A 121,896-nucleotide genomic window follows, 5' to 3' on the forward strand; every position below is an offset into this window, starting at 1 on the left:
GCTCATCTCTCTGACAAAGGAGAAATATTTAGAGCACTGGACTGGGAGCCAAGAGCCTGTGTTTCTGCCCCTAGGTCTGAGCTAAGAAAAATCATTTAACTCAGTGATCCAGGAAAATGAATGCCCTACATTTTGGCAGTGAGGCTGGATAACCATTTCAAACATTGAGCTGATAGATCTTGGGCTCCTTGGTCACTTAGGAGCTTTGAGCAGGTTATGCTGCAGCTATCAGAGCGAGGTGATGCATTTGAGGGAGGATTTCCTATGAAAAATTCCCCAATAAAACCCCTCTATTTAGGGTCTCCTCTGGAAGTCAAGCTTTCCCTGAAACTCTGTGCAAGGTCCAGAGGTGCTGACCACAACATCCACTCTTTAAAAGCTTCAAGCTCACTAACTTCAAACCTGCAGGTTTTTTCACCTTAGTATCGAAGTGGTAAATTTTTCATCTCTGATTCACAAAGTAAAGGAAAAAACTGCATTCAGTGGAAAGAAAATGTGCTCTTTGTCAATACCAATCAACTTTGAGAGCAAATAATTTAATTGCAAATTAAAGGAAACAACAAACCCCAAAGAAAAACCAGTCCTTCCCCAGATGCAAGAGCATGTCAATTTGTTTCTAACTCACTTGGGCTGCTGATATATCCTATATGATCTCCAAAAGTCATTCAAGTATTTATAATGATGTTAGCTGAAACGAAGCCTTGGAAAGACTCTGGCTTTATGGAATGAATTTCAAGACCATATGCAGGGATTTAGCTGTGTGACTCCCATTAAAAATCAGGAGGTTCCTGCAGGCTAAAATCCTTGAGACCTGACCTCTACCAACTTGAAGCTGTCTGTGTCATCACATTAAAAGTTGCATTGCTTATAGGTTAATGCTAAAACCCTCTGATGAGAACAAATAAGCTTAAAAATTACCAAACCAGAATTCACCTTGCTTTTAGTGCTCTGGAAATACAAAGCCAGCTAATTGAAGTTCAGATTCTGCAGAATTCTTGGAAAAAAGTGCAGCCTGTTTGAACTCCTGTCTGTCCTGAGGTCCACAGGCTTTCATCCTTTGGGGGTCTTATTTCCAGCAATTCTGAGTTCAAACAGAGCAAATGTGGGGGACTCCTTGACTTGGAAACTTGGTAGGGGAGTGCCCAGGGGCTGCTGGTGCCTCTGACCTGGTGCAAACCTTTCTTCTCCCTACAAAGAAAAGAGCTGCCCATGCCTTGCCCTGCCTCACCTCACAGGTGAGGGCATGCTGGAAAACTTATTCATGTGCTGGAGCTTCCATCCCTGCAAACAGGCTGAGCCTTCCTGCACAGTCTGTGTTGGAAGATCTCAGGAAGGAAAACAAGCAGTTGATCAGCTCTGGGCATCACAACTGCAAATGTGAATTGCCTGTGGCAGGAATGAAAGGCTCAGGTAAATGGGCTTTCAAAACCAGGATTTAGAAGCCATCACCCTGCTCTGTTCACAGCTGCTCCCATTGCAGCCCCTGTGTCCCACTCCATGCCCTGGCTGAGTTCTGGGTGCTTTGGAGCAGGGGGAGGACTGTGACCACTCACAGAAAATCTCCTTCCCTGACAGCAGAGTCTGCCCACAGGGTCCCTGTCAGCTCAAAATGCTGCAGTTTGCTGCTCACTTATCCAAATAATCTGCCACTGATTTAGGAAAGGGAACTTCAAGGATGTCCTAAAACAAGCCTGGCTCACCAAGGAGCAGGAACCAAAGAGAATTCTGAGGTCACCTACCGCTGACATCTCAGTGCCAGACATCCTCCCCAGGATGTATTTTGGGAGGGGATGAGTCACACCCTGAGCCTGCCAAGCTCTCAAGGGAGCCTGCAAGAAGGATTTTTAGAGTGGAATTATGCAGGATAAGGCTGAGCTCTGGTTATCATAGTTATTATTTCATCTACAAATCAAAACTGCAGTTGCTGGGTGTGAGCAACACTAACACAAAGCATCCCACTGACCTCAGCAAAACTCATGATTTCCATTTGACACGTGTCAGGTGGGATTGGGCCCTGTGCAGGAGCCTTCCAGTTCAGACTGGGATCCTTTCATAGAAACCACTAGTTCCCCCTTTGATGTGTGCTTATCTCCTGCAGAAGGAAAGGGAATCACCCCTGCTCACATGTGGAGGTATTTGCCTTGCTAATGAAGGTGGTGCATATTCACTTTTGATCTGCAGAGAAATGGAAAGTGAAAAAAAATTAAAGCTGATTCCCCCCACTAATATTGTCATTAACATCACCATGCTGTCTCCTGGCTGTGATCTCTGTGCCTGCTGTGCCATGGGAGCTGCTGCCACTTAAAAACATCTCAGGCTGCTGGGCCCAAGAGATGCCTTGAGTTATGAATCCCCCAATGCAGCACTGCCCTGCCTGGGCTTGGTGAAAATATTGCTGAATGCCCAGAAGAGAGGGAACAAAAAACAACAAAAACCCAAAACCCGGCGCATGTAAATCAACAGTTTCAATGTCAAAGGAAAATCCTGGCACATGGAGCATCCCTCCAGTCAGGAAATCTTCCCCTCTGTGGGTTTGGGTCTGTGAGGTGGAAGAAAGGAACATGCAGAGGGTTTCATCATTGCCTCTCCAGATCTCAGGTGGGCTGCACCCAGCACAGGCTGGTTGGAGGCTCCTGTGAGGGTCAGGCTCATTCAAGGATAAGCAGCTGCTGAAGCAGAGCGTGGTACTGGATACAGGGGAGCTCCTAAAAAACCCCATCTCCCTTTAATGCAGCATCTCCTTCTGTATCTCCTTCACCTCTCCCAAATTGCAGGATAATACCACACAGAGCAGCAGATTGCTGCTGTTCCCTGGAACAAAAGAGATCAAATCCTTGGCCCACTGAATTTCCTGGCTAAGCTCACAAAAAGCAGGCTGTGACCCTAAAAACGTTGAGGTCTGATATAAAACACGTTGGTAGAAAAGCTTCTGTGGCAGCATGAACAGAGTGTACACCTGGGCCCTTGATCTGGACAAACAAAAGGGAAAATGTGGATAAAAGGGGCTAAAGCCACAGAGGGACCCAGGGTTTGACAAGAGCTGCCTCTTCCCCGTGTGCCTGAAATGGGGCTGGGGGACACTGGGGGCACACACAGGGTTCACACAGGCACTGGGTGATGGAAATAGGTGTGCTGGAGTCTGGGGTGGTGCTGTTTGTCACGTCAGGACAGGCTCTCCATGCTGTTCCCAGGAGACAGGGAGTCATCCCAGCCAGCCCCATGCACATCTTCTCACTCCAAACTCCTTTTATTGACTCCATCTGTAAGGTGTGAAGGTCATTGCCTCACTTCACACGTCTCAGCAGGGCTGTATTTCCACATTTAGCCACTTCAGTTTGTCAATATTAACATCTGGTACTATTTAACACCTGCCAGTGCTGCAAGGCAGGAGGGTTTAGCCCCCAGCCCAGCACATAGGGCAGGTCTGGTGCCCTTCCCCTCGCCCCAGGAGCCCCAACACTGCCTGGATCCATCCCCTGAGGAGATGGGGAAGCCCAGGAATAGCTCAGTTCTGCAGGGACCCACAGGGCAGCTGTTGTGACAGAACTGTGAGCAGCTCTGCCCTGCTCCTGCCATCTACCCACCAGATCAATTCTTTTCACTGCAGTGCTGGGGAAATAAAACCAGCCCACAACTCCAAGCTGTGAACTTTCTGTCAAGATTCCCCACAGTCAGAGTTTGGCCTCCCTGGGGTCCTTGTTACAATGAAAAAGTAGCAGTGTGTGGATGTTAACAGCTCCAAATACTTGTGTGGCTCACGATTCATTCCCTGCCCAGGGATCTCTAATGAGTGGCCACAGCAGCTGAGCCATGGCTAGAGAGGGGCTGACAGGCAAAATGCTCCAGAGCACAGTACTGGAGGCTTCTACACACACATTTCCAGTTGTTCCCTTCTCCCTGTATGGAATCACAGCATCATTTATGTTGGGAAAGCTCTCCAAGATCACTGAGTCCAACCAGCAATGCCAAAGCCAAGGCTAAACCATGTCCCCAGGTGCTACACCCACAGAGCTTCTGAACACTTCCCAGGACAGTGACAGCACCAGTGACCTGGGCAGCCTGTTCCAATGCTTTACAACTCTTTCAGTGAAGACATTTTCCCAATTTAACCTGCCCTTGTGCAGCCTGAGGCTGTTTATTCTCCTCCTGTCCCTGTTCCCTGGCAGCACAGCCTGACTCCCCCGGCTGTCCCCTCCTGCCAGGGACTTGTGCAGAGCCACAAGGGCCCCCTGAGCCTCCTTTTCTCCAGGCTGAGCCCCTTCCCCAGCTCCCTCAGCCCCTCCTGGGGCTCCAGACCTTCCCAGCTCTGGACATGCTCCAGCCCCTTGCTGTCTCTGATGTCCTGAGGGGCCCAAAACTGAGCCCAGGATTCGAGGTGCCCAGCACAGGGGGCACTGGCCTGGTCCTGCTGACCAGTTCTGCAGGAAATCCTGTTCTCTAGGGTTTCCCATTGCCCCACAACACCCCACATGTGCTCTCCAGGCTCAGGAGCCAGAGGCAGGCTCTGTGTGCACATCTCACAACGAGCAGAGGTGTGATGCCTCTGCCAGAGCCCCCAGCCCTGAGCCTGAGCTTAGCCAAGAGAGCAGAGCAGGCTTTGGGACTGATGCTGGCCACTGAGCAGGGCTTTGACAGACAAATAACAACTTCAAGCATTACTTTGTCACTGTTGACATGGCACAGCAAAGCTGGGATGTCAGAGAAAGCAAGAGCTGACTGCAGAGCAAACGGAGGTGGTGCAATCACAGCCCCAGCAGATCTCATTTCCATGTGCCTTTGCATTCCCTGCTGCTGACTGGGAGCAGAAATGCTCACAGATGAGCTGCTGGAGAGCTGTCTCATGGTTCTTCTGCTGAGAAGTCCAACATTGCCATCCAAGGGAAGGCAGAACTGAACTGAATCCTGTTTAAATGGTTTATTCAGAGCTCATCTGCTGCTGTAGATCCCTGACTGCAGTGGTGGTGGTGGTGGCATCTCTGGTAGCCAGGACAAAACCACATGAACCAGAGTAAACAATTCTGAGCAGATGCAGCTGTTTAGAGAATTCCTCTGGGAAAAATTCTGTCTCTCTGCTGTTGTGTTTCTTCTGCTGAACAGGGCTCTTCATCTCTGCCTTCCCTTGAACTGTGTGGGATTTCATTTTCTCATGAGTCATGAGTCTCATGGAAGCAATATCCAACTGGGACATCATTACAAAGCCTCAAAACATTACTTTTGTGGCAAATTCCCAGCAGAATAAAATTCACAGACTTCTATTTAATTAAGAGTGTGGACAATTACTTGCAGATTCTACAAACCATGGCAACCAGCCAAGACCAATGTCTTTCAAAGAGGTTTCAAGTATCAGAGTTTTCCACCTCTGAAACTCCCTCCCCTCCTTTGACAAGACAAATATAATTACTGTTGATTTGCTTTGCTTCAGGTAAAAATTCAACAGTTCCCTGTCATCTCAAACAGCTGTCTTAAAATTCCATTGTTTGTTTAAAATCTGATTAATTGCTTAGAAGAAGTTTTTATGTCTGTTCAGCTGTTCCTGTTTTGTGGGAATTTTACAGATTACTAACTCTATACAGACAAAATCCATCACAAACTGGAGTGACTGGTCACCCTGTGAAGCCATTACAGTGTTTGTGGTCCTTCTCAGCTCCTCAAGAGGATGAGAAAGAAACAGGAAAAAGAAAAATGAGACAAAAATTTAAAAACAAATCGGAGTCTCCAAGAGTCATCCTACGATGCTTCAAGTGATGGTTAGAGCCCTGAAGAACTGAAAATGGAATGGAAAGGTTTTCACCAAATAACTGAATAATATAGAGACAAAAGAATTTCAAGAATTCAAAGTGAAGAAATTCAAGAATTTCAAAGTGAAGTTCAGCACTGGAGAAAAAAAAAAAAATCAAAGAAGAAAAATACTCCTTTGATAGTTCTTGCACAGATTTTCCCAGGACTGGGAACATATGAAATAAAATCTGTCTTTCAGCATCTTCCTCTGCCTATTTCCCCTCAATAAAATCTGGCTTTCAGCATCTTCCTCCGCCTATTTCCCCTCACCTTGCTACAGACCTTCTGTTCTTGCTGGTAAATGCAAAAGAAGAAATGTTTGAAAGATTTTCTCTAGAAACAGGGAAGCATAAATTGGTACACAAATGTGGCAATATCCAGCTCTACCTTTGCAAATATCTCCTGGAGTTTAACAATTCCTCTGTACAGATTCCCTCCAAGTGGCCAGTTACCAGCTCCTACACAGTCTGTGGTCCTTGGCCATCAAATATCCTCCAAAGGATGAGCAGCAGGAGGTTTTTGACTCTCACCCTCAATAAAACAAGCTCTGTGGGAAATGAAGTCAGATAAGGTTTCAAATATTTCCTCTTGGATTTTATCTTGGAAGCAAACTCAATCCCACAGCAGCAGTAGCAGGTTTCAGACCACTGGATATCTGCCTTTTAATCAAAGATTTCACCTCTTGTCTGGTAGAGCTTTCTTTTGGCACTGCTGACAAACAGGAGAGAGCACCTAAATACAAATGTCAAAAACAGTGATTAAAAGAAGAAAAATCTTCAGAAGGAGATATCACAGTTGATGTTGAACTTGTCCTGACAGCAGCCCCAGCATCTCCCAGATGTCTTCAAAAACACAGAGAGATGAAAAGGGAGAGAGTTTGCCAGTGTCTAGGGGATGATGGCATCAACTTTCAGCCAATTTTACCAGGCTGTGAGAGCTGACAAAGCTGGCCCAGGGCAGAGGAACCACTTCTGAAACCATGATAACACTCCAGTCTTCAAGGTAACCCAGAAAAAAACACCCTCCACAAGGCAAAAAGCCCCTCAGAGCCCAGATAAATAATAAATTTCATAATGGCATGGTCTGGCTAAGCCAATTCCAGTCCCAGCAGAAGGCTAATGAGTAAAATCTACCCAAACATTTAGTCTTGCTGCAGCTTTGAGACCTTAGAGGGAGGTAAAAGCAGATCTTGTTTTCCTGAAGGGATGTACATTTGCTCCTGTGGGCTTTTTCAGATACTCTGACATGGCTCAGAGGCATCACTTAACAAGACAGAGTGTCCATTGAGCCTTCATTTCTGTTAGCTGTCCTCTCTTTACCTCCAAATATTCCCAGCAGACTTTGATTTCCAATGCAGCCCCAATAGATCATTTCACTCCCATTGCAGAGACACAGTTCTTGGCAGCAGGCTGTACAAAGAATTCTGCAAGAAATCACCAGGGCCCTACTCATGGCACAAACACTTCTAGCAGGAAAGAACAAGAATGTGTGTGTGGCACAGACAGATGCACCTGATTCCACTGGAAGAAGTACAAAAGGTGTGTGTACAGAAGGAAGAAATGTTCATTAGCACCAAACTGCCTGAGCCAGAAGCTGTGGCTTGTGATGGTCACAAAAGTGGATTTTGCAGTGGTTTGGGGGGAATATTCTCCCACTGGTGGATGGAGCAGGGAGGTGACTTTGTAGGGATTCATCCTGAATAATAAGACTCAACTTTGGTATTCCCAACATGCAACAAGGAGTATATCCTGAGTAGGACCTGGAAACAAGGAAATTAACTCTCATCATCTTTCGTTATCTTTTATAAAGAGGGAAGAGAAGATGTGGAGTGCCTACAGAAACACCTGCCCTTCCCCAGATATCTTGTGCTGACAGTGGTGATCTTGGCAGAGGCAGCAAAATAGGGAAGATACTGGAGGGAAATTTCATGGAAGGATGATTTTTCCGCTTTAGCTTTTCACGTGTCCCTGCCTCTCATTTTTGACTAGCCAAGGAATTCACCTGGACATCAAAGAGGGAGAGCAGGCACTTCCAACTGGAGAACATGTCAGCCTAAAATGGACATAAGAAATCTTAACCTAAACTTTTCCAAATGCACAGTGATTTCAAATTAGTGACGAATTCCAGAGTTAAAAAAAGACATCTTTAATGGATGCTCAGTGTAGTCATCTAAAATCAAACCACATCAAGGTGTAAGCGTGACAGGTCATCAGAGGTAAAAATAGGGCCCCTGGTTTTGATCACTGCATGAAATGAATGCTTCACCTATTGCACAGATACACAGAGAAACAGGACAGTGATCAACACTTGTAGTGAGCAGAATTTGCATTGGCTTTGCCAAAAGCATGTAATGAATTAATAATCCACAGCAGAAATCAGAACACACACGTTCCCCGAGAGATGAAAGAATGGCTGAAAGTTGTGGCAAAATGCCTTCCTACTTCAAAATGCTCTGCAGTAGGGGGGAAAAAAAGGACAAAAAAGAATATGGACAAATTTTCCTGAGCAGTGTGTTCCCTTTGATCAGCTGTGTGAGGCAGTAAATCCTATATGCACAAGTACACGGGCACTAATTGAATCAGCTGTATGCCTCAATAATTGGCATTGACTGCAGAGGTTTCAGTGGGGATTTTCTCAGGACCCCTCTCCTCAGCATATCAGTTACATTTCTTGTCTTATTTACTCACATTTCAATTTTAAATCCTGCCATTGGTAACATGACAGCAGTGCTTTCATGAGCCTGCCTGGGCCCAGGGAAGGCTGTCAGAGTGAACACGCTGATCCTAGGGAAAGCAGCCTGATTAAAAACCTCATTGTGTCAGCCAGGCAATCAGCTGTTCATTATCCTATGACACATGACTACTGAAATGAAACATTCACATATTTTAAACTTGAGAGATTTGTACTTTAATATAATTATTTTTGAAAGATTCTTCATCAGAAAGGTTAATAAGAGCAATATAGGTTAATAACAGCACTAAGGCAGCTGACATAATCAGATAATTGACCTTATTGATATGTTAAGTGCCCTATGCTTCACCTTGGGATGTGTGACTGCTCTCCACAGTCAATTATCTTATAATGATGCCTGCTTCTTAAGGCCTTATTGCCTGAATATTGGACTTCATCCAAGGTTTTTGGTGCATCCCCCTTCCCTCTCCTGGAGGATTTCTGCCCCACTTTCATCCAAGAGCTGTGCTAACATATCACAGTCACTTTTCATAAACACACTGATTCAGTGTCATCAATTGCTTATAAATTGGGTTTCCTGCAGCAGAGCTGGGGTTGATTCCTGCTGTCTCCCTTCGGCTTCTCCCAGCTGTGGGATGCCTGAAGCGCCTCTGGGGCTCCTGCCCATGCCAGCAGAGAGGAGCAGCTCTGCAGTGTGGCACAGGAGGATTCCATGTGCTGTGTGGAGCCTTGCTCAGAAACCCTCCTGGCATTCCTCCCTGGGACGAGCCTGTTTGCTCAGGCTCCTTTCCAGATTCAAGAATGACCCCATTGCTCTTCACATGCCATCAAGAATAAGAAAAAAAAGCTGTACCTGCACAAAAAGCAACAGCAACTCCCCCCATCACCAATTCTGTGATTTTTTCCTGCCAGCTAGGTGCTGTGGCCCTGCCCAAAGCTGCATCCCATCCTACACTGCTGCAGACTGTGCTGGGATGTCCAGCAGGGTCAGAGCACAGGGATGCTCTGGGTGTCACCCTCTGAGCCAGGAGCATCGTCCTGGATGCTGCTGTCACTGCAGCTGCCCTGCTTTGTGGCACAGAGAGCAGGAGTGGTGAGATTTTGGCACAGAGGAGCAGGAGGGGTGAGATTTTGGCACAGAGGAGCAGGAGGGGTGAGTTTGAGAGGAGCTGACCTGGCACACACCAGCCCTGCTGCCTCTGCCACAACAACTCCTGCTGCTGCTGAAGCAGGAAAATCACTCAGGATCTGCCAGTGCCAAAAAGGCTCCATGGTCATTAGAAGGGGCCAGTCCAGAGCTGCTTCTGGGTCTCCCAGCTGGCTGCCCCTGCCCAGCTTCAGAAATCTCTCCTTAACCTGACTTTGCTCACATCCACACGAATGCCGCTTTTATCTCAAGGGTGGCAAAATTAAATCGACACACCAGAGAGTCCTAACGCTTTGGATATATCTGAGGTTCTTTTTCCTCGAAGCAAAGTGGGCATTAGCAGGCAAGGAGTGAAAGAGGAAGGGCCTGAACCTGGAGCTCAGGGAGTTTGAGTGTGTCTGTGGTCCTGGCTGTGTGTCTGTGCCTTCCCCCTCTATCTGCCACCTCATCTCCTCACGCTCCATAAACCTTTCCTTCCATCAACAATGAATATTCTTGTCACCTAATGGGCTTAAAATTGGGATGATATTCATCTGAAAGGCATTAGGTGATTTTGTGAGAGGCCAGGTCTGAATCTGCAGTGGAGAGAAAGATTTACTCTGCGAGCACTGTGAAAATGAGGCTTTTGGGGAGGCCATTATTTCCAAGGCATTTTTCAGTTCCTCCCCAGCAGGCCTTTGAAGCACTCTGCAGTGTTTTAACCTCTCACTGATGTAAATGGCAGGCCCAGCCTAATGCTGCCCTGCAGTTTAACAAATGCTGAAATGGAATTTCAGGCTGCTGCTTGCTAGCCTCTCAGGCAGGACCCTGCAGCAGCAATCTGTTGTGCTCCAGGCTGCCCACAGACATGAGAAATGAGGGATTGCTCTGCACTATTTATTAGTAAACCTGTTCTCTGCAGTTTCACCTGGTGGGGCTGCTCTGATCGTCGTAATTCAAGGAATAAAATTTAATCTGTGTGAGCTGATATCAGTTAATAATTTAACAGGGATATCTTTACAGCAGCCTTAGCCCAGCAGAGTAATTAAGTTGCACAGGCAGGGTAACTTCCATAATCTCAGGCACTTTGAAAGCTTTGGGGATGGACCTGTTGAAATAAAATTGCCTCATCCTGGCCCCAGTACCTTCAGCAAGACAATTCAGGGCCCTAGGTACCTCCACGAGACAAAGAATAAAAACACAAAAGGTGGATCAGGCCAAAGCAAACCACACCAGCCTGGGAAATACTGAAATCATTTCCAGGTAGATTTCTGCCTGACAATGTCCTGCCTGCAGGGCAGTGGGCACTGCCATTAGATCTGAAGCCACTCCAGCCATCAAGGTCCCTTCCAAAACTGGCTTTTCATTCCCAGGGACAGAGGACAGATGGTCAGCTTTAGCTTGGCACTGTCCCTCTCACCTTCCCTTCTCCTTTCATTCATTTTTCATCTACCACCCTTAATACCCCACACTGGGAATGTCTGGAAAAATGAAGATGTCTGTGATTAAAGCAATGTGAAGAAGGGAGCCAACAAAAAGGATGCTTTAACTGCTTTCCAGCTCATATGGCAACACAAAACACCAGGTGATCACATCTGCTCCAGGCAGAGGACTCGTGGTGGCAGGAGAGGTTACACTTCTGCAATAAGCTCTAGAGTTTGCAGAAAAAGACTCTCTACACCCTAACAGACATCCACATTTTCAGCACTCTCCAGTGATCAGGTTTTACAGCCTTCCCCATAACATTATCTATTAGTAGCCACAAAGCACCCAAGCAGAACTAATGGGTTTAAAGCAACCAAGAGAAAATATGAGCTCAGAGCAACAACTTGTCTTCTGATCTATCACCCAGTAAAGCAGAAAAGGGAGATGGGCCCTGATAAATGCATCACACAGAGGGACACACAGAGGGACTCACCCAACCAAGGCAGGTTTCAAGCTTTGTTTTGTCCCTGCTTGCTGTTGCTTTGGGAGAATTTATAAGAAGCTCCCTGAAATATATTGGTTTTGTTCTCCCAAATAACACCTGGCCCCAGGCCTGGACCTGTTGCCATTTTGCCTTTGAGAAACTGCACTGGGCTGTCTTGAGGAAGCATTTTTACTTATTCAGTGGTTAATGCACTTCTGTGGGTAAAACTCTCCCTCTCTTTTTGTAATATTGTTGTGCTTATTGCAATTTCTCAGTAATTTGTGATTCCAATTAATAATCTCTCCTGGTACTCCTCCATATCAGAAGGGGCAAGGGAAAAAGGGAGCAGCTTGAGCAGGTTTTAAACCAGCACAAAGTGTCACAAAACCTTTTGTCCAGGCACTTCTCTGGGAGGAACCAGAGGAGGAGCCACTCAAAGGAACCAAGGATTTGTCCTGAGAAGCTCAGCTTCATGTTCAGAGAGCTCCCATCAGCAGGGCATCCCACCTCCCTGCACTTGACAGGTTTTTGGGGATTGGGACGATTTCAGTCTGTGTGTGGCAGCCATGCCTGGTGTCCCTGCTGCAGCAGAGCACCTCCCCAAGTGTCCAGGAGCTCCAAAGAACCCAGAGGAGCAGCTGCAGTGTCAGGACAGACACAGAGGGACAATCCCTGCATCCCACAGGTCAGGCTGGGGAGAGACAGCACAGAGAGTTTGCCCTCCTTTCATCAGCAGAAGGTTGCCTGTAGCCCTTTGTCCATGAACTGCAAGGTAATTAAGAACCCGATTGACTTTTTAGATGCTGAAGGAAAGTATTTTGAAAAGCTCAGGGGTTTGGTGTGCTGTAATCAATGAAATTGATGGGTGCTGTGAGGCTTGGGAGGAGCAGCTGAGGGCTCCTCTTCCCCAAGGCAAGTCCATCTGCAGGAGGAATGGGATGTGCAGGAGGGCTTTGTTGTCCTGGCTCTGTCCCTGCTGATGCTGTTGCTGGGTACTGAGCAGAAACAGGCTCAGACCCACTCTGAACCCTGAATTCCACTGAAAAACCCATCTTTTCTCTGTGAAATACCAAACCAAGACAGCTCACGTGGCTTCAAAGCACCAGCAGTGCTGCTGAGTTTGCAGAAAGTCCTGGCAAGCTCCAAGAAAATCCCTGGGAACGTCTGGAGCTCACAAAGGGGAAAAACCTGAGGAAAGCAGAGTCTTTTATTCCACACAATCTGTTCCTCATGACCACGGAGAGCTGGTGAGCAACAGGTCACTCCAGAAGGAGAAGGGTGGAGTGATGTCCTGATCTGAATTATTTATACATTGTCCCCCAGAAAAAAGAAGCTCCAAGATGAGTCGAAACTTAATTAGGCACAAAGAAGATCCTAATCCACGCCAAACATTTCAGAGTTCACACCACATCAGACACCAGAGAATCCAAAGTCAGGACACAAATCCCTGAGGAGCAGCTTCAGCATTTCCACTGCTGCATAAATGTTGGTTCAGACCAGTGAGAATCCTTTGAGCAAGGACTCCCATCTGCCTGTTTTACTGCACCAACCACCAGGACACTTGTGACAGCATACAAATAATACATAGCAGTGATTAATAAATAATCCATGAAACACAGCACAAACTCTGCACTGAATCAATTTCCTGTCCCAAAGCTCTACAGCAAAGCCAACACTTGCAACTGCATTACAGAAAATACACTATTTGTATGAAAGTTGAAAAATACTGCTGTCATAATTAGATTTTCCATTAGGCTTGTGTGGCATAATTAAAAGTGTAATTTCTCTGTAAGCACATAGCAGAGCTCTAGAAAAAGGGTGTCAGTACTTATTAAGGGCATATGCAGGTACTTTAACGAACCACTTAAATTGATTAAGTACTAAACTAGGCTATGGAGTCTAATTGTTTTGAACAAATACCTACTTACAGCCTGTGAAAGGACATTGCCTTGCCTGTTGGAAAACTCAATTTATTCCAACAACTACTGATTTTAGCCCTGAATGCCATTCTCAGCTCCCAGTACCCAAATGTGTCCTGTGGACACCACAGAAGCCTCTTGCAGACTGCAGAAGGACCTGAAGAGCTCAGATGAAAGCAGGAGCTTGTCAGGGTTTGTGTCCTGTCCCCCTGCAGCTCCAGGTGGTCCCTGCAGCCCCCTTGGGGCTCACCTGCCCTCAGCACACTGCATCAGCTTCTCCTGCCTTTGCAAAGTCCTGGCTAATTCTCCTCCCTGTGGAAATTCCCCACTGAGATTTCAATGGAAGAGACAGGAGCTGGGTCAGATAAGCCTCTCTGAAATCCAGACCTGCTATTATCAGCCAGACTGGGCATGTTTTCACTCCAGCAGGCAGCTGTGGTTTGTGTGAGCCCAAGTCAGGACTCAGTGGTCTGCTCTTCACAGGCACATCACGCTCTGGAGCCCTTAAAAAGCCTCAGAGGAGCCTCTGAGGAAAAGCCCATGGCCTCTATTTCCAGGAGGGAATTCTGCAGTGTCTGGGAGCTCCTAAAGCAGCAGCACTGGAACAAGGATCTGCAGTTTCAGGAGGATTCAGGCAGCTCCCAGCTCTGATACAGGCACAGGCAGGGAGCTGCAATGCCAAGTCCACCTGGTCCTGGGCTGTCCCAGCAGAACTTGAGGAGGAAGCAGAGCTTCCCAAAATGAGCTTCAACATGAATTTAAAAGACTTGCCAGGCTGGGAGGGTTTGAACCAATAAGCCTGATTCCCCCAGCACACTGATTTCCTGCTGTTGTGCTTGCATAAAGTCATCTTAGCTTTTCCTGCTAATAAATGGGAAGACAATCTGACCCAGCCTGTTCATTGACAAGCTCTGCAAAAGAAACCTCAGGAATATTTTATTCCTCCCACATTAGGAACGTACAGAACATACAGAGAAATTTACCATCACATAATGATCCCTATTATGCAAAGCAAGGCTGACAAAATTTCCATCATTACATTCCTGACAAGTACTCAGAACTGCGGGGGCTTTCAGGCTTTCTTTTGAAAGAAAAAGACCTGCAAAGTAGTTTTAATGTCTTAAATATGGAGTAGGAACTTCATCCTCTCCCTATTCACAAACACCTTAAATACATCTCCTTCCTTCACAGCTCGTTAATCCCTACTCCTCTGCACTTCAAACATTTAAATTCTTTCCACAGATCTAACGCAGAAGGGGTGTTTATATCATGTTTAATCAGCACTCGCCAGCTCTGAACACCCCTGGTGACCTTTTCAGTTCCTGAGTGACCAGAGATCATTATGGAATCAACCAAGCCAGGACCTTGTGGGAGCCCCAAGCCCCTGTGCCCTCACCAAACCACAATCCTTCTGACACATTTTGCATCCAGAAGCGTCCATCAGATGGTTCCACTGCCATCGAAACACTGATTAAAATCCTGAAGCTGGAGGACAAGTGGGAAGGCAGTGAAGTAGCAGCTTGCTGGGTTTGATGCTGTTTTAGGGTGCGGATTGGATCCAGTTACTCTGTTTGGAGGCTCCAGACCCCAAAACTCTGACTGATGACACTGGCAGGTGATGTGCTTTGCTAACTGGTGTGGGCTGCACTCACAGAGACCTTCCAGGGCCACCTCATCTTCCTCACTGCCTTTGGAATCCCAACACGAGCAAATATCCAAGGGAGGTGCGATGAGAGAGCATCACTGGCACACCATCCTCTGCCTGTTTTACCTTCCTTACCTTTTTTTAATCCATTCTGTGTGTCCCTCTCCCACCTCACATCTGCATTCAGATCTCCCCTGCTTTCCTGAACTGTTCCACTGTCCAAGCTGGGGCTCTCTTTGGAGAGGAGGGAGCCGATGCTGTGGGCATTAATGAGCATCACACAGGGCTCTGCTCCCAGCGCTCACACGCCGTGGGCCAGGGGCACACGTGAGCCCCAGAGCAGTAATTAAGGGATTTTAGGAGCAGAATGCCCTCCCAGGGCAGCAGCAGATTGACACATGGTATTTCCCTGGAATAATGACCGTGCTGAAATGTATCGGATCCGTGTGCCGCTGTGTTTCCAGCGATTTGTAAGAGCTGTTCAGTGTGTAGCCAGCTGGAATGCACAACAGCACATAATTGTTCTATTACTGCAGACTTCAATTGTTTCTCTTTTATTCATTAAATGGGCATTTATTGGAAGAAAGGTCCTTTTTTTAGATGCATTTTTACACAGCTCTGGATTGGACTTGCCAGGACTGAACAAGGGCAGACCTTCCCTTTTCTCACTGTGCTCTCCGAAGGAAAATGGAGCGTACAAACACTGGAAGTTTTGTGGTTTTTTTTTAAATGGAGATGTTGAAAGCCTTTCACATTCTGCACTAGAACAAAAATGAAGCCTTTTGAAATGTTGCATGGGAGTCAAGGCAGGAGGCCACCCACGCTGACTGTGGGAGAGGAGAGAGCAAGGGGCTGCTCAGCCTTGGGCATCCTTTGGGTCAGGAAAGCACCCAAGGACTTGGGGAATGGAGGATTGCTTTCATGAGGGCTCCTCATAACTCCCTCCCAGTTTTTTCCAGGGAGAAAACTGCCTGGAGCTCACCTGCAAGCCAGGAGCCATGAGGACCTGAACAGCAGTGGGTGCCCAGGGGGGAGGCGTGATGCGAATCTCTGCTTTGCACCAACAATTCCACAGTAGGCCAGGAGCTCCTTCAAGTCCAAAACCACCCTACTCAGACTTAAAAAGCACTGCAAAACTGACTGTGCCATCTCCACTGTGCCATCTCCAGAAGTGCTTCCTGTAGAAGAAGCATTGTTTTGATTTCAGAATGTTTTACAGAATACAAGAGACTGAATCCAAACCCAGGAACCCCAAGGCTGAGGTTCCTAATTCCCACTTCAGCTGTTCCCACAGCATTATGTGGACCTTTTCACCTGTCCATTCTGGTCAGACCACATTACCTGACCAGCTCAAACTGGCCTGTACTTCACTCTGCAACAAAAAAGCAAAACATTAAAATGTAAAAAAAAAAAAAAAAAAAAAAAAAAGAAACCCAAAACACTAAATGCACATGTATATACAGTAAAATGTATATACAGGAGGAAATTCCCCTCGCTCTCCCAGCTTTTCCTTAAGCTCTTGAAATGTGAAATGGCCTTGAAAAAAACAAAAAAAAAAGCAAGACGTAATTGTTTCCTGTGCAAACCTCGTGCCAGACTTTATTTTTATGGGCTGTATTTATTGACTTTAGCTATTTTTCCAGTATGCTGCACAGTGTTAGACTTGGCAAGAAGTCCTCCAAAGTGAAATAACATCTCTGATAAAGTGGGAATTCTCATTGTTTGGCATGGTCAAAGGAAACTCCAGCCAAGCAAACTTATGACCTTCTCTTGTGTCAGACTCAAATCCAGGCCAGGCCAACCACTCTTCATTCCTCTTAAGTCACCAGAAAATCCAAATTTGAGGTCTGATCCAGCACCTAAGTGAAGCCCCGTGCGCTCTGCTCCACATTTCCACTACGAGCTCCTATTTACCAGTGAGACACCCACTCTCACCAGGAGCCATCAGTGAATTAATTGCAGCTTTTTGAGAGTTAGGTCTTAACGTGCCTGTCAGCTCCAGGCACTTGCTGCACTTCCCAGGATTCGGGATGCATCCAAGACAGATGTCTCCAAAGCAGCCAGGAGAGTCCCACAGTACACACTGAGGAAGAGAGAAGACAACTGAAGAGATTTATGCTGGATGGAATGACAAGCTCAAGAGTTTAACTGCACATGGCATTTCTGGAAGCTTGCCAGCTCCAAGTTTAGTGTGTTTTGTGTACTTCACTCATAAATGTTTATTGTGACAGGTAAACACTTGTTTTGAAAGCTTGCAGGCATACTATTAAAACAGAAGTGTTCCTGACATAGTCAAGCTGTGCTGTCAAATGTTTATCTTCTGAATGATGAATGCTGGCTTCCCTCTTTGTTCCTCTCAGTGTGCAGCTCTGAACAGTCTCTCCCAACTTGTTTGGGCTCATTTCACCTGGGGGGGGGGCACAGCTGACCTGCTGGAGCAGCCCCACAATTCCCAGCCCACAATTCCCATCAGTGGAGGTGAAAAAGCAAAGAACAAAGGAGGAACAAGGGGGTGAGCAGCAGCACCCAGTGCCAGCGATGCCTGCAGAGGCTGATGTTGAGCTTTGGAGACCAGAGTTCAACAGAAAGGGCTATTCCATGGCTTAGAGCATCTCAGAAACACACATTTCACAAGCCACATTCTGCAGACTTGTGCTAACTAAAAAATGTTAGAAGCAACCGTAACAAATTTTTCACAAAGGTATTTTTCACTCTATTTTTTTTTTAAGTAATCAGCTAGAAAATCTGGAAACGTTTAAGTCACAGTATTGGATGTATACATAGCCCATGAAACTGCAGACAGTCATAAAAGTTACTGGCAGAAACGAACAAAGAGTCTTATGGGTGAGAATTAAAATTCTCCACTTGGTGCAAATATGCCTTGTACAGAACCAGCAGAAAAGCCTGTGAAAAAAAACGACAGTAATTTCTGTGTATCTCAGTGTAATTGCATATGTTAAAAGGCTGTGGAATTCAGCAATGATCCCATGGGCTTTCAAGTGGATTTCAGATATTTCACAGTGTGTCAGTTATAGATTGAGATGTAAGACTTTAGGGAAACCAAGTACAATCTTTGATTAGATGGAATAGCATCAGATTTCCATGAAAATGCAAATGTTTAATGAATTCATTGCTAATGCAGCTCTGGCTGCTTCTTTGTTCTGTTGCAGAGGTACTTCAAGCATGAGTTTGCTGACCTGCAGTGGGTGCAGCACTGGGGCCAATTTAAGCAGCACTGCTGGAACTGTTCCCTGCTGGGGCCACAGGGATGGGAATGAGAATCAATGATTTATCACTGACTCAGGAAATCTGACTTACACACCACGTAAAGCCTTGGAATACCCACCACAGGAGGCATCAGAAATGATCCTCTCACCCAGGAGCCAGAGGAGGGTTGGGTTTCTTTCTACCACAGCCCTGACAACCAAAGGCAGGTTCTTCAAAAGGTGCAGGAATTGCTTCCCACTGATGGGCACAGCAGCACAAAGTGCATTTCACACTCACCTTTCACAAGTGGGAAGAAATCTGGCTGGAATCTGGGGCCTCTTTGCTAAAAAAGAACAGCAAACTCCAAAAGAGAAGGTGAGAGACAAGAAGAGTTATATTTTTATATGAAGTGGGAAGAAGAGGAGGTAGCTGGTCTCTGCTCATGTCTCTATTTTGTTTTTTCTAAAGTTTGCACTGAAGATGTTTCAAGAGGATGTCCTGACCTGCCCTGGTAACAGAATGTGTCTGTAAACAAAGATCAATGGTCATTCCAATTTTCATTTCCAGTTCTTCTTCCCTTTTCCTGCCTTTTTTGCCCTCATATTTATCTGCTCTTGGCTTACCCATTCCAGCTTTTGTTCTCAGCTGTTTCTTCTCTCCTGCCCTCTCAGCATTCAGTCAGACACAAAACATTCCTTACAAAACATTTCTTATGAAAAGAACCAGGACTCAGAGGGGAGTGCAGGACCCCCACGCCCATCACACCCCCATAAATCACCCCATTGCCCAAAAGCCCTCCCAAAATGCCCAATTTTGGGTGCAATCACCTCTAGCACTTTGTTTCAAACACAGCCAGCATTGCAGGATAACCCAGGTGAATAGTGATGTACACACTTCACCTTTGCAATTTGGGCAGCCTACAAAGCCCTGAGATATTAATTGCCATTGCTAACTCCTGCCTGGCAAGGGAAAAAAAAATATTTAGATGTTCAGTAAATGCTTCAGGTGAAGCCTTCAAAAACTCAAAGCTAAACAAAATATTCTCAAAATTTAGGTCTATTTTAAAAATCCTCCCAGGCTGGCTTCATATATCATCCAAGTTGGAACTGTTCTCATGATGTATTATACATGGAGACTGCACTACATCACCAGAGTTCTGACACTGCCATGTTCAGGGGATGCTAGGATACAATGAATTACAGCACTGGACGTTGACAAATACACTTTGGGGGAAGTTTAAATTAATTTTTTCGGCTGCTCGCAGTTGGCTTAGGAAGTCATTTTTATTAAATAAACTGGTAGGAGAGTGGGCAGATTTCAGAGCTCTTGAGAAGGGGAATGGCAGAGGAAAGAGGACAGAGAGCAAGGAAGCAATTTCAGCTCTGGGCTTTTGGAAAAGTCAGCTGGGCCAAGCCCTGGCTGTGCTCACAGCCAAGCACAGCACATGGGCTCTCACCTGGGAAATTCATAATCAGCCAGTGCTCCTGGGTTTGGGGGGTTTCTTCATGAAAATAAATCAGTAATGATGAGAAGGAAAGGATAAAGTATAGCTGATCTTGCCAAACAAAAAAAAAAAAAACCTTTTCTGAGAAGCAAAACTAGTACCTTTGAGAAAGGCATGAATACTAAACACCTTTTCTCTCTGAAGGAATCTTTTGTCATTTCATGGGGAATCAATTAACCACAGTGTCTTATTCAGGTAGACTTTAGATTACTACCACATCCCTTCACTATAGATAATTAACCTCAGTTTCTGAATTAGCAGCAAAATAAGCCAGTTATTAGTTTTTATAATGACTAGAACTCAATATTTTGGGTAGTTAAACACCCAAGAGTTTAAATTAAAATAGACATCTGACAGAAACCCCTAGAGTGTTCTTCAGATCATTAATATTATAAATTCCACAGTAGATTGAACTGACAATGTTCCCTTTTCCTTTTGGAGCACTCCAAAGGGATGAGCTACTCCCTCAAATCAGCATTCAGTTTGATCTCTGAAATAATCTCTCCTTGATACCTAAAGCCTCAAGGCCAACAGCATGGTTAAACTCATATCCTCCTCCTTCCAGAGTTCTGTCTGGTGAAGAGAGAGAGAAAAATAATGGAAAAGCCCTTGTTCCACACATGACCAGTGTAAACTGATGCTGACATCCCAGAACAAGGGTCTGGCTGAGGTCACAGCCTGGCCAGGGAGGACCCTGGAGCTCCCATCCCTGAGGCAGCAGGGCTGAAGGATCCTGAGACAATGCTGCTGCCTCCCCCTGCCCCACCTGTGCCTGTCTCACCCCTGGGTGATGCTCTTCCTCATCACCCTCACCCTGAACACTGCTCACCATCAAAACCCTTCTCTGATGCACCCTCTGCATCGCTCCTGCTGCCAAAGGAGCCCTGTCCTGCCTGTACTTGCCCTTTCTTCCCACCAAGGTGACACTGAGACTTGGTGAACTCCTTGTCCAGCCTTTATTTTCCTCTACTCACCAGTTCCCCCTCTGCAGAACCTCTGCCTCTTCCTCATACCCTGCACTGATTATTCCAAGTTTTGTGCCTTGCATTTGTCTCTAATTCTATTTTTTTTTTCCTCCCCCAAACGATTTCTGCAGTTTGTGGAACTCCTTTGAACTCATTCTTGTGTTCACACTGGACAATGAATTCATGTCCAATACATTTACAGTCCCTCCTAGCTCGGTGCCACCTCTAAGTTTCACAAGTGTCATTTCCATCATCCAGGTTGTTAATGGCAATGTTGAACAGAACCAATGTTCTCCCCGAGCCCCAGCCAGCCTCTCTCCCCTTCTGAGGGCTTGCAGGGGATGTTTTCCCCACAGAAGGGTGGAAATACATCCCTGACTTCTGTGGAAGCTGTGACTTGTGAGCCACAAAGGCACAAACACAAATCCTGAACATACTGCAAATCCTGATGCAGACATCACCTTTATTCCACTTTAGCTCCAACCAGCCAGGCACAACGCCACAAAGGAAAGAAAGACAGAATAAAAGCTCCAGGGACTGTCCTGCTGCAAGTAAAATGTGTATTCTAAGAGAAATGAATGTTTACCTTCCCATTTATGTGAATCAATTAGTGATAAATATCCCCAGGGCACAGAAAGTCTGGCACAGATAACAAAGGATATGCCCCAAATAATGGAGGATTAGGAAAAGGCACACACCAGTAATAAAATATCAGCTGCAGATGCCACTTGAGAAGATTGCAAAACAGAGAAGAGTGAGTAGCTGAAGGAGGAGAGAAAGCAGAGGTGAGGAGGAGATTGCAGGATCAGTAAAGATAAATGATGACTGTGCTTTTTGAGTGTCTATGCGAGAGTTAAAAGAGTTCAGTGCAGAGCCAGGAAGGTCTCTGGGAGAACAGAAGGGTAATTTATAAACAAAAGAGTCAGACAAGGCTTCTCTGCCCAAAAATAAGTCACTTTTTTCCCAGTTCTATCAGTCCCTCTAAGAAAAGATATTACCTTTCTCTTCAAACCTTACCCCTTGACAATACCAAAATAGAAAGATATATTTGCCCAGGCACTCTGATAGGACAATGGGAAATGGATGCCACGAGTCTAGAGAGAGAAAAAACCTTTTAAGGATGAAAAAGGACCAAAGTTAGAGCTTCTCAGGAATTACATTTTATCTCATGAAAAATGTCACCAAAAAGGAACAAAAATTGGTTCCCCTTCCTCAATAGCTTCATTTTTTTCAGGATGCTTTTATCAAAAAATGAAATCTTTCCCTCAAAAAACCTCTAAATGTGCCCCCTCTAAACCCCCAAACAAAACATGTATCTTTAGAGCAAATGGAGGGTTCCTAGTTGGGCTTTTTACAGCTTTGAGGCACAATTGCAATGTAAATAATGAAAAACTAGCATCTCAAGGCCATTCATTTTTTTTTTTTAAACCCCTCACTTGGCTTTTAATATTGATCTTTTCCAGACTTCAAGTAAATAATAAAAAGCAGAGAAAGGATGATCCATTCCTGTACCCAGGGCTGGGCTCTACGAGGGACACTCCAAAAAGAATTCCTCAAAAAAGCTCCTGGAAGTGCCCTGGCAGCCCTTGGGGAGAGGGCAGGAGGACACACCTGTCCCAGGTGTGGGCAGCAGCCCAAGAACAGAAATTGGTGCTTTTTTGGTGCCAGGTTCATGTCTCCATCAGCATCATCCTCTCTGTTCCTCCTGTGACAGCCCCCTGCCCACAGGCAGGTCCTGGGTCACTCCAGCCTTCATCCTCATCCTCATCCTCCTCCTCCTGGACCAGCAGCATCTCCCACTGGCCTCACCTGCCCTGCCTGGCACCTCCCCTGGCCGGGTCCTGCTGACAGGAAAGAGCAAAAGGAATAAACAGGGAATGAATCTGGAGGCGAGGGAAGAGCTGTTCTCACTTGGAGGAATTATTCTGTTGCTGTTTTTGGTTCCCAGCGTGTCAGCAGAAACTCGAGGCTTGTCAGGAGGCTGCTCCCAACCCAGTAATTACTGGAGGTGCCTCTGCTTGGCCCTATCTTGATCTTACTCTGTGTGATCACCACTTTATTATTCAGTTTTATTTTATTATTCAGTTTGACTTGGCAGCTGCCTGAGAAACCTAAGGCTACTCAAGCTGTATATTTTAAGATCTCTAAAATCTGTTGATATAAATTTCTTCTAAAGTCTTCAGGCCTGAGTCAACATTGTTAATTCTGCAGCTCCAGCCCATCAGCTTGGCAGGACACTTCACACACGCATGCACAGGGCTCAGCAGCAGCTTAAGGAGGGATCTGCCTGCAGAAGCCGTGGTTTTCCCTCTGGCTCCCAGCCAGCCCCACTCAGGGCCATCATCTGAGGGCCTCAGCAGACACAGAAACAGTTCAGCCCTTTGGACAGTGCCAGAAACAGACACTTAAGAGGAGAGAAAACACGATTGCTGGTGGAAATGGCAAGTTAAAGCTGTGTTTACTGGGTGGGGGTATGGGTGTAGCCCTGCTGGTTCTTCCTTCCTTCTCAGTCATGACAAGCACTCTCCTTCTCCCCTTTCCTGCCAGGCCAGGGGAGTTTTGGACCCTTTTCCAGGCTGTCACTCTGCAAGGATCTAAGAAAACCCTTCACCTCACTTTATTGGGTCCCTGGATCTCATCTCTTCCAGAGAGAGATTTGCAGGTTGTTTAATGTTCAGGTTTGATTTCCATCTGTGCTTTGATTTCAGATTACTCTCCCTCCTCTCAGCCTTTTCATGATCAAAACTCAGATCCAGCTTCCCCCCTCTGGCTTCAAACAGTTTTAATCCTGCCTCCCTAACATCTATTTTCCCTCTAATTCCCTGAAGAATTTCCCTTCTGGGATCGCCACTGTTCACATTCTCTTACATGTTCAAAGTCCTTCACATTCTTCTTTCATCCATGCCACGCTCCCCTATCACAGACTGCTCTGATTCCACTTCTTCAAGGGCAGAAATGTGTATTTTCATCCACGCTGTTAAGGGCTTGGAAGAGCTGGATCTGTGTTCGCACATCAGAGGCCCAAAGAGAGCCCAGGAGATGTTCCAGCTGCTCACGTGGAGGCTCAGCCGGGGATCTCCTGCCTGGAATTCCTTGTCCACACATGGAATTGTCCTGAAGTGGAGCAGGGGGTGGCATCCAGCTTCCACCTGGAGCCACGGCACAGTAACCCCACCTTCTGTCCACTGGTGGAGGTCGTGGAGCACAGGTGACTCTTTCTTGAAGAGAAGACACAGAGGTGGCCCTCAGCCACAAAATAAACTTGTTTTTGTCTGTAGGACTTGATTATTTCCTGTAATATCCTGCACTGCTGTCACCTTGTGCTCGGCAGGTGGAGAAGGCACTACGGAATTACTGCCACCAATATTTGACTTTGTTCAACCATTGACTTCACCTTTCTGTGTAGTAATTAATTGTTTAATTAGTCCTCTGCTGCTAGGAGTGCTCCCCATCTCTCCTAGGTTTTCTGATGACAAAATCTCTGCTGTGACACCTCCTGGTAGGTGTTTTCTGTCCCCTGCAGGTCTGTGCTCTGCTACAGCCCCCAGAGGTCTGGCTGCACCCTCTCCCAGCTCTCTGCTCTTCCTTCCAGGTCCTGTCCTTGTCCCTGTGCTGAGCAGGGGGAGCTGCCCAGGTTTCCTTGGGGATTTCAGATTCTGCACTGCCCAGACCCTCCTGTTATAAACCCCTGCACTATAGGACAGCTTGTGGGGGTCACACAGCTCCCCTTAGAAGGTCACCACACGTGTTTCTAGCAAATTCTATCCCAGGAGTGAACACACCACCCACTCCAGCAATGGCAAACCACTTAGGATGGGAAAAACTGCAGCATCAAATCCCCATCTCCTCTGACATCCCCCTAGGATGATGCTCAAGGGAGGACCAGTGACAGCCCAAACCAAACACAACAGCTCTCCCATGAGGAGTCATTCAACATTTGTCACAAGAAACAAATCTGGATCTGCAGGGAAGCTGGAAGGGAGCACAAGGAGCCCGACTGCTGGCAGGTTTGTGCCTTGAGCTCTGCTCACAGCCAGGGGAGCAGCATGCCCCAAGCCTCTCCACTGTCCCTGAGGAGCAGCTTCCCTATAAAACCTGCTTTCACACTAGTCCTGCCCTCCAGATTTTAATACCCTGCAGATTCACATCATCTTTTACCTCTGAAAATATTTACATGGGGCACTCTCAAGATAAAGTACTCACAGAAATGCTAAAGCAGTTTTTGTATAAACAGTTTTACATCAGCTCTCACACAAGTCCCTTCTCATTGCAGCCCTCGTGCACTTCCCAGTACTGAATTGCATAACATGGCTGATACCTGTCATGCACAGCTTGATAAAATTTACTCCAGATATCTAAGTATGAGATTTCTTTTTCTATCAGCAATTATTATTTTTTCCCCAGGAGTCATCCTCCTGGTCTCTTGGCATCTCAGCTGCTCTGAATCAGTGGGGAGGTGCACATGCACACATTTGGAAACATAAAAGCCAACTCAAGCTGCTGTTAGAAGAACAAACAGCTTCTAGGGCCATGTTCCCTTTTGGCAGATCTTTTCCTTTTGAAGCTGCCAGCTCCTCCAGCACTGATCCTGCCAGGCCTGACAGCTTCTGCCTCTGCACCTGAGCCCTGTGTGCAGGCTCTGTGTCCAACAAACACCTCAGAAACCACTGGTTTCCTTCCATCTTCCTGTTGACTTCATCCTGGGTTCAAGCCTCTATCTTTTCAGGCAACTTCTGATGTGTTCAGGCACCTAAGACAGCTGGAATCAAGGAGGGTTGGATGTGCAAGTATTGTGGAATCACTCTATCTGTCATTATGGGGGGCCAGGTACTTTTTAAGGTCTGACCCTAAGGAATTCATCCACTGGGAGTCATGCAATTAACCCAGTCCTGCTTCAGTCTGGTTTGGGGCTAATCTCCAGCACTACTCTGTCTCCCTGATCACACAGATGGCAGAGAAAAGCCATTTAAAGGTGAAGATTTCTGGATGGGGAGGAGAAGAGCCTGACAAGCAAAGTGGAGACTGGGAGAGTAGGCTTGAAACAGCATTTAAAATCACTGGACTAACAGTGTGCAAATGTATAAAGCCAGTTCACAAATTTGCTATCGTTGGTCAATTGGAATCCTGGAGAAGTCAGAGTTAGGAGCCCTAATGCATTGTATTTAACACTGCAGCAGGGCTCAATGTACTAATTACATGTCAGTTATCCAATATTTCTGCCAGGACTATTTCAAACAAAAGATAATTGTTCTTTAGAGGGTTTCACCCCTGCTTTATTTAATTATGTTGGCATTTTCATATATATTGTGAAAAAGCTAGCAGAAAGAAAACTGTCTTAGTCTGAGGTAGAGCATACTGGGGCAAAGCAAAGGAGAAAGAGATTTGAGAAGGAGGCTGATCCTGGCTGCTGAAGGCATTCAGGAGCTTTTAAGGGATCAAATGAAAACCAGATGTATCAGGAGCCTCAACATCCCAAACACCTCTGATCCTTCCCAGAGAATTACCCAGGGTGGGGAGGACTCCAGTGGAGAAACTCCTGACAGCACCGACCAGGCATGGTGCAAACACCTTCCTCAGCATCAGAGGTGGAAATGCTGCTAAAAACATGCCATTATTTACCCCAAGAAATCCTGAGGAAGCTTCTAGACTGATCCAGCTGAGCCCTTGCCTTCTTCCCTCCCTGCCAGATGAGCCTGCCAGGGGGGTGTCTCTAGTGCTCACATCTCCCCCACTCCTGTGGAATCTGTTTTCTTCCTCCCTTCTCAGCACAATTACTGACCTGGACTAAGGAGAAAAGGGCAAATTGCAACACTCACTAGTTAGAAACAAAGTGGGACATGAGTCTCCAACCTTGGCTCAGGGTTACCTATATTAAAAGTACAAACACATGGCAGGCACCAGGAGTTACTAATTTCAGCAGCAGCTCTCACAGAGGGGACCTTCCCAAAATAGCTCTGCTTTTGCATCACTACCATTTAAAAGCAGTTTTAAATGAAAGATGCTCATAGTCTGTCATTCTTGCAAAGTTAACTCTAGAAAAGCCTGGTCTGATAAAAAATTCACTTAATAGGTCTCAAGAGTTTCAAAGCTGTGGAAAACTCTTTGTTCTGTGTTTTCAAAATTAAACTCTCTGACTTCCTAATTTTGGCATTGAATTAGTATTTTTAAAAACATTGTCTCCTTCATTTTAGACCAAAAAAAGAAGCTGTTTGAAGGATGTCAAAGGGCAGATACAGCATTTTGACTCACTTGAAGAAAAGGTAGCTGTTGATCTGACAGACATTTCTTTTCTTTGGTCACAAACTTCACAATTCAGACTTTTTGGAGGAATCCTGAAGCAGACTGGGAAATCCTTTGAAATCACCCAACTTCGCATGAGCTGGGAAAAAACACCCCAATCCTCACTACAGAGATTGAAGAAACATTTTGACAGGCAGCCTTTAGTCAAGGGTAACAGAAATGATTGCTGCTGTCTCTTGCTGTTCCTGAAATAATCCACAAGAAACTGGTGGCTGCCAATGAGGAACAGCTGTTCATTAAGAGACCCAGGCGAACTGATAGCCAAAAAACCTGTTCCCTGCCAAACTCAAAGGGAATACACTGCAAAAACACCTTTCATACCATCTAGGCAGCTTCTACATGTTCAAAAACCCCTAATTGTGCCAATTCCACTGAGATCATAAAGCTGGTCAGCTCTCTGGTTGCCCCCAGTGTAAGCTGAAGCCAGACAGACTCAATGCAATTCGCTGCTCTCACACAAATGGCAGCACAGACTGATAAACCAGAGCAGAGACAACCATGAATAAACTGCTCATTAAGATAATAATACTGCTAGAAAAGAATAACAAAATTCCACACAGTTTTACTTGCCCTGGTTGTTGTGTAGAGAGAAATGCAGGAGCTTGGAGGGGGCATGGAAGGCATCTGAGACAGGATGGGGGGAACACCCAGGATAAACCTGGATAATTCCACAAACACCTGCAGCTCAGCTCCTGTCACCAATTGGCTCCACCTGCTTTCTCACTTTTTAATTACCCCTTGCAGCTCAGGTCTGGAGGGGAGTGCAGTAAAGGTGACCTTTCTGCAGCACCCCAGGGCACAGGAGGCTCTCAGCCCTGGGTGCACCTTGGTTTTCCTTGTCCTATTTCACACACAATCTCCTGAATATTTCCTGGATGAGAATAAACCATATTTTAACTGCTGTACCATAATTCTCTCCTTTTAATTAGAAAGTGTGCTAAATACTCGTGTCCTTGGGGAGTCTCATTGAACTAGTCAGGTTTCTGATCATGAAACTTTTGCGTTAATGAGACTTTTAGTTTGACTTAGAAAAGCTCTTACATTTACACAGCCAGGCTTTTAACTTCAAAGTCCTTGAGAATTGTTGCTGTGCATCTGTCTTGTCTGGGGCCCTTATTCACAGTTCTGGTCTCTGTTTATTATATAGGGAATGTTTTGTTTAGTGTTTATAGATATATATTTACAGCATTTAGGGATATTAGAGCTTATACCAAGCTCCATTACTATAAACACTGATCAAAGGCAGAGTTAAGTGAAGCTGAAGCACTAGAGGAAAATATTTCTGCAGTCATGATGGGAAAGTACGACTGGGAGCAGAGGGGAAGGCTGCCTGCCTGGTTATGCCACTTCCAAACCCTCCAGCCCTTCTCTCTGCCTTCCTCTCCTGCCAACCACCAACCCCAAAAGCCTTCTGACAGAGCAGGAAAAGCACCTCAGCTCTTGCAAAGATCAGCAAGTGTGTTTGTGTGGCACTGCCTACATCCAGCACATGCTGTGCTTTGCAAGCTCCATAAAGGCTGTAAATGCCAGGCAACAGGCAGTGCTGAAGTTTGTGTTTTAATTACATTCCCTACTTTTATTTTTTGTTTCTGTGGGAGACAGAAAAAGAAATTGTTTTGGTGACCATTTAAGTCGGTGTAGATCCATAAATACCTTTCCACTGTGTTTATTTTTCTTATGCTGCTATGAATGTTTTCTGGAGTTCCATTAATGCCCTGGTAAGTCATATGTCACATCCATCTCCTCATCAATTTTCCTTTCAGACTCTGTCACTTAGGGAAAATCAGGGAATTTGGTCACAGCTTGAACATTTCCAGCTTTTGGACACTTCCCTGTTCAGTTTTATGGAGGATTAGGAGTGCAGTGCTCATTTAGTGTGACACTGAACAGTCTGCAGCCCTTGCACACTCCTTTGCACACTTATTGTCACCCTTCCTCTGCTGCTTTCTGGATGTTCCCTGCTCCTCTGATGTAGTGAGGCCTCAGTTCAAACAGCTCCCCTGTCATTATTTATTAGCTACAAAGCTTTGAGCATGGCTCTGAACAGCTTTATTGAACAGCTCCAGACAAAAAAAACAGGAATTTGGATCCTAACCTGGCTCTTGGAAAAAGCTGGCCTTAGTTGTGGATTGTGAGCACTTGAAACTCCATCTTTTAGGCTGGTTAGGAGAACACCAGGCTCCACTAGGAGCCAGGGATGAGGTGTGATGCAGCACTTTTTGCCATGCACCCTGGAGCTCCCCAAAACTGGGATCAACAGCTGTGAACCCAGAGCTGACAGCAGGTGAAGGAAGGCTCTTGAACACACTGAGCAAACTCGCCCCAGGGAAAGCTGGAGCACAAACCCTCCTTCCACCTTCACTCACCTGCAACAAAGACCCACTGGGACTGCAGCAGCATTTCCCAACCTTTCCCTGGAGGAAACAACAGCTCCATCCTGGAAGCAAGAACCCTCCAGCGAGGAGGAATAAGCAACGTTTGGTGCATTCATAATATAGATATTATTTGGCAAACTAGTTAAACAAATTGTTTCCTTTCAGGCTCCTGGTGATGTGTGTGGTTGGCAAGTCCTCCTCCCTGCTGCTCGGCCACCTGCTCTCCCTCCTGCTAAGTGAGCTCCATCTCCAGCCCCAGCTGCTCCTGCTGCCTCTGGCAAAGGGGTTTTCCATGAGCATCTTCCAGCCAAGGCCTCCCAGGCTGGGCAGGGTTTGCTGGGAATCCCTCCCAGGCTGGGCAGGGTTTGCTGGGAACCCCTCCCAGGCTGGGCAGGGTTTGCTGTCTCACACTGGGAATCCCAGGTGTGTGTTTTGATGGTCACCACCCCACACTGGACATTGCAGGGGGGATGGAGCAGCCCCCACCGAGGGCTGAGGCAGCCACTGCACATGGGGAGGCTCAGGGAGACACAGGAGCCTCCCTGCCTGCCAACACCAAGGGCAGGGTGAGCATCTCCCACTGGAAAAAAACCTCCCTCTGCAACCATTTCCCAGTGTCTGCTGGGTTACATCTCACTCCCTGCAATGATAACGTGGTCAAAAACACCTTTGCACAGCAGCCAGCACAGCCCCTACCCTCAGGATCTGATGTGTGTAGGTGGCAGGACTGAAATCCACAGGAGTGGAAGGGGTGTGCTCTGATCCTCTCCCTGCAGCAGGGAGGTCAGAGGTCTCCTCTGCCAGAGGGAGGTCAGCTTAAATCTCTGTCACGATAAAACTTTCTCACCAAGTGCATCTTTGTCCCCCTCCTGTGGCTGGATCCCACCACTCACACCACAAGGGTGGCTGCACCCTGGGCAGTGCAGAAAGCAAATACTCCCCAGAGAAACTCCTGGAATTTCTTCAGAGGGCACAGGAGACCTGAGGAACTGCTGTGAACATAATGTTCCCCAAACAATAACTTCAGACTGCTTGACTCTCAGCCTTGGCTCCTCTCAGAGATAAACAAAAAAAAGCCCAGGACATCTCAGCTGTATTTATAACAGATTTATAACAAATACATCTAATCTGCTGCCTACTTGTGTCATTAAAATAATCCTTCTGCCACCCCTGAGGAGGAGATCAGCCTTGAAACTTAAGTCAGATCTGTCTGCAGGTAGAAATTATTACAGTCACATTAGGAAAGTCTTTTAAAGAGTCTCTGCAGTTCGGGAAAATAAGTAAATTAATGAATTCCCAGGACTTGTCTGCTCAGGGCTCCCACCACGTTCTGGCTGCAGCCATCACATGAACTCCTCTGCAACAGGGTGGAAACAGAGACACCTCAGGAGGATTTATCAGGCAGCTGCCCTGCCTGACCCACCTTTGCCCTGTGAAGAGATCCTGGCAGCCAGGGCTTGAAAAACTGCCTTTTATGTTCTTACTTTCCTTCTCTTCTATTAATTTGCAGTCACAACCATCACTGTTTGATCCAGAGAGCCAGAATTGTCCATCTTCATTATTCCAGCTGTTTGCAGCTGAGCAGAGCACACACACACAAGGTCTCAGACCTCCAGGCAAGACACAACACTTGGCCATTAAGAACCAAGGGCCTTAGGATGTTTTCTACCTTTTAACAAATGCTTTTTTTTTTTATCTTTTGCAGTTTCTGTGTCACTCTTGCTGAACCTCACCTCCTGAAGGTTTTTATTATGCTGGATTTTGTCACAAGGAGACTGCATAAGGATAGGGAATTAAACCTGTGTCTTCCCAAATCCAGATCAGTACCACAACCTTTGGCTCCTCTTCTCGCCTCACTTGTCTAGCAAAGGGCACTCTACAAAGGTACACAAGCATACATTATACCCCAAGGTCAAGAGTGTCAGATAAAAGGATGAATATATACAAGTCCATGTCCTAGAAATCTGCTCTGTACCCTCCACGGATTTGCAAATAGCACTACTTAGGAGCAGAAATTAAATCCACAGCCTCTCAGCAAAGCAGGAGCAGCACGTTGCCACTGCTGCTGTTCTATGAACCTCAGAGGGTAACACATCCAACATCCCCACCCACGCTGGGAGGGATGTGTTAGCTCTCTGAATATCCCTGATTAACACAGCTTTATCCCGGCCTTTTCTATCATCCACACGCGCTGCAGCAAGGCTGCTGGAGGTTAATAACATCTCCCAGCACCTCGGCAGCAGTTTCAATCAGGGCTAATTCGAGTGGGGCTGCAGCCAGCAGCGCTGCCAGGGGTGTGGGGACCACCAGGAGCCCCTGCAGTTTGTGCCACAGCCAGGTCCTGCCTGCCTCCTTTCCTCCAGGGGAAATTCAGGACACCCCATCCCGTGTCATGGCAATATTTTCTACTGGATTCAGTGGGCCAGGGATCAGGAGAAGGAGCTCAGGCCAGAGAAAGCAGATTTTAGTTCAGCAGAGACCTCACTTGTGTTTTCTGCCACTGTGAGAAGTTCAGCTTGCCTTGGAGGGCAGCAAGCAGCTGCCACTGATGTCCCTTAAGAAAAGACATCAGCATCACTCAGAAAACTTAGGTTTCATTTAGCCTTGTTAAAACCACTCTCTGTTACATTCTACTGCAATCATTTACAACAAAAGAGTTCATCAACACTTGAATTCTCCAGGTCTCTACATCAGTGTCTGGGAATGGGAACAAACCGGTGCCTTTTGTGTCTTTAAACACCAAAATCGTGTCAGAAAAGATTAAGTGAATTCCTAGAGAGGAAAGCGCTCACGGATGCGAGTGTCAGCTGGGCTGATGCTGTTTGCCAGTGTAACAGATGAACAGTGGCACCTACCCATGCCCTGAACCTGCCACAGTGGGAGCTGAGCTGCTCCAGCAATGATGGGGAATTCTACAGAGCCTCAACACAGCAGGTAAAAAACAAGGGGGCAGAAAAGAGAGATGGGGAATTCTACAGAGCCTCAACACAGCAGGAGAAAAACAAGGGGGCAGAAAAGAGAGATGGGAATTCTACAGAGCCTCCACACAGCAGGTAAAAAACAAGGGGGCAGAAAAGAGAGATGGGGAATTCTACAGAGCCTCCACACAGCAGGTAAAAAACAAGGGGGCAGAAAAGAGAGATGGGGAATTCTACAGAGCCTCCACACAGCAGGAGAAAAAACAAGGGGGCAGAAAAGAGAGATGGGGAATTCTACAGAGCCTCAACACAGCAGGTAAAAAACAAGGGGGCAGAAAAGAGAGATGGTTCCAGGGCAAAAAGCAGGCTGGTGCAGGTATGAGCATTACCCACGTTCTGGCTGTTTTTCTGCTGCAGCATGAGAGGATTCTCTGACACTGCAACAATTGGGAGGTTGGTAGTGAGGGTGGCAATGACCAGGGGAAGTTCTACAGCCCAGGTGAGATGTCCTTCCCAGTGAAATGCCAACACACACCATAAGCAGGGAGGAGTTGTTGAGTTTCCTTGGCTTCCCTTCAGCTACCACAAAATGCAGATAGCACCAACTCATGCCTGGGTTGAACACCCTGTGCCACTATGCCCTTTCCAATTCACAAAATCAGATAAAGGGAAAGGCTGCAGGCTTGACAAAACCTCTGGATCAGCTTGTGTTTAACCCTCTCCTTGCCACTGGAAAGGTAAAACTGGGCTGCTGCATGTGCCCTTTGCTTTGAACACCCAGCCCCTGCTCAGACAGGTTCTGCCTTTAGCCAAAACAGAATGCAGCCACTCCTGTGGTGTCCCACCACAAGGGATTGACAGATACTTGTATCCCTTACTGATAAAGGGCACTTTTCTGATCTTCATGCAAGGAGTGGCTGTAGTTCAACCCAGTTTTCGGTTTTGAGGGACCAGGGGCTAAAAACCACCCAGCTGAGATGAGTTTCAGGCACAACACCTCTGAGGATTTGGGTGGAGTTTGTTTCCATGTGCTGATACACTCTGTCACACTCAGGTTCAATGGGATGCTGCAGCACCACCAGGCTGGGGGTGCCACTGGAGCAGAGCTCAGGCGTTTTTCAAAGCTTGCCATGTTATATTCCACTCAGAGAACAAAATGGGGAATTTTAGATTTTAATTTGTCACTTTACATGCAAATTAACTGTTGTATATTTTCACAAGTGAATTCAGCCAGTATTTATAATAACAAAAATCTGCTGCTTGGATTGCTAAATGAAAATTCCCCACGTTGCTTGTGCTTCCCTGCATGAGCTGTTTCATTTCAGCTTTTCTGTGCTCTCACTTCTAGAATGCCTAAAATATTTTGTGGGGGCAAAGAAGCACTGAGGAAAAAAAAAAACCAAGAATGAGAAATAACTGTTAGGATTACTCAGCAGGATGGCTGGATGACATTTTGTCCCTGTTTTTTCATGGGCAAAACCATTGCAGTGCTTAAAATTAGGCACATGCTTAAGCATTTTGTTGATCTGAAGCCAGAATACTCAAAACTGCATCTGATTAGTCCCTCCCAACCTGCTGTTAAAGCAGTTACAAAACTGAAGTGCCCCAACCATCAGCTGAGCTCACTTGGTACAAACACAGCCCTTCCCCAGTGAGGAGAATGATTTCACTGAGCCCCCTGGAAACCAGGGGATGAAAAGTTATGTTGACATCTTCTTTCAAGAGAAAAGGAACTGGAAAAATAAGCAATGTTCAGGAAATGATGCCTTTCAGGAACCCAGAATGACAGGACTCCTCCTGGCCTTTCCTGTGTCCCAGGCTTTGCTCCTGCTTTGAGCCACTTGGGCAGCTCAGTGTGTAAAGCTGCTGGGTTGTAACCTGTAATGTATCACTTATTTTTTATTTTAATTGCAAGCAGTCTCTGAAACATTACAGAGCATATAGTGCTAGACACAGCAGAAGTAATTAAAGTGAGAGGGGCACGTACAGCCATCAGTAAAACACCAGATGTAGGCAGCTTGGAAAAAATGTCATTGATTCAGCATCAGTGGGGCTGGGAGGAGAGGAGGCAGGACTGAGATTATCAACAACAGATCACACTTAAATCACAGCAGCATGACTGCAGTGTTTAAAGAAAAGCAGCCAAGGGATGTATTGCTGAGGAGCTGTGGCTCAAAGAGGGATGGGGCCATCAGCTCCTCAAGGTGCTTTCAAAGGAGCAAGCCAAGCCTGGACAATCTGTTCCTCTCCTGGCTCTGCAAGGAACAACCTGGGCTGTGATTTCCCCCATAGGAAAAATGGGATGCTTTCACATCATATTAAAAATAGTAATAATTAACTAAAGGAGGTAGAAAAAGAATCCATGGCTGCTTGTCTGAGGTGGATGCAGAACGATGCAGCTGCTGTCCAGCTGCAGGCAAGGGCAGAGAGCCCTTCTGAGGTGGGTCAGGGCACATCATGTTGTTCATTTTGCCTGTCCAGTGTGTCCTCCAAGACAGAACCAGGGTGAGGATGACTTCAAAGCACTAACATCCCTGCACACCCTAATGGGGTGTCACCCTGACTCACATTAAATGCCATTGACCACTCTGAATGTAATTTGCTCCAGCAAAGGTTAATGATCTTTTCTACCTTTAAATAGTTTATGAAGATGTTTGATGTCTTCTAACAAGGCAGATGCTGGAACTTGTTCTTCTTTCCACTGACTTGCATATCATTGATCTTTCTTCTTGAAATGATTATCCCTGGACAACCTATAAATCTCACTCTGAAATGCTGGGCAATGTAATGAACTGTTACGAGGCCAAAGGCAGAGGACAGGGTCACCTGTTCTGAGCTGGCAGCATTTGTGTTCTGGCTGTGTGTTCAGACCTGCATGGCCCTGCACACAACCCCAGACAGCCAAAGAAACAGCCACCTTTAAGGCAGATATTGTAATTTAAGAGCATGCAGTAATCCCAGGTATATCTGATAGCCTTACATACTGAATTCAGTGGACCTGAGTGGGTATAACATCACAGCCCAGCATTTAGTTAAAACTCTGCTGCTACAAAAGTATCCCAAGGCTAATTCCTGTCCCATCCCTTTACTTGCAGTGAGCTCCCAGAGGTCTAGCAGAGACCAAGAACAGGGAGATTTAAAGCTCCAAGTGTCCAGAGCAGGAAAAGCTTTCATCAAAGCTCCAAATCAAAGTGCAAAAGGGCTGGAAAATTTTACATAGAGCAGCTACCTACACACTTAACCCTTTTCTCCAAAGTTAGAAGAAAACAAAGAGTTTTCACAGGTACCATTGGTCAGAGGAAATGACCCATGTTTTTATCTATTTTTGTATATAGAATTGTTCACAATTATGAAAGAAGATTAAAACTGATAAATGCAGCTCCAGTATAAAAAGCAGACTGCAGGCTCAGCCTTTTCCCCTTAATTTTCATTCAAAGAAGAAGAAAAAAGACCCCAAAAGCAATGAAGAGGAAGAAAAAAAAATAAATCTGTGTAACATCATAGAAGAGAGCACTGAGGGAAATGGAGGCAAGGGCAAGATCCAAGGATAAAATTGGTATTTGTGCTGCCCACACTCACAGGAGTTGGATGAGCTCGTTTCACTGTCAGGTCTTCCCAGGAGTTTGGTTGTTCTGGAGCTTTCCATGCCCTGGTGTGCCCCACTCCTCACCCTGGTGCTGAGGAAGAGGAGCAGTGCTGGAGAGCTGCCCTTCCTCCCCTTGGCAATGCTTCAGCAGGACCCAACCGAGTTAACAGGGAAAGATGTTTGTCCAGAACATCATTTAAAATGGACCCTAAAAGAAAAACCATGGGCAGTTCTTAAACCCCAGATAGCAAACACAAATATAAATCTCCCTAGGCAAGCCAGGGTAAAGTCTTGATGCACTTTACAAGCTGTAAACACTGATTTTATTAGCCATTTATGGGCCACTTTGCACAACGCAGCTTTAATATCAAACAATAAAGCTCGCAACACACTTACAAAGGAAAATAATCTCTCTTTTTTACTCCTGAATTGCAAGTGTGGCATCTCTTGATTACATGAAATCAGCAGAAGCTAGGTTATTCAGTTTAGGCTGCATATTTTTTGTGCTTGATGCCCCACACCAGGAGCTCTGAGACAGAAGAAATCATTTGGGAGCCACTGGAAAGTGCAGAAATGAACTTTGAGTGAGCACTGAGCAGCCCTGTTAGCCACATCAGCATGCACACAGACTTCAAGGGAACCTGTCCTTGTGCTTATGGGTGTTTATCATTTATAATCTGATACATCAGATGTCTCATGTGAGATAAGGTCTGACTGAACCAGAGACTGCATGCAAAATGCATGAATTTCTATGCAAAATAAGTCATTTATATTTTTTGAGCCTACAGGCAGAACAGGAAAGGGACATACTGCTAATCCTCTCTACAAATAGAAAACAGGCTGAGGGGATGAATTGATTTGGCCAAGACTACCCAGGAACCAGAAAGAGAATGAACACTAGCAAAATCTCAGTGAAACATGTGCTGTCCCTCAGCACAGCCCATGCAAAGGTTGCTTTGTGCCTCTGAAGGATGTTGATGGTTGGTTGGTGTGGGGAACAGTGGACCTGGTCATGAGCCACCCAAATCACAACTGTCCAGGACTTCTGGTGCAAGGAAAATTATTTATAATCCTACTGCACCTGCATGTGCTGCTTTATCCCTCCACAAGCACAAAACTCTTGAAGTTTGGCTTGAAGAAGGCCAAAGAAAATCCAGCTGTTCCATTTCCTTTTTTTCAGCTGGCACAAACAGCTCCATCCCTTATAAACTCACCCAAAACCAGGCACAAACAGCTGAATCCCTTATAAACTCACCCCAAACCAGGCACAAACAGCTCCAGCCCTTATAAACTCACCCAAAACCAGGCACAAACAGCTCCATCCCTTATAAACTCACCCAAAACCAGGCACAAACAGCTCTATTCCTTATAAACTCACCCAAAACCAGGCACAAATGGCTCTATTCCTTATAAACTCACCCCAAACCAGGCACAAACATCTGAATCCCTTATAAACTCACCCAAAACCAGGCACAAACAGCTGAATCCCTTATAAACTCACCCCAAACCAGGCACAAACAGCTCCATCCCTTATAAACTCACCCCAAACCAGGCACAAACAGCTCCATCCCTTATAAACTCACCCCAAACCAGGCACAAACATCTGAATCCCTTATAAACTCACCCAAAACCAGGCACAAATGGCTCTATTCCTTATAAACTCATCCCAAACCAGGCACAAATGGCTCTATTCCTTATAAACTCACCCAAAACCAGGCACAAACAGCTCCAGCCCTTATAAACTCACCCAAAACCAGGCACAAACAGCTCCAGCCCTTATAAACTCACCCAAAACCAGGCACAAACAGCTCTATTCCTTATAAACTCACCCAAAACCAGGCACAAATGGCTCTATTCCTTATAAACTCACCCCAAACCAGGCACAAACATCTGAATCCCTTATAAACTCACCCAAAACCAGGCACAAATGGCTCTATCCCTTATAAACTCACCCAAAACCAGGCACAAATGGCTCTATTCCTTATAAACTCATCCCAAACCAGGCACAAACAGCTCCAGCCCTTACAAACCCCCACCTCAAAGGGAGTTCTGGGATCTGCCAGTGTGCTCCAAACACCCCCAGCACACCCCCAGCAGTCACATCTCCCCAGCCACCCAAAACAAACGCTCCCAAATGCTCAACCCAGCACTTTGGTCTTGTTTTTTTGGGTTTTTTTCTGATGGATTCCTGGCTCAGACGAAGCCTCAGTGGCTGTGTCCCCCTGGCTGAGCTGTGAGCACACACCCAGCAGGTTTGTGTTGGCTTTGGTGGCCACAGAACAGAGCCTGCTGTTTTCTCAACAGAGGGAGTGTGGAAAGCAGCTTGTTTTACATGGATTAAACAATTATTGACTCTGCCACAGAAAAGGGCTTTTGGGTTGTGTCTGCTACAAGAATAATAGAGTGAATAGATTTTTTTTTCTTTTACCCCTGAGCTTTCAGAATTTTTAGTAAATGCTGGTTATTAAAGGGAAAAAAATGCATTTTTTTTTTTCTGCATTTTTTTTTGCAATGCAAAAGGAGCATGCAATTAAAACAGTGCCATTCCTAAAAGCAGCCACAGATCAGTGACTAGGGAAAGGAGAAACTTGCCATTTAAAGACAAACTGTTCCTACTCAGTTAAGCCTAGAAGCTTGAAGCTGCAATTATCAACAAGAGAATAAGCAATATTACCCTTGAAAATACAAACAAATTTTAATTACAGTTGACATTTTTGGGGCTGGTGCTGAGTATTGTCATTAGATGGAAAATTGCTGTTGTCTCCCAACCCTTGGGGACACAAAGACTTGGTGGAATTTACTCTAAGTGTAACCCATGCCCCAACCTGCTTTGTTACTGGCCCTGCAGTTGGGAAGGAAAACTTAAGGTGTCAGAATTAGATGACAAACTCTAATCAACCGAGCAAAACCTCTCCACAACGTGTCAGGGGATGCTAAAACCTTCCAGCAGCAGAAGAGGATCTGGGTCTTTTCCCTCCAGAAGCTCCTTTCATGCAAATCACAATCCCATTTCTAGCACATAAAGGCTGATCCACACCCATGGACCCTCCAATCCAGCCAGCACAGGACAAACCTGACTCTTTTTCTGCCAGCATTCACCTGCAGAAGGTTTTTCTCAGCCTCTGCCAGGCTCCCCCTTTGCTGTGCAAGGAAAGAGCCACACTTGACTGTTCTTCTGTAACCTCAGGGAGCTAAGCCTCTCTAAAGCTGTTTTGGGACACTGCCATGAGCCTCTTAGGAGCATTAATGCAGCGTGGTGAGCAGCACATGACACTGCAGCAGGGCTGGAGCGCTGGCACAGCTGGGTGAAGGTCCTTTCCACACCATCCCTGCACTTCTGCCCATGCCAGAGAGACACCTGCAGCTTTTCCAGCAACTTTGGAAGATGATGTACTGAATTCCTCGGGGCATTTCTCTAGAACAAGGAAGGGGACAAACACACCTGGCCATGTCCTGGGGTAGCCAGCACACCTTCAGTGCTGGCCCCTCCTTTGCTGCTGGGGCTCTAACCTGATCCTTTGATATAGGATTACTGTGGGGTTTTAATTCCCTGGGTCATCCCTTTATCTCTTTTGAATTATCCTAGCAAGCCTCTAATCTTTTACAATTTCTTTATTTCCAAGGATCCAATCTACTGAGTTCCCTCTCACCCCAAGAGCTGCCATTAGCTGGTGTGGGATTTTGCTGGAATTTCATGATGAGGATTGAGAAATGCCCTTCTCTCTTCTGTTTAAAATATTTGTATCACACAGGTATCTCTACCTTGCTGTGCCATGTAAGAACAAGATATAAACGAGCATCAAATAATTTTATAAATGAGAAGTCTGGGTTATTTCATGAATGCTGTTTGACAGTTTAACAACACAAACAACAACAACAAGGTGTTTTTATAGCTACATGCAGTACCCAAGAGGAAACAGGCCCCAGGAAAGTGTGGTACCCCCTTGTTGCAAGGGCAGCTTGCAGCCATCACTTAGAACAAATCAAAATGTCCTTTCCCAGGAAATTATGTGGCCTTGAACAATTCCTGTTTGCCCTACCTGGCATGCCAGTACACCCAAAGAAATCAGCCTGGCCTCTCCAGGAGAAAAACACCTCTCACAAAGGTACAAAGAGAGTTAAGCATGTTTAACATCCTGCTGGATCAGCCTCCTGAAGTGTTTAAAACAATGGAAGAGGAAAGCATGTGTTTCTTTCAGCACAATCTGTGCCTTATAATCAAGCCTAAATGCTCACAATCCGCTCGGATCCTAATGAGGAGAATGACATAAATGGCAGAATGTTCTGCTCTTTCTACAGGTTTACAAAAATGAAATTAAACATAGGCTTTCTATTACAAAACAATAGGCAAATTGAAGACCAATTATGCAAACCCATCAGAGAACCTGGTGAACTGTGGAGAATTTTGCATTTCTGAGGCAGAATGACTTTTTAGATGAAAAAACCCTCTACTCCAAGAAATTGAGAACATCTGTGCCATCAAAGAAAGAATGCAGTGAATAATTGGACAATCATAGACAGGCAGCCATTTGAATATGAAGCCGTTTGTAATGTGGAAGGGAAATTACAGAATGCCAGCGCTGCCTGGCTCTCCCCCTCCCTTTGTGTGCTGAGCTCACTTCACAGGAGCCTGCGGGGTCTCCAGGGTTATCTGCTTCCATTATTTTGCACATCATGCAAAAGGAGCAGGTAGAGAGGTCCTTGAGCATTCACATCCTCCAGCATGCAAGTTTCAGCACACCTTTAAGCCCCCTGACAGCCAGCCCAAGTGCAGCATCCCCCACACAGCAAATATTGTCCCTCTGTGGCCGACAAACTCGGGTGACCCCTTGCCCATCATCATCCTCCTTGTTTCCTCTCTTGCTGCCTGGTGCCAGGGAGTCACAGCAGGAGGGGAAAATGCTTTAGGATATCTTCCAGGACGAGGCAGGCTAAAGAAAAGTGATCAGCTCAGTTGTGATTTCATGGCTAGTTGCACAGATATTCATGTGTTACTTTGCACAGTCAGTCTAATAACCGGCTTTCAGAAGGACAGACAGCGTAATGAATGGGTTGTAAAACACGCTCATAAAAACATTATAGCATGTCTTGGAGCATTTGTTAGCTGTTTGTGATTTACTGGGTCCCCTGTTTTACATTTTCTTATAACTTGCACATTTCCTCTGAAAAATAAGCTTTCAATGTGCATGCAATTTATTTTAATTTCCCTTCCCCCTCACAAGATGATAAAACTTTTACTGCCATGCAAGAATGGCAATATTGTAGTCACGAGGTTCATTATACAGTAATTAATACATGTTAATATCTTGTAAATATTATGTTATAATGGCTTTAAGTAAATACATACTGTACATTTGCAATACCTATTAAGTCAGCCCCACTTTAAATGAAATGTGACTAATTAATCTGTTTAAAAAGTCTAATGTCAACTTGGATATTCTTTAAAAATTACAGTACAGTGTTGCAAGCCTGAGCAGTGATTCAGTCAGCATTTAATTACGGAACTTTGACATTAATGGTTACTTTCCTGGTTTATTTAACTGGATTTGACACATGGGCCAGCATTAAAGGAATGAGAAGGGTAGAAGGAAGGTCCCATTGTTATGAGAAGCTAAAATCCCAAATAACACATCCCATTACTGTTAGGACTTATGCACTCAGGCAGAAGACAGAAGGCAAAATCTCAAAATACATCTCACACGTATTCATTTTCTATGGAAATCTTCATTTTAGGGTGCATTCTAAGGGATGCCCATCAGATTAGACCTGCTCCTTTACTGTTGGCTATGTGGAGGTGTTTATCTCCAGCTTTATGGGTGCCAAAAAATAAATCAAATTCAGCTCTGCCAATTGCAGCCTTGATGGTTCCCAAGAGGTTGCATGCAGGCATTTCAGAGACACACACTAAATCTGAGACAGAGCAAGAGAGCAGCCCCAGCCCTCCCAAAGCTCTTATCAATACCCACAGCCCCAAACAGATCACTGCTCTCCAAAGGTAATTCCAACAAAGCATAATTAAGCAGAGTTCCACCAGAAACAAAGGCAGTTTAGTTAAGTTTCTCTTCCATGAATTGAAATTGTTAAAAAGTCCTTCTTCCAGATATTCAGACATAGTGCCAGGACCACAAATGTGAGAAGTCTTGGACTCTCTACTTTTCCATGGTCAGTTCCTTCAGGTTTTACCATCAAACTAACCTGAATAAGCTTTTCTATCAGGGCAATTCTCTGGTAACACTTTGGGAGGAGCATTTTATGGGGTAACTACATCCTTCAGAGTGATGGCTGGAATTGATGTCCTCCTTGGGTGCTCGGGGAAGCACAGCCAAGACAGGACTCCAAATACTGGGGGACATTTTAAGATGATGGGGATAAATGACAAGAGCTCAGGAGAGGCCAAAGCTGTGTGTGTGTACACAAAGAATGCTGGTCTAGAGGCTGGTCTGGGAAGCAATGCTGAACTACACCCAAGACAAGTGAGGTTTTCTGATGTATTTTCCTTCCCTTTCCTCTGAGACAAGAAGCCACTGTGGTCTTCAGTAAATCAGGGCAATGTGAAGCTATCCCAGCTTGTTTCCATCTGATGGAGCCCAAAGTGCCAGCTGGAACACTGGGGGTCATCTGGCTGTACCTGTTTCTGCCCCTCCCCAGGCATTCACCCATCAAAAGATCACTCCAGGTGTGAAGCTGAGCCTTTGCAGCCGCTCTGCAGTGAGAAGGTGCCTGGGACAGCTCTGAAACCTGGCTCCTGTGTATTGCAGGAGTCCCTGAAATCTTGCAGATTGTGTAATGCTCCAGCATTGGCTTTGGAAGTAATTCCATTCCATGGCATGCTGCAAACACCAGAGCAGGGATAAAGAGAGCACCAAGGAGGCAGAGGCAGCAGCTGGAGGTGGGAGATTTGCACACCAGGCTGGGATCTCCCATAGCTTTCCTCAAAGGTAAATCACTGAGGCCTGTGCCTCAGTCTCCCTACTGCTGAATCACTGCTCATGTTTGGTTACCTCCTAAATCATCTCTGGGTTTATCTAATTAACGTTCATGAGACCTCCAGAGACAAAGCACTTCCTTAAGTGCATTGTATATCTTGTAATCTCTTGATGTTCCCATGCCAAAGAGATGTCACAGAGCAGGGGAATCACCCTGGGCAAGCTCTGATCTGCTCTCCACTGCCACGAGCTCTTTTCTCAGTGACCCCTTGGTTTGGCAGCACGTTCACCTCGGCCTCTGGTGAGTGAGAGTGATGTGCAGTGATCCCCACCAGCAGCTTCCCTGAGCCATGGAAACCTGCTGTTATGGCCAGAGGGATGCAACCAGCACTATTATTTGGATCATTTGCTGAGCTTTGTAACCTAGAATTAATTTTCACATCGAGTCCAAACGCTGCCTATTTCACACATATCTGGGTAGCAGACAAGAGCCCTTTTAGCAACAGAAGCAAACAGAGCTACAATCAAGCAGCCCAAGGTACAAACCCTTAATAGTTCAGTAATCAGTAATAATCAACCCTTCTCTTTATGCTCAGGGAAATCTAGTAGAACCCAGCTACTCTACAGTGAATACATTTTCATTTATAAGACTAAACGCAAGCATACATTATCTACTTAATTAAAATCTAAATTCTCTAACTAACCATTTGTTGTTTCTCCTGGGTGCACGTTACATACATAACTGGTGTTTTCCTGAAATCTATTGCTAATGGATTAAAATAACTCGATGAAATGTTTCACTTGCTGCAGGAGGTTATGAAAGACCACAAAATTCTCTGATATTGTGCACACAGGGAGCTCCTCTCCACCGTTATCCCAGGACTGCAGCTACGTTTCTCTGTGCTTAGGAACCCCAATCCTTTCCTCCCCTCTTTGGGGACAGGGAAAATGTGACTCTCCCAAACACCAGGCTGGAAACTCATCTCATTAGCACTTGGTGAGGAATGGTTGTGGGAACAGAGTACAGACCTGGTGGGGTCAGGGTGAGGGGACATCATTAACCACACAAAGGGTGAGATTTGAGGTCCTGAATGTACAGACACGACACTGACCCCACTGAATCCCCTTAAAGAACAGCTGGGAACCCAGCAGGATCTGCCAGCACATCTCTAAAGACACAGCTCTTGAGGAGCAGAAATACTCACAAGTTCAGTCTCCCTGGGAGAGGGAGCACCGTGGAGGATGGGAGTCTCTCTGTACATCTGCCAGACTTTGGCAAGAAAAGACAGCAGAAAAGAATTAACTGTTTAATTAGAAAGTTGTCCTTGGTAGTTTCCCTTTCTCTGAGCCAACTCTGCTCTTCCAATCTTTCTGCACAGAACGTGTGGCTGTGCTGAGTTGGTTGGGTTGTGTGCATGGTCCCTGTGGCCCTCAGCTCCTGTGGCTGCACTCCCAGGGCCACAAGAGGCCCCTCAATCCTTAAGGACCACATTTTCTCCAGAAAGCTCAAACCTATCCTGTAAAGATTTGAATGTCCTTACTTCCCTGATGGTGAAACATTGATTTCCTTGCATTTTCATGCCTCTTTCCCAGGGGATCAGAGAACCCCCATCCACTCTTTGAGGTCCCTTCTCTGACAAAAGGCCAATTCTGTGTCCAAATTAGGAACATCTTCCAAGGACCACAACCTTTACCACTGGTGCTAAACCCTGCTCATTCTGTCTCTCTGCTTATATCTGCTCTGCATAGGTGCTAAATACCGAGTGCCATCAAGAATCTCCTCCTAGAAAAGTCGGGAGGGGGAGAAGAGGGCTGGAGGTGAGGCATTATCAAATGAAGACTGATGGCTACTGCTCATGAATGAAAGGAACCTCCCTACAGCCTGACATCATTACTGCAAATCACATTATTTAGAGAGATGCCACCAGGAATTCTGCTTTGCTTCCAGCAGGCACAAAGTAAAAGGGCACCTTCTCAAAGCCATCCAGGCTATTATGCATTATAATTAAAAACAATTTCTATCCTCAATAGGGTATGATTCAGGTAACTCATTACCCCCAAGAGCCATTTGTGAGACTGAATTGAGAATGCAAATTAATGTCAGCTTTAACAATAATGCTTCTTTTCTTCCTGCTTTCCGCCTCTTTTGCTAGCTTCCATTTTTGGGAGCTTTCTTTGATATCAAGCAGGTGCCTGGAGCAGAGTTGCAGGGGGACAAAGAGGGTTTTGTACCTCTCTTATTGGATGCTCTTTAGGGCTTAATTGCTGCAGTGCTGGTAGGCCAGGCAGTGCCAGGGCTACACCTTCAGCCAGAAGCACAGAGCTACCTGCCTGTCCCAGCTGCAGCCCTTCTCCATCAGCTGAGAGCTGCTCAGGCAGGAATTCCCCAAACCCCTCTTCACAGTCCTGCCCCAAGGAGAAACTGCTCAGGTTATTACTGTAACACCAGCTGGAATATCTGTGAATCCTCTGCCAGGAAACCAAAGCTCTCCAACCACAGACTCCAGCTGCACTTGTCATGGCTCTCTCTAACTCGCTGTGCTCTTGTTTGGTCACGTCATTATAACATAATTGTTTTGCATGCACTTCTCTAACTCCTGGCTTGTATCCAGCCTGATGCTGCCTCAAATCCAGCCCAGCCAAAGGACACCTGATACTCTTCACAAAGAACAGAGCAGAAAATACCAAGAACTGAAAAGTTCTGCTGCTGTTGCTTGCTTAGACAAGACGTGGCCACAGCAGCAGTGTGGAGCAAGACGAGGTTTTGGCTTTGGTTAAAGGGCAGGAGTGTGTTCACAGGGATGCTGCACTGATCAAGCATGGCTTACACATAAGCTCACAACAAAAAGGGAGTAAGAGTCCTCTGTTTGTCCCATCAAACACCCACAGAAGGCCAAAGAGGTAAAACTGACCAAATAATTACTGCTGAAAGCTGAAGGAAGCCAGAAATCCCTGGATGGGGATGGCTGGAACACACAGCAAGTTCCTGCTGCTGGTACCCGCTGGTGGCTGTGGCAAAAAAGCAAAGCTGTTATTTACAGCCCTCTATTCCTGGAGCATTTGATGTCTTTAATGCAGCCCTCACACAGGAGTGTGATGAAGTGCTCTTACTTCCATTTCACACACGAGGAAAGAGGGGCACAGTCTCCTGTTCTCAAAAGGCACTCGAGTTCCTACTGCCCTTGGAAATCAGCTGTAGTGGAGCTCTGAAATACCTGGGAAAAACACACACGTGCCCAGGGGGCTCATCCAGACTGTCCAACACCGCCCACTGACACCTCCAGAGCCCTGGGATGTGCTGGATGGATGCCCTGGGGGCTGTGCCTGCCCAGGACAGCAGCTCCCAGGGGCTGTTCTCTGCTGCTGTGGCATCCCCAGGCACAGCTCGCCCTCCCCAGAGAGCCAGGCACTCCAGACAAGGATGTCCTGCTGAAGAAAAGCTGCATCTCAAGCACACAGAGCAAACTCAGAGCATGGAGGATGTGGGATATGGTTTAGAGCCCTTCTTTCTCCGTGGCATAGTTTCAGGAGGGATCCAAGGGATTATTCCTGTTCTACAGCAAAAGGAAATGTTTTGAAGGTCCTCTGATTCCTACAGGGGAATCCCAGCTCTGCTTTTTTCAGTGGCCTTCAGCAAATTATTCTTCATCTTTATGTGTCCCCATCTGGAAGAGTCAGTTACTGGTACTGGCCTCAGATTTGATGGATTAACTTGTTACTAATTCCACCGTGTTCCACAATTCCTTACTAATCAGCAGAAACGTACTAATTCTCATTATGACTGCTTCTCATGTCCTTTCTGATAAAGCTCACTGGGAGATACAATAGTTCTCCAGAACACAGGCAGAGCCCCTTGGAAAAATCCGCAGGAAAAAACAATCAACCCATTTCTTTACAAAAATAACTTCATATCTCAATGGGAATTTGCCTCACATTAGATTTCCAGAGGAATTTTCCACTCACTCAATCTCTTAGCTTTTTCCCCACAGAGAAACTGCCTTTTAAACCCACATTTTCTGGGTAATTGGACTGAAAATGGGTTTTTCATGGCAGAGGATGGAGCTGTCTCCTCCATGGTTGCCAGCCCACACCCCAGAGGCTCTTCCCTTGGTCCCCTCAACATGAAGCTGACACCAGTGGGTTGCCAGATGCAAACACCAGTGCCTCCCTGCCAGGACAGTGCCAGACAGGATCCCACAAGGCAGAATTCCCCAGGAAACCCCTTCCTGCAGAGCTGCTGGTGGCTGGGCTGCAGGGAAGCCTCTCCTGCTTGGGGATCTGCTCACCACGGCCACAGAACCCCCGTGAGCGGAGCAGCAAAGCAATGCCAGGGTGGAAACTGCACATCCAAGTCCAAATGAATCCAAAGAGAGGCAATCCCCTTGCAGTGGCATTGGCAGGATGCAGGTGGTGACCGTCCCACCCCACCTGGATGCAGGCTCTGCCCCCTCTCTGTGCCCCTTTCCCAACAACAGCAGCAAGGGGAGAGGGACCCTGTTCAATTTGAATTTTTTGGGGGGGAGGAGCTGTTTTATTTTTTAATTTTTAAACCTGGCTAGCATTTTGACTTTGAGCTGCTTGGAGCAGCTCCATCTCTTGCTGTGAATATTCATGATAGCCATCATGCTTGCTGACACATCAGTCACCTTTGGAGCTGAAACATTGAACCAGGACAGCTTGTGATAGCAAGGGCTGCCACCCCTGCCTGCAGAGGCACCACAACAGGCACCCTCAAAGCCAAAAAGGTGGGAAAAAAAAAGCCTCAAAGGTGGAAAAAAAAAAAAAAACCCAAACCAAAAAACCTGAAAATTGTATTTTTGGTAAAGCAAAGTGTTCATTTGGAGGAATGCTGTGGTTCTTTAATGCCCCAAAAGAAGCGCACAAGAACTTAAAAAATTACTGATAGGAAAATCTGATGTTTCACTTTTATTAATTAGTTTCTCTTCAGCTTGCAAACTGACCTCCCGAATTCAGACCTCACTCTGAATCCACTGAAACACAAAACTTGCTTCCTTTTTGCACTGAACTATTACTGAAAATTAATTTTGATTTGGAGTCCAAGTTCTTGGGCAAAGCAATCAGCCCAAATTTCAAAAAGAGAAAAGAACTAAAATCTCTATTTCCTTGAGAAAAATAAAATCTCAACAAGTCCCCAGATGACATCACACATCAAAATCTGTCAGAAACTGCTTCCTGAAAGAAAAGACTACTCAATTTATCAAATAACTTGTAAATTCATATGTCTGGCATGGGCAAGACTCAAGGGAGTTTCATGAATTATAACAAAGGACTCTGGCTCCTCCCTGCCCATTTCATTTGAAAGAAATAAATGTCAAGAGAAAGTGGCCTGAGATGTTCTTTTGGAACAAGAAGTGATTCCCCATGATGAATGGAGGGCCAGATTTGGTCCCTGAGGCAGTTTGGAGTGACAGTGGCAGCAGCTTTGGCCTTGCAGGCTCCCTTGCACCCTCCTGTCCTCTCTCCTGTGTGATATGTGCACCCCTCATCCTTCCCTAACCCCTGCTGCTCTGCCTCCCCCTCACCAGTGTCCCTGCAAGGACCCTGCAGGTCATGGAAGGGGCTGCAGGGATGGGATCTAATCCCAGAATCTCCTTTCCAGCAGGCAGATGCTCCCTCCCCAAGCAATGCACAACAAAACCAGGAGCTCTCTTCAGAAACTCCCTGGAGGTGTTCTGGGTCAGAATGGACGTGGAAGGAGATCCTGGCCCTGCAGGGCACGGAACCAGGTGAGCTTTAATGTCTGTTCCCTCTGACCTGAGCAATCTGCTGAGACCCAGCACTGAGAGGGAGGATGGGGCAGGAGGGCACCCCAGCACAGGCAGATCCCTGCTCCTGCTGCCTCCAGACAGTTTGAGGGATGCCAGGAGGTGGATTCTCCCTAAAACCCCAGCCCTTGCCAAATCCCCTTCCCATGCCTGGGTGGGCTGTTTGCAGTCACAGACTCACTGTAACAGCAGGATTTTGCCTGCAACTCAATACACAGGCATGCCAATCATGTGTGTGAAGAGACATTTCACTTGTGAGCTGTAGTGTTTCTTAGCTGAAAGCACACCAGTGCACCCATAAAAGTAATACAATCTCAGGAGCAGAGGGAATGCTGCTAGAAGGATTGGTTTGAACCAGGCTGATTTCTGTTCTGTTTTCTCAGGAAAAAAATCTCCAGGACAACTGTGCAAGAACCAGAACCACTGGTCTGGGCTCAGCCAGGCTGTGTCTCCAGGGGTCTTTGGGGTGCCCTCCACTCTCACAAACACTTCTCTGACTGTTGAGCCTGGGAGGCTGTGTCCTGCCATGTCATTACAGCCACCATCTGAGCCTTGTATCTGCTCTGTTTAAAGCACAGATTTGGGAATCCCAGTTCTGGTCCTGAGACAATCTCTCTGCATCACCTTGGGCAGGAGATTAGAGACCAGTGAACTCCACCTTCTGTGGAATGGGGAAACCTCTGCTTTCCCTGCTCAGCTCAGTGACCAGACACAGCTGGGCACACACTGACTGGGGACCCTTTAAATGTCACTGCCACACAGCTGAACATCATCCTCTGGGAGACCAAATGGATATCACAGTCCAGCCACTGCTCAGCCTAAACATTTTGTATACTTGCCCCTAGATTCACCATTTCTGTCTCCACAAGAGCAAGCAGAAAGACCATCCTGCTTGGCCAATACCTCTGAGAAAACCCATTAAGCCATCCCTGCAATCTGAAGCCATGGGGACAGGCCGACAGCCCAGTGCTGCTCCCTCCCTCTGCCAACCCTCCTGAGCCATCCTCTCCCTGCAGAATCACTGCAAGAGCACCACTTTTAGCTCTGCTCACCTGCCAAGTGCAGCTGTGGCCTCAGGAGCTGCTAACCCAGCCGTGCTGGCCAGCAGAGTGTGAGAGCAGCTCGCCCATGGGGAAGGGAAGGCGCTGCAGCCCCAGAGAGGAGTCCCTTGAATCATTTCAGCCCCCCTGGAGCACTCAGGTGCACAAACCCTGCAAACTGGGCAAGGTCAGGACAGTACTGCAGGGTGAGTAAGGGAGGGAAATGAAAGCATTTGTCCCCAGCAGAAGTGCCAGGCTCCATAGGACAGGATTCACAGCACGGGACTGATAAATTACAAGTGTTCAGTAACTCTCCTGCTCACACCACACATTTTCATGCTGCTGCACCCAGAGACTTCTGTGAGAAGCTGTGAGTTGCATCCAGTGGCATTTGGAACTAGTAATGCCCATTTCAGGCTAGACAGATGGGGCACAAAGACACCTCAAAATGAGCAGGGAGAGCCACAGGAGCCAGACATCCTAGGCAGACTCAAATCTGCAGGAACTCACACCTGACTCCACTGAATACACTGCTTACTCCAAGATGAGAATCTGAATCAGAACTGCTTTTTTTTCCCAGCTGATAACACTTGGATGAGAGCACAAACAGCTCAAAGCCTGAAACAAACATCCTCTGTCCTGTGGTGGAGAAAGTATTTTTGTTCTTCAGCATTTGGGGTGGCTCGGGAGCACTGGTGGGGAACCAAAGCCCCTCAGTCTAGACAAGGGAAATAAATCTACATCTTGTCAAGATAAAGAAAAAAGGTGTATTTGTTTTCTGAATTAATACAGTTCAGTTTAATCTCTGTTCCACTAGGCTGCAATTCCACAGAGCGTGGTGAATTCCTGCAATGGGAGCAGAGGGTATCCTGCAGGCCCCAAAGCTGTACTTCTGCATGAATTAACAAAAACTCAGTGTTCTGTGCAAACCTCATCTGACTGTAAGCTGAGCTTCCTAATTGAGAAAGCACTTTTTTCTTCAATTACAGAACCTTCAGAATTCAGCTCTTAAATGACAATATGCTCCATTTCCATCATAAATCTAGCCTAGGTGCCACACTGTCTCTGCTCTGCATTAAACCATGGGCTGTGCTGATGAGGGGAGTGGGATGGCCTGAGAAGAGTTGGGTTTCAACATCACCAACACTCAAGGTTTGTCCCAGCTTTCTGCCCACAGGCAGCTCTAAATCTTCTAAATCTTCAAGTCATGCCAGTTCTCACACCCCCAGCTTCTCCTTCTCCCAAGTGCTGTGCTCTGGAAGCACAAACATCCCCAGCTTCAGCTCAAAAACTCACTGAACTCACCTGCAGACATTATTTTGACCTAATTGTGCCTTGCAGGAGGCAGTGTGTCCCTGCACACAGCTCCTGGGCTACACCACACATCCTCCAGAGCAGCAGCACTGGCAACAACAAACAATAACAAGCAGTGATTTCAGCATTCTGCAGGATCTAAATGCATTTTAGGTGCTCCTGTTGCTAGAAAATGCAGTCATTAGTTTGATCACTCTTTTGGGGTTTGGAGGGAAAAGGCTGGTAAAGAAAATGTACCATCACCTGCAAGCTGAGCAACCTACACAGATTTATTCCTTCTCTTCCTACTCATCCCAGCCCTGCACTAGAAAAGCAGCCTGGGGTAAAATCAGGATACCTGGGAGGGAGAAGCAGAGATGAAAAGTTCCTGTCCTCTCCTGAGGATGAAGGAAATTCATCCTGCCCTTTCTGCTACAGCCAAGAAAGGGCAGGAGGGAAGGACTGGTCTCAGGCCATGTATGAGATGGGAGTACCCAAGGGAAATGGTTGTGAAAGCAGAAAGGTTTGTGTCCTTAAAAAACTGTGAAACTCATTACTTTTGTTCATGTGGTCTCTGAGTGGCATTTCTGTGCATTATGCTGAGGAAAGAATGAGGTGCAGCTCTGCTGTGCTCCATTCTGGCTATTGAGAGATATTCCAGGCTGCCAAGGCCTTGTGTGAAGCTATTTTAGTTTTCTTCAGAGGAAACCAATGCCTTTTCAACAAACAGAGAAAAAAAAAAGAGGAAAAAAAAGAGAAAAAGTCCTCTTTTCTTTCTGCCATTATTGCTAGCAATGACAAGGCTGCTCCAGGATGGATCCACAGGCACTACACACAGCATCAGGTCATTCCCTTCAAAGCCTAATGAGTTTATGCCAGTTTGGGACTTGGCCCTGTGTATTCAAGCCCACTTCAGCTCTGTCCACATTCTCCCTTGCTATTAACTCTGCTGAGCTGTGGCCCATGTCTCTGCTTGCTCAGATTTTTCTTGATGCTGCCTCTCTCTGACTTTTGGAAGAGCTGCTAACAGCTTGCCTCCTTGAAAGTCCATTGTTTCCTTCACATCAAGTGAGAAGCAAGGTCAAGACCCAGCTGCTACCAGCTGATAGCTTTAAAACAAGTTTTGGTGGAGACCAAATCTGCTCTGGGCTCTTCTTTGGGGAGAGGTGTGAGGAGTGGGCTGAGAATGGGTCTTTACCCTTTCTACTCAAAGCAGGCAGCCTGCTTTGGTGACAAACTGGGACAAATAAAGTTCTGGTAAAAGAGATCGGGGCTGATCACAGAGAGCACACAGGCAGTGTGCTGCTTCCCACAAGAACTGAGCCAAGAAAACATTCCTTCAGAGACTGAGTGTTTCACTTTTGAAGGGAAAAAAACCTTGCAAGGGAAAAAAACCACTTAAAAATCTATACATGACAAAAGCACTGTCTCACCACTGTATTTTGCTCCTTTGCTGCTGAGAAAGGCTGGTGAGGCTGGGAGGCAGGAGATGGGCTGCACGTTGCTGCTTTCCAGCACAATGAAGATACAGGTGGGCAAAGTGGATTTAAACACATATTAGCTTGTGATGTGACCAAATTCCACTTAGGGGACTTAGATAATTATTAACTGAAGTATAAACAAACCCAGACTACCCAAAAACCCCAGGAGAAACCCCCTGGACCAGGAGGAGCTCAGCAGAGCCATGGTCCAAACCTCGAGGCCATCACGCTGCCGAGGGACAGCTTTCCCAAACCAGTTTGCCCAGCAGGCACAGGACACTTTGTGACAGGTCAGGGGCTCTCAGGAAGCACCCACACAACCCCTCTGGTGCCAGAACACATCCCACACCTCGGGCTGCTTGTCTGCACTGCCCTGCTCCCCACTGAAGCTGCTCCCCACCACCCTCCCAGCAGCTGTGGGTGCTCCCCTTCCCCAGCAGCTCAGGTGCTCAGCTGCCTCCTGCTCCCTCCAGCCTCAGGGATGAGCCTGGAGCCTTCACTGGGGTCTGTGGGAATAAAGCTAAAGGGATTTGGGCCCTCAGCATGAGGTGTGATGAGCATTTCTCTCATCAAATCCCTCTCTGAAGGGTTTTTTTTCACTGGTCCTAGAGCCTCAACTTGAAACATTGCCTCCTGAGCTGCTGCTGCAAGCCAGCTGTCTACCATTTATATTGTTAATTCATTAAAAGCAGTTCTTTATCCTCTCAGGAAATAAGGGCAGTCCTGCTTACTGGCAGACAATAACATCGGAGGGCTGCAATCGCTGACAATATCAATTATTTAGTTTTCTGCCAATTCCTATTAGACTTTCCAGGCTAGAGAATTTACACTGTGTTATTGAATTAAAAAACAGCTAAAAGCTTTAGGGAATCCAAACTAATTAGCCAGCATTTGTAAACCCCTTTGTTCATGGTAATTTGTTTACAAGAGTAGCTCAACCTTTTAATTATGGGCACACTCACAGGCCACATCCTGTACCATCACAGGCAGCTTTTTTTTTTTTTTGTTTGGTGCAAGAAGGGCAAAGATGCAGAGGCTAATTTTACTTTAATGAATTGTGATGACCCCACTTGGCACTGGATGACCCTAAAATGTAAGTGTGTCTGTAATTATAACAAAGAAAAAACCCACTCTAGATGCTTTGAGTGGGCCAGAAATTATCAGCATCCAACAGTGCTGGCAATTCAAGTCCAGAGCCCTGTCTCTCTCTCCCTCTCCAGCCTCTGTTACAGATCTCATCTCAAGGCAGTGCTTCACCTTCTTGCCCATTCAAATCTATTTTGGTTTAACTCCTTCTGCTTTAGGTTTGAAAGATGAAAGGTTTAGGTATTCTAAAAGAGGTCACATCCTCACCTGTGGTGACAGCCCTGTCATGACAATTGGCACTTAGCTCCTGGCAGGTTGTCCTCTCTCTCCCTCTGTGCATTTGTCATCACAAGCCACCACCCTGCTCCCCAAACCACCAGCATCACCAGTGGCTCACAGCTCCTTTCCCTTCAGCAGGAAAGCAAGGGATTTGTTTTGGAAGGAATGCTTGATAGAGGGTTTTCAGTCCATTGAACAGCTGTAGCAAGGTGTTTGCTCTACCAGGCTGAGCTCTGGGGTAAAGCTGCTCCATGGGAACTGGGCAGAAGTGCTTGAGGTCCCAGGAGCTGGAGCTTTCCTGCCTGCAGCCTGTGCCCGTCTCTCCTCGTGCAGTATAAATAACAGATAAAACAGATAGATAACAAATAGCCAGTGTTTCCCCACTGTGTCTGCTTTCTGCACTGAAGAGCTGTGCAAGGCTATCAGAATCAACTGTGAAAATCTTGGTGTTTTCCTTGACATTGAACAGAAATTCTGAATGTGTTCATTTCTGAGGTAAGGGGTGGGAAAGAAGGGAATGAAAATGAAGTGAGGGAACATGCAGTAGCTTACAGAGAAATTGGAATGCAAAGATTGCAATAAAGCTCCTACTTTATTTTTGAATACTTCCAGGAAAATCGTTCTGATCAAATCTGTATCCGTGTATGTTTTTTTAAATGCATCAAACTTAATTTAAGGAGGAAAAATGTCCTCCTTATTTATTTATTATATTAATATATTGATTAATATATATTGATATAATTATATATAATCATAATTAATATTATTATTCTTTATTTTTTAATATGTTTATTTTTATTTTTATTTTATTTTTATTTTTATTTTATTTTTATTTTTATTTATTTATTATAATTTTATAAAATATTTTAATTTTTAAAATATTTTTACAATTTAAAATTGTATAATTTTAATTTTAATTTAAATATTTATATAATTTATTAATAATTAATGTTACTAATATAATAATTAATATAATTATTAATTATTAAATAAAGAAATTTATTTAAATAATAAATAAAACTAAATATAAATAAGTAAATAAACTCTGGGGTCTGCATGGATATCACAGAGCTGGGTGTTATCTGCCAACATCACATTTAGCTCTGCTTTAAGGGCAGCTGAACATTATGTTTAGGTAGAGCAGCTGATTTAATCTCTTTAGGAATTTTTTTTATGAGGCTCAAATAGCATCCATAAAAATGGAGATGGGCACAAGTGTCCCTCAAACATCCAGGTCTTCCGGCCCACATTTAGTTAAAATATCATTAACTGTGCAGCGTGTTTGACAAGAATGTATGACAGCAGCAGCCATATGGAAAGCATAAATATTAAATACTGTATATTGCAGCCATTTGCAAGAAACTGCATTAATCCCTTGAAGGTTAATGAGAATTATTCATGTGCATCTGAGGGAGAGAAGTACTTCACTTTAGAAATTGAACAGCTTGACATGCCTGATTTTTCACTTACCAATAAATATGAAAATGGAATATGGATGGACATCTTAGCATTGTGCCTGGATGAGAGGCTCATTGAGCAGCTCAGAGGTTTGTTTTTTCAAATCAATATTTTACATCATTAATATTTTCAGTTCCAGGAATCAGTGGAACAATAAATCTTGCCTGATCACAGATGGTTTGCCACCGTGTAGATATTCCTGCAAGAGGGGAAACAAATGTCAAGGAGTCAAGACAAGCCTGGTTTGTTTAGATAAGTCCTGAGAGTAAAAAGGAGGAATCAATACCTGTGTAGAGCCTGCTGAGAGACACAGGAAAAGAGAAATGAGAAAACAAAATTATAAAAAAGAAACAAAAATTATCCTTGATGGGCAAGATCTACCACTGACATCATGGAGACCACTCTATTCACAAGTTTGAAGCATCTCACCAAAAAATAAAGACAGATATTTAAAAAGAGTTTCAGTGAGTATTAGATGTGATTTTTTTGCAGTAATCCATCTTGAAATTATTTCAAATTAACAGCTTTGTTATGGCCTGTTTTTACATGAGCCACCTGCATCAGCAGAATTATTAAAAAAACTTGAAATGAGAAAATTTCCCTGAACTGATGAAAATCACTTGTTGTCGGTGAAATCTTCATGCTGCTTTGCAAGGAGCAGTTTCTAGAGGTGGCTAAAATTTGTGGATAATTTTCATTTAATTAAAGTGTGGGTTTGTTGGGGTTTTTTTTCAACAGAATCCTTCCTAATGGAAATACTCTCCCTTCCTTCTTCTCCCACCTTGTGCTTTTTTCTCATAATACAGTCACCATATTCATGCTGCACACTTTGCCAAATCCCAGTCATGATATTCAATCGTGATATATGATATTAATGTGTGGTTCATGGTAACTAGAAGAATTTAGAAGATAAATAATAAGAATAATGATAATTATAAGAAGAATTTAGTCCCTACTAGCCATGAACCTCATCCTATGGAAAACTGGGACATTTATCTGTCTCAGCAAAGAGAAAAGCATCCTGTGACTAGAAACCACACCTTGCAGAGCCTTCAGGGCAGCTTCCAGAGCAGATTTTCAGCTGCTGTGAATGACAGGAGCTCCAGGAAGCAGTGGGGCTGGACTGATTGCCACCAGCAGAAGATTCAGCTCTGCATATGCTCCCTTCAGTGCTAAATGCTGCTGCTCCAAGCTGATTCCTGCTCAGCCTGAAGCAGGCAGTGAAACAGCTGGGAAATACAGGGAGCTGCCAAAGGCAGTGGATGGGGAGCTACTGGGAGAAATCCTGAGCACATCCTGCCCTGTGTTCTGTGCCAGCCCTGTGCTGGTGATGGGACCAGGGAGAGCTGCACATGCAGCCAGCTCCTGATCCCATCTGAACCATGCAGGATCCACAGGCACACTCTGCACTGTGGTTATCAGCACTTCCAAGGAATCGTGCACTTGGTTCCCCTTGCACTGTGTCCAGGGCCAGAAAAGCAGTGAGGGAGAGTGGTTTGTATTAGAGGTGTATTTATGAACAGCTTCTAAAGGGTTAGGTAAAGGGTGTTTGGATAAGTAGCTAATCAATTTGCACAGATTAATGAGACCAGCAGAGGCACAGGCTGCTCATGAATGCCTTACAGTGTCAGCTCCCATTATGCACAGAAGAATTTGATACATGTATTAGTCACCTCTGGAACAGCTATTAGTAAGCATTTCTAACACCAGCATTCACCTGGATCTCCTTACAAAGTCAGTGAATCCATGAGGCTGGGACTCACTGACCCCAAAACAGGCTGAGGAATCAGCTAGGAGCTCCCTTGTCTGAGGGATAGCTTCTCTCTCAAGGGTGGCTCATTGCCCAGAAATCTGGTGACCCGTGAACTCCAGCAGCAGAATTTTGCTCTGTTTTCCTTGTCAGACACAGCACACAAGCACTGTCAGATCGTAGGAAGGAAAACACAGCTGGTGATTCTGAACTAGGTTATGTTTTTATTCTGAGTCATTTACCACCTCCTTTAAATAATCCCAGAAGCCTCCACAGGGATTTACTTACACAGCATCAGATTGCTCTGGCTGTGTCTGTCTCTGGCCTTTTCCTTCAATTTCTATTCTGGGCCAGCTTCACTTGAGGAGAGGATGGGCTCAAAGTCACTCAGAGGAACATTTCAAGGCTCTGAGGAGGATCCACAGCTGAGGTAAAGCCCAGCAGATCCAGTGGTTTTGGTCAAGCCTTGCACAGTCACACCAGTGGTGCATCTTCAGCTTGCACTGATACTGCCTTCCCAAAAACCACAAAGCACAGCTTGGCTGGGCAGGAAATGTCCCATTCCCATGGCATGGCACACTTTGGGCTCTGGCCACATATATTTATAACATAAATCCATATCACCAATTGATTTTGTGTGTCTGACAGTGCTGACTAAAAATATTTAAATGAATGCCTTACAAATAGCTAAAGGCTACTAAGCAAAGCAAAATAATACCTTGAATATCAAAGATGATTTTCTGAAAAGAAACTGGGTGTGAAAGTGTACATCTACTGTCTGAAATTTTGTCAGAGTGTGTTGTGGCATTGCAGCTGCCAGCACTGCTGTGTGCCACAGGCTCCCCACAGTATTTGGCTGCAAAATATCATTCAGGCAGGGTGCCAATAGGCCACAAAGGTAAAAGGGGGAATATCCCACTTTCTTTCTGTGCATCTGGATGGTTTGGGTTGCCTGTGACCTTTCCAGCAAGGCTTGGACAGACACAGCAGTGCTGTAAAGGCATTGCACATGAGACATCCTGCACACTTTGGTGCTCAACAAGCCAGCAGACAAGACTTGCTTTGCCTAAATTTCCTCTGGAAACCCACAGATAGAGGGAAAACCAAACAAGAAATAGAAGTTTTTGTTTTGGTTTTTGGGAAAACCAAACAAGAAATAGAAGTAAAGCTGATCCATGCCCTTTTCCTGCACAATATTTGCTTGACAAGGTTCACAAGGTTCCCTACCATGAACTGCAAGGTCAGGGCCAACTTTGGGAGTAAGTGAATTTTCCACAGCTGTTTAATAGCAATGCTGAGAATAACCTGCCCAGGAAATGTTGTGTCCTCTTGGATGGAAAGGGAGCAAACAGAAAGTCCTTGAATCCTTCAGACCTTCCCTGGCTTTTGGAGAAGCTGCCCAGTGTGGGCACAAAGGGCAGCAGGATCTCCCCTCAGATCTGGTGCCCACCCCAAATTTTCCAGATGCTTAAAGCTTTCACTTCACTCTGGGGAGAGCAGAACAACAGGAATCTATGTGGATAAAATTCAAGAAACACAGCTCTGCTCTTCTCCAGGAGAGATTCTGTGTGCTGCCAGAGCAATCACCCCGTTCACACGAGCAAAGCAATTCCTTAGAGCAAATCAGCTTCTTCTTAATGAAGACTTGTTATTTTCAGTAAGTCAGTGCTTTTGGTGGGGAGATTTAATAAACTTCATTCTTCTTCCTCTCATTGTGATAAGTAAATTTAATTTTACTCATATTATTAATAGTATTAAGCATCTCTTGAAAATGTACAATAGGCAATCTGAATCGGTTTGTTCAGTATGAAAATCCTCTTCTCTGAGGATACAATATTTGGGTAAATGGAAAATATTCAGTCCCTCATAAGTGGATGTTGAGACAGAGGGAAGATACACCCAGAAGGTAATTCCAACCCTTAGGAGGGGGGAGCACAGCAGAACCACTCATTTCTATTATTGCTGACATTTCCTTTGCCTCCAAAAAGGGAAGTACTGAATAAAAAAGGCTGTGTCCTGAATTCACAAATGTTAAATGTTATTTGCAAGCACTTCTGTCTGAGCTAGGGAGGGGTCCCCTCAAAACCCTCAGCTCCCTCCTCCCACATCCCAAGTACAGGCTTTGTCCTCTCAACGCAATAATAAACTGCAAAAAAATTCTAAATTTGGTGTTCAACCCTAATGTTTTGTGCTTTCTCACAAAACATTCAATCAGATATGGGCTGTAGCACATCTCCACCTTTGCTCTGCCCAGATAACCCAGAAATGGTCTCTGTTAGACACCCACAGCCTCACATTTTTCCTTTCAAGTGCTTTTTGGGCCACCACACCTGCAGATCACCACTCAGTGCAACCCTCAGGCTGGCAGCCAGAGCAAGGCTGAATAGTGTGCTCATGAGAGGGAAAATTCTCCTTATGCAAAAGGTGAATCAGGGAGGTAAATTCAAAAACCTTTCTGTGCCATTACTATAGGTAAGTGCTGCAGGATTTAATCAAGTCTATAGAGAACTTTAAAAGATATGGAAACTAGTCTAAAATAGGCTGTTTCCTATGGAGAACCTGCCCTTTCCTGTGATGCCTTCCAGCCTGGCCTGAGTGCCTGGCTGCCTAAAGATTCTGCACAACTCTTACAAAGGAGCAATTTTATCCCCATTTTGACAATGCATTAGTATAATGGCTTGATCAGCAGATAATCTCCTTTTACAGAACAATAATATTTACAAAGCCTAAAAAAGTCATTTTCTCCCTCTCTTGCTGACCTAACTATCTCCTGGAGTTTCACAAATAACCAAAGGCTTTTCAGCCACTTTGTATGTGTGAACAATGGAGATTCTGAATGTATCCTTTCTTCCCTCTTCAGAGAGACTTTTCAACATAACACCCTTCATTTCTTCCAGACATTCTCTTTTCTCTAAGCATTACTGACACTGACGTTGTTCTCCTCACCTCGCCTGTGCTAGTCATGCCTTACTGCCTCATTTGGTCCAAACATGATAAATCAATTTCCATCCAATTAGGCTACGCCTGAAGAATTAATTTGATACACTTTAGGCTGTAGTATTTTGTATGTTCCTAAACGCAATTAGAAAACTTTAATTTAATCTTACATGCCCAATACCATCGGCTGCTACACAAGACAACCCAGTTGCAGCTTGTTCAGCATGCAATTGTAGTTGTAATTGATTAAAATTGTTTTTGCAAGTGTGTCTTGATGCCATGGATAACTTGATTTGCTTTGGGTCTTTCTCCTGCGAGCGCACAGACACACCAGGAACTCTGTGTGTGAGAGCAGAGCATCGAACCGTGCAGGATTTAGGAGCTGAGCCAGGCAGGGACGGGGCTTGCTGCCCCAAAGTGGTGATTGTCTCCTCACACAGCGATTCTGTCCTCAGGGATGTGAAGACAAGAGGGTAAAGATGAGGGGTTTTCAAGAAAATAAAGATGCTAGGCTGACATGCAGAGAGGGAACAGCAGGGAGGATCCATCATCCTTGGTCACAAAACCCAACCCAAGCTCTGAGCTGGGTGACACAGTTTGCAATTCTGCTTTGTGGCAGCAGCTCAGGGTGGCTCTAAACACAGCCTGGGTGTTGTGGGAGGTCCAGGGGATCCCATCAGTCCCTTGTGGTGCTCAGGCCTTAGAAGGGCTGTGAGTGATGGATCCAGGAGAGGTTAATGCTGGATCAGCCTGCCCCAGGTGGGCCCTGGCAGGGGAGGGGACCCCAGCTGCAGCTCTGGCTCTTCACCCAGACCATCACTGCAACACTTGGCAAGGTCCTCAACACTCCTGTCACCTCAGCCTGGGGAATTCTGGGGCTGAAAACTGGCCATGGAAATCCCACTCCATCACCCAGCTGTACATCCTGAGAAAACAAGCTCTAATCTCACCAGAGACCTGGCTAAATGTGTCCAGAAATCCATCCAGGCTTCTGTCCTAACAGCTGATCCAAATCTGCTCCCAGGTAACCAGATGCTGTTATAATTGGACCTAACTCAGGATCTAGCAGTTTCTTAAAAGAATTGGGAGGATATCTCCCTCCTGGAAAATATTTTGCAAAAAAAAAAAAAGCTGTTTCTTTGAAATATTTCAATAGCAAAACAGCTGCTTAGCTCAGCCAAAAATGATTGGATCAAAACCCCACTGTTCCTTATTTTCAGAAGTAGACTACCATGTGAAGGTTGACTGTAACTGGACATGACAGAATCCTAATGCCTTCAATTCTCCTCACCCACTTCTGTGAAGTGTTTATCTTTGAAATCATGGTGAGTTAACATGAGTTAAAGGCACATGCTCTCATCTCTCGGTATGTAAGTAATGGATTGTTCCCTGGATAATACCAGGGCTTGTCAGAAATATATAACATAGACACTGATTTTTCACAGCTTGTAGTTCTCACTGTGTCAGTAGGTAAGAGAATTTCAAAGAGGTGGGGAAAAAAATCAGAAGGTATGAGATGGAACAATTTTGTGCCATGCAAGATACGGGGCCTATAAGCTTGTTTCAGATTTATTTTCTCTGTTTGGTTAAGAACAGAAGTCAGAAGGGAATTTCCATTTCATATGTATGATGTGCTTTAAGAGACAGGTGGTTTATAAAGTATTAAAAAGCACAATGGGACATAAAATGACCTGGTGACTGCCTCTGCCTGGGAGGAGAGGTTGGGATGGTGTGGGAAAGAGGAGGAAAACATCATCCAAACCTCAAAATGATCAAGAATCTGGCCCTTGCTAAGCTGACTCTTGACTGGCAAAATATAAATGCCAGGTTTGTATGAATTCCCACACCACACACTGACAAAGGGAAAAGCAGATGTAAAAATGGAAACGTTTTTCTGCCCAAAGCTTCACAAGTTCTTTCCTCAAATGGAAGCAAACAAGCTTTATAACCCTCATTTCATCCTCTTCTGGACTGTCTCAGATGGGAGACTGGCAGGGTGAAGAGCCAAAAGAGGAAGGTTCTTATCCCTAACACTGAGCCCTGCACAGGAATAATTGCACTAAAGCATCTTGGTTGGATTTCCATAGGTGAGCACACCCAGCCATGCCAGAGCCAGGCTCAGGCCACATTCCTGGTGCTAACACAGAGTGAATCAGTGGCGTGTTCTGCAGAATTCCAACCATGTCTTTTCTGTTCCTTTTTATTATAGCAGGTGTTAATATATCAGGTGCCTCAAACTGTACCTCTAAAATACTCATTTTCCCAAATATTACATTTCTAGTCATATTATTTAAATGTATCAGGAAAGCTTCACCTAAATCTTTTAATCCCATTTGATCTACAAACAGAGCTGCAACATGACAGCTTGGATTAATGCATCTGTCATTTGTGAAATTACAAACCTCACGCAGCAAACAGACAGCAACTGCTGCTGCTCTTTCCCTTCTGCTTTTGTAGCACCAGGCTAAGCTAAAACAAAGCCTTTCCCTATGTCTACATTTGAGTGGAAGACAGACATGCACAAAAGGGTGAAGTATCCTAAGTGATGGGCTCAGTGGGATACTGAATTGATGGCTATGATTTGATGCTTCTGGGTTTCGTTTTCTGCTCCTGAGTAGAAGTAATTCTGTTCCCCACAGGAGTCAGTTGGGTATTTTACATACCCCCTCACCCCCATTTTTATTGTGAAGGGATGTTCCACACATGCCCATCTTCCTTCCAACACCTTTCCACCAGAAATGCTCCTGGACAGCCTGAAGTGCCCAGGGCTCACAGCACAAAGGGGCTGAACCCCTGCAGCTGAGGGCTTCATTTAGCTTGGAAAAGACATTTAAGATCATCCATTAACCCAACATTGCTAAGTTCACCATTAAGTAAGCCATGTCTCTAAGTGCCTACATCTACATGTCTTTTAAATACCCCCAGGGATGGTGACTCAATCACTCCCCACTGCCCAGGGCAGACTGTTCCAATCCTTGACAACCTTTTTCATGAAGAAATTTTTCCTGGTATCCAACTTCAACCTCCCCCAGCACAGCCTGAGGCCATTTCCTCTTGTCCAGTTGTTTCTTCCTTGGGAGAACAACTCCTACCTTGCTACAGCCTCCTTTCAGGGGGTTGTAGAGAGTGTCCAGGTCTCCCCTGAGCTTCCTTTTCTCCAAGTTAAACCCCCCCAGCTCCCCCAGCTGCCCCTTGTCCATCTCCACATGGAGGCATCCAGGGCTGGCACGCTCCCCACCCTTCCCAAACCAGGGCAGAAGGTCCCAAAGAGCAATGCCCCAACCTAGACCTCAAATCTGGGCCAAGATCCCATCTCCTGAGAACAACAGCTTCTGGTCCTGAGGTTCAGCAGTCAGATTTGAAAGCTAAAGACCCGAATGTAACCAATATTTAACTTTGGCTGGGTTTGCAGATAGGCTGACAAAACCTATGGCTTGTACCAAACACAAACTGCACCTTTCCTTTGAAATCTACTGCTCTGTTGATATTTCAGCTGCAAGGCCCTCCTTTGAGGAAGGAGAAATCCTCCCTCAGAAATCCCTGCAGGAGCCCCAGTCCACAGGGGACCCAGACTGACCCTTCCTCCCCAAGTGGGGATGCTCTGATGGCTGAGACAGCCAGGAATGTTCACATTGGGCCCAGATTTCTTTATTCCAGGGCCTCAGATTTATGCAGGCCTCCTTAGAGCCTGCAATGTGTGAGTGACTCTGCTATTTTGGCACTACTATTGTCAAATGGCATTAATTAAAACAAATCGCTTATAAAACAGGCTGGATTCATCAACAATAAGTGAGGAGATATTTTTTTCTTTGCCTTTTTTTTTTTTTTTTAAGGATTTTAATGAATAAACAGCAATTCCTATTCATTATTTATCTACTTCTGAATTTTAATGAATAGTTCCCAGCGCTCATTAACAAATCTCTGTATTTATGGAAAACTGGCACTTCATAAATATCAAATTGTGCTATTTTATGTGCTGGTTTTATATAAATATAGAAATTCTGTAATTATCACTCGAACTGATCATTAAAATTCAAAAGCAGATAAATAAGCCCTAGCTTCCTGCCTTATTATTCAGATAAATCCTCTTTCTTTCCTTTTCAACATGGTTCCCTTTTTCCCCACGTGCCACACCCTTTCCTTGGGGTGGCACACAGTCACTGCTCACCTTTCTGCTGTGGCATCTGAGCTTCTGCCCTGTGCCAGCAGCAGGGATTTTCACCTCTCTAGGTGGTGAGATTCCTGGTAGGCATTTTCATTCTGCACTGATCTGTCCTTTTTTCCCCTCGACACTGTTATTGACTTTAGTATTATCACAGCATAGACCATTAGCCATTTTATGCAAATCCCTGTGTTGAATGAAATCCGTGTCAATCCATAAAATCAAATTCCAGCGTTGCTGAGGGATGGAAGGGTCTGGAGCTGCCTTTGTTGGGAACTGCTGGGAGGAAACCCAGTTCCACCCAACCCAAAATCAGCCCCTGCAGCCTCCTCTCCTCTTGATCCCACTCCTCTCTGGGGCACAGAACATGTCCTGGTCCCAGTGTCAGGGGGGACCTGCAGCACCACTGCCCCAGTTTTACACCTCTCCATTTCAGTTTAGTGAAACTTCAACCAGTGCTGGAATCCACGTGAAGAAAATAAAATGAAATGAGTGTTGACTTCACAGGATGAACAACTCCTGCACTTTGGGTTGCTTCACTCAGGCCTTGTGTGGCCAAATCCTCAGAGCACACCAACACCTGGATGTGTGCTGCTGCTCCCATCCCAAAGCAGCAGCAGCTGAAGAAGGTCAGAGATGTGCCCAGGGCCACAGGGCGGTTCTGGCTCAGAGCCAGTGCCTACTCAAGGGGAAAAGTAAACAGCTATTTAAAAGGCAGACAAAACTGTGACTCCTCAAAAGCAGAATTTATATTAGCCTAAACCCCCCAGAGATTCTGCAGGGCACTGCAGCAGATGTGCTGTATTAATGGTTATTCCTTTAAAAAATCAGTCCAATGAAAGCATTTAAGGTCAGGGAAACCTTGTGTTTCCTGACTGCATTTCCCTGACTGAAACCATGGGCTGCCCAGGCTCCACCTCTCTCTTTAGAGAAGTCTGTCTGCAATATTTTCCCCATTATTTCTTTTATATTATGCTGTGCCCCTGCCCCAGTGCTGGGGAAATCTGTGACAATTGTTAACAAAGAGTTGTGATTAGCAAATGGAAGAACCATGAGCCCTTTCAATTAAAATTTTTAGTTTTCCTTTTGTTCAAAAAATCCTCATCACCCTGGTGTTTTGCATGTCAATGCACCTGAAATGAAACAGACTTTGGATCTCTGTGGCTCCATCTGAGCATTAGGTCATTTATCAGGCTGGAAATGGGAAAATTATTTTGCAGTTTGCTGACTAGGCTTAAGTGGTTCACAGCAGATTAATCCAAAACTTCCCTTGTGCCATAACTGGCAGTTCTGTGCTCCCCAGAGCTAAATCAGGACCAACACTCTTCCAAATTACAGCCAACTGAGTCAACACTCCTTGCACCACCTGTGAGAAGAAATCACACTTTTATCCTTTTTTAGCCCATTTAGCTGTAGAACAGTGGAGCTTAGAGAAAGTGTTGAGTTTGATGTGTTTTAAGCCCATCTTCCCCTCGACATTAGGACAGGTGGTACACCAGTACTTCACCTCATTTCCTCCACCTGCTTTCCTTTGCTTTACAGAAACTTGGCCTTTTCTCTTAGACAGAAACAGTCCCCACCCTGGGGCAGGAGGAGAGTGTTCAGTCTCTGCTGGTGATGGCACCTCAGGAAATGAGGCTCTGCTTCATCCCAGAAAGGACAATGAGCCCAACAGGAGGATGGATTAGCTCTGGCCCTGGGAGACTGCACTGAAACCCTGTGTGCAAACCTCATCTCCCATGATGAGCCTTTCCCAACAAGGAATGCTGCAATCTGCTGGCACCAAAGACAAAAACAACAAACAACCAAACCCACTTTTTTTTTTTTTTTTTCTCTTACACTCTTTCTGTCCCTTTATCTCTACCACTTTTTAAGTCCAGCTCCACTTTTTCAGTCTGACCTTTCTTCTCTTGTGCCCAGCTTCTCCTGAGTGCTGGCAGCTGCTGCTCAGGGGCTGGGAGGCAGCAGAGGGCTGGAGGTTTCCTTAGAGCAAAGCCCTCCCCATGCTGAGCACTGTGCATGGCTCAGCAGCACAGTCATCAATCCTGTCCCACCACCCCCTGGACACTGGGGAGCTTCTCCTCCAGGACACTCATCCCCTTGGCATGGCATGTTGAGAGCCAGAAGTTTCTGAAATATTTTTGAATTTATTATCACAGTTGCAGCAGCAGAAACCTTTTGACTTTTCTGTCTAAATCAATACAGGGTTCTTTCTCTTTTCCTTTTTTTTTTTTTTGAGGACATGCCTACACAACAGTTTCACTGCCAAGCTCTTCAAAAGTACAAGCAGAGGAAGAGCTGTTGGATCATTCTGGCTGTAATTTCAGTGTATTTTTCAATTGCCCACTAGAAGAGGGTCAGTCTTGTACTTTTTGACCACATTTCCCCTCCATCCAGCTTTGATGTTGACCTACTTTCCCATGCCACAATTCACTAATATTCCCTTCAGCATCCAGATAATAAAGTGAGAGGAAAAATCCAAATCTGACTTGCACTAAGCAATTATTTCCACGTCCATATGTATTCAGTGTGTTAGTGGCAGGGTTTTGTTAATGCACAATAGAGGATAATGAGATCACTTTCTAATTCTCCATCTTCTTCCATCTGAAGCTCTGGGAGCTCTGAGGAAAGACAAAAGCTGTCGTGTTTTACCAGGGTAGTGCTTCAAACTGCAGCACCTCACAGTGATTACAGCCATGTGTTTACAGGAAGGTGTAAAAAAATAAGTGGATGGATGAATTAAATAAATGAATGAAACCCCTCATGTTAAACAGTTGACACAGATTAAATAACACATTATTTCCCTTTGCAAATGCAGTTCCTTTAGCTTAAGTTCTCAGGTAAGCCCCAGACAAACCAGAAGCACAGGTGGGAGGTGAAGCTGTGCAGGAGGCAGGTGGGGTTATCTTAAAAATAGCCTGAGCTGTATAAATAAAAACACAGCACTGAGAAACGTGGCACTACACAAAATCCCTGTCCCTGGGGAAGAAGCCTTCTCCTGCCACTGAATGTGTGATCCCCCATGCCCTGGGGCTCAAGCCTTGGCCCCTTGGGAAGATCCAAAGGCTTTTGATGTGAGCACTTCATGGAATTCCAGGGGAATTCTCTCACAGCTTGTCCAGGCTCTTTAGGTCTGTGTGTGTGCAAGTGGGAACGTGCCACAGCAAATGTGTGTGAATATTGCTCTCCACACCACTAAATACTTTAGATTTGTAAGTTAGGCCTGTGAGTTACTGTAGAACCTTGTCCATGAACTTTGCTGTGCTTTCTCTTTTCTACTGAGCCTGCTTTTGCCAACACCTGTGTTGGTGATGCTTGAAGTGACCTTAAAACACTCATTTGTGACACGGCCCCCAGCAGCAACCTGCACACAGCTTTATGGCAGCTTGACTTTCCTCTGCCTGTAAATCCCTTCTGGAAAGACAGATTCCTCTGTGAAATTCATTGTTTTTCTGTCTGACATGATTGCCACAAGGGAGATCAAACAGCTGGAGACTGCAAGTGACGGACCATGCCAGCAAAACCTGTTCTCTGCAGATACACCTTGGAAAAAAAGATACACCTTTTGCCTCAGGAATGTAAAGTGCAACCTGCCAGACCAGCAGGACAGATAGAGGAGGTCATGAGTAAGGAGTAGGGAGGCAGAGGTGCTGCAGCAGCACACAGCTGTGCCTCAGGTACCGCTGGATGCAGCTGATCCCAGGATGATGAGTGTGAGCATCTCCCAGTGACCCGAGAGCCCTCACACTGCTCTGTGCATTCATCTGGAAACAAACACCTTTATGGAAAGAGATCAGTTGCATCCTGAGCCCTGCAGCAGCCATGCCAGGCAGGTACAGATCTCCATGGAGTTTCTGACATTTCCACTAGGCTGGAAGTGGATTAAGCCCTGCAAATGAACAAATCTGCCCAGGCTGATGGACATGGCAGGAGGTGGGATCAGGAGCTCTCAGCTGCTGCTGAGTCTCTTGGGCAGAAAACCCTTCTCTGAACTTTTATGTGTGGCTTTGTGGAGCTTACATCTGCTTTCTCACCTCTCTTCTCAGGAGCAGCTGAATAGTTCAGCAATATTGTTAACCCTGTGCAAAGGAAAATACATCCTGCCTAAAGCAGATTTTGCAGACCCAGGTTTTTTCACCATTTCTGTAAATTTGGAAATTTTGCTGTCTGGTCACATTTTCCTCCCTATCAACCTGATTTGTTGCCCTAGAAGAAAACCACTATTATGTTAGCAGCACACAGCAGCAACAGTTCTAACATCTGACACAGCAGTAGTAAGTTCCTGACCTGACATTTTGAAGAGACTTTTCCTGACTCTGGTGTGCTTTGGAGTAAGCTCTAAAGATCTTGCCCATGCTTTACCCCAGTGGTCTTCCTTGTGATCAGCACTTGACTCTTCATCTGCTGAGGCTCCTGGGGTCTCTTTATTCTTTCTGAACATTCAGCTTACAGTCAAATGTCAGCTACTCAAAAATAAGTGGTGGCTTGTGGTTAAGGAATGGGAAGAAGAGGGCTTGGTTAATTCCCAGCTCCACCACAGGTATCCCAAGTGAGCTTGGCCAGATTGCTTTGAGTCTGGTTTATTCCTGAACTGAATTCAGTCGCTACCCAGTGGAATTTTTCTGTTCTTGGCCGTTAAGACCTCTACTAACACCCACAGCTGTAGGGCAGGGACAATCCCACCACCTTTTTCTCACTTATTGAAAGCTGGAAGCTCAGTACCAGGCTCTGGGCTCCAAAAAGGAGCACAGGGAGCTCCAACAGAAGAAAGAGCCAAGGAACAGAGACCCTCCCTGTGAGAGGGTCAGCAGAAGGGGTTTCTGCCAGATCTCAGGAAGATGATCAGAATATGCCAGAAAGGGTGAAAAAATTAATAAATATATATATATAATTGTCTCAAACTGTAAGATTACACAGGTTGACTCATGGGCACATGCAATGAGTTTCTGGCAGAGAGTGATTTTGCCTCCTCACTTGAACCACTCAAAATGAAGGCAGAATTTTAGTCAACAGAAATTACATCAAAAGGAAAAGCCAGATGTTTTGTGAATCCCACCACTAATGAACTACAAGTGCTGTTTTTTCCATTGTACAAGAAAATGATGAATTTTTAAACATATACAAAACAAATTGTTTGTGATTACATTAGACCTTCAAAAGAAAGAAGGAACATAAATTCAGAGATGAATAGCATAATATTGGATGCTTGCCTCAGAGCTCGACTTCAATAACTTATCTCAATAAATCCCCCTGCAGAAAGCATCTTATGTACTTCAAGCCCGGAGAAGATGAGACATGAATGCTGGAGGAATTACAAGACAGGGGCATTCTTGCAACAGTGAACAAGCTGAAAATTACAAGGTAATGGAAACTCAGCGGGATGCTGCCGTACCCTGCCATTAGCTAACTCCTCCAGTGATTGCTGCAGAAATCACTCAGCTCATGGAAGCTCTGTACACTGCACTCTGCATCTCTCCCCACCTGGGCACACAGACAATTTAATTAGGCAAGAGATACCTGAGCATCAGGGCCTTTGGCTGGAGGATGAAACGGGGCTGTCTCCCAGCTCTTTGTCCCAGCACCTCCGGCTGCCTGGCTCCTCTTTGTGCCACTTTGACATCGGCTCTGCAGATAAATTAAAGCATTTATCATTTTTTAGCCAATATAGCCCTGACCTCCTCAAACTGCTCTGCTACCGTGACTGTGGAGATCAGGAAAATGAGGAATTAACAGCAGGAGAGTATTAGGCTTGAGTTCCTTAAAGGGCAATTAGTGCCTGTCCTTCATGCCTCTTCCCATAGAAACACTTGTTATTCCAGTCCTGGATAATAAGTCAGCTTCATATAAACATGGTTGTGCTGTGTTTCTTATTTTACCAACCAGGAGGTTAATGAGAGTAAGACACATTTACAGTATTAAAAAGGAAGAAAAAAACCCCTTCAGCCTGGCAGGTGCAATATGGCAGAGCAGAGTGGGAAATGCACTTTAAAAAAGCACAAGAAACCTGGAAAGAAGAAAATACTTCCTCCAAGCAGATGCACCACGGAAACAAAAAATCTGCTGAAAAGTTTGATGCATAAAAGAGGCACAGGAGAGATCAAGTTAAGCTTTCCAAGAGCTGGGACAGGAGAGAGCAGCAGATGGCTAACAGGGCATCCCTGTGTGTTTAGGAAATGCCAGTGGTGCTCTGAGGGCATTCAGTGCCACAACGAGGAGACACAATGCTCAGGACTTGATCACACACTGCAGAAAGGCCCTCCAAGTCAAACAGAGCTGTCCCCCAGATTTTACCCTCTAAGAATTGCTTTCTCCTGCCCTCCTGGGTGCTGCCACCTCACAAAGCTGAGAACAGCCTGTCCCCAGAGCTGCAGGTTAAGGGTAGATTGGTCTCAGAAGAACCAAGGGAAGGAGATGCCCATGCCAGTCCAGCTTTCCTGCTTCCTACCCCTCCCTGTAATGATGAACCCCAGCAGATCCCAGGCTCTGTGCCACTGGCCAGCTCTGACCTTAGCTCAGCTGGGTTTCAGGGGCATTGAGTACATCTTCTCCTCCAGGGACACAGAAAGAGGCATCACTCATCACAGCAGAGGCACATCAAACCTGCAGCCTGATTTTTGATCTTAGGTGCTGAAAGGACAGGCAGATAAATCCATATTAAGGTGTTTACCTGTCCCAGTGAAAAATTTTGGGGCATAACAGCAAAAAGCGTGGCTCTGAGGCAGTTCAGCTGGATATGACTTGACTCTTGGGATGGCTCATCTCAGGTGAGACAGCCCCACAGCCTCCTCTGCAGGGAGGCCAGAATCCAGCCCAGACTTCATCAAATCCTCCTGGGAGCTCCTGGCTGGCTCTGTCGTTCTTTGGCTCTGTTTCAAAGTTATTTCCTCGTGCTGTGCCCCATCCCTGCTGGAACCACCAGCAGCTCCTCTGATACACACTGCTGGCATTTAAACTCAGCCCTCCTCCAGTCTTTTCCAATCAATATCCCCTGCCAGCATTTCTGAGATACCTTGGTATTTTCCAGTAACTGTGACAGAAAATGTGAGATACACTGCAAACGCCACCGAAGCCACTAGATGACATTTATTTCTGTGCCAGGCTGCAAATTTGGTGGGATAGATTTCATTCTGAGTTGGAGGAGGGATGTATTTCACCCTCTGTGTCTCAGAGATGCTTTCATGGTGGTGGCTGTTACATCCCTGGTATGAAATATGCAATTATAAAACAATGTCTCTAACTATTATTAAGAAGAAAATTCTCTAAAATAAGATACTGGGTATTAACTGTTAAATATTCTTGGTTTTAATCTGTATCCAGAGAAAAGGAAATGTAGAAACATTGGTACTCTGTGTGTGGAAGAGACTCTCAGATCCCAGAACGTGCTTTGGTTTTTATGGGTTTCATTTCAGGAGCTGAATTTTTAACTCAAATCAATAAAATGCATGGGTGCACTTACACGCTCATCCAGCTTTCCTGGACATGTTAGAAGATTACCAAGCTTGCCTGATTCTAATTAAAAACAGACTAGTGGTCAATTAATTTTACTTGTACCAACTTGTAATTACAACATTTGCTGTACAGCTCTACAAATACAGGTGGTGGGAGGGGAGAGGCTTCTCTGGGATTTTTGTGGTGCAGCTCTGAAAAACCTCAGAGCAAATCACTTGTGGTAAGTTTCAGTGTGATTCCTGCATTGTTTAAAAATCACCTCAGTACTGCTTTATCCAACAATAAAATGGAAGATGTGAGAAATTAAAACCTGCAACGTTCTCCATCATTCCTCACTCATCCCATTGCTCCCAGTGTCTGATCAGTTACTCCCCTGATGAGCTGTGTTCCCTGCTTTTCAGTCTGACCTCTCATTTGCCTGTACCAGATGGTTCTGTAACAAAAATCTCTCTTTGTTGCAGCTGTTTGACCATTCAAAAGTGGAGTTTCACCCACTTCTGCCTTTCCCCTTTCTCCATCACTATTCAGGCTGCAACGAGAATGAGAAATGCCACCGAGTTCTTCAGCTCCTTAGCCACCCTTCCCTTCTGAACAGATTTCTTATTAAAAGGCTTCTTGAAGATTTGGGCTGTTACTAAGGCAGTTTTAACAACAAACAGAGTCTTTTCCTCCTCTTCTGTAGAGCCAAGGACTGCTCACAGCCTCGGTGGGACATTATGGTAACACAATGTTTCCTGACAATGGAGAAAAAAGTGTTTCCTTTCCCCACCACCACATGATGTTATGTCCTTTCCCCATACCCAGCAGGAGAAATCCACTGACACATTCCCCTAACTCAAGCTGTCAATTAAATGACAACAAATAAATTACAATTTTATTGTCACTTCACTAAAATGACTCTGCAACAATATCTGATTTATTGCTCAGCTGTGTCCTATCAAGTATCAATCACAGATCTGAAAAATATCCCCAGAAGAAGGGGAAAAAAAAAGAAAAAAAAGAAGAAGAAATAATGGAGGAAGGAAGGAAAACTAGTGAAAGAAGAAGCCAGAAACTGCTTTCTGATGTTGGGTTTTACAAGGTTCATCTCTTCCCTAAGACTGGGCACAGCTCAGTGGAGCTGATGAGGTGACTGGTACATGCTTAGAGCCAAGGTGGTCTTCCAGAGCAATTCACATTTCCACCTTTTATTTGTCATGCCAGGACACTCAGAGATTGTCAGACACTGAGTCAATGCTTGGTTTTCAGAGAAAAACATACACAGTTCCAACCTGAGATTTAATGATCTGAAGCACTGCATTGCCCCTGCTCCCTTGGTGATACCTGATGCACAGGAAACCAAATTACTTCCTGTTGACACTCACTTGTTTCACTGAGGATTCTTATTTGTTCTGAATGATCTTCAAGCTCTGCTGAGTGTTAAATGCCTGCCATCCACCAGAAAATGTTTGTGATGATAGTTATTTGTCATTTATTCTCCCACTGCTGATTGTCTGTGGGATAGAAACAAAAGCAGTGAATAATTCAGGTGGGAAGGGACCTTGGAAGCCTTTAGGAACCTCCTGCTCAAAGCTAAGCTAGAATAGACTGCCAAGCACCTGATGGGGCTTCAACATCTCCACTGGCAGAGATCCCAGAACCTCTCTGGTCCCCTGGTTGTGTTTATCACTCTCATGATGACACTGCTTTCTGAATATCTGCAAAGATATATCCAGAATGGTTCCATGTCTGAAAATGGCTCCCTGTATCACTGCAGCTTCCTGCACTGAACTACAAAGTTGTTTGGTTTCTCTCCCAGTGTTTGCTGCCATAGACCTCAAATATAACTTTCTAAAGAAAAAGCATTCCACAGCCAAATCAGTTCCACTTGCCACAAGGGCAAACTTGTCTGCTTCATAATTGATTTTCCACAGGCAATTGATTTAAACTTTTCAAACCCCTCCTGATGGCAGGATTAGAGCTGAGTCTGAACAGTTTGCAGGGCAAGCTTGGAGTTACATTTCTCCCTCACAGAGTTCTGCTTAAATTGGGTGAAGGAGACAGAGTTCAAGGGCAAGCCAACAGAAGGTGTTTTATTAAAAATAGCCCTTAAGTACCTATAATGAGAAAGCATGTCTCTCACTCCCATGTGTAAATGACAGAAGAGATGTTTCAATTCCATTTCCCTCTCTTGGCTCAGTGGCTAACACAGGAACCTGATGCATTTGATCTTCTAGCATTAGTTCAGGGAAATGTGTTTATTATGAGTTCCATTATGACACACTTAGCACAGACCTTTCAAGTGATGACTAGAGGTTTATTTAGGAACTAATTCAGCACCAGCTACAGTTAAAAAGCTTTCACATGTCAGTGGAAACTGCATTGGATCTTTACTGACAGCTACACTTATAAATTAAAATAATCAGTAATGGAGCTGAGGGAAAGTGATTAAACATTTTTACATGCAGCTTATTGACATAATCAGCATTACTTCTCCCAGTGCATTATTGTTTCCAGTAAGTTTTCTTATTAGGATAAGTGGAAAATACCAAACCTCTGCAGTTGTGAAAATGTTTCTTTCTGAAAAAAGTTAAGTTTGGTATTCCAGAACCAGGAATCTCTGTTGAGGAGCTGCTGATGCCCCTGGAATTGCCCCTGTCCTCCTTTCAGCTGTGCAGAAGGCCCTTGACACCAGCCTGTCACCTTCCTCCCTGCCAGACCAGCTTGTCCAACTCCAGATTTGCATTTCCTCCTTTAATTTCATTAGTGACAGCTGCTATTATCTGAGAAAATCTAAATTGTCTCTTCCTGTGCTAATGAATCACTGCACTATGTGTGTGGGGATTAGGGAACAAGATGGATTTATTAATACACTTCTAATTAAAGGGACAGATCTACTGTTCCAGTGGCTTTTGGTGGAGAGGTTGTAGCAGGTTTTGGAGGTGGAGAGAGCAGCCACAGGTTGTCACTGCTAATCACAAGCCACAATTGGGGTCTGGCTGAGGCTAAGTACTCTTACCTAAGATTTTTACCTTACAATTACTCAAGGCTCTAGCATCACAGCCTCTAATGGTTTTGTCTTAAGGGTAACTGGGCACTTAAAAAATCACCAGGCAGTTTGTAAAATGCTAAGTGAAAGATTTTGTAAACTAAGCCTAATTACAGCAACAACAGACCTGTCTGCAAGAAGTTGTGATCTGAATACTGAGAGCCTGAAGAATAACTCTCATTTACTCTTCTTGGGAGTGCAACTTCCAAAAAAAAATTCCTTGTACAAATTCTTCTTCTCTCATAACTTCAGCCAGGAACTCGGAGGGGTTCCCAGCCCCTCTTTACCAAATCCAACACAACAACTTGTCTCCTACAGTACTGGCCAGGAATGGCACTGCACTCTTTTCACAGCCACAGCCCAATCCAGCATCCTGAAACCCCACAGAGAAAAAGCACAGGCTAAAAAGGAAGTCCAAATGTACTCATGTGTCACACCCCAAGCCAAGTCATGTTTTTGGAGAGGAGAATGTCTGACCTGGTGTGGTCATTCTTACAAAATTAAGTTCATGTGGGGAGGATTAACATCTCCAGGAGATGGGCCAATAAGGAATTCTATTAGAGAGAACTGAGGAAGAGCTTTCTTCTTTCCCCCACCTTTTAGTCTAATTATTTTGGCCCTGATTTACCTCAATATCAACACCAAGCATTGGGAGGCAGAGCACATGAATAAAGCACCTGCAGGGAGGTGAGGGGCTCAGCTGTTCCAGGAGGGTCACTGCAGTCTCCAGTGGCCAGGAGAGCAATATTCCCACCTCAGGAACACCTGGGGGTCAGGAGGCTGAGATGTGGGTGTTTACAGACTGGAAATCTCAATCCACTGAGATCACCAGAAGTCTCTTCATGGATTTGATCTCGTCTTTAGATCAGACCTGGATCTTCAGCAGGTGTAAATCCCTGCATCTCCACTGTGCCAGGTGAGGCCAGCTGATGCTCCTGCCCTTTCTCTCCACAGTAATTCAACATGCATAACTGCCTGCAAAAGCATTTGCTGACAGCAGCCTTCTCCTCTCAAATGAGCTACTTCCCCTGCCTTCCCAGGTTCTACATCTCCTCTAATAATGCCTTACTCTAGGTGGATTATCCATCACCATAAAGTCATTTATTCTTTCAGACGCTGTTAATTTTAGTGAGGCTGGCATGGATTAACAAGCCATTGATCCACATTTACAGATACAGTAAACAACTCTTGATTTCTTTCATGAGCATGCTGCCACACGTGGGCCTGCAAAACAAGGCTCAGAGAGACACTTGGGAAGCATTTCAAAAGACACAAGCCCAGAGAAGGAGTCTCCAGCTATTGTTCCTTACTCCTTTATGCTGCAGAGAAATGAGGATCTTTGTTCAATACAGAGTGGAGCCACGAGGTGAAAATGCAGGGGGTGCTCAACAGAGCTGTGGGTTCAGCTGAGCCCTGTCCCCTGCACTCCAAACTGTGCAGGAGTTTGGAGGAGCAAGAAGAGCCCCCAGTACAGGGTGGGTGAGCCCCAGGCTCTCCCCAGCAGTTTGCACAGGAAGGACCTGCCAGGGCATCCTGCAGAGTTAAATAAACTCCTTCATCAGCACAGAATTCTATTCTATCATATTTTCTCCTCTCCTCAAATGAAGGAAAGCAGGGTAAGAAACAGACTGCTTCATATTCAGGGCTCCAACACAGTAGGATATATCACTATCAGAGGGTAAGGAAAGGGAAAAAGAAGCCAAACCGTGGTATTATTAAATGCAAAATATAAAAACATTTAAAGTGACAACTTCCTGAAGAGAGCTTTTAAATTATTCACAGTCAATGCAATGCAATCCACAGCTAATTACAGTCTATACATGCAAGTGAAAGTAACGATAATCATAATTACTTTGCACTTATATACTGTAGCAATTTTCATCTGAAGACCTCCAAGTCTTTATAAACATTAATTAATCCCATCGCCCTGCTGTGGTAACTAGCACCATAATTCTCATTTTAGGGACAGGTAAGCTGGGCTTCAGATGTTAAGTGCTTTGCTTGTTGTTCCATTTTGGCACTGCAGGTGCATTGATCACCCCTCACCACGCTGGGAGCAGGTGCTGGGTATGGGAGGAGGAGAAGGGTGCAGGGCATGGAGGCAAAGGGCAGATTCTTGAGCTGAGGAGCAAGACTTGGACAAAAACTCTTCATTTACACTGCCACAAAGACAGGAATGTGTTTACAGCCCACCACAGTGTGCTAGTTCCACTGGTGAGATCGATGCATTGACCCTAGAAGCATTGACACTAATTTTAAGGTTTGATTTTACCTTCTGTAGAGTTGCTTTATTTTATTTTATTATTTTTTTTTTTCTTTTGTTTATTCACAGAAAGCAATACCACAGAAATTTGTCTTGGAGACAGGTTTGAAGAGAAGACAGCAAATACCAGAATCACTGCTGTTACCAGCTTTGGCTAATAAGGACGATTTTTTTTCTTGATTTTGAAAATGCAAAGTGAAAGGATGTGGTGCATCTGTGGGAAACAGGGCTGGATTCACAAAGCTTTTCAGGCACGTGGGCTCTAATTAATCCAACCAAACCAGTCCTGTGCTTTCTGATTTCTGCACAGAGCCTCCAGGCCTCAAGAATTCTTCACTACTTGATGATGGCAAACACAGGGGTTAAGGATTTGGGCCAGATGCATCTGGTGAGCAGACACCTCTGGGCTTCACAAGTCAGGGATCTATTTCCCACTGAGACTCCATTCAATTTTGAGACTATGGAGAAAAAAAAACCCCATTTATATAAAGTTTGTGAGACCTTGGCCTGTAATGCAGTCAGCAGGAGCAGAGAGTGACCATCCCCTGTGCTGGACACTGGTGAGGCCACACCTCGAATGCTGCAGCAGTTCTGGGCTCCTCACTTTGAAAAGGACACTGAGATATTTGGGTATGTCCAGAGAAGGGAAACAAAGCTCCTGGAGGGTGTGGAAAACAAGTCTGATGAGGAACAGCCAAGAGAACCAGGTTTGTTTAGTCTTGAGGAGGCTCAGGGGGGACCCCTCTGCCTGGAAAATTGTAGTGAGGAGGGGCTGGGTCTCTTCTGCTGTGCCTGCAGTGAGAGGATGAGAGGAAATGATCTTTACCTGAGCCAGGGGAGATTCAGGTTAAGCACTAGAAAGAAAATTTGCCCTGTTAAAAGTGGGTGTCACTGTTGAAAGGGGGCTCAAGGCACTGTTACAGTGGGGAGTGGTGGAGTCACCAACCTTGGGTGTGTTGGCATCTGCTGATGTGGTTTAGCAGTTTAGGGCTCCAGAGGCAGTGCTGGGTGAGTGGCTGGATGAGCTGGTAGCTCTGTTCATGGTTCTGTGATTCTGCAGCATCTACCTTAGAGCAGCAGTGAAAGATACAACCACCCAAAAAAAAAAAAATAATAATTTTATACCACATAGGCCCCCCAGGACAGGGAGTTCCTTCCTGAGCTAATGATTCAAGTCACACAATACAAAAGATGAATGGACTTGAAAAATCCCCTCAGCAGAATATCTGACAGCCCAAGAGACAACAAAACTTCCAACTCCTCTCACCTGTAATTCCTTTTTCTGGGTTTGCATCCCATGGCTCAGGAAATGCACTCAGATTTTGTCCTCACCCCTGATCTCCAAAGGCTGTTGGGTGTTAATCATTGTCTGGTACCACAAAACACAACAGCCAGCACCATCAGGGCTGCCAACTTAAGAGACTCTTATGATGGGAACATTTCTACAGACCTACACAATAAGACTAATTGCATGGGCTTGCTGTAAAAGCCAGAGGTCGTTTGATTACTGGCTGTTTTCTACCATGAAAGTGCACATTAATTATTTAAAAGATGGACTTATAATTATTGCAAGCTCTAAGTAATTACCTATAATTTTGGCAAGTGTTAGAAAAACTGATAGTCTAGCAAATTCAGGTTTTAATCATTAGTAAGCTACTAATTACATTTAAATTGTAAAATGAGAATTATGCAATTTATCTCCCCAATAATGCATAAACATTACAGTGATTGTAGGTTTTAATGGACTATATTATTACGATAAAAAGCAGAGCAGTGATGGGCAGTGAGGGCAATTTGAGTTCATTGCTGTTATTTTACATGATAATTGCTTATCAGTGACTGCACAGTGATGGGTCTTCTTGATTAACATGGGCTAAGTCCATTCCAGCCATCAAACTGTACTGGAAAACAACAAAACTTAGTGAAGAGTCACTAAAAAGAGTTGATTAATCTTCTGTCAATACAGGACTAATTGCTGTAGGTAAACAATCTAAAAATCACCTATTTTTTTTCTTTAAGAAAAGCAGAATTCCCAAGTCATACTGCCTTGGCTAGGGCTGCTTTTTCATTTTAACATCTCAGGATCTTCTCATACACTCTCCAGCCATCCCTGAGTGCTACTCCACCTCCTGTAAGGAACAGGAATGAACAGAAACATTCCACCAAGTAATAAGTGCACATGATTTTTCAAATGCTGCTATTCCAAAGCATCTGTGTCCACCTAATATCCCAGTATGCCAATGGCAAAATCCATTTCAAGGTGAGAAAAGCAGCATAAGGACTAGAGTCAGATTACCAGACAACAGGACAGGTCTGGAACAGTAAATTGTTCAGCATCATTCCAGAGAGAGGAACTTTCTAATAATAAATGCAAACTATCAAAGGTGATGGAGTAACTGTGGGTGTGTAAGCTCTGACCTTACAGATTTCACCTCTCTGCAGCAGCAGCTGTTCACAAAAGTCAATCCCTGCTTAGCAAGAGCCCCAAAATCTTTCCAGTGGGAGTCAGTAAGAGCAAAGGGGGAAGAGCTGTGTGAGGCTGGGACACACCAGACTGGAGCAGTGTCCAGGGCACACAGGGACACCACAGAGGAAACCTCACCCTCTAGGGCTGAAAGTCCAGGGCAGGAGGTTTGCTGTAATTTAATAATGTCATTGTTCCTGTGGCTTCAGGGTGATTTCTACGTGTGGAAGAAGCGAGTCATCCATCAGACAAAGGTGTCAGGCACACAAGGCTTAGCAGCAGTGCTGGTGAACAGATTAGGATAGAAATGAGGATATTCTATCCAGCTGAAAATGACTGTAATTAATCCTTATTAGAAACTAGAGGAGTTTATATCCCAGACACTGTATTTGCAGCCAACAGCACTTCCCTCCACAGCCAAACAGTGCTATTGGAGTTCAATACTTCGTGAGCAGAAAAGGCAACACCAGCCACTCTGGATCACTCAGGCAATTTCCCTATGGATTTTCACCTTCCCTGTTCCATGAACTGTTCAGAAAATCGAGCTGAGGGATTGCTAGAGGTGAGGACCATGCCTCTCAGCTTGAAATCACGACCTGGCTGTGTAGTAAACAGTTCCATGATCTCAGTATGACTCCTGTCTGCAACACGGGGAAACCTTGTCTCCTTAGGATGTGGGAGGAATGAAATGCTGGGACTGTATTTCCAGTCCTGTCCACAGTGAGACACTTTCACACAGTGTGCACCTGAAAAGCTGGAGTCTTGCCAGTGTAACTGGCTTGGTGTGACACCAGGGAAATTTAAGAGCTGCTTTGTATTGTTATTTTACAAGCCCTTATACAGTGTTTGTTTTAAATGATGTGCTGTGTGATTTAGTGGTGTCTGCTGAAATGATGAAAGCCAGTGCCTGCTGTGCTGTGTGACTGCTGTCTTCTCCTGGAGATGAGATATTACTTTTCACTAGAGCTTCCCAAAAGGCAGCAGCAGCAGCTTTAGCCTTTGGGGCATCAGATCTGCTCAGAACTCCCAAAAATCAAACCCAGAGGGGTGGTGGTGCTTTTAGCCATGATCTGCCTGTCATTCAGCACAGAGGCCCATCAGATGCTGGCTGGCAGCCAGGAGTTCCCCTGGCAGAGGACACACCTTGGTGACCAGCTGGGGACACCAGCTCTGCCACAGCAGCTGGGGGATGCTCTTTGCTCATGGGATGTGGCTCAGGCTGATGTTCCTGAGCCTTCTGAAGGCCATGGGATGATAATTCCTGCTGTCAATGCACAGGCCAGCCCCTGCTCCCTGCTGTGTGAGCTGGGACACGAAGGGGCTCCTGCCTGGGCTGCTTTGTTGAATTGGGCAGATCTGGCTGGTGCACATTTCTCTAACAGTGAGAACCAAAACCTCTGCCCCAGAGGTGGGAAAAGAAAGAATTACATTTTTTGTCAAATGATAGGCTCTAGCTTCCTTAGGAGCAATACAGGATCATCCTCAGGAACTCAAAAGCTGATGAAATTCCTGCCCTGTGTAACTTCCAGGTTGCTAGAGAGTAAGAGTTGGAAATAACAGGACCCTGGGGATTTTGATGCTGCTCAAGAAATCTAATCCAAAACCTTCTTTCTGCCAATGCCCAGGATCAGGTGCTTCACTGAAGATGTACTCAGCCTTACAAGAGCTAAACAAGGGATAATGTAACTCTGCCACTTCTACTCAAGGCTCCAGCCTAATCCTAATTTAGCACAGCTTCACCTGTGTAGGTGGGAATTTATACCCCCTACAAGGCTTTTTATTAACTAGGTTAATTCTGCATTGATACATCCAGTGACTCTTTGCACTCCCCTAAATTCTGCCCCCTTGTAGGAATTGACCATTTATAACACAGGCTTTGGAAAACTTCCTTTCCCTAGCAAACCCTCTTGGCCTTCTGGTTCAAAGAAGCACCTGGTCCCAGGGCAGTGATTAACCAGAGTGTGTCAGTGTTTCAGCACTCTTCAGTGCACATTTCCTCAGGGATGGTGACAGGGATGGCTCTGTGGGAGCACAGGATCACAGAGTCCCTGACAACAGAGGCCACTGCATCACATCATCCCTTCCACACACGCTTCCAGATGTATCTTTAAACTGGCAGTATATTTGTCTCTGGTATTCTGGCATTAATGCTGCTGTGTTCCCAAATCTTCTTACTTTAATGGCTAAATACTGTCTTATTTCCAGGCTAGATTAATTCATGGTTAATCTGTGTTTTGCTCCTAGCCAATGCATTCCTCTCTCACTGCTCTCTACTCCCAGATGGTATTTTTAGACAGCAATCAGCTCTTGGTCTGTGATTTGCCAGACTAAACAAGCCAAACTCTTCCAGCCCCATTTCCTACAGAACATTCCACTTTCCTTTAATCTCTGGGTTCAAGTTCACCTTTCCTGGATGGCTCTGCCTGGAGTGCTGCTGTTTCAGACACAGCTGGCACGGATACTTCCAACCTTCCTCTGAGAAACCCCAACACCACAGCATTTCCACAGCTGCAGCACAGGGGCACTTCCCATCATCAACCAGCACAAAAGGAAATCATCTCATTTGTTCTTAACTGCTGTCTGTTACTCTACTTTGAAAAAGTTTTGCTATCAGTCCAAGCAAGCACACGACCTCTCTCTTTGTGTTTTGAAATTTTAGAAATGAACGCTGCAAACTGTTTAACACTGTGCATGGGATAAAATTTTCCAAACAAAAATGGTTTCATTACAACTGCTCTGAGCCTGCTTGCTCCAGTTCTTCTCACAGGTTTGGCACACAGCTCCCAGGACTCTGCCAGCCTCTGTTGATCTTGGATGAACAAAAGAGCTGCTCTCCATGAGCAGCTGTCAGAGAGAAGGAGATGCAGAGCCCTGGCTTTGCCCACGTCAGGTGAGCTCCTCACTGCACAGCCCCAGGACCTGAGGAGTGTGTACAGGGCAGAGATGGAGCTGCTGAGCACATTTGGCACAAGGCTGATCAAAGCCAAGCCTTTGTGCTGCCACAGCTGCAGTGTAACAGGTCTGGGCCACACCAGGCATGTGGCATCAATGATAAAATGATCTTTGGTGCCAAACTCTGATAGGACCAGGCTGGAGTTTGCTGCTAGAAATCCCAGCTCAGTATGGCTTTGAACTTGTGTTCTCACTGATGTCCAGGGAAAATTTCCTCAGCAGCATTTGTATCCCAGGAATTCACAGAAAGGCCTTTTCTCTGGTTGCACACAGCCATCTCCACTGCCAGTGCTCTGTGTATTTCCATGAAGGGTTTTTAGGCACAGAGTCCTTGTCTGAAGAGGAGCAGGAGTGCATGAAGCACCTGCCTGTGCAAAAGCCACCAGTGACATTGGTGCCACAGAGCCTGGGCTAGCAGGGGCTGGCTAGAACAGCCCTGAGACCCACATGCCCAGCTTTTAGAGATCCTTCTCCAGCCTGCCTGGGTCCAAGAAAAGGCAGCTGAGTCTCATTAGTGAGGCAGCCAAGCAGGACAGGTAGCCTCAGGTTACACTAACGAGCCAATTAAAAGGACTTCTAAAGGAAACTTGGCTGGGGAACAGGGAGGAGGAAGGCTGGCAGAGCTCTGCAGCTGAAGATGAGTGGCTGTGTAATTACTGAAGGATTTTTCTATTGTGCCATTGGGGAAGAGGAGCCTGAAAAGATTTAAAATGGCTGATTTGGGGCTGTGATGTTGGTAATTTGTCTCATCAGAGACTGAAGTAAACCAAAGAGCAGTAAATAATGATATTCCTGCTCTACCTGGAAGGGTGTTTAGGGCATTTTGGAGCCCCTGTTTGGCCCAACAGGCAGCCAGGATCTCACCAACACCTCTGAGGCAGCTGGATGGGGAGCAGCTCCCAGTCACCAGAGACCAAATCCAAACACACACCCAGCATTTCACTGAAAACAAATCCCCACCCAAATCTGCCCAAGTTCTCCGCTAAGGACAGGAATTAAAATCACAACTCAAAGTGACCTCTTAACTTCAACTGCTGGAGTTGCCAAATATTCATCACAGTTATAATCCAAGCCATCCCAGGCTGTTTAAAGTCATCTTTTCATGGAAGAGTGCAGAAGATGATTAGCTGCAAGGCACTGCTCCTTATCCTGCCTCACTTCTACCCCAAGATCATCAGGAGTAAGATGAGCCTTGCCTTGAAATCCTCATGATAAAATTACAAGTGAAATAAGAAACTTTTGGCTGTGGAGATACTGAAATAAACAGAAACAGTATTTAATGTGAGATCATCTATACTTTACAAGGGAAAACTTTTGAAGACTTTTGAGAGCTGCAGTATTATTTCTTTGGGCTAATGTAGATATAATGGGTTTCCCCTTTAACTGAGAATTGTCAATGATTAAGTCTCAGGGAGAACAAAAGAGACTTTGAATTTAACCTAGAATTTTTTCCCCATTTGGAAACATTTCATGAATCTTCTTTTAAATACAAATCTCTGACAAGGTGAACAAGGTAAAAACAGTCATCTGCACAGGTTTTAAGTAAAGAGGAACATACAGAAGCTAATGAAACATTAAGTGAAAATGTCCCTACCTCTGGCTACTTAATCCCCCATACCTTGTTCCTTGGAAGCAAAATGTAAAGATATTTTATATATTATATTATAATAGATAATATTTTATATTAAAGATAAAGATATAAAGGAATAAATCAACAGTTTTAAGAAGCTGACACAGAGGCAGCATTTGAGGCAGACTGGTTCATCTTCATGACCTGTTCAGCCATGAAGAGCTAATCTCAACATCTCCTGACCCATCTCCTTAGTTCATTATTTCCTAATCACTTATGGCCCTTATCAAAGAATGCTCTGAGCTTCTCAGACTGGAACAAATCAATAAATCAAAGACAACAGCTTCTTGGCTTCCTTTAGCAGCCTGTCTTTTCTTTATAATCTTGTCCATCTGTTGAATCCAAAATTCACTTTGTGTGTGTGTAAATACACTGCTAGCAAAAAAAAAAAAAAAAAAAATGAAGAAAGGAGGGAAAATATTTCCAGACCAGAAAAAAGTGTCCATTGACTTTCTGAGCTGGTGAGAGACATTAACCTGGCACCCACTCAGGGAACTGAGGATGCCTACTGCAATCTGTTATCTTATAGAACTGTTCCCTTATAGAAATATAGCTCCTCTCCCATGGGTAGGCAGTAGGAAAAAGGAAGACTCACAAAATAACAAACTGATTATTTTGATGACTGTCTGTTATTTGTGTTAAAAATTTTGCAATGCAAATTAAGAACACATGCTTATTAACCATCAATCTTTGTGTCAACTTCTGAAGGGAGGTAACAATCAGGTTTGATATTTGTTTATTGCCTAGATTCCAAAGAGGCCTTTTTCCTCCTAATATCCTTCAGTAAAATCAACCTTCTTGGGCCACAAAAGTGGCTTACAGATACATTTCTGCTCTTTAAAGGAGATTGCATGAGTTGTAGTTATATCCCTCCAGATCAGTAGAGAGAAATGCATTCATACCCCTTAAAATGCAGCACCTCCAGGGTGAAATGGAGATAAACTAAAGTATTAGGAAGGAAGAGATCACTTTTTAGACTCTTCCCAAATGTTTTTTCCAAGCTGAATCTCCACAGAGGGATCAAGCATCCATTACCCCCTGTCCATCCCAGCCCCAAAGCAGATCCTGTTCAGCGTGTCTGTCGGTGCCAGGGCGACAGCGAAAAGTGAGGTTATTAAAAAAGCAGTTTGGCTAAATAAGGGAGCTCATTATGTGTGCTATTTTTGTTCCTCAAATGCCTGCCTTCCTCTCTTTCCCCTGAGGTTTCCAGAGAAATCTGACAATCAGGGCTGAGGTTTACTGTCAGCTTCCATTAGGCAAATCAACCAGGCTGGGGATGGGGGAAGGACAAGGGGAAAATTGCCCTAAAAGTGAGCTGATTCAGCAGCAATCCTGGCTTTGTGCACACAGCCACTGCCACACAGGGCTGGGCTTGAGGTGCTGCCCCAAACCAGAGCACACAGCTCTCGCTGCCCTGACAGAGACAACAACCTTCAGAGTGCTCACAGAACTCATTTCCATCTCAGAATTGATGGGTAAAAGTGTTCTTCATTGCTTCAACTAAAGACACACGAGCCTCTCAACACGTTGCCTCTCAACATGCACTTCCCTCCTGCAAAAACCACTGTATGTACAAGTTTTGTACTCATGTTTCATCAGCTGGGAAAAAAAAATCAACAAATTTTGATAGGGTAGTTTGTGAGGATCTTGCATTTAAGGATTTCTAAAATAATATTTTAAAGCTTAGAATAAAAGCTTTATTTCTATAAAATAAATAATAGAAATTTTATAAAATATTAAATAATATTATATAATATTTTACATTATAAATTCTAAATGTATCTAAGTGTTCTGAGCTCTGAAGTCCCAATCCTAAGCATTTCAGTGGAAAATAAGTAATTTCAAAATTTAGGTTCTTACTGTTAAGAAACCCAGAATTTCAGTGTCCTGCACCTGGATTTTTCTCCTTTTCAGGAAAAGCACTTCTTCATCTCATGAGTTTGGAAACTGCTGCACAAAACATCCAAGAAATAAAAACTTTTTATTTTAGCAGCAGCAAAGCCAACCTTGCCTCCATCATCACCTATTTTTGACAGGGTTTCCATATCCTGCGAGTTATTCCCAAGGAACAGCCACATCTACCCCAGGGAGGAAGAGGGGCAGAGCTGCCCCAGCAGGGATGTGAGGAGCTCTGACAGCCCCAGAAAGAACAGAAAAGGCTTTTCCCAGGTGCTCCCATGCCACAGGAAAAGCGGATTTCTCCCGTGTGAGAGGAGGCTGCTGCTGCACGCCTGTCAGGAGTCCATTTCAGAGCTGAAGCTTACAGGATAAACCATTCAACCTACAAGGAATTGTCAAAAAAGGCAGCTAAATAGCAAACACATGTAAGTCCCAGGCATTTCCCTGAGCCCCACTTGTTCTTTTTTTAGCCTCAGGAGAAAAGCACATTCTTCTGCATAATTTATTTCTTCAGCAGAATTATGCAGAAAACTGCAACTAAATTGCTTTTCCTGATTAAAACCAGAGCCTTTTATATTCTCCCCTCCCCCCACTTCTGGATTATTTGCTTTATTTTTATTTTTTTTTTCTCTTAGAGCTTCTTCCTAAATGCAGCTCTTTTAATTTTGGCTGGAAGAAAACAAAGCTGCACCTGAGCCTACCTTTCCCAGGACATCTCCCACTGCCCCAGCCCCAGTGCTCTGAGCTGGGGCCATGGCAGCCCAGCTGCTGACTGAATTGGGAGGGCTGGAGGATGCTCCTGGGGGTGGATTTGCTGAGGGGAAGGGAGGAGGGGGTTTTACCCAGCCACTGAAACAGCTTTCTGCAAGGTCTGATGCTCTTGGAATGGTCACAGGCACCTGTGCACAGCAAGCCACGAGTCCACAGGTTTGTCTGTTCAGGCTGTGTTCATTTTATCAGTGGAGAATTCTATTTATTGTCCATGTCTCCACTAACAGGATACATCAGCTATTAGAACCCTGCAGAAGCTCTTGACACTTCTGATGTGTCAGGAACACACCTCTCTTTCCAAGTAACACATTGGGAGTGCACTGGTGGTGTCTTTCTTTCCTGAATCCATCAATCATTGATCTAATTTGACCCATTTTGTGCTCACTATTAGCTTTGCTCATGTTAGCATTGTGTGGTCTTCTGGGGTGGTTGGAAGATCCTGGTAGGAGGGGAATTTTCAAGTGAAAAGTAGGGGAAAAATCTATTAATGGGACAATATTTTGAATTAATTGTAAAAGGAGTGAGAATTCCTGTATGTCTCCTGTATGTTTTTGTTAGTTCCTAAGTTGATATACACAATGTCTTTCCCACAGTAAGTACAGATAAATAGTATTTAGTGCTTTTATTTGCAAATGAACTCTGTACTATTTAGTACAACTTCATTTCTGATGATACATCTGAGAGGGAGCCAGAACCACAGAAGGAGCTCCTGTGCTATTCCCTTGAGAAGCAGAGTTTTTGTTCCCCACTTTAGACCTGGCACAGCATTACTGCAGGTAACAGCCTTTTGAGAGCAGTGATTAAATGCACAGGCTGAACAAGGTGGTGCATATTGTGCATTCCATCCCAGCTGATTGCATTAAATATTCCAGATTCACAGGGTCCTCTCGGCAGATGCAACGCTCTGCTGAGCAGAATCATCATCAATATTTAAAGGTTCTTTCAAACCAAGCTGTAGCAGCCCCATTTGATAGGTAGCAATGGAAATGATGTCTCAGATTGCAAGAGGTTTCACCCTTCACCAATATCTTCTGAACCCCGTGCTCTCTCCCTCCCTGAGCCCCCCTCACTCAGGAGTTTGATGTCACTGCCCACACTCTGATCCCAGAATCCTGCTCCTCTGCCAGCAGAAGGCAGGAGACCCTTTGATGTGATGTCAAAAACATCCATTTGGCCTCTTGGGTCCCTCAGAGAAGCCTTAGGGCTTTTCTGCTCCCATCACAACACGCTCCAAACCCCTCCTGGAGGCCTTCTCCTTCCTGGGGAGCAGATGTGGAGCTTTGGGTCTCATGTCTTCCAGGTGTACACTGGCTGATGAAGGATAAGCATCCTGGACCCATCTTTCCAAACTCATTTCCCAGAATCTTTTAAATTTAAGTGGTAAATTCAGCTGGAGCCCCTGCTCATCCCCCCCTGTGCCTCCAGCTGCACAGCCTGAATGGAGACAGGGGAGGAAGGATGCCTCTCCTCAGATACTAATAACTGAACTTAGAGCAATAATAAAACATGATATGCTACGTTAGATCTTTCATTTAAAATAAAATCCTGTGACACAGAGATATCATTATCATTTTTATCTCGTCACAAGTAACTAACCCATTTGAGGGTAAATGTAATAGCTCAGAATGGATGCTTCTTAGCAAAAGAGTGTGTACAAATAAAACCAGTGGAGATTAAAGGGCTAACAGCAATGGTCTTTGCTGCTGAGTCTCCAGCAGCACCCTGTGTGCATCCCCAGCAAAACATTTACAAGGAAGATTTAGGAACTAAATCTATGATATTACTTCTTCTCCCCTGTCAATAATCTGGTAGCCTTAGGCACACATGCCAGTGGAAAAGAAGGCTGGAGTTCAAAGATGTAGGACACGAGAAAGTAGCAGGGATAATTTTCACCTGATATCACATCATCAGAAACTGCTACACAAAATTATTGTGAATTACGGGGGCCTGCTGTGCATTTGATTTCCCACAGCTGCTACCACAGCAGTCACTTTCCTGAAAATTAAGTGCATGTTTCATCTGCTCACAGAAAGGGAAGAGGAGGGAAAAAGGTAAAGAAAGAGAAATTTATGATGGAAAACCCACAGGAATCTCCTGTGCCACGCAGTGCAGCCACAGCCTGTCCCTGGTGCCAGTCAGAGCCAGAGCTGTGTCCAGCCACTGCAATACTTCCCTTCCATTTACATCCCCCACAGCTGGCTCTTATCTCCAGCAAGGGACAGAGCAGGTTACTGCACTCCTGTCCCCCAAAACACAGTGAGAGCCCCACATCTGGCAGGAGAGGCAGTGTGTGGAAAACCAGCCAGCTACAAGAGCTGGGTAGCACTGCAAAGCTGGCCCTGGTGCAGTGCAAACCATGGGAGAGAGAAACTCAAGGCAAGAACAGAAGTGAAAATGCTCTGTCAGGTCACTCTGACCTGTCTGACGAGGGAAGATGGAACAAGGACATTGGCACAAGAGGGATAATCAAGAGGACTGTGTTTCTAAGGGGACTGGGGCAAAAATGGAAAATTTTGTACTAATGTAGTGACCTATAAATACTGGCAAACTGGTATAATAAATAAAAATAAACAGCTTTGCTCTGCTGGCACAGCAGAGCCCCTGCTCTCAATCCCTGCAGCAGGGAAGGGGAATTCTTTCACTCCTGCACTGAAACTGGCTCAGAGCTCCTTCTGAGCACCTCCTGAGCAGTCCCTTGGTTGGAATGCCCTGCCCATGGGGCTGGCAGGGCACAGCACCAGCCTGGCAGCCCCACCAGTGCCTTTCCCTCCTCCACCACTGGCATTCTTCACCCACAAATGTTGACCAGAAAAGCCACGTGGCTTTTTAATTTGCAGGCAGATTTTTTGAGCATGGAAACAGAGATACTTCAATCATGTTTTTGTGTCCTAAACTCACCAAGTGCTTCTCAGAGTGCTAATTAAATTGCAGGAGCTCCCCAAACAGCAGGTCAATCCAATCACATTGCTGGAGCTTTGTTTGCTATGGGAGTGCTGCAAAGGTGCCTGTGCTGGCTCAGTGCATGTCCTCCCCCAGCACGTGGCCCAGTTAAAGATGATTTGACAGAGGCAGAATTCCCAGAGAAAACCAATCTCTGCAATCCTGTTTGTGGCCCTGACCAACATCACAGCAAGGTGCTGAAGGGAGAGCCTGTTGTGTGAGTTCATGGGGTTTTGGGGGTCTCCATCTCCACACAGGAAGCCTGAGAGGACAGGGTTAACAACTGGCACCTGATTTCCATTAGCACTGGTTCTGCAAAGAGCCAAATTCCCCTTCAGTATGGAGATCAGGCAAAGAAAAAATGACTGGAATACATTTTAATGGTAAATTTACTTTGGTATCAAGCTGGTACTTAAGACAGATATGAAGTTATTCTGTGGGAGTCAACTGAGTATCAATTGAATTGTTATATAATGAGGAAAAGGATTGAAATTTGGGGTTAATTGGAAGTATTACAGAGAAAAATGGAAAAACCAAAAAGTGAAAACATCTGTAGTAGTACCTCTTCAATACAGTGTGCACTCAAGTGTAGCTTTTTTGCCTGTCTGAAAGAAAAAAAAAACTAATTTGAGAGGCAGTGGTGAACATTTCTGTGATCTGGATTGTGACTGGGGGAGAGATGGAGAGGGATGAGAAATGGAAAGGAATGGGGTTTGCTTTAATTCAAAGCATCTTGAACTTTAAACTTTTGGCCATGCCTAGAAAACAATTATGGAAGAAACAGCCCTAGGTGATAAATATCTCTTTTATTTAGAAATTTCTGTTCTAGCAGGCCAGTCTCTTATGTCTGACCCCTAATGTAACAACAATAAATACAGCTTTAAGGGGTTTACCTCTTGCTCTGCTCTCTGTAACCTGCTGGGTAACTTCCCAGCCCCAGAAGTGGCTGTCACTGCTCACTTGTGCACAGATGGGATCTCTGGGCAGACAGAGCCTTCCATCAGCTGGAACCCTCCAGAGGGAACAGCCAAATCCATCCCAGCGTTTCCTGGGATGCAGCAGGAGCAAACAGCATCACCACTGTGCAAAGGATCATTAGCACAGGAGAAGGGGGGGCTGCATTTCTCTGACTTCCAAGACAGTAATGCCAACAACAGAGGAAAAGGGATTATCTTTTTTCTTCCAAGGCTGGGAGTGCTGTTTCAGGTTTCATGCCATGCAGACAGCAATAATAACCTGCTCTGAAAGCTGCTCTCCGCACAATGGCAAATTGCTCATGGGCAGTGATGGCAAAATTTAATCCCTGCTCTTAGAATGCAACCCACATAGCCACTCAAGACAACATAATAGCACTTTTGTAGCTCTCTGCTACAAACATCACTTTGAAAAGGATACAGCTGTGGAGGGGAGTCTCCACATGCGTCATTTTTGGCTGGCTCCCAAGTCACAGGAGCTCAGACACACTCTGCTCCCTCTCTCAGCCCTGCCAGCTACTGCAGAGTCACGCTTGGGGAAGGCAGAGGAAATGGATGGAGCTGTGTGAGCAGGAAGCACAAGGATAAAATTCAGTTGCTGGCCAGATGATCAGGTTAGGAATTCATTTTCTAAAAAACTGGAATGAGAGAAAACCAGGAGACAGCTCCAGTCTGGGATTTAATTTACAATCCTTGAGGCTCCGTGTGGACTCATTTAAGATTCCAAAGCTGTGGATGTGCCAAACATCAGCCATTCCTTCCCTGGATGACCACGCACGGAGGAGGCTGGACAAGAGCACAGACAGCACCAGCAACTCCTCCCTCCATCCTTCTTCCACTGTTCCCCTGAGCTGTCAGTCACGCTGTTTCCAGCTGCCAAATAAATCAAGTGAGCGGCCAGAGGAGGCCAAAGCCCACCCAGTTTGCTCTCAGCACTGCCCTGGCTCTGCACAGCACCAGCAGTGCCCCAAGTGCTGCTCAGCAGAGCTGCTGGCACTGTGGGACAGGGACAGGGCTGTTCCCACTGGGGAGGAGGCACAAGAGCAGAGCAGGGATGCAGCTCACACAGCCAGGCTCGGAACAGGGCTGGGAATGGTCAAATCAGAGAGTTTTAGGCTTCAGGCTTGAGCCTGTGTGAGACCAAGTCACATAACCTTCTCAGACTGGCCTGGGAAATCATAAGGAGGAACCCAAACAGTCCTTGGAGAAGGAAAACAACCTTGGAGGTGTTGTTTGTTGTTTACTTGTAAGAAACAGTTAAGGGCTGTTGTTCCCAGCTGACCAACGATGGTGATGTGTTGGTTCAGTGACCAACAAGAGCTTTACCTCTCAGACCCGTCTATAAAATAAGATCTGGAATAAGAAAACTTTCCCTCTTGTGCAACCAAAGCTGAGAGAGTCTGTGTGGCGCTTTGCTGTTCCTAATACAGCACAACAAATACACAAAACTTCCACTCTGGGAGCACAGCTGTGCTGGAGGGCTGCAGGAGACAGGGGAGGAACAGCTCAGAAGGAGCCAGAAGGAGCAAGAATCCCTTCCAGAGCTGACCAGGGCACCCTGTGCTTTGAATCTCTACCAACCCACTGTCATCTGTTTCTGAAAGCACCAAGAATCACCCACAAATTATCATAAACAATTAGTTTGTGCATAACAAGTCCAAGAAAACCACAAACTTCTTATGGATCACTCTGAGAGAGGTAACCCTGCTGCCTGTATCCTGCAGCACCACGTGGGCCTCTGCAGCTGAATAACTGCAGAAAGAATTTCCTTTAGAATGGTCTGGTTCTCACCACAAACTTTTGGGGTGTGTTCTCCCTTCCTGGCACAAACAGACACAGGATTTTGAGTGAATTACCCAATAATTCTGTCATGAGCTGATCTCCTTTCTCCTTCCTCCCCTCCTCACCGTGTTACTGATGGGAACAAGGGAGTTGTTATCAATCAAGGCAAGCTGCATTGTGATCTCTGCAACTGAAATCCATTTCAGATTGGAGGATAAAATGTGATTATATTTACACTTCCTTGACACAATTCAGGCAGCAAAATAACAGCTTTCTACAGACATTTTTCTTCTTCATATTTAGATTTGTCAGTATTGTGGAGCAGTGTGAGAAGGGATGGAATTATTATAGCAGCTGAGATTCAGTGATATGTTTTAGTTGCCTCACAAATGAAGATGTTCAGTTTATTATGTTGTCTTCCCATCTTTTTCATCTCCAGGTTCCTTGAATACTGTCCAGAGCATCCTCCAGATTGATGAAATTACATATCAGTCAATACAGTTTTATGTAAATCTATTTTTGGTTTTGACATATCCCATAAATTATTTCTACTTATAACCTTAATTGTTATGTATTCATCAGAAGAGATGGAATTTTGAACTCATGCAGCTGTTCACAAATTAAATTTACAATTAATGAAGAAAGTAGGGGATTAGGCACTTCATATTACCCAAAGAGCATTTGAAAAGGATATTATCAGGCTTTATATGGTCAGACTTTGGACCTTTTGATATTAAAGGTGTCAGCTCCAAAAAATCCCAGAAATGCAAAATCTGGTTTCACCCACCTAACCTGGGTCAGCCTAAGGTTGAGTTTGATGTGCTGGTTGGAACAAACATTATTCCTCATAACAAAAGTCTCATTTCCAGTGGACAATGATGTGTTCTCTCCTCCTCCCAACACCTGCAATGATATTGAGCCCTTCCACCCTACTCAGAGCACAAGGAAGCCTCCCTTTACATCAATACCTGGCACTGTGTGACCTTGGCACCATCAGAAAACCCCCACACCTTTGCTGTGGAGTGAAAACAATTCTACTCTCAGAATTTTACATGTTTTTAGGAATTGTATGACAATTTCAAATGTGCTTCCTGGATCCCTACAAATATTTCGTGGAAGGGCCATCCTCTGTCATCTCTCCAGATTTACAGAGCCAGTTTTCAAATCAGCAGCCAGCATAAGAATGGTTCAGTATTCTCCTCACAGCCACAAGCTCTGTAGCAGCAGAGCTGTGAAAAAGTGAGTTAACCAAAAGCATCAATAGCAATTTTTAAGGAACAATCATGTAGAATTACTGTTCAAACTTGATAATATACCATAATACACAGAGCTCATCTGCAGGATAGCACACTGAAACTGGAAAGAATGAAAGCCCTTTCTCTTTTTTTTTTACAGCTGGAATTCAAGACTTCTTCATTGGCCAATTTTCTAATACCTGCAATTTTTATTTTCTTTCATTCAGTGCCTCGTTCTTCCTCATTTTCAGCAGACTGCCCTAGGCAAAGCTGTGCTTCTCTCCATTCCAGTTTTTCCCTCTTGCACCTGCACCACTTAAACAGTAAATTGGAAATTACAGAGTACAATTAGGAACATAGCCTTGCCCTGCCATTTAGTACAGGCACAGAAAACTAAGGAGAAAACAGATAAAGTGTGTAAATTCCAGTGTAGTCACTGCTCCTGGGCCCAGATGACCAAAGCACTCCCTAAAGGTTCGTGCACAAGAATCAGGATCTTGAATCTGTGTGGGGAGGGAGGTTGGATCAGATGTGGTCCCTTCCAATCTTACCCATTTGTGATCATCTGCTAATGGAAGTTGATCATTTCAGCTATTAGAAATGCTATAAATCCCTCAATAATTCTCCAGCAACAAATGAGGTGCAGTGCTGCAAACCTCCTCAAGCAACTCCACTGCAACACATCCAGGTGTGTCTGAGGGTGTTACCTTGCTTTCAAAAAGGGCTCCTTGGCTAATTAGGGACTGGAAATTAGTTGGCCATGGGCTTTAGGAATTACACCAACAGCTCCAGGAGCCTGTCCTTGTACAATACCACAGCCAGCTCCATGGAGCAACCAACTGCACCGTGCTTTTGGAAAGAGATGGGGCTCTGCTGCAGGAAGAAGCAAGGTGTGATAAAGCAAGGTGTGATAAAGCAAGGTGTGATAAAACAAGGTGTGATAAAGCAAGGTGTGATAAAGCAAGGTGTGATAAAGCAAGGTGTAATAAAGCAAAGGTGTAATAATGCAAGGTATAATAATGCAAGGTGTGATAAAGCAAAGGTGTAATAAAGCAAAGGTGTAATAAAGCAAAGGTGTAATAAAGCAAAGGTGTAATAATGCAAGGTGTAATAAAGCAAGGGTGTAATAAAGCAAGGGTGTAATAAAGCAAGGTGTAATAAAGCAAAGGTGTAATAATGCAAAGGTGTAATAATGCAAAGGTGTAATAAAGCAAAGGTGTAATAATGCAAAGGTGTAATAAAGCAAAGGTGTAATAAAGCAAAGGTGTAATAAAGCAAAGGTGTAATAAAGCAAGGTGTAATAAAGCAAGGTGTAATAAAGCAAGGTGTAATAATGTAAGGTGTAATAATGTAAGGTGTAATAAAGCAGCGACTGCTGAAGGGAATACTGAGGGTGAGAAGATGGAAGTCACTAAGCAAGCAGATGGTTAAAGAGGAAGGTTAACTGAAGGTTAAATAAAACATTAGACAGGAGGTGAGCTGGAGATTGAATCCTGGAGGAAGAGAAATGTTAAGCACTGTGTGAATGTGTGTTCATGTCTTGAAACTGCTCTACTTTCTGCATTCTTTCTGCCTTTCATATGCACAGAAAGGCCCCCCACACTTCTGCAGGTGTCCATGGCATATGTGGAAAACTGCTGCAGGATTTTGTAAATGCACAAGAGGAAAAACTGCCAGGACAAGATTTCTGGAGAAGTGAGGAGTAGCTGAAGAGAGCACCAAAGCTCCTTGCCTGGAGAAGGAAACCTGGGAGCTCAGCTCTGTGGTTGTGAGCACTTTGTTGATGGATCAGCTCAAGCCAAGGAGGGCCTGTGGGGGGAGGATGAGGCTCCTCCAGCTCCTCCACTGTGTCCTCCCTGTGTCCTCAGGGCAGCTGAGCAGCAGCAGGACAGCCTGGAGCCTTAGGGATCTCCCCTTCCCCAGAGCCAGGGCTGTGCTGCCTCCCTCATCCCTGCTGCCCATCTCCTCCTCCCCAGCCCATCTTCTGACTTTACCAATCCATCTACAAGGGGAACAACATCCTCCCTGATGCCAGTTGGTTTTGGAAGAGCAGTGACTTTGCTAATGAAATGCTTTGCATGCCAGAGCATGCTCCCTCCATGCCTTACCACCATATGGTTAAATTTTCCCCTCCATCAGATTTAATAAATAGTGTTTACAAATTCTTAGGCGTGCCTCCCTTGTAAAATCCACTAAACCCACAACAAATATACTTATCATGGCATTAATTTGGTTAGAGATTTTCTCAGAGTATTGACAGCCATATCTAATTTCTAAGGATTTATTTTTATTTCAAAATATATTAGATACATTTTTTCTTTACCCACTACAATTCCTTTATAATTGTGTTTCCTCTGAAGGCAGGGGGCAGCTGCTTTACAACCATCCACTGACAGACTACATTCCCTCTAAAATATCCTTCAATAATTAATATTTTATATTTATTCACAAGTAAGAACTTAAACTTTCCTACACGGATCTACAAAGCCCTGAGTTCGTTCATCCTACAACTGAACACTGACATTTCATGGTTCAAACACCACTCCCTGCTGGGAGATTATCTGCTACCATGGGCTAGATATTAATATCTGCAGTCTGTGAAGAAGCTTTAATAACCTTAAATATAAATTTTAATATAAATTCCCTCATTCTTGGTCCTAAAAAATGAGACCAAGCAGACACCCAAAAAAGCAGAGAGTTCATTTTATATTCAGCACCAATTCTTGATACATTTCCTTTCTTGGTTAATCAATTGGCCTCTATTAACAATAAAATATTTGGACTAGTACTGAACTGAGCATTCTGCTGGCAGATTTTCACACATTTCTCTTGAAATATGAATGTTACCTACCATATATGTACAAGACTCCTTTCCACCCAGCACTTTCAGACTATTAGAAGAGATTCATTGTGGTAAATGAATGTTGTCATGGTTTGGATCCAACCCACTGCAAGCACCAGCACCTTCCCATCTATCCGTGCTCCCAGAGCCACAGATTCATCCCCATTTCCTCCTGTATGGAGAAACACTGCAGAAGGAGCCTGTGACCAGTGAGCAGCTGCTCCCTTGATACAAATTTTAATATAAATTCCCCCCTATGCCAGCAAGGAGCCACATTTTTACTGTTGGACAGCTCCGAGGGTCCAGGGAAGTGTGAAGTGTTCATGGTGATGGCTGAACTCACCAAGAGTTTCCTCCTGCTAGGATTTGTCCTGACAGGAATTACTGTCTCACTGATGTCAAACTCCATTCTGAGCATGTGGGAATTGTTACCATTGAGTTAAAATGTGTGTGGCACCAAGTGGGAGAAAAATCAGACAGTGGATGAGAAAGAATAAGATCTAAAATATGAAAGATATTGCCTGCTACAGGGAAGAAGATCACATGAAGAATAACCCCTTAAGTAATCAAAAATACCTCTGTGAAAGGACAGGACAGGAGTGCTGGGGTCAATTGATACAGATACATTTGGTGACTGGGTTATTTGCCTCTGGAACCCTGAATCATGTTAAGGTCAGGAAATAAAGCTCACAGTCTGTATCACACCTGGATCACACACGGGGGAAACAGCTCCAGACAGGAAGCACAGTTCTGTTTTATGCTATGATAACAGTAACCAGCACATTCCATCATTTCCCCTGTGCTTCAGCAACAGAACTGGTGAAAGCAAGACAGCAATTATTTTTAGTGGCTAAAAAATTAATCCGATGTCTTCCCATCTATCTCAGAGTTAGTGGCCACCAGGGCTACAGCTTCTCCTTCCTTGGAATATCTTTAGCATAAGGCAGTTTCATTATGACAGAAAGACACCAGCAAAGCTTCAAATAGCACTTCATTTTATCATTGAGCCAACAAAATCAAGATGACAGATAGCCAAGCTCAGTCAAAAATGCTGCTGCTATTTCATACCCACCATTCAACACTGCCACAACAGCAATAACATGTGGATAACATTATGGATTATCAATTCTGGAGCAGCATAACTGGCTTCTCTCTTAGTCAGCTGCTAAATTATTCTGAGCTAGTCCTTAAACTAAACAATTGAACAGCCAGCCCTACAGAGATTGCTTCAGAAGCAGTTTTATGAGGTCTTAAGGGGCTGACATGCAGATTTCTGGAGAACCCAGGGTTTCTGCTTGGCCTTGGTGAAGACTGGGCAGGCACCTGAGAGAGGCAGACACCCCTCCCTGCCCCTCAAAGTTTTCAAAGGCTCCTCATACTGACCTAAAATGCACTGCTCTCCAAAAGAATAAACACAGACAAATAAGAAAACAAATGCAAGTATACCGAGGTATATAAACCTCCTCTGGAGGATGCAGTATAGTGACCTTTTACTGAACCACTGTGGATTAGCTCTTCTGTATTACTGAGATGTCTTGAATGAATCCCTTTTTGGAAGATCATTGAACACAGAACAAATAAAAAGGTGATATTTAGCTCTTGGAATATTGCTTCACCTTTCCCAAAATTATTCTGTGCACACCTATGTGTAGCAGACTGTACTGAAAAGATATGAATTGATCTCACCTTATCCCTTTTTTGTTGCTGTGGAGGTATTTTTAATCACTTGTCTAGTGTTACTAATCTTTGCATTTTCTCTTACAACCCCCATTTAAAGAAAGGCTTCCCTGTGCTCCTTGTGTGTCCATTTCAATTCCACAGGAATTCCTAGTCTCACAGTGATCACATCAAATGCCACCAAGTATTGATGATAAATACTTTAAAAGCAAATTGTTACTTCATGAAATCTTTATACTTTTGAGAGAGAAAAGTTTTCCTTTTAAAAAAAAAAAACCTGACTCAATCTCTCAGTGCTCATGAACCTGTGGAGTGGAAAGTTTTCTGGATAGCTCTTGACTACCAGGAATTTTTTTTACCCACTTGTGTTTTGGCACCTTTCATCTCAACCTCTTTCTGAAGCTGATCATCCCTGTGGTGCCTAAATGAGAAATGACAGAGAACCCATAGGGAAAATAAGGCTGATGAAATGCAAAGTAGCATTATTTATGCTGAGTCTGTGTGCAAAGTGCATTTCAAACTTCCTTAATTTTTCAGTAATAACCAATGTTGGGGGGATGGGGCAAAGTGAATATTTGCATTTGATATTTCTGAATAGCTCATCTTTTTCTTTCTCCCTTGGCTCAGTGAAGCACAGTTATTATGTATTTTTTTTTTCCCATTTGACTTGAAGATCTGAGGGATAACTGAAACCCTGCAGGAAACATAACTAGGATCTTTGGGGTCCACAGATGGGAGGGGGAAATAGGCTGGAGAGGGGGGATTTGAGGCCAGCTCTCCTCTGAGCCTACAGGAGATGAATGCCAGCTGCTCAGATTTGGAGGTGCATTGCTGTGGGAGCCTCACATCGATGCTGCCAGTATCATATTCCTGTTCCCCACTGAAATTAATTACTTGACTTTGAAATATTACCATGGTTGCTGCTCTTTAAACAAATAGCCTGTCTCCTTGAAGGAAAGCCAGCAGCTGTAAAGTGCTGCTCCAGGGTCAGCCACCTCCAGCCCAGGATGGGATCTAGATTTGTGTGTCCAGGATTTAAACAGTAAAGAGCCAAATCCTGATTTGTCCCAGAGCACCTGGGACTCCATTGCCCTTATTCAGCACTATGTAAGAAATTATCCAAAGGAGATAGGATTGATAAAATCCAGAGATAATTCATTCAACATTTAACCCTAGAAATATGACTGGAGGACCCATGTGCAAACCCAAATCAAACCTTCTCACACAGAAATCTCTGACCTTGATGGAATGCATTGGGTCAGGCAGGCAAGCAGAAAAAAAACCCTGTCCTGTTGTTAACCTGACATTCTGCCTTTGCTCCTCATATTGCAGAAGCTGGGAGGGGCACACACCCCTGCTTGCTTAAAGGGAGCCTTGCTGATTTGTCACCTGCAGAGTTTCAAAGCCAGCAGTGAGAGGGCAGGAGGCACCAGCTCGTACCAGGACAGGGAACACTCCCAGTGCATCCCTGCATCTCACCCTGCTGCTGCCTCAAGTTGTAGCTTTCACATTTCCCAGATTCTCTACTACATTGCTATATAACTATATAACTCTGGGCTTCATATAAAGGGTTAGCAAGTTCTCCTCACGGTGTAGTCACACAAAACAATCCTTTTCCACCTGAGAACCAAGGACACCACTGCAGCTTCAGGCCCCAAAAGTATTAACAGCAAATTAAAAGCAATCTGGGAGGAGGGGACTCCATAACCTGAAGCTGAAATTGCACAATTAACCCCAATATGGAAATAGACCAAAACTTAGAAAAGTGTGAGTGCTCCTGAGCAGGTGGAGGTGTGGCTGCATTTGGGTGGAGCCACAGCCAGGCTCTTGCACTGCCCAAGGTGCATCCTCTGAAGGCTTTTTTTTTTTCCCATGGAGCTCAGTGGAGGGGAAGAGGGAAGGAAAACAGAAAGATACCAAATGTTCATAGTGACATGCTAGTTAAGTTCTAAATTATGTCTCTAATTACTTGGCATGATTTATGGAGACAGTTTAACAAGGTCATAAAGAACCACAAAGGGACACAACCTGCTCGCCAGCTGGAATCTCTGCCACTGAAGTGCTCCCTTCTCTCCTGCTCTGTCATGCTTCTTGTGCCTTCACCCACACTATCCAGCATCTCTGTGGCTGGATGGAGTCAGGCTTAACACTTTAGGTACCTTTGGGGGCTAATTTAATACCTCTGAGGCAGTGCTGCAAAGGTTTAGGGACAGCAAAGCTGGGTTGAAGTGTTGTGTTCCAGGGTATTTGTAAAACAAATCTGCCAAAGGAGAAGCTAAAAGAAAATACTTCCATTAATGTCTCTTATAAAGAAATGAGAAAGCTGGCATGCAATCAGGTAGGAGCAAAAAGGGGAGAAAACAATCTGCTGTAATGGCAAGGCCAAGCAGCAAGAGAGCCTGTCAGGGGGACAGGAGAACAGAGCTGCAGTCCACAGACCTTGTCCTGCAATAAGCAAGAGGATGCTGAAGGCCCTGCCCAGTGCCATTTGGTCCCAAAGAGCTGCAGAGGAAGAGTCACTGACCCCAAGTGTGCAGCAGGGCTTTGCAGCCCCTGAGTGCACATCACTGCCAGTGAGAGCTCTGACTCTGCTGGGGCCTTGGGGAAGGGATGTGTGCCCCTCCTGTGGCAAGGAAGAGACTGCAATCCAACCCTGGTGCATTTTAAGGCTTCTATAAATAATTAAGGGAGCTCATTAATTAATAAAAAGAGAGTGAAACTGCAAAAACAGGAGGAGAGGGGCACTGAATACCCACTGGGGGATAAGAAGTATGTCCTACACTGCAGCTTACACAGACTGAAGTCTTTTAAAGTGGCTTTGTGGTCTGAGCTAGAGAAACAAATCTTAGCTGGAAGAAAAACCTTCTGGGAATAACAAAGCTACTTCCTAAATCCAAGATACACTTGGGAAGATTTTTCAAGATTTACACACTCAAGTGAGAACAGCATGGGCTGTGTACAGATGTGTCTGTATATTCCTCAAATACAGGAGGAAAAAAAGGGATCTAGCTGGTGCCTGAGGTTGGCTTGCCCCAACAAGGCTTTGGGGAAGAGATAAAATACAGCAATGCAGAGAAAAACATCTTTCACTAATTAGATCATTATTAGTCTCCTCTGGCTCAAACGTGGGCAGCTTTGAAACCCTAGCTGCTATCAAAGAAAAGATTTACAGAAGTTCCACAAAGACAGAAAGAAACAATAAAGTCTGGTAATATCCCAGTGGGCTGAGAATTGGTAGAGTACACTGACTGCAAGTCACTAATTACAGCAGCTTTGAAATCAGAAGCTTAAATCTGTGCTAAACAGCAACATGGTGCTTTGGGTCACAGTTTCAAGTGCAGAGAAGAAAAGTGCCAAACACACACAACACACCCAGGCACAGACAAGTCATTCCAAAAGGAAACCAGGGAACTGCAGGTGCAGCTGGATGCTTGTGAGCCATTACCCAGTGGGTGACTGAACTGCATATTTCATATGCACCATTACCTCTCTGCACCCCTCATGCCTATTTGTGCATTTGACTTCCCTGCCCATCTTTAAGAATCTGACCTTGGTACCTGAAAATACCAAACTTGCCTGAACTGCTGATCCTGATGTCTAGCAGGCATCAGGGTTTTAAGCAGGTGAAAGAGCTGTTTTATCTCATATTACTGACACACTGCCTGACATGAAATTGGTACTTTGCTGCTGATGACTTCTCATCTCCTGAATATTTCCCTGGGAAGTTTTGGCATGCAGCTGGTGAGCCGTGCAGCACAAGTGAGGGGAGAGGAGATGTATGTCTACCCTACAGGAAGGAAATGCAGATAAAAGGTTTTAAATGAGGTTGAAGCCTGTGATCTTGCCAAATCAGGAAAATGGAAGGCAATACAGGTGCCTGTGCTAAAGGGCTATCTTTTGCTGTCAAGCAGCCTGACATTTGCTCTGGTTTCAAATACTTATAATCTCTTGTGAAATACCCTTTGGATTTTGCTGTCAGCAGCTCTGGAGAGGGGTGGGGTGTGGGATGGGAGGGCAGGAGGAGGATGGAGGAGCACACAGAGCTGCCCAGGGTCTGACACCCAGCCCTCGAGGGAAAGCAGCACCCTGATTTTTTCACACTGATGAAAAAAAAATCCCCCAGCATGAAACAAGAACAGAGTACACTTGAAGAAAAATGTATTTAACTAGAGGAAAAGCTGCTTGGCAGCAAAAGATAGCCCTTTAGCACAGGCATCTGTATTACCTTCCATTTTCTTGATTTGGCAAGACTTTCACTTGCTACTTTAGGGCTCACATAGCTCTACCCCCTTAATAGATGTTTATTAGCAGCCAGCAAGCTGCATGCAAGGAGTAAAGGAGTTTTTCCCAGTGCAGGGCCAGCACAGCCCTTACTGCTAAATTTTCCTTGCCTGGGGCAGAGAAGGTAAGGTGACTTCCAAATCTGTCAGGTTTTAGTGCTCTAACTTCACAGTACTGGCATCCAGGCTCCCAGAAAATTATACTAATCCTGAAATATGTGTCTGATGTAACATCTAAACTAAAATGGTGGGGGGAAAGGGTTGGAGCTTAATTGTGCTGCTTCGTTTTTACTGCTAGTGGTCTGCAGTGCCTTCCAAGAAAGAGCAACAGAAGGGAACAGAACTTGAAGTAATTATGCTAAAGAATGGATATTAGTTGCAGAAAAGCTACACAGTTATTCATTGCTACTCCATAGTAGTTTTAAATGGTTGAATAAATGTAAGAACTGATGGATGAAATGATGGAGAAAAGATATTTCCACTTGGTATGGGAAAAAATCTCTGTCTAAAGCTGCAGTGATTTATTAATATATCTAATCAATAGCAATATGTCTGTATCAACTTTACATTTAATTTAAACTTTAAAGGCTCAATGTACTCATTAAATAATATAATAGATTTACATATTTTAATTATATTTTATGGATTTTATAGTCTTAGAAAAGCATAGCCAGTGAGTTAATATTTGCTGAGCACGACTGTGTCAAATACAGAGAAGGTATTTCAGGTCTTGTGCCAAGGACACATCAAGGTGATATCCTTTAGACCAAGCAAGACTCCTGCATACATTCAGCTGTGTTATGTGTCTTCTAACAGGGAAACTGAGTCCTGGGACAGGAGGAGTGGACTTGGCCCAGGCCTCAGAGCAGGCAGGAACAGAGCCAGGCTGAGGGCTCCCTCTGTCCACCTTCACCCAGACATCAGGCTGAAAGAATGATTTGACAGAAGGCTGGCGTGCCCAGAATTGCTTTCCCAACCACATCAGATCGATTTATAAAAGATCTTAATCTTCCTGCAAACCTTGCATCTCTCTTAAACAACCACAACTGTAACACCAACCATGACACGTCAAGTGCTGCCTTCCAGTTAAATGCAGCTCCCTCCAACCAAGGTCAACACCTACTGAATCACATCCTCCAGAGCTTCAGCAACCAAAGCAACTGCTGAAGGCATGAGTACACAAGATTTGAAATAAAAACTCAAGTGAAAACGTAGAGGAAAGGAGGTCAGCACTGCCAGCTCTCCTGACACCACTAAAGGGCTGGGATACCTCATGTCTCCTCTACAGCTTCTGCTATTTGGTCTTGTGAGCAGAAAAATAAATATTCTGGTTCTCATAGCTGTGAAGAAAAATACCTCAAAATTCCTACCTAATGCAGCCCAAGGAGGTTCTAATCTTAGTTGAAGCCTGCTGGTAGTACTGAGTTATAAAACACTGCTACAGCACATAACAACAAAAGAACAAGCAGTCACTTGTCTGTAATTTGTTGACTCCTAGCATCTGAAAGCCTTCTGTTGATTTAGTAGTCAATCCTCAATTGCTCTCCAGCTTTCTTTTCTCCTTGTATAAAAGCATTTTCTCGCATCTACACCAGAAATACATCAATAGAGCTCTGTAAGAGCCATAAAATCCACAGTCTGGGATGTTTTGCTGTTTTAAGATCACTTCACTGATTTAGGGAAATAATTAATTGCTCTCTCTTCCTTTCTACTTCTTTTCAAGCAAGACTGCCCTTCCCTGCTCTGTGACCTGCACCATCCTCCTGCCTTGGTTTACACTGTCCCTTCACAGCAGGTCCCACAGGAGCTGGCTTGACCTGGGGAAGGAAAAAACATCTACAGCTCTTGGAGAGCAAAATTTGGGTCATGAGTAGTTTGGCTTTTTCACTGTGGGACAGAAAGACCAGGCAGCCAAAGCATTTACCACCCCTGGAGGTGTCCAAGGCCAGGCTGGATGGAGCTCTGGGCCAGTGGAGTGTGTTGGCAGCAGGGCTGGAACAAGATGAGCTTTAAGGTCTCTTCCAACCCAACCTGTTCTGGGATTCTGTGATTGTGTGACCTGACTGACAGCTCAGGAGCCCTGGTGAACAGAGGGAAGCTCTCCCTCAGCACTCTTCCCATCTGGTTTTCCACTTACAAATTCAGGCTTTATTCAGAGCATTTACTGCTTCTTGCAAGACAGATCCTAGAAATTCCCTTGTTCAGCACAAAATCTGGATTTCCTCACTTGCCTTCATTTCCAGTGACCTCCATGTATTGTTTTGTATTGCATTTTTTCTTTACTGGGAACTTTTGAGACCTCTGTCATGCAAGTACGGGACAATTGTGGCTTGGCCTGGCACAGGGGCAGACAGAAACAGTGGTAAAAACACACACAGAATTTCTGCTTGCATCTGAGCCTCAGTGTCCGAAATTTGATCCAAATTCTGGTGCAGGCAGGTTCAGTGAGACCCTCAGTGTGTTATAAACAGCTCCTGCTGGTTTGGACTGGGTAGAATTCGTTCTCCTCACAGCAGCCAGTACAGAACCATGTGTTGGATTTCTGCTGGGAACAGGGATGATAACTCAGGGATGTTTTCATTTCCTCTGAGCAGTGTTTGTACAGAGCCAAGGCCTTTTCTGCTCCTCACCCCCCCAGTGAGGGGACACAGCCAGGACAGCTGACCCCAACTGACCACAGGACCATCCCAGACCATGTGCTGTCATGCTCAGAAATGCTGGTTTAGGAATAACAATTAGTGCTTTAATTCATCTCTGTTATCTGCTACCCTCTTGAACTCTGTCATGTAATAGTTTATTTTAATTTTTAAATAAATTGTACTTATTGGTCCTAATACCATTTCCCCTGAACATGCACACAGATGACATTGCTTCACTGATTCTCCCAAAAACACGGGTTTTAAATGAAATACAAAATAAAACTAAACCACAACAAGGGTAGGAATTCCCCACAAACAGTAAACCTGTGATGGCTGGAACAGATATTTATTATGAGATATTTCCTAGGGGGCACTTCCTTAGAGAGCAACACAAAACCTCTACACAGTGTTCCAGCAGCACCACTTTTCCATGGTTTCACCACAAGAGAAAACAGGAATCCCTTCTTTGGGACACATGAGCTAATGAAGGTCAGTCCCAGGGTCACAGCTGTAGCCACAGCCCAGACTGGGTCAGCCTTGACCTCTGAGCAAGCTCCTTCCTCTTCTGACTCCTCTCTTACCTTCATATCATAAACCAAATTTCATGATCTTCTCTGAATGCATCACATTCCCATTCCTACCCCTTGTCTCCAGGGTCTCATCCCCCTGCTCCCTTCAGCCTTGGCTCCAATTCCAGCTCTCCCTGGTGTTTCTGCATTTGCTCAGTAAACACACCATGTTCTGTGCAATATAAAACATGAGCATCTCATACACTGATAAAATTACTTCTGTGCTTACACAGCTACTTAATTCCATTTTGCCATTGATTTGTCATTTTAAAGTTAAATAATAAACATGGATTGCAGCCAGGATACTGAGTGCTGCTTTCTCCCCCTCTAGCTTTTGATTTATGCGTTTGTTTATTTACTGATAGATTTAAGTACTCCCTTTTGCATTTCACACATAATCTGGCAAATCCTGGGGATTTACTTTCACAATTGATTAGAAAAGTCAAAGTTTTACAGATAGGATTAAAATGGAAAATACCTAGGAGCCTTGATGGAATCTACTTATGACAAACAGTATCTCCAATAGGCTCTCCAGCCTTAAAATCTGTGTTGTGTGTTGCCAGGAACTGTGAAGATAAAACCATTTCCTGTTACAGGTATCATGTCAATTAAAGAAACACACTTGACTTGCTCATTTGTTCTGTCTGGGAGTGTCTTGTGGGCTTTTTATTCCGTCAGCACGTGGGAAAAGATTTTGCCATTTGCTGGTAGTTTTCTTCTCTTCAAGATTCTATCAGACAGGCTGGAAGGCAATGCTCAGGCAAGCAGTGCATTTCCAATACTGTCATTTCAGTAAATTTAAAAATTCTCAGACTGTTGACATGTGACATTTTGGGGTTTTTTTTCCTTTTCTGTTTTAGCTCCAAACCATGTATTACTTCTTCAGTGTTATTTACTTTTAAATCTGTGTTTAGGATATTACTAATGCTTTATGACAGGGAAAACTGCTTTTCAGCTTTTTGATTCTCAGTCAAATGGTGAGCCTGGCTTCCTTTTGATCCACTCTTACAACCAAAGCAACCCAAACCAAATCAGTTATTCACACACAGCTGACTCCACAGTGGAATAATTTTCCAGATCATGAAATTTCAGTGCAGAGTGATAAAAAGATTAGGCTGGTGTCAAAGAGTAGATTACGGGGCAGCCTGGAGAAAAGAATTAGATCTGCTGCTAATCGCATTCTCCTGGGGCTCAAGCCCTGCTGCTGCTGGGTGGTGAAACTCAATTCTGCTGCACAGAGCCATCAGTGCTTTGAACACATAACAGGGGCCTTGTTTTACTGTTCTTGGTGAATTTAATGCCAAAATGTGGGGAGGAAAGGAAAGAGATTGTGTGCTGGGTCAAGAAATTCCCCAGAGAGCAAGGCATCCCTATGCTGTTAGCTGACCACAGGGATTTGAGAAGGAAATGTTGGTATTTCCATCAATATTTCCATATTGATGGAGCCTGCCTGTTTCAGGAAGGTGGAGTAAGCAGACATGGTGGAAAAGCTCTGTTTGCATGTCCCAGTGCTGGAATGTCACATAAAGCCAGGAACAGACAATGCACAGGGATCCACACAAGGCATTGGAAAACACCCCAGTGAAGTGAAAATAACCATCCCCATTAAGTGGCAGCAGTCATTGCCTAATTGCTGTCCAGAGAGGTGCCCTAACTGAGGGCAGATGAAGTTTAGCACATCTTGGGCAGTAGATTATTGCTCAGTTATGAAGGGAAGAAATGGAAAATTGGAAATACGAGACTAAGGCATTTCACTCTGAAGCTGAAGGTGCTCATTTTAGCTAGACAAAGCCAGAGCAGGGCTGGGGATCCACTGAACTGAGGTGTCCTTCTCTCCTCATCCCTAAGGTCAGGGTCTTGCAGGGACTGGGCTGAAATGCCCCTGGTTTTGGATTTGTTTGCTTCCAAGTGGGGAAGGAGCAGGACCTGAGCCCTCCTGCTCCAGCTGGACATTTAACCCAGCCCAGGCTGAACCTCAGCCCTGCTCTGGCTCTGTTTGTTCTCTGGAGCCCAGAGTAGCTCAAAAGCACCTTCCTTCAGGCAGAATCATGACCCCTGAGCTCATTCTAAGTCCTCTGGCCCTAGTGAAGGCTCCATCTTTGTCAAAATAATGTAACTATTTTTTTATCTTTTCCCTAACCCAGCAATTCCTCTTTCTTTGGAAGAGCTTTGACCTTTACATGAAGATGCATGCCAAGAAAAATCCAGAGCTTGTTATCGAGACAATCTGTGGCATAGGCTGTGTGGTTATGTCCAGCACAGGTGATGAATCAGATCTATCATGTCTAGATACAAAGACCTTTTTTATCCTTGCAAACTCGGGGCTTTCCAAATCTTTAAGCCTGATCAGAGATAGAGCACTACAAGAGCTTACTTAAATCTCAGCAAGCAGAAAAGAGGGTGAGGGGGAGAGAGCTCACATAAAATAAAGACCACTTTTTAAAGATAAAACATATCTCCAGGTACAAGGAAAGCCTTTTAGAGAACAGAAGAGATCTTTGTCAGGAATACATCTCATTTAGTCCCATTGTTTCATGCTTTGCAGTAAGCCAGCCATTTATCTTGCCTTTTTTTGCACAGGTTTTGGGGTTTTTCTCCTCCATTCCTGATGCCAGTTTCCATTTCATTAGGAAAGGAATCACTGATGAAGTGTTAGTCCTGTCTCCCTGCAAGCAGGCCTCAAACACAGGCTGATCAGGAAAAAGAAAATAGAATCTTGTGACCTGAAACCTGACTGCTTTAACAAGTACAGTTTTATTTCTTCTGTGCTGTGTTATGGATGGCTGCTTAGTGTTTATGGCATGCAGACAAAGAACTCCATGTCAGAGTACCTATGGTTAGACACCTTCAACACATGTTGACATCCCAAAGGGAGCAATTTTCAAAGGGAAATGCAAAGGGCAGAAGAATTCCTAAATTTGCACACAATTTCCCCTGTGGGCTCTGTGAGCTGAGCCTTCCTGGTTCACAGCACATTACTGGGATGCTGTACCCATGTCCCTGAAAGCCTCAGAGGGATGTCTCATTTTCACACTTGGTGTACTGTACACACATTTCTTTGTGGAGATACATGCCCAGACAAGGAGACAATCACATTCCTGTAGCTTGAGTAGCTCTGTAATGAGGCATAATGTGCTGGCATGGGTTTTGCACAGAGAAGCTTCCAGAAAGGCCATGGCAGCTTGGGCCTGACCCTTGGATCAACAATGCTGCAGACCAGGGTATTTTCTGTGCAATGTGGCTGCACACTGAGCACACACATAGAGTCTACACCCAAACATCCTTCACCTGATGCTCCCTGAAAAGCCAAGTCCTGACCCACACAGCAGCTCATGTTGGCCACTTCAGGTGTTCCACAGTGAGAGAGCAAGAGAGGGGACATCACTTTCCTATTCCCAGCCTGATCTCAACCTCCACTCAGTCTGTGTTTGACACAAACTAAGCTGTTGCCAGAAATACCCATCTTGGAGCTTGAAAAATGTGTTTTTCCCAGGAACATCAGTCTAATAAAATACAGTTCTGCCTATGACCCCAGTCTCTTTCATATCCTCTGACAATACTCCTACATGACTATCATGATGCTACACAAGTCTTCACAGCTTCCAGCTATGTTTTTGTTAAATTCCAGTTAGATAGCCATGAAAGAAAACAAACACAGCATTTGCAGAACCCTGTCCCTCAGCTTTATAAGGTTAAGATTTATAAAGCACAGAGTTATTTTAAGCAGCTTCTAAGTGACTAATCTAATGTCTTCTCCATTTAGAGAACACACAGCATTTTGCAGGAATGTACAGGGTTGATTCACTTGTGAGATGTGCAGGAGTGGCATCTTCCACTCACATCACCAAAACACTCTGGGAATTGTTGTGCTGGGAGTTTGATCAAACTCCTGCACAGATACAATTCCCACAAGGGCTTCATATTTTGAAGATCCAGATTCACTACCCAGCAGCCTGATTTTCAGAAGAGCAAAAAAATCCAGCAGCCTTCTGAGTCTCCCTCCTCTGTTTTCTTCCCAAAACAATGCATGTGCATGACTTCTATTCATTCCTGCAGATATGGAATATGATGCCTAAATCCACTTTAGTAAATCTCTTACTTTAATGTTGCATTATTTCTCAGCACTCCCTATTTTCATCTTCCTACTGCTCCATGTTTTCTGTTCTTATTCTAGAATTTACAGGTCAGGGACTGTCCTTTTTCTTATTGTGATGGGGGGTTTTTCACCTCTGTATTTTCTATTCTTCTGCATTTGTATAATCCACAATGCAGAAAGCTTTTAGTAATGAGTTTGAATGTTTTCCATCACCTCTATATCTGTTTTCCCTGTTTATGCTGGAGCAAAAGAGGACACTGTGCATCAGCCCATTGATTAAGTAGGGAACTTTTCTGTGCAGTAATTATTGTTACCTAAGCTTATACCAAAGCCCAGCAAATCATTTTTATTTCAGTATGCTCTGCAACTCAGAGAAATAAGCCCTAGTCATAGTTAGACAGCATATGAATTGCTAGGAAAATCCCAGGTTGTGCACAGATCATTTATAACCTCGCCAGCCCAGTGTTTGCAGAGGGTTTTGCCCACTAAACATCTCATAAATCATTGACTTCCTTTAAAAAGATAACAATAATTTCAAAGAGGTAAGTGGGATTGGTCTGGATCATTATGTTCTCCCTCTAGGGCAGGGAGTTGAAAGTTTTAATTTTCTTTCATCAATCTAAGTCATCACCCAAGGCCAGAGTGTGATGTTTGACTTCCTCTGCTGGAAACACTAGTAAGAGAGATCTGAGCACCCTCCACAAAGGTTTTGAGTGATGCCAGTGCAGTTGTTCAGGAATTTGTGTCCAAAGATGACTGCCTGTGAGCAGAGCATTGTGACCCTGCACCAAGGCTGCTGTGGGACCAAAGCCTGAAGCCACCAGCAGCACACCCTGCTCTCTGTCTGCTTCTCATGGCTTTACAAATGAAGAGAAGGGAGCAGGAAAGTGCCACTTTCACAATCAGGACCTCCCAAACGAGTCTCTGTGTGCAGGCATCATACAGCACAGCCAGAATGATTTCAGCATGGGTTTGGTATCATTAAATTCGCTGCACGTGATGTGCAGAGTTGATTTGTGCAGGGAACGTGTCTGGGGTTTCAACACATCTGGCAACCCAAGCTATCCCCTCAAACTAGCTCACTGACATTCAGGAGCTGGAATAATCATTCTAAATCTTTCCAATCTAGGCAGACAAAGAAAATATAGCCCCATAAACTCAGTTCTGTGCAGTTCTGCAGGCAGGAGGTTCCTCCTCCAGTGCAGCCACCAAAGCTCCCTCCACACCACACATCTGGTGTGTAGCTGAGGAGGATGGGGAACCAGGAAAAAGACAGTTAAATACTGCAGAAGGTGAATTCCCACCAAACAGAAACATTTCACTCCAGTGCTGATGCCTTTTTTTCTCAGAGACAAATCTCAGCCAGAAGCCTTAATAAGACTAGGTGAGAAATGGTGACTATGAAATGAAGGCTCGTGGAATCTCACCTGAATTTCATGGCAGGGGCTCTGATGTGCCACCATTCCAGCCATACCAGACATAACAGAAACAAGGGCAGCCCTGAGCTAAGCATTTTTCTTCCAATTAATCTAGTGGGTTTGCTTTTTGCAAAAACTGCACATCCCTGTAATATTTTCCCCAAACATGCTAATCATATAAAATAATTAGCTGAATACTTTAGATAACAAATTTTAAGTACGTGCAGTGAGTCTTTCTGACTTTCTATTGTAGTCAATGTGTTTTTAGCCAGTTGTAATAATTTCCTGGTGTACTATGAAGAACACAGGAACTTTCTAATAGGAACTCTGCAGAAAATGAGATACTGAGTGTCCCCTATAGTCCATAACCTTATGTCACAAATACAACAGAGACAAGAAGAAGGCAGTAAACAGGGGAAGAAATCTATTATAGAGCCAGCAAAGGCCCTTGCTTGATGATGGCTTAGCTGGAGTCCCCAAATGCTCTAGAGGAATTCTAGCAGGAAAAAGTTCACAGTCACACACATGGGGTGCCCCAAGCCTGGAGTTTTAGAGCAAAACTGTCAGAAAGAGGTTCAGCACACTCACACATGGGATGTTCCAGGCCAGGAGTACATCAGTTTTGCACCTCCTTGTGTTGTGTTTCACACCTGTAACCTGGAAAAGAAGATGCCACGTTCATATACCAAAGGCCAGAGCAATTCAGAGCACACAACATTAAAAACCTCTTCAGTAACAATTTGACTTCCTGCCAACAGCCTGTTGCTGGCACACTGCACCAGCTGTGCCAAGAACCACTTCTGCAGGCAAAAGGAAAATTGGCACCCAGTTCATTTCTTTCTTAATCCTTCTAGTGCCACTGCCAACAAAGACAGTCCTGGGTTTAGTTCCAGATTTAGTGAGGCCTTCCAAACAATTTATTTCCTGTGTGCCACAGAAGGCAACTGGAGTGACAGACCACAGGTGAGTGCAAGAATGAGCAAATCACTCAGGTCCCAAGCCCCTTTTCCAGGCTCCAAGCAAGATCCATGTGTTCTGCATCCTTGGACTCACTGACTATGTGAGAATGCCAAGACAGATGTGACAAAAGGAGACTTGAGCCCTGCAGAACAACAACCACACAGCAGCTACTTGCAGGGATGCAGGACTTAGAGGAGGGACCAAACTGCAATGGTCTAACCTTTCCCAGCTCCTGCTTAATTAAAATTCTCAGCACTCTATTTCGGATACAGAGTTCAGTTATGGTTCAATAGGAGTATCACAGACTTTATTTAAATAAAATGTATTTCAATAAAAGGAAATTCAATCTACAGAAGAGATTTTAAAAGGTACGGATTTATTTCTTAGAGCTGGTGTTTCTACCTTTATAAACTGATGATCTTCCCTCTTTAAAATAAAACACCAAACTATAATGTTTTAAAAGGAGTATATTCTATTTAGCTGCTTACCTAGATTTCCTTGTAAATTAAACTGAAGCCCTCAGCAATACTTTTCTTCCTTTTGTTCTTTCCTCTCTAATTATACCATGGCACTAATTATCTTATAGGTAAAAACAGTCTATAGATTGCTGCTGCTTCAAAAACTTAACTGCTGCTCCTCCTGCTCTCTCATAACTTATGAATATTTTCATTCAATAAAAAAAAGATTCCAAAAATCCAAACCCAACCGAAATGCAACAAAGAAAGCAAAATTCTGCTCAAGTCTTCTCCTTCTCTAGAAGTTATCTGCCTCCCTGGTTCTCAGCTGCTTGCTATCCCTACTGATCCCCAAAATTTGATTGACACTTACCTTTGAACTGTAGCACCTCTCTGGGCTGTGAATGGTACCTGTGCTCTAAAAAGCATCACTGTTTCCTGATCCCTGATTCCCATTTTCATGACTTTTAGGATCTTTTCCTGTGGCCTTTTTATGTGGCTGAGTTGTCTACCTCTAGTGTAATCCCATCTGGAGTAATTTAACAGCAGCTGTCAATACTGTAACCATGAATTTTTTCATCTGGGAAAAGTCATTGTAAAATTGGATCATCATAGAGTGCATTCCAGAGAAAACACCCATTGGATGGCTTTGAGTGTAAGCTCAATAAGTGTTTTTAAGTTTAAATCATGTAACCTATGCTCACCCCACAAAATCTACTATATTAAGACCCTCTAAAGAGAGACAAAAAGGGATCTAAACACATTTTTCAGCTCACCAGCTCACCATGGAGTCAACTTAAAGCATTGATTACAGAACCCTTGCTATCCTATCTACACCCATAAGTAGCTAAATAAGACATAAAATATTCTGATCAGAGTTTTTAACTCAGTACTTTTTTATGGATGTTTTAACAAGAAAATACAACAACATTATGCATATAAAGCAGTCTGCACAAGGCCTTAATTCTGCACAGGCCCATCAAAAGTACCCCTCATTTATTTTGCATGTGTCAGTGATTCGTGTGACCTTTAAACTGTTATTAAGCAAGAAAATTAAATATCCAGCAAAAAGCTTTGAAAGAACAATTCATTAGAAAGCTCAGTTTGTGCAGCACATTGCACCATCACACACCTCTAATGGGAAACTGCTGACATCTGGTGATGCCAGTGCTGAGCATTCCCATCCCAGAGCCACAACATCATCTCCCCAGCACGCCCCAGAGCTCTCTCCCCTCCAAGGCACTCAGATGTTTGTGTGTCAGCCACAAGGTTTCCTCTGCCCTGCTGATAACCTCCTCAGGGACCATTCTCTCACAGAGGCACAACAGAATAGCCCTGTGTTTTTTCCAGTTTCAATTAAAATGTTTGAGTGTTTCTTTTTGATTTCTGCTTTCAAGGACAAAGTTGTCCCTTCACTCAAAGCCAGTGACCTCTTCCACCACCCCTCACATGGCTGGGAGTGTTCCTGCCTCCCTTTGTCACATGCCCATGCTAGGGAGTCACCACCCAGGGCAAGAGAGGCAGAGCCTAGAGCACAGGACTGCTTTGTGGGCAGCCAGATTATTTTTGTTCTGTTTTATCTCGCTTTGGTTCTAAAAACCCTTGCCTAGAGCAGAAGGCCTGGAGTCAGCACCTCTGGGAAGAGCCACCAGCACACAGGGATCTCCTCCAAGAGCCAGAGCACAGGCAGGTTTCACACTTGGAACATCCAGAACAGGACTGTCTTCCCTTGTCCAACAGTGACCCCTTTGTGACATTGCTCAGTAATGAGCACAGGCTTTGGGGGGAGGAGGATTGTAATCATTAAATTGTAAATCCCTTTAAATGCAAAGATCAAAGGGAAAGTTTCAATCCTATGACACGTAATTAAAAATGCAGACGTGAATGGCTTTGATTCATGAATGCTTATGTACTTTTAAATTGTTGCCAGGGAGATCAGGGCATGAGAAAATTAAAAACCATTACGCTTCAAAAGGATAAATGATTTTCACAGCTTTCTAACATTATTTCCTGTTGCGCAGATTTTTGTGTGTTTTAACATTTTCCCCGCCCTGCCTGGGCAGATTAGTTCTGAAAAATGTTTTCCAGAAAATGTTCAGAATTCAATGAGATTAAAAGGAGATTAGTGAATTTGTTGGTTGGAGAACTCCCATTCGTACCTAATGGCAAACACCCAGGGCAGTTCAAGAGGAACCCCACCACACATGTTTTACCCTTATTCCTGCATTCTAGTTTAAAAAGCTGTGACCTTTAAATTCATTATTCTTTTTCTAATTGAGCTGGTGCAATACAATATGGTACGGGCCATAAGCCAAATCTCCCTGAAGTTAAAGGAAATATTCCCAGGACTATAGTGATTTCAATCTGTTTGTTTAACATTTCTCACTTGTAAAAGTCAAAGCACTTAACTGAAAGGAAAAGGCTGCTTCCTATTTCACAACTAAAAATTGAGATATACAAAGTGGACATGATTCTCAGCCATCTCACCATGGATGCCAGAGTAAGTGTAAAGCCAGCAAGCTACAACAAATATTTCCTCTTCTGATCCATGGTGCCTCAGATTTGCCCAGCTTCAACATGTCCCTTTGACACTAGCAACTGGCACCTCATATATCCTTTGAAGTGCTTTAAAATCACCCCAATGATACCAGACACAAATAATTAATTTCTCAGACAGAAAAGTATTGCTGAAATGTACCTGGGAGTTGGTTGCAGTGAACTCATGGACAGTTCCATGAAAATGCATGTGAAAACAATCCCAAACTCCTTGGGGCTGAACTTACATTGCTTTTTAGCCGCAGTCAGCATGGTGGCTGAGGATGATCAGGTGAAATTCTGAAAGCTGTGCTGTACACAGCTGGACATGAGTTTTCCCCCTCCTCTCCCTGTGTAGCTGGTAGAATACAGGATGATTTATCTCATCTCCTAGAACCTGCATCTCCAGATGTCTCCATACCATGTAAGTGATTTTGGTGTACAATTGCACAGGATGAATCCCACTACCCAAAATGTGTACATGTGGGACAAAGGACTAGACCCAGCCCCAGAGACACTGCAGCTCTAAATACACAGTTATCCCATTGTGTTCTCATGCTTTTGAATTCTGGGACTCCACTTCCAATAAAATAAGGTTCAGCTGAAATACATCTGCATGAGGCTGACTTGCTCCTCACTCTGGCATTGTTCAGCTCCCAGTCAAGTCAACCTTCACAAAATTTCCCCTAAGGGGAAAAAGCTAGAGACAAGTAGCAGCAGACTTACAGAGCACTGAACAGTTCAGCAGGTATCTGATGGTGAAAGGAAAAACCTTTTGTATTTACTTCTGAACATCTGAGTCAGACATTGTTTCTGAGACTGGGCTGTCTCCACAGTGGCAGCCAGCTGAGATTCTGCCTAAGTGGCCATCCCAAAAATGCACTGGTACTTTGTTATCCACAGAGATAGATCCAGGAAGCCAATGCCCTACAATAAGACATCTCCCTTTTTTAAATTCATCATATCTAATGTCTGAATAGCAAAGAGGAAGGCAAGAATTCATCCTTTTTCTTCAGTTGGCATTTGTTCAAGAAATGTTATTATTGTTCTTTTTTTTGCCATTATTGGATCAATAATGTTGCAACATAATTCTCATTCTTCAGATTTCAGTCCAAAGCAGATTTTCTAGTCTCAGTTTCTTTGTCACACAGACCATAACTCTTAATCCATTTACTGCAAGGCTTAGATCAGTAACTTGCATTTGACTAAGACAAAAGTATCTGGTACTGACTTGAGAACTGTAAGAAATGACAATGAATTTGGCATTCAAACATTCAGGCTGATTCAGGGGCTGGTGGTGTAACTTTCTTGCTCAATTCATGTTCATTCTGGTCCCAGTAATGATCACCTTTGACACAGGGACATCACAAGGCCAAACTCCCTGCAAGTCTTAGGAGAAGGAAAAGAACAAAACTAATGAATTCAAATAGTGTTTTCAATTAATAAATTGCATAAACTCCTGGACTCTTTGCAGCAGCAGTAAATGTGCTAAATTTACTTTGTAGGATAAAGATTACCACAGTTCCTGACAATCACCCAGTTAATCAGTACACTGAGGAAGAAATGATTTTCAAATGGGTAGATAGCCAGATGGCAAGTGTTCTCTTTTTAAAAAGAGACTGCTGCATATTTGAAGCAATTCCCTTCCTTAAAGCTCTCAGCCTCACCAGGGCTGGGTCCATTATGAAGGGGAAGATGAAGAGGAAATCCTCATCCAGAGATCAAAGAGCTGACAACTGCCTTTTCTGCCCTTTGGAAATTATGTGAGAGTTGAGAATATCTCTTCTCACCTACTAGAGTGGTTGGCAACTGAGTGCTGACTATGTCACAAAAGACTCCCAATCCACTCCTCTGTGCACTTTTCAAAAGAAATCAGCGTTCTCCATGTTCTGCAGGTCTCCTTTACTGAACAGCCACTTAGCAATATCCTTCCTCTGCTCAGCTTGTCCTTGAGTTGGAGTGGCTGCTTTATACCAGGGTAGAGAATGTGTTAGAGACAAGTTTTTCACAAAGTCTGAGCTCACACAAGTACAGCTGTACTGAAACTCAAGAGATTGCACTCATCCTCTTCACAGAGCCTGCATCACTGGCTGCCCAATGACCTCAGCTCCAGCATTGCAGGGGCAGTGATGGGAATTATCACACAGTGAAATTGTTCTTGTGTGTCAAACACAAAAAAAAAGCGAGGGATGAGCAGCGCTGGAGAACAGTGAAGCATGATTACTAATAGCTTGCATGATTATTCCCAAACACATGCAGTCTCATAATATTGCCTTCATTTGGCATAACACTGCCTGAAAACACCAAGAGGAAAACACTGTTTTGCTCTAGTGTTTTATTGATAACTAGAACGGGAGATACAAACAGAATATCTGCATTGCCCCGGCAGACAAACAAAACCCCAAGTCCCACAGGTAATTACCATCTCCTAATTGGGTTTGAAAACAGGAGATTTGAGTCTGAATGCATGGAGTTTGCACCAAAATGAACAATTACTTGTCTGAGGGATTCAGTGGTTTCAAAACACAACAGGAAGAGACTGAAAGTGAGGCTGAATTGAGGCTTTAACTGTGAGTTTGCTGATAGCCAGCACAGACCTTCACTAACGAGCTGCTGCTTTCACTAGCAGGAGTCAGAATTCACACTCACCCCCATTGTCATTTTTATCTGCCACTCTAGGCTCATTACATCGCTTTAACTAATGGCAATTAATATGAAAATTAAAATTGATAGCAAAATTAAGCACTTGGAAGGCAGTCAGTGTTCCTGCATGCTTAATTATTGTTGTAACACCGCCCCTGGCACAAGCAGCCCGGGCCAGTCCTGCTGCAGCCCCAGCCCCCTCTGCCCTGGCTGGGAGATGATGCTCCCCCTTCTCCCGTGGGTTCACTCATCACATTTCTGTCTGGCAGCCACATTTGAGAACTTTCCAGGTGCTGTGACAAAGTGGTCCCCCTGTTTTGCTATTGAAGCATGCAAAGATTTTAGAGCATGGCTTAGAGTTCAGAGATAAAGAACAGGCACGAGCTGGCTCAACACCAACACTGAGCTCCTCAAAAAGTCAGGCTTGTTGCCAGCAGACAAAATCCTACACCTGACACAAGAGGAAAGGAAAACTGCTAGACCTGTCCATGACCTGAAGGTTTCATTTCAAAATATCTACTTTGCCAACCCAAGTGCTTAATTATTCAGAGTTTGTATAATGCTTTGAAGGCACAAGCTGTATCCCAGAGTTTTAAAATCATTATAAACCAGGTTCTAACATCTTCCAGCCTTCATTCTGCAACACTTTAAGTGTTATTTGCACCAGTATTACTGTGACAACAGCCTCTCACCGTCAGCAATGTCCAAACTTTCCACCCATGACATGCAGCTTAAAACTCATCTAGTCTGAAATGGGCTGGCAGAATTAGAATGATCCTCTAGATTTTCCATTACCAAGGCACCAGGCACATTTTGCAGACATCCTTTCAGCAAGGGACTATGTCACACTTTACTGATACAATAATCAACATAAATCTGCAAAGCACTTCTGCTGACATTGTTGATAGGGAACAAAACAGGGTTTTAAACACACTCAACCCTCATTCCCCCAGTGCAGCTTATCTGGAGCTGCTTGGCAGAGAGGATGTTGTGATTTTATGCTGGTGTGCCCAATTCTGTATTGACACCTGCTGTGTATGAGTGGAGCTGTAAGTGCATTGTGCCCAAGAGTTTATCCTCACCAGGCACTGACTAGGCTGTAACTACCCCCACCATACACTTACAAATGGCTCCAAGCAGCGAAATAACATCTGTATTGATCTAAAGAACATTTTATTGATTAAAGACTTCAGAAGAAACCATGTGAAATGCAGGCCCATTATTTAACAATGTCTTTCCAGTACCTGTGTTGGAAATATAGGAACACGAAGCTGTTAAATTTTTGATCAAATAGCTCCCACTGAGATTGCTGCAATGATGCAAAGTCAAATAGCTAAGCTGTGGGGCTCCCCACCCCTCATTCTAGCCTCTCCTATAGGGGAAAGGAAAAATCTACAGGTTAAAAATTGTTTCTGGATATTGCCAGTGAAAGAATAAGGCAGGTTGAAAGGGCATGTCCACACTGTCTGCAGCACACAGGTCTGGGGCAGGAGACTGGAGTGATTGAGTAACACTTTGGGAAGGACAGCTTGTACACATCTCCCCTTGCCTGCACTTTAACAGCGTGGTTAATGTCAAATTAAAAAGCTATTGTGGCATGTAGAAGGGTCATCCATCTTCAAGGCTTTGCACTTTATCTTGCAGGTAGAGGAGGGGGATTTGGAAGAGAGCCCTAGCAATGGATGGCACCTGAGGAACAATTAGGAATTTAAAGAAGCCCCATGGGCAAACAGAGACAGGTGTTTCCAGGTAGAGCAGGGAGAACGAGAAACTTGGCTGCAGGCACAGGGGATCAGCACAGAGCTGCCTTTTAATTTACAGCCTTTTAGTTCACACCTTACACTCCTCTCTTTCCTACTGAAGAGCAAGAAAACACTCTGACAGGAAATAGGAAATGTAAATAAAACACAACAGCCTCTGGGGAAATCCAAATTCAAAGGCTTTCAGACTCAATCTCCCCACAGGTCTGATCTCCCCAAGATTGTGGGGCCTGCTCTTGTATGAGAAATCCAGTATTAATTGTTTTATCATTGATGTGCTGTAAGGGGAAAGATACCACATGAAGGTGATGAAAATATCAGGAAACTGGATGAAAGCAATGTTTGGGAGACAGAAAGGAAAGAATTTAGTATGATTCAGGATTCTAACATTGTTCAATGAGGTTTCAGCAAATACATTCCAGATACATTTGGGGTATTTACAGTTATGTTTACTGTAAGCAGAGGAAAACCTAGTGAATTTGATATCAGGGGAAAGCTAATGTAGATTTTTTTTATGTGTATCAGTTGGGAGAGAAACCCAGTCACCATATAAGAAAGTGAGAAATGAAAACCTTGGCAAAAATGGTAAAGTCAGCTCAATAAAAATGCTTCCCCTCTTTACATGTTCACATCTATTTAGCCTTTCTTGCACACACACTCCCCACTTTTGCTTTGCTTAAGCAACCACATTAAACACTTTTTTAAAATTATCCTTTTTCACCAACTCTTTGAGAGTTACATCATTTAATTTTTTGATATACTTTCATATTAATATTTTCAAGAAGTAAAAAAAAATCATAAGAATTACCTCCCAGAAGCACTAGAGGACTCAGAGAGGACATCAGAATCTTCTGGTGACATGCAGCCTCTGAGGAAATGTCTGGGACTAGCAGTGAAAATGCAAGAAACCTGGAGAGATTCCCCTCAATGTAGCACAGCTGAGTTACATTTAGAGCCTGGCAGGCAACAGCCCACACCTGGGGATGTTCAGACAAATTAGTGGTGGAGGGAAATGCAAATTGTGTGTTCAGAGCATTTACAGACCAAACTGATCCTTTCTTGCTCCTGGAAGGAGACTTTTTTAGTTAGCTACAGTTCATTAACTGCTACCATCGAGTGGTTCTTATTTTAATTCCTTTGATCTAATTCAGACAGGGATTTTTTTTTTTTTCTTTGTCAGCATTTGGTCAATGTAAGTTTTGGCTTAGTTAATGAAATAAATAGCTAATTTACATTAATGGCTATTACTGGACACCTAGAAACATTCAGGCAGTCCAATCACTCAATAGTTATTTTTCACTTGAAAGGTCAAAACCTCTGAACCCAACTTAGATCAGTGGAGCCGTGAGTCAAATGTAATAAATTGAAGACTTCTACTAAATAAAGAGAAATTAGCTGCATGAAACCTCACAGTTCTTGTAATCTTTAGTATCTCCTGATGCTTCCTTGTGATTGAAAGGCAGCTTTGAAAAGGTCACATTAGAAAACATAGAGCATGTTGTACTCTTAGTTCTCTTGACTCTGAAAGGTTCAGGCTAACACAGGGAAACAAACACATGGGAAAACTCTGGGAATCCTTGGGCAGACTTCTTGTTCTCCCACTGTTCATCCCTGGAGGATCACAGTTACACATCTGTTACTTCATACAGAAGTATTCCAACTTACAAAGCTGGAATAAGCAAAACCTGGGTCATTGCAAAGGATGGAAACCCCAGCATTTCCATTCCAGTTCTGTGGCACAAGCCTGACACTGATTTGGTTCACTGTCCTCTAACAGAGGCTCTGAAAGAGCAACAATCTGCCCTTTGGAAGTTTTTCCTGACAAGATCTCAGATCTTGGCACCAGGCACAATTCCAGCATGAGGGATCATGCTGCAGGGTAGAGCCTTCTACCACATGCTGATACAGCCACAAGAAAGAAAAATATCAGAGTACAAATAGTCTTTGGAGTCCAAATTTTTAGGGGGAGAGTTTATTTAAAAAGCCAAAAATGCTTCCAGCTAAATTCTTGTTGGTTTATATATAAACTGGGGAAGTGAAATAACAGGCCAACTGCACTTAGCTGAAGTAGCAGGCCTAAGCTATGATTTTATAAGGCCTTCCTTTTATAAAATCTCTACCTGTATGCAACAAAATACTTCTACAGCTGTGTAACCCTACGTGTACTGGCAGCTGTTCTGACTGAATCACATTTGTAACCTGTTCCTGCCCGAAATACTTGGCAAGGCACAAGGCCAGGCACAACCAAATTATCATTTCACTGTCTAAAAACACCAGCTTGAATCAACCAGCACTGCTCCATCTGAGCCCATGAACTGATGTAAGAACCTGACTTCTCCTCTCTTAATCTCAGTGCTCTTGTTTGCCCCCAGAAGAGCTTGTATCTGGGACTCAGACTCCCACCTCAAAGTATCAATGAAGAGTTTTTAAACCACCAGGCACTGAAAGTTGAAAAACTGTTTCTCCCTCAGGTTTCCATGGTTACCGTATCTCCAAAGTGTAATTCAAGTCGCT

General features: G+C 44.6%; 3 long non-coding RNA genes across 5 annotated transcripts; all 3 read right to left on the reverse strand.

Moving 5' to 3' along the window:
* Positions 1-22,072: 22,072 nt before the first annotated feature.
* On the reverse strand, positions 22,073-26,595 carry LOC147649594 (uncharacterized). Its single transcript, XR_015278347.1, has 2 exons — positions 26,364-26,595; positions 22,073-25,503 (listed from the first exon to the last, which is right to left on the reverse strand). It is a non-coding gene; the product is annotated as an uncharacterized LOC147649594 (long non-coding RNA).
* A 7,624-nt stretch (positions 26,596-34,219) lies between these two features.
* LOC111937639 (uncharacterized) lies at positions 34,220-120,306 on the reverse strand. Of its 2 annotated transcripts, XR_002868692.2 has the most exons (4): positions 120,191-120,306; positions 111,618-111,686; positions 69,639-69,746; positions 34,220-36,131 (listed from the first exon to the last, which is right to left on the reverse strand). It is a non-coding gene; the product is annotated as an uncharacterized LOC111937639 (long non-coding RNA). The 2 variants fall into 2 exon arrangements; XR_015278343.1 differs by lacking the exons at positions 34,220-36,131; positions 69,639-69,746 and adding an exon at positions 108,691-111,525.
* LOC147649595 (uncharacterized) lies at positions 93,715-94,302 on the reverse strand. Of its 2 annotated transcripts, XR_015278346.1 has the most exons (3): positions 94,216-94,302; positions 94,060-94,076; positions 93,715-93,823 (listed from the first exon to the last, which is right to left on the reverse strand). It is a non-coding gene; the product is annotated as an uncharacterized LOC147649595 (long non-coding RNA). The 2 variants fall into 2 exon arrangements; XR_015278345.1 differs by lacking the exon at positions 94,216-94,302 and having other exon boundaries at positions 94,060-94,141.
* Positions 120,307-121,896: the final 1,590 nt, after the last annotated feature.

Source organism: Cyanistes caeruleus, chromosome 21, assembly GCF_971803275.1.
Source record: "Cyanistes caeruleus chromosome 21, bCyaCae1.hap1.1, whole genome shotgun sequence".
Taxonomy (NCBI): Eukaryota; Metazoa; Chordata; class Aves; order Passeriformes; family Paridae; genus Cyanistes; species Cyanistes caeruleus.